General features: G+C 41.9%; 7 protein-coding genes and 1 pseudogene across 8 annotated transcripts in view; 3 read left to right on the top strand and 5 right to left on the bottom strand.

Annotated features, from left to right (window-relative positions):
• The window catches only part of tonsl (tonsoku-like, DNA repair protein), a 26,702-nt gene extending 10,393 nt beyond the window's left edge, over nt 1–16,309 (bottom strand). Inside the window, exons 1-21 of the mRNA XM_064954151.1 lie at nt 15,934–16,309; nt 15,528–15,623; nt 14,341–14,483; nt 13,851–14,034; nt 11,950–12,079; nt 11,365–11,536; nt 10,927–11,041; nt 10,591–10,739; nt 10,177–10,329; nt 9,812–9,937; nt 9,376–9,574; nt 9,139–9,185; nt 8,918–9,007; nt 8,759–8,831; nt 5,163–5,326; nt 4,913–5,036; nt 3,793–4,034; nt 3,129–3,603; nt 2,761–2,945; nt 2,196–2,290; nt 1,569–1,725 (exon numbers count right to left, since the gene is read on the bottom strand). Coding sequence (XP_064810223.1) covers nt 1,569–1,725; nt 2,196–2,290; nt 2,761–2,945; nt 3,129–3,603; nt 3,793–4,034; nt 4,913–5,036; nt 5,163–5,326; nt 8,759–8,831; nt 8,918–9,007; nt 9,139–9,185; nt 9,376–9,574; nt 9,812–9,937; nt 10,177–10,329; nt 10,591–10,739; nt 10,927–11,041; nt 11,365–11,536; nt 11,950–12,079; nt 13,851–14,034; nt 14,341–14,483; nt 15,528–15,623; nt 15,934–15,958 — 3,144 coding nt within the window. The 5' untranslated portion in view covers nt 15,959–16,309. The remainder of the gene's footprint in view (nt 1–1,568; nt 1,726–2,195; nt 2,291–2,760; nt 2,946–3,128; nt 3,604–3,792; nt 4,035–4,912; nt 5,037–5,162; nt 5,327–8,758; nt 8,832–8,917; nt 9,008–9,138; nt 9,186–9,375; nt 9,575–9,811; nt 9,938–10,176; nt 10,330–10,590; nt 10,740–10,926; nt 11,042–11,364; nt 11,537–11,949; nt 12,080–13,850; nt 14,035–14,340; nt 14,484–15,527; nt 15,624–15,933) is intronic.
• Nucleotides 16,310–23,267: 6,958 nt separating this feature from the next.
• On the top strand, nt 23,268–37,751 carry LOC135526992 (gamma-aminobutyric acid receptor subunit rho-1-like). Its single transcript, XM_064955664.1, has 10 exons — nt 23,268–23,620; nt 29,974–30,027; nt 30,254–30,360; nt 34,167–34,234; nt 34,635–34,858; nt 35,706–35,788; nt 35,912–36,052; nt 36,226–36,378; nt 36,616–36,812; nt 37,147–37,751. Exons 1-10 carry the CDS (start codon nt 23,505–23,507, stop codon nt 37,462–37,464), a joined length of 1,461 nt encoding a protein of 486 aa, XP_064811736.1. The 5' UTR covers nt 23,268–23,504; the 3' UTR covers nt 37,465–37,751.
• A 1,714-nt stretch (nt 37,752–39,465) lies between these two features.
• LOC135526990 (xaa-Arg dipeptidase-like) lies at nt 39,466–44,880 on the bottom strand. Of its 2 annotated transcripts, XM_064955663.1 has the most exons (7): nt 44,383–44,880; nt 44,069–44,217; nt 43,818–43,960; nt 41,632–41,786; nt 41,401–41,527; nt 41,197–41,304; nt 39,466–40,951 (listed from the first exon to the last, which is right to left on the bottom strand). In XM_064955663.1, the coding sequence occupies exons 1-7, from the start codon at nt 44,821–44,823 to the stop codon at nt 40,773–40,775; spliced, it is 1,302 nt and encodes a 433-aa protein (XP_064811735.1). In that variant the 5' UTR covers nt 44,824–44,880; the 3' UTR covers nt 39,466–40,772. The 2 variants fall into 2 exon arrangements, with proteins under 2 accessions (XP_064811735.1, XP_064811734.1); XM_064955662.1 differs by having other exon boundaries at nt 41,197–41,527.
• Nucleotides 44,881–73,523: 28,643 nt separating this feature from the next.
• LOC135526989 (cannabinoid receptor type 1A-like) lies at nt 73,524–76,583 on the top strand. Its single transcript, XM_064955661.1, has 2 exons — nt 73,524–73,790; nt 74,627–76,583. The coding sequence occupies exon 2, from the start codon at nt 74,638–74,640 to the stop codon at nt 75,904–75,906; it is 1,269 nt and encodes a 422-aa protein (XP_064811733.1). The 5' UTR covers nt 73,524–73,790; nt 74,627–74,637; the 3' UTR covers nt 75,907–76,583.
• Nucleotides 76,584–77,698: 1,115 nt separating this feature from the next.
• LOC135526071 (akirin-2-like) lies at nt 77,699–83,162 on the top strand. Its single transcript, XM_064954150.1, has 5 exons — nt 77,699–78,357; nt 81,849–81,983; nt 82,115–82,264; nt 82,361–82,432; nt 82,587–83,162. Exons 1-5 carry the CDS (start codon nt 78,189–78,191, stop codon nt 82,595–82,597), a joined length of 537 nt encoding a protein of 178 aa, XP_064810222.1. The 5' UTR covers nt 77,699–78,188; the 3' UTR covers nt 82,598–83,162.
• Nucleotides 83,163–104,536: 21,374 nt separating this feature from the next.
• LOC135526070 (zinc finger protein 292-like) lies at nt 104,537–131,042 on the bottom strand. The gene is made up of 8 exons (XM_064954148.1): nt 130,872–131,042; nt 115,453–115,607; nt 112,623–112,701; nt 112,227–112,362; nt 111,896–112,098; nt 111,544–111,680; nt 111,270–111,411; nt 104,537–111,188 (listed from the first exon to the last, which is right to left on the bottom strand). Exons 1-8 carry the CDS (start codon nt 131,019–131,021, stop codon nt 105,015–105,017), a joined length of 7,176 nt encoding a protein of 2,391 aa, XP_064810220.1. The 5' UTR covers nt 131,022–131,042; the 3' UTR covers nt 104,537–105,014.
• Nucleotides 131,043–131,556: 514 nt separating this feature from the next.
• Nucleotides 131,557–133,253, bottom strand: LOC135526069 (glycoprotein hormones alpha chain 1-like). Its single transcript, XM_064954147.1, has 4 exons — nt 133,223–133,253; nt 133,005–133,117; nt 132,556–132,743; nt 131,557–132,372 (listed from the first exon to the last, which is right to left on the bottom strand). Exons 2-4 carry the CDS (start codon nt 133,096–133,098, stop codon nt 132,298–132,300), a joined length of 357 nt encoding a protein of 118 aa, XP_064810219.1. The 5' UTR covers nt 133,099–133,117; nt 133,223–133,253; the 3' UTR covers nt 131,557–132,297.
• A 1,532-nt stretch (nt 133,254–134,785) lies between these two features.
• LOC135527204 (5-hydroxytryptamine receptor 1E-like) lies at nt 134,786–135,740 on the bottom strand (annotated as a pseudogene).
• Between the last annotated feature and the right edge of the window lie 8,439 nt (nt 135,741–144,179).

Here is a 144,179-nt window from a genome sequence, read left to right as displayed (position 1 = left end):
GTCTTCACTGACATTTTCAACCTCTCCCTGACTGAGTCCGTAATACCAACATGTTTCAAGCAGACCACCAAGAACACTAAGGTAACCTGCCTAAATGACTACCGACCTGTTGTACTCACTTCTGTAGCCATGAAATGCTTTGAAAGGCTGGTCATGGCTCACATCAACACCATTATCCCAGAAACCCTAGACCCACTCCAATGTGCATACCGCACCAACAGATACACAGATGATGCAATCTCTATTGCACTCCACACTGCCCTTTCCCACATGGACAAAAGGAACACCTATGTGAGAATGCTGTTCATTGACTACAGCTCAGCATTCAACACCACAGTGCCCTCAAAGCTCATCACTAAGCTAAGGACCCTGGGACTAAACACCTCCCTCTGCAACTGTATTCTGGACATCCTGACTGGCCGCCCCCAGGTGTTAAGGGTAGGTAACAACACATCTGCCACGCTGATCCTCAACACGGGGGCCCCTCAGGGGTGAGGGCGCAGTCCCCTCCTGTACTCCTTATTCACTCATGACTGCGTGGCCAGGCACAACTCCAACACCATCATTAAGTTTGCCGATGACGACAGTGGTAGGCCTGATCACCGACAACGATGAGACAGCCTATAGGGATGAGGTCAGCAATCTGGTCGTGTGGTGCCAGGACAACAACCTCTCCCTCAACGCGATCAAGATAAAGGAGATGATTGAAGACTACGGGATAAGAAGGACCGAGCACGCCCCCATTCTCATCGAAGGGCTGTAGTGAAGCAGGTTGAGAGCTTCAAGTTCCTTGGCATCCACATAACCAACAAACAAACATGTCCAAGCACACCAAGACAGTCATGAAGAGGGCACGACAAAATCTTTTCCTCCTCTGGAGACTGAAAAGAATTGGCAATGGTCCTCAGATCCTCAAAAGGTTCTACAGCTGCACCACCGAGAGCATCCTGATGAGTTGAATCACTGCCTGGTGGCTGACTTCTCTGCCTCCGACCGCAAAGCACCACAGAGGATAGTCCGTACAGCCCAGTACATCACCGGGGCCAAGCATCCTGCCATCCAGGACCTCTATACCAGGCTGTGTCAGAGGAAGGCCCTAAAAATTGTCAATGACTCCAGCCACCTTAGACTGTTCTCTCTGCTACCGCACGGCAAGCAGTACCGGAGCGCCAAGTCTCAGTCCAAGAGGCTTCTAAACAGCTTCTACCCCCAAGCCATAAGACTCCTGAACAGCTAATCAAATGGCTACCCAGACTATTTGCATTGCCTTGCATTTTCTTAAAACTGCATTGTCGGTTAAAAGGCTTGAAAGTAAGCATTTCACTGTAAGGTCTACTACACCTGTTGTATTCAGCGCAGGTGACTCATATAATTTGATTTGAGAAGTTTGGAACTCTTTCCTATTGGTCTATTAATTAATTTACTCCATCCTATCAAAACAGGATGAAATTTCAGGCGGCCTTTTCAAACAGCTCTTACACTAAAAGTGCATTATCATTCCCACACAATTATTCCAACCTCCAGTGTTTTATGTGTATTTCCACACTATCGTAAGTGTTTGGCCTCACCTCTTCATTGGTGTGGAGAACAGCCAGTAGCAGGTCTTGGGGAGAAAGCAGAGCGCCCTCTTTCTGCAGCGAAAGGCGTGGCAGGAGGCCACAGGCCTGGTAGTAGCGCTGGGCCGCCTGTTCACATAGCCACGACACCGTGCATGAGTCTGCCTCACTGGAATACACAGTGACACACAGACACACACACACACTGTTATGAGCACGCACAAACACCCCCCCCCCCAGTTACAAAATATTTTCTTCTTCTTGAACTGCACTGTTGGTTAAGGGCTTGTAAGTAAGCATTTCACTGTAAAGTCTACACTTGTATTCGGCGAATGTGACAAATAAAGTTTTAGTATGGAAGCTGAATCTCAAGCAAGGCCAAAAGGGTCCCCCAAGTGCGGTTGGTAGCCTAGCGGTTAAGATTGTTGGGTAAGTAACGAAAGGTCACAGATTCGAACCACTGAGCCGACTAGGTGAAAAATCTGCCAGTGCCCTTGAGCAAGGCACTTAACCCTAATTGCTCCTGTAAGTCGCTCTGGATAAGAGCGTCTGCTAAATGACAAACATTTCAATTTAAATGTACCCCTTTAGACATTCACTCTCTTTCACACATACATGCAGGAAGACAAATACACCAACCTATGTGGTACTGGTATCAGAAACACGTTAGCTTGAACCCTGACCCGCATTCTGATCGGTGCAAGCATTGGCGCAGCGACTGTTTGGTTTGGGACCTGAGGTTGAGAGGCAGAAAAATACAATTTTAGAAACGATAAAAATAGAACTACTAGAACAAAATCCCCATTCAAGTCAATGATCCGTGATGGGTGAAGCAGTCTAGTAAAATATATTTCTACGTTACAAACCATGAACTACCCATGAACTGAGTCTGCGACATATCTTGGCAAGTCCGTTCACCTCTTTAGGACCTTCATCTCTCTACTGCCATCCCCGACAGTCCAAAACAGAATCTTGATGAACGATGTTCCGGTAACAGCCTAATATGTCCTGCTACAGTAATGATGTGACTTGACTGTCTCTCGCGCTGTGCTTGATGGAGCTTGCTTGTTAAAATTGAACCAATAGAAAAAGGTCCAAAAGGGGCAAACCCACCTACCTGGCAGACTAAATCAAACGCTCAAGCTATTTGAAAGATTTGAAATAGTACTTGAACCCAGGTCAGATTTCACTTGATCTCTCTGACCTGCTGAGTGCTGTAGCGGGTCTGAGGCGGCGTGGAAGCTTGAGGGTCGTCATCGTCAGTTACGGTGGGACTCTGTGGCCTGCTGACCTCTCGGCGGCCCAGCATTACCATGCCTGAGAGCTGAGTCATCTTCACCTGCCGCGGCATGCCGCGCAGAGGGAGACCCCTACTGGAGGAGGTCGACACTGCAGGACGAGAGAGAGAGAGAAAAAAAAACAGGTTGTGACTCCACTGGCTAATACTGTCCCTTATAGTTCATAGATACTAACATGGATATGCTTGTGCTCCTCTGTTAGCTTCCATATGATTTCTACATTGAAGCACAGATATGGGCCTGCGTGTGTGTAATCAGTGCAGCTGCTACACACCTCTGCTAGCCATTTCAGTTGTGGTTGAATGACAGTTCTGACTCCTGGCCCCTGATGACATCATATTCAAGTCCCGCCTTCCATTCTGCTCCTCCCCCACTCTCCTCTTCTTCTTTGGGTGAACATTGCCCATGTCATTCTCCAGCCAATCATCTATCAGATATTCCTCCTCAGGAACAAGCGCTGGCCTGCTATTGGACGACACCGCCGGTGTGCTGCTGCACTGTGGCAGGCTCTGGGAGAGAAGGCGGGTCTTGGCACTGCCTAGGCCACGAATGACACTGTGGTACTCCTCCCTGCCAAAGACAGAGGGTACCGCAGACTCTCTCGCTTCAGGAACAGAAGAGCTTGTTTCCCGGCTGGGGGGAACTTCCTGTGGAGCTGGGGCTGCTCGGAAACGTCGGCGTGGTCGGACAGGGCGCAGAGGGCTAACCGCGCCATCCAAGTCACTGTGGTCGGAGGAGCTGCTGTCATCCTGAGAAAGACAGAGATTGTTTGTCAATAGGAACAGTGTCTCACTGGCAAATCTGCTTCACAACAACTAACTTTATGAACGCTGCTCTTGACTGACATTCTATGACAGTCGTAAAGTACTGGGTCATTGAGAATTGGTTTCAAACCTATGACAGACATCTAATTTCCTATGCTGTAAATCAACTAGTACCCCAAAGAGGATGGAGGCCTCTGTCCCTCTGTGTCGTTGTTGGGGCCCCGCTGTGCCGTTGGAGTGCCTCGGTTTGGGGATAGGTGGTACTGCGCTCTCCTTGGGGCTCCTGGTTCTGGGCTGGCTGTTGGTGGACGAATGGTGCCCTCCGGTGGGGATCAGAGGCTCTGAGTTCTCAGCATCAAACAGCTGACTGTCCTGCAGAGCAACAAATGGCTTGGGGGGCGCAGGAGCGGTGGGGACTGTGGTACAGAGAGTGTAGAAAAGTTAAGTGCACAGTGGAATAGTTGACATCCTTACAGCAACAGGAATGTATGTTGTGGGAGACGCCATATGTTCTGGACATTAATTAAGCAGATTTTAGGCCTCACAAACAGTGTGTGTGTGTGTGTGTGTGTGTGTGTGTGTGTGTAAGATGATGAATTCACATGTACAGAGTATATTTACACACAACAAACTATCTGTGACACATTGAATATACAAAGTGTACAAACGTCTTATCCACAAACTCTGATATGATAAGAACAAATGTTTGAAGCAGAGCATCAGTATCAAATAAACATGTTACCCATAATAAAAACGAAAAAGCTATGATAGGAAACAGTGGGTGAGAACAAATCATCTGGAGATAGATTTGCCTGGAAGCTAGCAGATTTAGCCTTACGCAGCAGAGCATCAGGGTAGACTTCTCTGTGGCAAACAGTTCCTCTGGCAATCGTTGAAACCTACTTGGTAACGAGGGCACTCAGCATGTCTGTACTGAGGGAGGCTCTGTACCGGGTTTTGTTTTTGGAAATTCATATGTACGGAGTATATTTACACACAACACAACTAACCGTGACACATAGAATATACAACAGGGTCGGGGTCAATTTCATTTTAATTCTAGTCAATTCAGGAAGTACACTGAAATTCCAATTCTCTTTAACGCTTTTCACTGAGGAACATTTTGAATTTGGTTTACTCTCTGAATTGACTGGAATTTCAATGGAATTGACCCCAACCCCTAACATAAAGGCCTCATAACCACACAGTTTCATTATATAAACCACTCTACACTGTTCTAGCCTTCTTATATTGCATAGGCCTACACCCACCAGAGGAAGTATGTAGGCCTCACCTAACCCTGCTAGGGCCCTCCTCAGCAGTTCCTCTGTGCTGGACAGCTCATGTCTGGCCTCCTGGTCCAGCTCTCTTCTGTACATCCTCTGCCACAGACGCAGGCTGTCCAGGGGTGTCTCACCCTGAGGGGGACACAGACATACATGAGCCACTTGCACAAACACTCACAGGTGCATGCCCCCCCCACCCCAAACAAACATGTGCACAGTCCTCCAAAACACACACACACACACACACCTTGTCCTGACCTTGGTATTGCGGACAGTGACCGAGGCCCCTCTCTCCACTAGTAATCTGGCCGTTTGGAAGTGTCCACAGTTGAGAGCGTCGTGCAGGGGGGTGACGCCCTCACACAGTGACCCCCCTGGGTCGTTAATGTCAGCCCCCCTTTCTAGCAACAGAGCCACCACGTCTGAGAGAGAACAGAGGGAGAGAGAAGCAGATGAGGGTTAAAATGCTGATTAAGTCCAGACCTGCCCACCCTGTCCAGCTTTTTAGAGTGCCGCGCGTGGCAAATTGGGGTTTCAACTCACGCACCGAATTTGGGTTCTCTTCCCCCCGCAACGCATGTGCGTGCTCTGTTTGCGAGTCTGATCGCAATTATAGAATTGTACCAAATTAAGTTTATAAAAGGCTGGAGTACTTTCTTGACAGCATTCCATTTACACATATGGTAATAGTCACTAACAAGATGCAATTAGAAAGAACACACAAAGGGCCTTTATTCTTGGGAGTAAAAAAAAAAATGTATTAAACAAATAATAACAAAGTTATTTGTTTAGGTACAAAATGTACAAACGTCTTATCCACGATATTAAAAAAATACATTAAAAAACTGATATGATAAGACCAAATGTTTGAAGCAGAGCATCAGTATCAAATAAACATGTTACCCATAATAAAAACGAAAAAGCTATGATAGGAAACAGTGGGTGAGAACAAATCATCTGGAGATAGATTTGCCTGGAAGCTAGCAGATTTAGCTTTACGCAGCAGAGCATCAGGGTAGACTTCTCTGTAGCAAACAGTTCCTCTGGCAATCGTTGAAACCTACTTGGTAACGAGGGCACTCAGCATGTCTGTACTGAGGGAGGCTCTGTACCGGGTATTGTTCTTGGAAACGAGACTGAGTATTCATTCGCAGTCTGAATTGCTGTGGAATATGACCAATATTCCCAGCATCACAGCCGAAAGGTGGGAGTAGACCAGGCTGCCCCCCCCCCCCTTCTCATTGTGCCGATTTCTCTCCAGGCCTGATCCGTGCGCATGTTGACCAGACTCCGCTCAAAGGTTGTTGCCTGATAGAGTCTAAACTCATCTTCCACCAGATCAACAGAGGCTCCCATCGGGAATAACACAGGGAAAGCGTGCCATGAAAAAGTTGAGGGATGAGAACTTGGTTGTCTGCTTGTTGGCAACGTCAACAACCACTGCATGCTGGAGGAGCACATCTCCAAATGGACATTTCATGTAGTCTACTGCAGAAGAAAATATATTTCTGACATCTGCATAGGTCTTCAGATCCAGCTTGCTTTGGCCCCCCAAGTTTAGTCTCTATAGTAGAGGAACGCTTGTCACCTCTCAAAACAGGACCAATCACTAGGGCCAGCTCACAGGTCTTGGCTTTTTAGACACGGTTCCTAATCAACACTAAAAGCAAAATCATTTTGAAAACATAAAAACAAATGATCACATCGACACAAACTGGCTACACAAAGCTTAAGTAGGCTACCGCAAAGGGAATCTGGCCGCTGTTCAGTAGGCTACCGCAAAGGGAATCTGGCCGCTGTTCAGTAGGCTACTGCGAAGGGAATCTGGCCGCTGTTCAGTAGGCTACCGCAAAGGGAAAATCTGGCCGCTGTTCAGTAGGCTACCGCAAAGGGAATCTGGCAGCTGTTCAGTAGGCTACCGCAAAGGGAATCTGGCAGCTGTTCAGTAGGCTACCGCAAAGGGAATCTGGCAGCTGTTCAGTAGGCTACCGCAAAGGGAATCTGGCAGCTGTTCAGTAGGCTACCGCAAAGGGAATCTGAAGGCTGTTCAGTAGGCTACCGCAAAGGGAATCTGAAGGCTGTTCAGTAGGCTACCACAAAGGGAATCTGGCCGCTGTTCAGTAGGCTACTGCGAAGGGAATCTGGCCGCTGTTCAGTAGGCTACCGCAAAGGGAAAATCTGGCCGCTGTTCAGTAGGCTACCGCAAAGGGAATCTGGCAGCTGTTCAGTAGGCTACCGCAAAGGGAATCTGGCAGCTGTTCAGTAGGCTACCGCAAAGGGAATCTGGCAGCTGTTCAGTAGGCTACCGCAAAGGGAATCTGGCAGCTGTTCAGTAGGCTACCGCAAAGGGAATCTGAAGGCTGTTCAGTAGGCTACCGCAAAGGGAATCTGAAGGCTGTTCAGTAGGCTACCGCAAAGGGAATCTGAAGGCTGTTCAGTAGGCTACCACAAAGGGAATCTGGCCGCTGTTCAGTAGGCTACCGCAAAAGGAAAATCTGGCCGCTGTTCAGTAGGCTACTGCGAAGGGAATCTGGCCGCTGTTCAGTAGGCTACCGCAAAGGGAAAATCTGGCCGCTGTTCAGTAGGCTACCGCAAAGGGAATCTGGCCGCTGTTCAGTAGGCTACCGCAAAGGGAATCTGGCAGCTGTTCAGTAGGCTACCGCAAAGGGAATCTGGCAGCTGTTCAGTAGGCTACCGCAAAGGGAATCTGGCAGCTGTTCAGTAGGCTACCGCAAAAGGGAATCTGGCAGCTGTTCAGTAGGCTACCACAAAGGGAATCTGAAGGCTGTTCAGTAGGCTACCACAAAGGGAATCTGAAGGCTGTTCAGTAGGCTACCACAAAGGGAATCTGAAGGCTGTTCAGTAGGCTACCACAAAGGGAATCTGACCGCTGTTCAGTAGGCTACCACAAAGGGAATCTGACCGCTGTTCAGTAGGCTACCACAAAGGGAATCTGAAGGCTGTTCAGTAGGCTACCACAAAGGGAATCTGAAGGCTGTTCAGTAGGCTACCACAAAGGGAATTTGAGCGCTGTTCGCTAGAAGAGTCTGCTGTTTCAGCCTATTGGATTTCTTTGCAACACATAGATCATTTCAGATCTTTGAAATGGATTAAAATCTCAAATCTAGTGCAAAGGCACATTAGAAGCATTGCCTCCATCTATAGTTAATACTCGTTCATTCTTCATTGCGCCGTCTTCTAAACTCCCGACTCCATTTAATGCCAAGATGTTTATATTTATTTTGATTATACTTTTGTAATGCTTTTTGTGACGTGGATCATAATTACAGTTGCAGTCTATCAGGTTGTGTGATCCTCGTAATGTTACGTGGAAAATACAACTACTGGGAATGCGGAATTAAACGTATATCACACTCGCACAAACGTGACCAGTTATTTTTTGTATTTGCATTTCATTTCTTTCACTAGCAAATGCGAGTGAACTGCTGGCACTTTAGAGCCCACTGAATGTCCATCTTATGTTCGCTAACGTTAGCTTGAAACAATCCGTGTTCACCTTCCCACAACACACGGAGTGGAAAAGGGATTTGGCCGTGTGTTTACGTACAGCTGACAGTCGGCAAACTCAGCATCACAACAAACAGGGGGCAGCTACGTCGAATAATGATGTATTCATCTCCATGTCCGTTGACACAAACTCCTTGCATGTCTGTGTGTTGCAGCTAGAGAATCGGGATGTTAGATTTACTCAGCTGATTTTTTTTAAATTAAAATGTCAAAAATAAAATGTCAAAAAACGTGCTAAATTTATATAAAAAAACTAAAAACTAAAAAAACATTTATTTATTTTTTAAATCAGGCCCTATTCATTTCTGCATGCTTTTAACTGTTACCTGTGTGTCCGTGGTTGCTGGCCTCGTGGAGAGGAGTCCAGCCACAGTAGTCCCTGGGGTTGACAGGATGACCCTGAGACACAGACATACTGGCTGAATACTACCACAGACAGTACCATGGCCACAAAGTAGTAGGAGTATAAACCCAGTTCCACTCACCTGCTCCACCAGGTACTGGACCTGCTTCAGGTTCCCATCTATACAGGCTCTGTGGAGAGACGTCTCCCCTTTCTCATTCCTCTTGTTCCACTGAAATCCAGGAAGACAGACATGCTTCTTTCAGTAATTTGAATGCAGACTGCTTTTACACAAGTTATTTTTTTTACATATATCCCAGACAAATCAAAAACAAAGCCATTGTTGACAAATCTGGCACTTACCCGAGCCGGCTTTCTCCTGCCGCTACAGACCAGCTTGTCATCGTCCTCTACGGAGAGACAAGAGAAAGACACTCAGACAATTAGCCAGACTAAAATAATCTGCCAAAGCAGTGTCAATTTTCATTGCTTTATTCAGCAACATCCTGTATGCTAAACTAAATGACTGGATGGCTCAAACTGAGGTAAAAGATGCCCGCAGAGGACAAACAACGCGGTGGAGACCGTAGTCTCACTCACCAGAGTCTGACAACTGGATATCGCTGTCCTCCATGGGTTCACTGTTCTCCATCTCCTCTTCGTCCTCCTCTCCCTCGCTCCCCCCCTCAGGACTCCAGCCCTCGGTGGCACACAGCTCTTCTAGCCTGGCCTGCATGTCATCAGTCTGCGACGAGCCCCCGCGGCTCTGGGCAGCCAGCCACGTCTTCAGCACTCGCCTCTGGTGAAGAGAGCGACAGAAGGAAGGAGAAAGAGACGAAGAAAGATAGAAATAAATTAAATGAAGACGGAAAAGAAAAAAGTGTAAATAGCTTGAGCTTTCTGCTGTCCGCAGAATAAAATATTTGATCCATACAGGCCGAGTGCTTTTCATTTAACCAAGAGAAAAAGAAGAAAAAACGATGAGCATATTTCTACGGTGAGCCCAGTCAGAGTGGGCCACTGCAACCTACAGTACCTGTAGTTTGGGTTGGCCAGCCCTCTGTGCACAGCGCAGGGCAGTGTCGTAGCTACAGTCCACATCCTCCACGGTCCTCCCATTCTCCTCCTGGGCTGCTGCGATGTTCAGCCACGTGTTACACTCCTGACACACACACACACACACACACACACACACACACACACACACACACACACAGACACAACACACACACACACACACACACACACACACACACACACAGATTAAAAGAAGCACAGCCAATGCTAAGATAGTATGCACCAAAGGAAACTTTTCTATATGACAAGCCCAGACTAAGAAATCCAGCACCCATTCTGTCTAGCCCCAGGCCTGAGTCCCAGGCACACCCAGGCAGGTCGTACCTCTTTGGGGTTGCCCTGTCTGAGGGCCAGCTCCTGTCTGTAATGTTCCACAGCCTTGTCATGCTGCCTGATGTCTGTGTAGGTGGCCGCCAGGGACACGTGAATGACAGCCAGCTCCCGAGCAGGCTTCCCCAACGCCTCTGCACTGGATAGCTACCGAACCGTGGCGACAGACAAGTGTCACGTCATTGGATAGGTCAAGGTTACACAATAAATACATGGATTGTTCATGCAGCTCACGACACACAAGACTGACAGGTATAGATGGGGCGGGAAGTGGGGATAGGGAACGTTGGGATGGACGTGTACTCATCCAGGCAAGTGATTTCAATAGTTAAACTTTAATAAACAGGAAGTGAAAATGGACACCGGAAGTGGTGGCTGTGTGGGGCTAAGTGAGTGTGAGGTTTTCACCTGCGTACGGTAGGCGTCCAGGGCTTTGCGGTAGCATCCCACTTTACAATAGAGGTCCCCCAGCTGCTCCGCCAGTCCCACAGCCTCCTGGGAACGCCCGTCATCACCCAGCTCCCCTGCTGCTTCCTCCAGCTGACTGCCCCGAATCGCTACGGCAACCACACAAACAGAGAGAGTTCAAAGTTGCTGCAAGAGTAAGAAAAAACATTGAATCTATGAAAATGACATTTTCCCCCAGACACAGAAAGCCCAGTCCAGGTTGACACGTGTGGCCCAGCTCCACTCTCTCCATCTCTGTGGTTTTAAGAGAAACAAACAAGCCTCTCTCTCTCTCACCTTGTTTGAAGGCCTTCTTCACAGCCTCCCTGTCCACATCCTGCTGGGAGCCCAGAGAGAAGGCCTTCTTCAGGGAACGCCTGGCTGCCACAAAGTCCCCCAGGGACAGCTGCACCTACACACACACACAACGTACATAGAGACACATGTAACAGAGGTGATTGAGTGACCACCCTCTCGTGATCACTTGAGAAACCCTGCTCAAGATCTGAAGAGTTGCATTGCAAGTCGATACCCAGGCCTTTAATGGGCAGGTGGAGACCCAGGTTCGAACCCTGTCGCATGCTCGAATGCACAGCCAAATGCGCACACACACACTAGCTTATACTGTTAATGGGAAGTCAGTTATAACATAAAACTGTAATGCTTTATAACGGACTGAATTAGTGTGTTAATTTAAAATGAAAAATCAAACACCATGAGAATTTCCACTCCTACCTTGCCGATGGAGTGGAAGCACTCGCTCTCGCTGAACTTGTCTTTGATCTTGCGGGCACACTCCTTGGCCTGCTCGAGACTGCGCAGGGCATTGGAGTGGTGCCCGTTGCGGAAGAAGATGTTGCCCAGGTTTAAGTTGGCACGGTACAAATCCTCTAGGAGATGGTTCTTCCTATACAGACAAGGCAGAGGGACACCAACTCACTTAATGGTAAGATATTAGGAAAGGTATTATCTACTGTACAAGGATGCCATGGCTTGAACCTTACTCTAGGTCCTAGTTCAAAGTGTATTAGACCTGGGTGTATATTTACAGAGTGTGGCATTATATTGCGCTGTACTTCATGTTCGGTCTGCGATTAAATGTGTGGCATTGCAGGTGTATCTGTAGTCTAGCCGATGCCATTGAAGAGCAAGCGTTGGTGTCATGGTGTGCTAACTGTGTTACCATTGGCAGACCAGGGCCCGCATCCACAAAGCGGTAGGAATGCTGATCTAGGATCAGAATCCCACCTGTTCATATAATCTTATAAATGATGATGTGAAAGGCTGTGGATACGGGCCCAGTTTGAGGTGAGCTCTTACTCTGCAATGTAGACGCTGAGGCGGATGTATTCACTGCATTGCTTGGGCTCCCCCAGGTGGTCACACACCAGCCCAAGGTTGAGGTACAGGCGAGCCCTCATCTCACTCAGCTCTAGAGCAGCCACAGATCCTGAGGGGGAGAGGAGATGAAGCGTTGTACAGGAGGAAGAGAAAGACGGAAAACCCTTTGGCTTACCTCATGAATAGGCCCAGGGGTTTATCCTGATCAGATCAAGTGTTCAGGAAAAACTCTGGGCCCCAAATATGCCCAAAAATGTGACTTTTCTGTCCAGACATTTATTTCCCTCACTTGGATTCATATATAAAAGCCATGCCACAAACACACAGTACCAGTCAAGTTTGGACAAGCCCACTCATTCAAGGGTTTTTCTTTCTTTTTTTTTTCTTTTCTTTTTTTACTATTTTCTACATTGTAGAATAATAGTGAAAACATCAAAACTATGAAATAACACATATGGAATCATATAGCAACCAATAAAGTGTTAAACAAATCCAAATATATTTTAGATTTGAGATTCTTCAAATTAGCCACCCTTTGCCTTGATGACAGCTTTGCACACTCTTGGCATTCTCTCAACCATATTAATGAGGTAATGACCTGGAATGCATTTCAATTAACAGGTGTGCCTTGTTAAAAGTTAATTTATGGAATGTATTTCCTTCTTAATGTGTTTGAGCCAATCAGTTGTGTTGTGACAAGATAGGGGTGGTATACACAAGATAGCCCTATTTGGTAAAAGACCAAGTCCATATTATGGCAAGAACAGCTCAAATAAGCAAAGAGAAACTATAGTCCATCATTACTTTACGACCATCAAGCATTATGAAACTGACTGATGAGGACCGCCAAAGGAAAGGAAGACCCAGAGTTACCTCTGCTGCAGAGGATATGTTCATTAGAGTTACCAGCCTGATTGCAGCCCAAATAAATGCTTCACCGAGTTCAAATAACAGACACATCTCAACATCAACTGTTCAGAGGAGACTGCGTGAATCAAGCCTTCATGGTCGAATTGATGCAAAGAAACCACTACTAAAAGGACACCAATAATAAGAAGAGACTTTCTTGGGCCAAGAAACACAAGCAATGGACATTAGACCGGTGGAAATCTGTCCTTTGGTCTGATGTGTCCAAATTTGAGATTTATGGTTCCAACCACTGTGTCTTTGTGAGACGCAGAGTAGGCGAATGGATGATCTCCACATGTGTGGTTCCCACTGTGAAGCATGGAGGTGGTGGTGTAATGGTGCTTTGCTGGTGACAGTGTGTGATTTATTTAGAATTCAAGGCACACTTAACCAGCATGGCTACCACAGCAGTCTGCAGCAATACTCCATCCCATCTGGTTTGCGCCTAGTGGGACTATCATTTGTTTTTCAAAAAAGGACAATGACCCAAAATACACCTCCAGGCTGTGTGATGGCTATTTGACCAAGAAGGAAAGTGATGGGAGTCATGCATCAGATGACCTGGCCTCCAATCACCCGACCTCAACCCATTTGAGATGATTTGGGATGAATTGGACCGCAGAGTGAAGGAAAACCAGCCACCAAATGCTCAGCATATGTGGGAACTCCTTCAAGACTGTTGGAAAAGTATGGTTGAGAGAATGCCAAAAGCATGCAAAGCTGTCATCAAAGCAAAGAGTGGCTACTTAAAAGAATCTCAAATATATTTTGATTTGTTTAGCACTTGGTGACTACATGATTCCATGTGTTATCTTATCATTTTGATGTCTTCAATATTATTCTACAAATAATAGAATAATAAATAAAACACTTTTTACAAGTGAGGACCGGCAAAATGTCCCCTATTCTCTGAATTTTTGTTGGTTTGCTGTTCTTGTGGTACTCACAAGTATAGCAAAACGTGTACACACCTTCCAGTTCTTTGTCCACAATAGTCATGCTCTTCCTAAAGGCATCTTCCGCCTGCTTCAAGCTGTCCCTCGATTGGTCAGACTCGTAGCGGAAGAGGAAGGTTCTTCCAATGGTGGCCAGTGCCCTTTGTTCCTCTGCATGATCATTGACGGAGCGAGCCAGATCAAGATGACATCGCTGGTGCTGAATCCAAACACACACTCTTAATTAATATACTCTGCTTGTGTACGATTGGCAACAAGTGAAATGGTGGGGATACTCTTGTAATAAACTGTTGGTTAGTACAGAATCTGATTGTATTAAACATTACGCCTGTTCTTGTTGTGCCTTTCAGGCTGCATAGTTAGTCACAAAAAAGTATCCAAAATGTGTAGCACAAGCCCAATCTGAAGTTCCAGTCCTGCAGACAGTTGGCATCCCAAGTAATGTGCCCATCTGAAACAAAAGCAGGTAGATGATCAGAGAGTAAAGCTTGAGCTGTTCACTGACCTTCAAAGCCGCCTCAAAGTTCCCCATCTCCGCATAACACTCCCCAATCTTACGATTGGCCACTGCACGTCCAATGACGTCATGCATTGCCGTGGAAATTTGCAATTCCTGCCGATGTTCCTCAATGGCAGCTCCGTAATCGCCTGATAGGAAACAGAAATGTGCAGAATCGTAGAGATGAATCAAGAAAAAATATGATGATTAAATGATTCCTCATGAAACCCTGACAAAAGAAAAAAAGAACATGACTTGGGGGATTTTCATGAAATGTAATGCATAGAATAGTCCTTTGGGGGAAGGATTGTTGACATATGCTTTTAGATACAAATGTCAAATATGATTTTATAAATAATTACTCAAAATTGCTAAATGTATGATTACCCGGGCCTTCTTTAAGACTCAATGTTTCATCTGTAGATGTTACAAAACAAAAATTGGGGTCATATGAAGCTTAAGGCTTGCTCTGTAATAGGAGTAGTATTTTGATTTGAATCAAATAAACATTCATTTTTCAACATTGAACATTTTTAACATGAATATTGAAATCCCAAATCTTAGATTTGGCAAATGTTTCAATATATTGCTGAACATAATACTCTATTGCATATCAAAGTTGCAGAGTGGGATCACCAACAGAGGGTGGCCATTTTCACTCCATTTTCACATTCACTCTGTTGGTAATGCTGACAAATTGGATCATAACTCTAAAAGTAGCAGAGACCCCAATCTGAAACTTTGATATTCCCTTAGAGTATATTATATTCAATAATATATACACACATTAAAATCTAAAATGTTCTATTTTCAATATTCATGTTTATATTTGTCAATATTAATATAAAAAGGTTATTGAAGTCAAAATACTATTATATTACAGAGCAAGCGGTACATCTTCATATGAAACCGATATTTGCTTTGTACCACCTAAAGATTAAACCCTATGGAGTCTTAAAGTAGGCCTGGGAAAAGGACAAAATGTCATAAATATGCCAACTTTCCTAAAAGCATAACTGAGAAATAATTTTAATACAAACATATGTCAACAATCCTTCCTACAAAAGGACTATTCTATGGATTTGTGAAAACACCAAAACTCATGGTCTTTTTATGTCCGAGTTTCATAAAGAACAGATATGACTAAATTGACACTTTCTCTATGCAATACAGTACAAAGATGACCACATTACCATTTCGTGACAGCACCTCTCCCAGTTGATTGCACAGACTGGCCTCTTCGCTCAGATTATTATTGCTCTGAGCTTTACTCTTCGCTTTCTGTAGTTCTGTGGGTAAAAATATGAAAATACATTGTGTGTAAAACACACACACACACACGACAATTGCCTGAATGCCTTGGTATGAGGGTGTTTGGTCAACAATAGTCTCGCGTTGCCATACCTTCAACATCACGTCAACAACAACCAGGCAATCATGATGATATATATATATATATATATATATATATATATATATATATATATATATATATATATAAAACGTTCTGGCAAGTTTAGCTAACAGCCAATGCAGCTTTTGGCAACTAGCTAGCTAGTACTCATCATTACATGATCGGAGTAAAGGTGAGCAACTTACGTTTTACCTCCCGTGCAGTGTTCATCTTGTCCCGTTTGAAAGCGTACGTTAGGCAGAACTGACCAAATAAAACGAAGATCTGCAAGCTAGCTAGCTATCATTGACAGAGTAAGGTACTAACGTTACACGGCTGGCTTGCTTGCTAAATTAGCTGGCTAACTAGGAGTGATTGTGAAGACACTAACATCAGCTACCGTTTTTGTTGTTCTGTCTGCTGTTAGACTTTACTGACTACCTCATTATACGACTTTCTACACTCACATGTTTCTTGATCATGATCCATAGTTCCTATATAATCCGATTATTAACGTTTATCCGTTTTTGTAGCTAAAATCATTTGTTGTCGTCTCAATACCTTTCCATAAAGTCCCGCCAATGTTTATTCTTCTTCGAGATTGGGTTGGCAGATCACATCCAACGTTTAAGGTGCATACACTGCCACCTACTGTAATGGAGTGTGAGGCCAGTCACGGCCTACCGACATTAAATTCTCTTCATTATTCCTATTCCTCTAAGAAAGTGAAACAGAGCCCTAGACACCACTTCCCTCCCCGCACTACACCACCCAAACCCGTCCAGCCTCTCTAACTCTTTCACCCAATCTCACCCTATCTACGTCCTACAGTTCACAAAATATCAACACACTTGCACCATTTCGTCCACTAAACACTAATAATCGTAGACTTGTTTCATGTCTCCCTATCATCCATAACGTGGCATTCAAACCTGTGAGCACAAACCGTAGTCTACTCCACACAACTTCCTCTCTCCTACATCCCATACTCCCCACCTCTTCCTTTACTGACTGGTGCAGAGGATAAAATTGCCTCCCCTTACTTCTAAGCATCCTACTCCCTTTGCCAAAGATCGAGCCCATTTGCCCGGATCAAGAACTTGACTTCCCTGCAGCCCAGCGGGACCTTAATATCTACTCCCTCTCTACTCACAGCACTCTTAGCCACAGCATCGTCTTTCTCATGATCCTCCACACCCACATTGGCCCAGCAAAAGCTTACCACCACTCCCATTCTCTCAAATCCCATTAACAGCACCATCATATCCTATCCGACCTGCCCGTCTTCACACACACTCACACTCATCCTCCACCCATCTCATACCTAGAATCATGGCCATCAACTTGTCCGCATACTCTGACACATAATCAGTTAACTGCTTACATACTCTAACATCTGGGATATTCACCCCTGCCCTCCACTCTACTGTACCACTGACTGGATCCTCTGAACCATCTGTATACAGTTGAAGTCGGAAGTTTACAGACACTTAGGTTGGAGTCATTAAAACTAGTTTTTCAACCACAATTGTTTACAAACAACAATTGTTTGCAGACATATTATTTCACTTATAATTCACTGTATCACAATTCCAGTGGGTCAGAAGTTTACATACACGAAGTTGACTGTGCCTTTAAACAGCTTGGAAAATTCCAGAAAATTATGTCATGGCTTTAGAAGCTTCTGATAGGCTAATTCAAATCAAATAAAATGTTATTGGTCGCATACACTAGTTAGCAGATGTTAACGCGAGTGTAGCGAAATGCTTGTGCTTCTAGTTCCGACCATGCAGTAATATCTAACAAGTAATCTAACAATTTCACAACAACTACCTTATACACACAAATGTAAGGAATGAATAAGAATATGTACATATAAATATATGGATGAGCGATGGCCGAACGGCATAGGCAAGATGCAGTAGATGGTATAGAGTACAGTATATACATATGAGGTGAGTAATGTAGGGTATGTAAACATTATATAAAGTGGCATTGTTTAAAGTGACTTGTGATACATTTATTACATCCAATTTTTTATTATTAAAGTGACTAGAGATTTGAGTCAGTATTTTGGCGGCAGCCACTCAATGTTAGTGATGGCTGTTTAACAGTCTAATGGCTTTGAGATAGAAGCTGTTTTTCAGTCTCTCGGTCCCAGCTTTGATGCACCTGTAATGACCTCGCCTTCTGAATGATAGCGGAGTGAACAGGCAGTAGCTCGGGTGGTTGTTGTCCTTGATTATATTTTTGGCCTTCCTGTGACATCAGGTGGTGTAGGTGTCTTGGAGGGCAGGTAGTTTGCCCCCAGTGATGCTTTGTGCAGACCTCACTACCCTCTGGAGAGCCTTGCGGTTGTGGGAGGACCAGTGCCATACCAGGCAGTGATACAGCCCAACAGGATGCTCTCGATTGTGCATCTGTGACATTTTTGGTGACAAGCCAAATTTCTTCAGCCTCCTGAGGTTGAAGAGGCGCTGTTGCGCCTTCTTCACCACGCTGTCTGTGTGGGTGGACCATTTAGGTTTGTCCTGGATGTGTACGCTGAGGAACTTAAAATGTTCCACCTTCTCCACTACTGTCCCGTCGATGTGGATAGGGGGGTGCTCCCTCTGCTGATTCCTGAAGTCCACAATCATCTCCTTTGTTTTGTTGACATTTGAGTGTGAGGTTGTTTTCCTGACACCACACTCCGAGGGCCCTCACATCCTCCCTGTAGGCCGTCTCGTCATTGTTGGTAATCAAGCCTACCACTAATTGACACAATTTGAGTCAATAGAAGGTGTACCTGTGGATGTATTTCAAGGCCTACCTTCAAACTCAGTGCCTCTTTGCTTGACATCATGGGAAAATCAAACGAAATCAGTCAAGAAATCAGAAAACAATGGTAGACCTCCACAAGTCTGGTTCATCCTTGGGAGCAATTTCCAAATGCCTGAAGGTACCACGTTCATCTGTAGTACGCAAGTATAAACACCATGGGACCACGCATCCGTCATACCGCTCAAGAAGGAGACACATTCTGTCTCCTAGAGATGAACGTACTTTGGTGCAAAAAGTGCAAATCAATCCCAGAACAACAGCAAAGGACCTTGTGAAGATGCACCTAGGAAGCAGGTACAAAGTATCTATATCCACAGTAAAACGAGTCCTATATCAACATAACCTGAAAGGCCCATCAGCAAGGAAGAAGCCACTGCTCCAAAACCGCCATAAAAAAGCCAGACTACGGTTTGCAACATCACGTAGCAGAATCATAATAGTTAGGTAACATTGATAAATAAGATGTTTTATTTACATAATAATGCTTATGTGAGATATTTGTCATTAGGATGTTTTCTTTTGGATAATACTGTTGGCAGTTGCAGTTATCCCTTCTTAGCTCGGGCTTAGTCACTTGGGGCCCAGAGAGGGGAGAGATCAGGATTGTCTTCATATGTGAGGGTATCTGTTAAACCATGTGAAGGGCTCCACAATGTCTGTACACCAGTCACTCCCTAATTTTCCCATTGGGGGGAGGAGTATGGCAGTGTCTGGAACCATTGTATGTCCCCTCTGAGGTTGCCCTTATCTTGACCTAGTATATGACCTAAGAGGTTCACTGTCTTTTCTGAGCTTGTCCAGGAGGGGGTGTATTTGAGATGGGAGTATCTAGATTTGACAATTGATATATGCCATTGGATGAGGTAATGTTTTGGTCCTAAGTGGTACCAAGAACGAGATTAGAATCTCGTCTAAAGAGACCAAACTGAACGATAATTTATAGCTAATGCTATCTGGATGGGATACTCATCTCTCAAGTAAAATTCTTCCTTTGTGCAGTTTTCCTAAGACCTGTGGTTTGTCATGTCGACCAAGGGGTGGATTTTTGCTATAAAGGATCTCAGTTGCCATTATGTTGACACTCTCAGAGAATTAATTTATAGACACTGAATTGATCTGAGAGTCAAAAAGGGCTATGGTGAAACTCATAATTATAGATGGACTTTATAATATAACTCTGACTTGTGTGTGGTCTGCTCTCTCAATGTTTAGTAATGCAGGAAATTACCACGACAAACTGCACATGGGGACAAAGATTGCACTTTTTGGAGACATGTCTTCTGGTCTGATGAATCAAAGATAGAACTGTTTGGCCATAATGACCATCATTATGTTTGGAGGAAAAGGGGAAGGCTTGCAAGCCGAAGAACACCATCCTAACCGTGAAGCATGGGGGTGGCAGCATCATGTTGTGGGGGTGCTTGCTGCAGGAGGGACTGGTGCACTTCACAAAATAGATGGCATCATGAGGCAGGGGAAATTCTGTGGCTATATTGAAGCAACATCTCAAGACATCAGTCAGGAAGTTAACGCTTGGTCGCAAATGGGTCTTCCAAATGGACAATGACCCCAAGCATACTTCCAAAGTTGTATCAAAATGGCTTAAGGACAACAAAGTCAAGGTATTGGAGTGGCCATCACAAAGCCCTGGCCTCAATCCTATAGAAAATGTGTGGGCAGAACTGAAAAAGCGTGTGCGAGCAAGGAGGCCTATGAACCTGACTCAGTTACACCAGCTCTGTCAGGAGGAATGGGCCAAAATTCACGTGACTTATTGTGGGAAGCTTGTGGAAGGCTACCCAAAACGTTTGACCCAAGTTAAACAACTTTAAGGCAATGCTACCAAATACTAATTGAGTGTATGTAAGCGTCTGACCCACTGAGAATGTGATGAAAGAAATAAAAGCTGAAATAAATAATTCTCTCTACTATTATTCTGACATTTCACATTCTTAAAAAAAGTGGTGATCCTAACTGAATTTAAGACAGGGAATTTTCTTGCTAGGATTAAATGTCAGGAATGGTGAAAACTGAGTTTAAATATATTTGGCTAAGGTGTATGTATACTTCCGCCTTCAACTGTATCTCTCCACACATATGTCCTCACCCCATTCACTCCTACCCTCAATCATGTCCACATCTACACTTGGTTTCGGAAACAGCCACAGAGGAATGTTCCCCAATGCAATTGCCTGCCATATCTCTCTCTTCCCCAGTCCATATTCTACCACCTTTTGCCCGATAGTCCACCCGTACAGTACGCCCTCTTCTTACCCACTCCTCGCTCCCAGCATTCCCCAGTTGCCGTGACCGCAGGATGTCCTTCTGAACTCCCTTTCAATCTCGCCCAGTACACGAATGCATGTTTGTCCCACCTTATCCTCAGTGGCAGTTCCCCACTATCCACCTGCAATGCCTCAACAGGTGTCTTCCCGAAGGCACCCACACACAATCTCAGGGCCCTTGACTGTATCCTATTCAGGCACTGTAGTACCGTTTTGTCTCCTGATTCATATACAAATCATCCATAATTCAAATATGACCTGATCAATGCCTGGTACACATACACCAGTGTATGTCTATCTGACTCCCAATCATATCCTGCCACTGCCCTCATCAGGTTCAGCACCTTCCTACACTTAATTGCAATATGCTCAACATGTCTCTTCCACGTAAGCCCCTCATTAAACGACATACCTAAGTACTTAAACTCAGACACCCTACTTATATCCTGACCATATATTTGCAGCCTAACATATTAAACCTTCCTCCTAGAATACACCATAAACCCCCATGTAAGAGACCAATCTTCCACAATTCCCACAGCTTGCATCTTCCTCATCACAGCTTGTATCTTCCTCATCTTCCTCATCACATATTTCACATTCCCACCTCTCTTCCATACAGCCCCATCATCAGCATACAAGGCCACAACCACTCCCTTTCCCACCTCCTTAAATATGTCAATTATCATCAGGGTGAACGAAACTGGACTAAACACACTTCCCTGAGGAGAAACCATTGTTCACCCTCTCTTGTATGACTCTGAGAAACACCAAAAGAAAGATTTCCAGGGTCCCTGCTCATCTGTGTTAACTTGCCTTAGGCATGCTGCAAGGAGGCATGAGGACTGCAGATGTGGCCAGGGCAATAAATTGTAATGTCTGTACTGTAAGACGCCTAAGACAGCGCTACAGGGAGACAGGACGGACAGCTGATCATCCTCGCAGTGGCAGACCACATGTAACAACACCTGCATAGGATTGGTACATCCAAACATCACACCTGCGGGACACGTACAGGATGGCAACAACAACTGCCCGAGGTACACCAAGAACTCACAATCCCTCCATCAGTGCTCAGACTGTCCGCAATAGGCTGAGAGAGGCTGGACTGAGGGCTTGTAGGCCAGTTGTAAGGCAGGTCCTCACCAGACGTCACCGGCAACAACATTGCCTACGGGCACAAACCCACCATTGCTGGACCAGACAGGACTGGCAAAAAGTGCTCTTCACTGACGAGTCGCGGTTTTGTCTCACCAGGGGTGATGGTCGGATTCGCGTTTATCGTCAAAGGAATGAGCGTTACACTGAGGCCTGTACTCTGTAGCGGGATCGATTTGGAGGTGGAGGGTCCGTCATAGTATGGGGCGGTGTGTCACAGCATCATCGGACTGAGCTTGTTGTCATTGCAGGCAATCTCAATGCTGTGCGTTACAGGGAAGACATCCTCCTCCCTCATGTGGTACCCTTCTTGCAGGCTCATCCTGACGTGACCCTCTAGCATGACAATGCCACCAGCCATACTGCTCGTTCTGTGCGTGATTTCCTGCAAGACAGGAATGTCAGTGTTCTGCCATGGCCAGTGAAGACCCCGGATCTTAATCCCATTGAGCACGTCTGGGACCTGTTGGATCGGAGGGTGAGGGTTCGGGCCATTCCCCCCCAGAAATGTCCGGGAAGAGGAGATGCACTGCAGTACTTAATGCAGCTGGTGGCCACATCAGATATAGGACTGTTACTTTTGATTTTGACCCCCCTCTTTGTTCAGGGACACGTTATTCCATTTCTGTTAGTCACATGTCTATGGAACTTGTTCAGTTTATGTCTCAGTGGTTGAATCTTGTTATGTTCACACAAATATTTACACATGTTAAGTTTGCTGAAAATAAACACAGTTGACAGTGAGAGGACGCTTCTTTTTTTGCTGAGTTTATGTGGATTATCAAAATAACTACTCAGAAACAGAGCTGACTTCCTAAAATAATGAATGACAGCCTATACTGATATACTCTTCATTGATGAATATGATGAATTTATATATTAATGAACCATTTGTTTAAATAGGTTAGGCTCATCCAATAGACACCAATCTCTTTAGAGCGTGTATGTAGGCTAATCCCACATAACTATGTTAGCAAAACTCAGGCTGAAGCCATATTTTAGCAGCATACACTTGCAGCCTTCGAAGATGTCTTAGCAAAATAGCCTCGGGAGACACTTTGAATAGCACTTATAAATACACAGCTAAGGGATTTAACAGCCTTCCACATCAAAGACTCTGTGTCTGACTGTGCGATCCAGATCCTGTAGCTGCAATATCTCCCACCATTGACCTCCCCAACGAGCATGCCGCATCATTATGAGAATTGGTCTGGGCGGTACAGAGCAGAGTAGAGTAGAGCAGCAGAGCAGAGCGAGTGAGCCACATCCGCCACTGGAGGGATCTAATCTGTGCAATCTGACGCTCAAGGATTTATAGGTTTAGTCAAAATTGCTTTTCTCCACTGTGGAGATTAAGTACCGTGGGATGTTTTGTTGGTCAGGCCAGAGCTGCTGCTTCTTACCCAGCCCGAAGCTGTTCTGCTGAAGACAATGTCCCAGGACCCACGCAGAGAGGTTTTAGCCCGAGTGGGGTGTGGAATTTGACTGGAATTTGAGGGGTCCACGGTGGTATGTGCACCATGCAAGCGGATACTGTGTTTGTGCTGTTCTGCGTCTGCCTCATGGGGGTTGCTGGGAGATCAGCTCATCAAAGAGGCCAAAAGCTAGAGACCTACAAACAAAGCAGGTAAATGCACCTTACATCCTGGCATCTATACATAAAATACAATTTAAAATGGCATGAAATGTATAATTTGATTCACATTTTAACCCATGGCCAGATCTAAAATGTGAATCAAATTATACATTTCATGCCATTTTAAATGGTATTTTATGTATAGATGAATCTGTATTGTTTTTAAAGTGATTTCATTTAATGTAATAGTATTAATAGTAAGCCATTTAGCAGACGCTTTCATCCAAAGCTATGTATAGTCATGCGTGCACACATTTTTACTTATGGATGGTCCCAGGAATCGAAGCCACAATCCTTGCATTGCAAGCGCCATGCTCTACCAACTGACCCATATTTGATTGGTGCTGAATGCCTGGGTGAGGTCCACTTGGTGACAATAATGTGTCACCTGTTCTGTTTTCCTCACCTGTTTCCTCACCCCACCAGGTGAATTCAGATTTATTCAGAAAGGGGATTAAGAGAGGGCACCTATATTCCAGTATCTATCTATGTTCTATTGGTGGATGTTGTGACTGTTGCTCCATGGTGTGCTGGCTGTGGCACTATTGGCAGATATAATGTATGTAATTCTGATCAGCTTATGATACATGTTTATGGAGCCCTAGCTCAACCTAGCCTAGTCATAGATCTGTTTGTGCTGTATTGTGGTGTTTAGTCACCTATTTTTGGCATGTCAACGACCATAGCTGGTGGCAAGACAGCACAAACAGACGAGGCTCAATGAATACTTTGTATGAAATGCATACACTTAACAACAAACATAACTAATTATGCGGGACTGATGGATGAATTGCTAGCCGCAAATACCCTAACAAATACCACAGCATGCAAACTATGAAATATTCCTTAAACGTGGTGGCTGAATCCTACAGTACAATGACAAGTGCACCCGTTAATCTCTGGTAAAGATGATAAGGATTTTTCCTATCCAAAGTGCAGGGTGCCTTTATCAGCTTTGAGTGATTTATACCCACTTAATGTATTCCAAAGGCCCTTTCATATCATAATCCCACAAACCATGTCTCCTTTAGACAGTATCACTCTCATGTGAGCATGGCCCTTTGAGCTATTTTTAGGTCTGATCTGAAAACAGCAACTAGAAATCTGTTCACCATTAGACCAATCTTACAGATGGTTTATAACTATATATCAATGGTTTATTATTAGAGCAGGGTTCCCCAACTGGCGTCCCATGGGTGATTTTATTTGGCACCCCAAGTTTTTGTATTTACATGTTTTAATTGTTGTACATAAAAGACTAAAAACACCAGTAAATCAGCTCCAAGTGATTTTAATTATGGAAATCTGTTCCAATGTAACCCCACGCATATTAGAGTTTTTAATATGTGATTGTGTACAAATAGATGTAAAGAAAAGTTTTCAATTATCATTTTTGTTAATTATATCATTTTTATATTATAATTTTTGTTATATCTTTTTGGGCTTCTTGCGGTCAATTTGCTGTCTACAAATGATATGTGATTGTGTTCCAGCACCATCCGCTCAAGAAGAAAAATCATCCCGCGACTGAATTAGTTGATGATCCCTGTTGTGGAGTCGGACCTCTCACAAGAGATATAGTCTATCAATAGGCATTAGGCAACGCATACTTTTACAGGACAACCATGTTTTAAATTTAAAGGAAAAAACATTGTGTTAAGATATTGAATCACAATTATATGTTTCAGGGAAAATGTAAAGTTCTTTATTTCAAAGTTATTCAAATGAAGAGTTTATTTCCAAAATGCTATATCCACTAATTCTTCACATTTTTTTTTTCACCAGAAATGTTTGCTCATGGGTACCTTCATGTGTGTGTAAAAATATCACTGTTCTCAGATTCTTCATTCAATTTGGTATTCAAATGAATGTCATTGTCATTTCTTTGTCAACAATCTACACAAAATACTCTGGAAGGTTAAAAAAAATTGATAATAATTAAAGATGAAGAGAAATGAAGTAACTAAAATATAGTTGTTGCATAAGTATTGAGCTCCCTGAGTCGCCCCCCCCCCCCCCCCCAATATTTTCATTTAGTATATTTGAGTGTAACCATAAGATTTGTTGTAATATTTGTTCTGTCTTTTCTGGTGGATTAAACATGTTACATATTAGAAACACCTTTGACAGCGATTACAGCTGTGAGTCTTCTTGGGTACGTCTCTAAGAGCTTTACACACCTGGATTGTGCAATATTAGCCCATCGTTGTTTTCACAATTCTTCAAGGCCTACTCTGTCAAGATGTTGGGTATCATGGCTAGACAGCCATTTTCAAGTCTTGCCCAACAATTTCAAGCATATTTAAGTCAAAACAGTAACTTGGCCGCTAAAGAACACTCATTGTCTAACTCCAGTGTAGATTTGGCCTTTTGTTGTAGGTTATTGTCCCGCTGAAAGGTGAATTCCTCTCCCAGTGTCTGGTCTGAAGCAGACTGAAGCAGGGTTTCCTCTCGGATTTTCCCTTTGCTTAGCTCCATCCCGTTTCTTTTTATCCTGAAAAACTCCCCAGTATTTTCCGATGTCGAGCATACCGATATCATGATGCAGCCACCACCATGCTTGAAATGAAGGAGGCAGTTACTCAGTGATGTTTTCTGTTGGATTTGCCCCAAACGTAAAGCTTAGCGTTTAAGGCCAAACAGTGTTTTCCTTTGCCGTGTTTTTTATTGTTGCAGTATTACTTTAGTGCCTTGTTATGTATGTTTTGGAATATATTTATTCTCTATATTTGTATTCTTCTTTTCACTATGTTATATAAGTAATTATTGTATGTTGTTCCATTCTCAGTTTTCTCCCATCACAGCCATTCAACACTGAAACTGTTTTAAAATGACCAATGGCCTCATGGTAACATCCCTGAGCAGGTTCATTCCTGTCCTACAGCTCAGTTCACAAGGACGACTGTATCTTTGATGGGTCTGGGTGGTTAATACATCATTATTAACTTGACCATGCTTGTTAAAGATACATTTAATGTCTGATTTGTTATTGTTACCCATCTACCAATCACTAACCTTCTTTATGAGGCTTTCGAAAAGCCCACTGGATTTGCAGTTGAATCGGTGCTTAAAATTCAATACTTGACTGAGGGACCTTACAGATGCTGTATGTACTGTTTGGGGGACCAAGGAAGGGTTAGTCATTCAAAAACTATGTCAACCCCCATTATTTCATACAGAGTGATTACATGTAACTTATTATGTGATTTGTTAAGCCAAATTTTATTCCTGAACTAATTTAGGCTTGCCTGAAGTGGCTGAAACCCTATGCAATTACTATATTTTATTAATCACATTTTTATTAATCCTTTTTTTTTATCTTCCACTTTGACATTACAAAGTATTTTGAGTACATTGTTGACAAAAAATGACAAATACATGTTTATCCCACTTTGTAACATAATAAAATGTGAAGAAATCCAAGGGGTATGAATACTTTTGTAAGGGAAATTGCAAAAGAAAAATGATGATTTCTCTTCTTGAAATGAAACCATCAAGTGATACATATTAAATAAATACATGTCTGTCAGTAAACAACCCCAGATAATTTAGGCAATAAGTCCCGAGGGGGTGTGGTATATGGCCAATATACCATGGCTAAGGTATACCACATATACTACAAACCCTCAAGGTGCTTTATTGCTAATATAAACTGGTTACCAATGTAATTAGATCAGTAAAAATACATGTTTTATCATACCTGTAGTATACTTATAGACCACGGCTGTCAGCCAATCAGCATTCATGGCTTGAACCACCCAATAGCGTTTGGAAATGACTATTCAAATATTGTTGTAGATCACCAATTTCTCTCTCATGTAGACTAGAAATGATTAATTGTATGTGTAACGGATGTGAAACTGCTAGCTTAGTTAGCGGTGGTTAGCGTTTCAATCGGTGACGTCACTTGCTCTGAGACCTTGAAGTAGTGGTTCCTCTTGCTCTGCAAGTGCCACGGCTTTTGTGGAGCGATGGGTAACGATGCTTCGTGGGTGACTGTTGTTGATGTGTGCAGAGGGTCCCTGGTTCGCGCCCGGGTATGGGCGAGGGGACGGTCTAAAGTTATACTGTTACATATGGTCATAGATGCCACACATTTTTGCAATTGAAACATAGCGGATTGGTGTGGGTGATACCAAATGTTAGTGACACATAACTTGAACCAGACCTATAATCTGTACATACTGTATATGGCTTAGACTTGAACATGTGTTATTTTCTCTCTATAAAAAACAAGCGAAAAGAGTACAACAAAAACACTATCAGACCAGCTTAGCTAAGTTTAACAGACACTGATGGTATACTAACTAACCCTGACTTCTCACCCCGAAGGTGTTTCTCCAAAAGTCACGAAAAACATCCCCTGTCCTCTTGAATGGCACCAAATAACAACAATAATCAATAGTACAATCCGATTCTGAGAAATGCAATGGCGTGTTGGCTTGCTGTGGATCCAATCACAAAACTTGAGCAAACCTATTTCTGGACAGAGCAATTTTCAATTGGGATCTGTGAACTGCGATGCACTTTTAACTGAGTTTGTACTTATGTGCACTTAACAGGAGTCGATTAATGATCATGTTGTTGACTCCATCTGTCCAGAAAAGGCAGGCAGCTGTATAGCAGCAGCAGAACTATAGGAAGCCCAAAGGCAGTGTTCTGCAGACAGACAGACAGACAGAGTCACAGACACACACATTCAGTCGTACACACACACACACACATGCATACACACACACTGACAGACTGTTCTAGTCTCTGGTTCGTGGAGGGGATTCTGTCAAGCGGATTAGCTGCTGGGGCGTACAGAGAGGAATAGCATCCATTACCCATCAGCCCACAGCAGTTAGCACCCAGTAGCTCTCTCTCTCTCTCTCTGATTGTCACGGTAGATAAGAACGCTGTCGGCTGTTCTCTCTCCATGCACGCCTGTGGGGCATGTCACCACATGCACTCATGCCTCTCGGCTACCCATTAATCCAGTTTAGGGTTTTAGGGGGAAATCTATTTTTGTATTCTGTTTCAAATGTTTATGCCCTGCCTGGGATAATGCAATCAAAGAGACAATTCATTCAGATGTAGGATCTCTTTGAACGTTGTCAAGAGATGAGTGTGTTCTCTTGAAATAGAGTGTTTCTCTGAATGCCTTCATGCCCTTCGTATTCTTTTGGGATAAAAATGGCAATGAATCAGCCTGATCTATCTCCTTGAGCCAAGTTGAGAGTAAAAGAGACATTTTTGCTTAGCTGTAAAAGAAAACATGATATAAAGTGAGCTAGAAAAGTATTGGGACAGTGACATTTCTGTTTGTTTTGGCTCTGTACTCCAGCACGTTGGATTTGGAAGGATACAATGACTATGAGGTTAAATACGGTCAGCTTTAATTTGAGGGTATTTTCATCAATATCAGGTAAACCGTTTAGAAATTACAGCTCTTTATGTCCTTACTGTAGGCCCCCCATTTTAGGGGACCAAAAGTATTGGGACAAATTCACTTATAGGTATTAAAGTAGTCAGATGTTTAGTATTTGGTTCCATATTCCTAGCACACAATGACTGCATCAATCTTGTGGCTCTACAAAAAAAATGTTGGATGCATTTTCTGTTTCTTTTGGTTGTGTTTCAGAATATTTTTTGTCCAATAGAAATGAATGGCAAATAATGTATTGTGTTATTTTTGAGTCACTTTTATTGTAAATAAGAATACAATATGTTTCTAAACACTTCTCCATTAATATGGATGCTACCATAATTTGTAGTCACAAGGTTGATGTAATCATTGTGTGCTAGAAATATGGAACCAAATACTCAACTTTTGTCCCAATACTTTTGATCCCCTAAAATGGGGGTTACTACTGTAAGGACAACTTCTAAACGGTTCACCCGATATGGATGACAATGCCCTCAAATTAAAACTGACAGTCTGCACTTTAACCTCATAGTCAGTGTATGATTTCAAATCCAAAGTGCTGGAGTACAGAGGCAAAACAACACAAAATGTGTCACTCTCAAAACGTTCGTAGCTCACTGTAGGCTAAGCCTTTGTGTTTTTTTGCTTTGAATGATTTATTTGTTGTCGTTGCTGCACCAATCTTCCTCTGTAACTCAGCCTCACAATACTGTCATACAATGGTCTTCAGCAAGATGATAGGTCATTACAAGGTTACTACACTTCTATACACCTTTGTTACTTCTTCTGTTTCTACCACCTATACTGGAATTCGTCTTGACATTTTGACCAGAAGTTGTTTGCAATCATTTTGTGATCTTTTCATTATGCCCAGGTGAATGCCACTATTTATTTCCTAAAAACAACAAACATCTTGTGATTTTTCCATCAACAGATCCAGGAGACAAACGTCAAGAATGGATGGAGAAACGCATAGCAACTCTGAAAGGTTAGAGTTCATTGTCATTGTACAAAACGCTGATCTGAAAAAGTAGGTTGCAAACTCATAGCATAACATGAAAGGTGTTATCAATACTATTGATATTGTAAATACAGTAAAGCTGATATTGTAATTTGACACCCTACTTGACAGTGTAAAACATGTCTTTATCTATTGAAAAAAGAGATCATCTCATAGCCTAACCCTATAAAATAACAAATTTTCCTATCTACAGACCAATCCTAAAGCGAAGTTCAGACATGACAAAATCTCCCATGACAAAATCTGAGCAGCTCCTAAGAATAGATGACCATGATTTTACCATGAGACCAGCATTTGGAGGTAAGACTTTACAGGAGCCATATAATTTGTATATTTCTACCTAGTGAAATCATCAGGTTTAGTACAGTTGAAGTCGGAAGTTTACATACACTTTAGCCAAACACATTTAAACTCAGTTCTTCACAATTCCTGATATTTAATCCTAGGAATCCCTGTCTTAGGCCAGTTAGGATAACCACTTTATTTTAAGAATGTGAAATGTCAGAATAATAGTAGGGAGAATTATTTATTTCAGAAGTTTACATACACAGTGGGTCAGAAGTTTACATACACTCAATTAGTATTTGGTAGCATTGTCTTTAAATTGGTTAAATTGGGTCAAACATTTCAGGTAGTCTTCCACAAGCTTCCCACAATAAGTTGGGTGAATTTTGGCCCATTCCTCCTGACAGACCAGGTGTAACTGAGTCAGGTTTGTAGGCCTCCTTGCTCGCGTACATTTTCTATAGGATTGAGGTCAGGGCTTTGTGATGACCACTCCAATACCTTGACTTTGATGTCCTTAAGCCATTTTGCCACAACTATGGAAGTATGCTTGGGGTCATTGTCCATTTGTAAGACCCATTTGCGACCAAGCTTTAACTTCCTGACGGATGTTGTTTCAATATATCCACATCATTTTCCTTTCCTCATGATGCCATCTATTTTGTGAAGTGCACCAGTCCCTCTTGTAGAAAGCACCCCCACAACATGATGCTGTCACCCCGTGCTTCACGGTTGGGATGGTGTTCTTCGGCTTGCAAGCCTCCCCCTTTTTCCTCCAAACATAACAATGGTCATTATGGCCAAACAGTTCTATTTTGATTCATCAGACCAGAGGACATTTCTCCAAAAAGTATGATTTTTGTCCCCATGTGCAGTTGCAAACCGTAGTCTGGCTTTTTTTATGGCGGTTTTGGAGCAGTGGCTTCTTCCTTGCTGAGCGGCCTTTCAGGTTATGTCGATATAGGACTCGTTTTACTGTGGATATAGATACTTGTGTACCCATTTCCTACAGCATCTTCACAAGATCCTTTGCTGTTGTTCTGGGATTAATTTGCACTTTTCACACCTAAGTACATTTCTCTCTAGGAGACAGAATGTGTCTCCTTCCTGAGCGGTATGACAGCTGCGTGGTCCCATGGTGTTTATACTTGCTTACTATTGTTTGTACAGAAAAACGTGGTACCTTCAGGCATTTGAAATTGCTCCCAATGATGAACCAGACTTGTGGAGGTCTACAATTGTTTTTCTGAGGTCTTGCCTGATTTCTTTGATGTTCCCATGACATCAAGCAAAGAGGCGCTGAGTTCGAAGGTAGGCCTTGAAATACATCCACAGGTACACCTACAATTGACTCAAATGATGTTAATTTGCCTATCAGAAACTTCTAAAGCCATGACAATTTTCTGGAATTTTCCAAGCAGGCACAGTCAACTTAGTGTATGTAAACTTCTCACCCACTGGAATCGTGATACAGTGAATTATAAGTGAAATAATCTGTCTGTAAACAATTGTTGGAAAAATTACTTGTTTCATGGACAAAGTAGATGTCCTAACCGACTTGCCAAAACTATAGTTTGTTAACAAGAAATTTGTAGAGTGGTTTGAAAAACGAGTTTTAGTGACTCCAACCTGAGTGTATGTAAACTTCCGACTTCAACTGTATGTGAAAAACATGCTCCACATAAAATTTGAAGGTGCACTTCATCAATGTACGTACTGTGCATCAACAGTGATGCACAAATTACTTTGAGGGCAATGTACAAATAGTTTATTCGCTCATTTTAGTTGATTGCAGTTGCTTTTTTGTTTTGTTTTTTATTGTTGCTTAGAGCATAATTTTTTCCCTTGAACGGGGTCGTCCAATCTATCCAATGGTCTTATCAGCTCAGGCCTCCAAAAGCCCTTATGACATCAGCAACATGACAAGCTGTACATTGGCATGCTAGTACTCTTTCTTTTAACAGGGATGTTGACAGAGTGTTTGTGGTTTCATGGTCAATGTACAGGAATTTGCTGTTGTGGGATTAAAGGCCCTGCATGTGGGATCTATTGTATTAGTGAGAGGCTTGATGGGTTCTCATGTTAAAGTAACATGTTCTTTTTTAGTTATTTACATGTTTGGAATCCATAATACCTCAAGGGCGGCCATCTCAGGTCAGAGATACATCAATGATCTAGGCCAAATGACAAAATGTGTTTCACACAAGCCCATGGATCAAGCAACGTGGGTTGCTGAAAATTAATGTCATATTTTTGACCAGAACAATGGCCAAATATATATTGTTTTATGTGTTTTATGAATATATAAAAATAAACAATAACAGACTGTAAGAGTAATCTGAGTGATAAAAATATCACACTATGAATGATCCTCATTTAAAATGTCTACTATTAGGCCTCCCGAGTGGCGCAGTGGTCTAAGGCACTGGCTGCGACCGGGAGACCCATGGGGCGGCGCACAATTGGCCCAGCGTCGTCCGGGTTAGGCCGGCAGGGATGTCCTTGTCCCATCGTACACTAGCGACTCCTGTGGCATGCAGTGCACTCTGACATGGTTGCTAGGTGCATGGTGTTTCCTCCGACAAATTGGTGCGGCAGGCTTCCGGGTTAAGTGGGCAAAAAATGTCTCCTTTTGCCACACCAGCTCCAAATCTGTCTGGAAGAGAGAGAAAAAATCTCAATAGCTTCCAGATGTTTGACGCTGCAACAAATTGATCCATTGTGACCTAATTGTATTCCTGTACAATGGCGGATGATGGCGAGTAAAGGCTAAAATAGGTTAAAAAAATTGCCAGTCATGGCACAAGCAAATCCAGCCTATTAATAGGCCTACACTGTATTTGAATAAAACTACTGTATACTCCACACAAGCCTAGTCACAATACACTCAGTAGCCAGTGTATTAGGTATAACCATCTAGTTGAGGCAGACCCCCTCCCCCTCCCCCCACATTCCCCAAACCATTACACCACCAGCCTGTATTGTTGACACCATGCAGGAAGGGGGCATTAACACATGCTGCTTACTCCAAATCCTGACTCTTCCATCAGCATGACGTCGGACCAGGCAATGTTTTTCCACTCCTCAATTATCCAGTGTTGGTGATTGTGTGCCCACTGGAGCAGCTTCTTCTTGTTTTTAGCTGATAGGAGTGGAACCCGGTGTGGTCATCTGCTGCAATAGCCCACCCGTGACAAGGGTCAATGAATTGTGCATTCCAAGATGCTGTTCTGCATACCACTGTTGTACTTCGCCATTATTTGCCTGCTTGTGGACCGCCTGTTAGCTTGCACGATTCTTGCCATTCTCCTTCGACCTCTCATCAACAAGCTGTTTTCGCCCACAAGACTGCCACTGACTGGATGTGTTTTGTTTGTCGCACCATTCTCGGTAAACTCTAGGCACTGTCATGCTCGAAAAGCTCAGGAGGCCGTCCGTTTCTGAGATACTGGAACCTGCGCTCAAAGTCGCTTAGGTCACTCGTTTTGCCCATTCTAACGTTCAATCGAACAGTAATTGAATGCCTCGATGCCTGTCTGCCTGCTTTATATAGCAAGCCACGGCCATGTGACTCACTGTCTGTAGGAGTGAACCATTTTCGTGAACGGGGTGGTGTACCTGACACATGATGTTCTCTGTGGTAGAATCAATGAGTATCCATTACAGCAATGCATGAATGAATGAATGAAGGAAAAACTGTAGTGCTCTTCTAATTACATTTCTTTGATAGCGTTTTGAAAAGAGGTCAAATATAGTCAATTCAATCTGAAAATCTACTCTCTCACTGAACTTTCTATTAATATAATTGTATTTAATTACAGGACCCCCTATTCCAGTTGGGGTAGATGTTCAGGTTGAAAGTCTGGACACAATCTCTGAAGTGGATATGGTGAGTGGGATTTGAGTCTCTTTATTACACAGTGAAGAGTAATCGTTCCTTGCCTGGTGTAACAAGCCTCATAGCGCGATAGCTCACATTCTGTTTCACTTGAAGCGAAAGGAAACGTGAGCACAGCAGTGAGTCTGCTTGACCAAGCTAAATCTTTGCCCGATACTATTGCAAAAGTATTCCACTATCTAGAAAATGTTTCAACCAGAGAAGCCTTTCATGAATATTACGTAAGCACAAAAAATGAAGCTCACTCAAATCAGATATCTCATATGTGGAATCCTCCAACACATGCTGTACCTACATTCAATCCAAAAAAGCAGCTTCATCGATTGTTGTCATTGTCCCCCAACAGAGGGCACCACTACCGCCATAACATGCCCCTGTTGTGTTGTTTCAGGACTTCACTATGACCCTGTACCTGAGGCACTACTGGAAGGACGAGCGCCTGTCCTTCCCCAGCACCAATAACCAGAGCATGACCTTCGACAGCAGGCTGGCCAAGAAGATCTGGGTTCCTGACATGTTCTTCGTCCACTCCAAGAGGTCCTTCATCCACGACACAACCACGGACAACGTCATGCTGAGGGTGCACCCTGACGGAAACGTGCTCTACAGTCTAAGGTAGCTGCTCAACTCTCCTGTATTAGAATGATGAGAACTGGTCCGTGTCCATTAGGGCACACCATAGAGAAAGGTTTGCAACGGAACACTAAAACAAGCGTTTCTTATTGGACAGGTTCCGATAGTACCCCCGTTTCCGAACGTTTTCATGCGAGCTGAACACGACCCTCGTTTGATGACTTACCCTCAAGGGTTTTGGATTTAGCGCTGAGCTCATGTTTAAACTGATTTATCAAGGTATATGAAGAAGGCCGATTTGTTGGACTGCTAAACAAAGTTATTGAACATGCTACTTAGTAAGCATGTAATGTTACCATATGGGAAAGGTTTGATCAGGTGCGAGCAACCTTCCTGGGTTGTTGAATTGGACAACCTGGGACACTTGAATGAGTTATCTTAACACATATTTTGTCCATTGAATAAATGATGTACATTGAAAGATATACAGTGCATGACATAATTTTTCCATTTTATGAGACAGATGGACAACACTGAAATGGATTGCTAAACACCTTCCCTTCCCCAGCCAAATAGAGAACTCATGTAACCCATGTTATACATCAGTCCTTCAGTGACATCCCACTGGGCAAAAACTGGTTGACTCAACACTGATCCACGTAATTTCATCCCCAGAAATCATGTCATTACGTTGAATCAATGTGGAAAACTGATTGGCTTTGCAAATAGTAATCAACGTAGGGGCATTTTGTCGTCTTTTTTTCACCCAATGACATGGTGACATTTTTTGGATTGAATTCACCTTAGTTGAAAACTCAACCAAATGTAAATCAAAACTAGCCGTTAAATTGACATAAGTCGGGCTATGGTGTCACTTTTGTTCTAACAGAATCACGGTCACGGCCATGTGCAACATGGACCTGAGTCGCTTCCCTCTGGACACACAGACCTGCTCGCTGGAGATAGAGAGCTGTGAGTGCAACTCTCAACTTCACCATTTACCTACACATCTCTGATGACATTTGATCCAGTTTTATCACAATCATGTTATCGTGTGAGGTATTCATTGGGGGGTTTTTAACATTCTCTCATCAGACGCGTACACGGACGATGACCTCATGCTGTACTGGAAGAAAGGCAACGAGTCACTGAACACGGACGAGAGGATATCTTTATCTCAGTTCCTCATCCAGAAGTTCCATACCACTACAAAGCTGGCCTTTTATAGCAGTACAGGTAACCCCGAAGTCACATATTTACTAAAACAACCATGGGCCACATTAAACTGCCATGCGGGCCGCATTTAGCCAGCGGGTCGTGAGTTACAGACCTCTGCACTGTGGGAATGGAAACAAATGAAAGGGACAGGATCTGCGTAGAATATCAACTGTGTTCTTTTTCTTTCCCAGGCTGGTACAACCGTCTGTACATCCACTTCACTCTACGACGCCACGTCTTCTTCTTCCTGCTCCAGACCTACTTCCCTGCCACCCTCATGGTCATGCTGTCCTGGGTCTCCTTCTGGATCGACCGCAGGGCTGTCCCCGCTAGGGTCCCCTTGGGTAGGAAAGGCCCTTGCCAGAAGGACAAGAAAGTTTCTAGCTCTAGGTTTAATGGATATTTCAGTTTTCTGTTTGAGATGTAGTACAGTCTTGATGCTCATGTGTTTGATTGTGATATTTGGTCTCAATGGTGGCCCCAATGAGGCTTAAAATGACCTGTAAACTAAAAAGCTATTTCAATGGAGGTCGGTGTCAAATCACCTAGGTTGCTGAACCCTCTGTTTTGACTCTGTCCAGGTATCACCACAGTGCTCACCATGTCCACCATCATCACTGGAGTCAACGCCTCCATGCCCAGAGTGTCCTACATCAAAGCAGTAGACATCTACCTGTGGGTCAGTTTTGTGTTTGTCTTCCTCTCGGTCATAGAGTATGCAGCGGTCAACTACCTCTCGACCGTGCAGGAACGGAAAGAGAGGAAGCTAAGAGAAAGGGTACATTTTGTTTAATTTCATTAACATTAAATGTTTTTCTGCTTTTCTGTATTCATTTATTTTTAGGGGCAACATCTGGTGCATTGCTCATATCGCTCCATATGCCAAATGTTGTGGCATATGGAGCTTAAACTGCATAAGTAGCCTCAGGAGGAAGAATTTCAACACAGAGTCCCCGAAAACTTTTCTTGCCACAAACAACCTTCTTTAGAAGCCCTATGCAAAATAAGTTGCATATTAGACATATTAGTGTCTATTAAGCCACTTCAAATACTCTGGTTTTGTAGTTTAAGTCTGGTCCGTTAATTCACCTTTTACCTCTGCCTACTTGCAGTTGCCCTGTACCTGTGGCATTGGCAACCCGGACGACATGACGTGCGACCCCCAGATTTCCGGCTACACCACCATGGACGTCAACCGCACAGCGAACTATGGCACCGCAGGGAACTATGGGATGCCAGAGAACGGCGGCAGGCAGGAGAGGATGTTGGCCCAAGTGGTTCTGGGGGATCCCCAGCTCACGGGCCAGGTAAAGAGGCCAGGCTATGTGAACATTTGGATAGACACACACGCCATAGACAAGTACTCACGGGTCCTATTCCCTGGTTCCTACGCCCTGTTCAACATCATCTACTGGTCTATCTACTCCTAACGCCTGGCCTGTGCCACAAATGGGGAAGGACCCTTCTACCCTATCACACTCACATGCTGCAATTAGAGCACAACATGGTCATATTTATTAAGCACCAAATGGGCAGAGAACTGACTCAAACAGGGGGGGAGTGGGACTACATGAACTTGTCGATTTTTAGAGTGTGCCCTAATGAATATGACCCAGGACTCCATTAACAGGGATAGTGGCCACAGAGAGAACATGTTTTTGTCTGTTTTTCAAGACAGCGAAAGAGATTGAGATACAGTGCCTTGCGAAAGTATTCGCCCCCCTTGAACTTTGCGACCTTTTGCCACATTTCAGGCTTCAAACATAAAGATATAAAACTGTATTTGTTTGTGTAGAATCAACAACAAGTGGGACACAATCATGAAGTGGATTGACATTTATTGGATATTTCAAACTTTTTTAACAAATCAAAAACTGAAAAATTGGGCGTGCAAAATTATTCAGCCCCTTCACTTTCAGTGCAGCAAACTCTCTCCAGAAGTTCAGTGAGGATCTCTGAATGATCCAATGTTGACCTAAATGACTAATGATGATAAATACAATCCACCTGTGTGTAATCAAGTCTCCGTATAAATGCACCTGCACTGTGATAGTCTCAGAGGTCCGTTAAAAGCGCAGAGAGCATCATGAAGAACAAGGAACACACCAGGCAGGTCCGAGATACTGTTGTGAAGAAGTTTAAAGCCGGATTTGGATACAAAAAGATTTCCCAGGCTTTAAACATCCCACGGAGCACTGTGCAAGCGATAATATTGAAATGGAAGGAGTATCAGACGACTGCAAATCTACCAAGACCTGGCCGTCATACAAGGAGAAGACTGATCAGAGATGCAGCCAAGAGGCCCATGATCACTCTGGATGAACTGCAGAGATCTACAGCTGAGGTGGGAGACTCTTTCCATAGGACAACAATCAGTCGTATATTGCACAAATCTGGCCTTTATGGAAGAGTGGCAAGAAGAAAGCCATTTCTTAAAGATATCCATAAAAAGTGTTGTTTAAAGTTTGCCACATGCCACCTGGGAGACACACCAAACATGTGGAAGAAGGTGCTCTGGTCAGATGAAACCAAAATTGAACTTTTTGGCAACAATGCAAAACGTTATGTTTGGCGTAAAAGCAACACAGCTCATCACCCTGAACACACCATACCCACTGTCAAACGTGGTGGTGGCAGCATCATGGTTTGGGCCTGCTTTTCTTCAGCAGGGACAGGGAAGATGGTTAAAATTGATGGGAAGATGGATGGAGCCAAATACAGGACCTTTTGGAAGAAAACCTGATGGAGTCTGCAAAAGACCTGAGACTGGGACGGAGATTTGTCTTCCAACAAGACAATGATCCAAAACATAAAGCAAAATCTACAATGGAATGGTTCAAAAATAAACATATCCAGGTGTTAGAATGGCCAAGTCAAAGTCCAGACCTGAATCCAATCGAGAATCTGTGGAAAGAACTGAAAACTGCTGTTCACAAATGCTCTCCATCCATCTCACTGAGTTCGAGCTGTTTTGCAAGGAGGAATGGGAAAAAAATTCAGTCTCTCGATGTGCAAAACTGATAGAGACATACCCCAAGCGACATACAGCTGTAATCGCAGCAAAAGGTGGCGCTACAAAGTATTAACTTAAGGGGGCTGAATAATTTTGCACGCCCAATATTTCAGTTTTTGATTTGTTAAAAAAGTTTGAAATATCCAATAAATGTCGTTCCACTTCATGATTGTGTCCCACTTGTTGTTGATTCTTCACAAAAAAATAGTTTTATATCTTTATGTTTGAAGCCTGAAATGTGGCAAAAGGTCGCAAAGTTCAAAGGGGCCGAATACTTTCGCAAGGCACTGTATGGCTCATAAAATGCAAGGAACATTGCCTTCTTGACCGAGCCTCTTAAATGGACTTATTTAAATATGTACTCTTTCCATGTGTATTCAAGAAAACAGTTATAAGGGTTTATCGTCATTTCCACTGAGCCACCGGGTCAAGCATTACAAAATTGGGTGCAGTATTTTTATTTAAACATCCACTGAAAATGTTCAGTTACAATATGGTTTCTCAAACATCAGACTAATTAATATTGATAACTGGTGCATCGGGGTTAAAAAACTATTTTTGATTGCAATGTTTTGGGAGTGTCAAATTTTGAAATACAATGTTGTTTACACATGTTGTGAATTATTTTCCATAGAACGTATAGCCCTTGTTGATTATATATTTGACATTGAGATGTTTTTTATTTTATTATGGTCACGATTAATTCAAACTTTTTGGGATTGTGTCATATTGATTGTGACCAATGGACAACTAAGCAACTGAAAAACAACATTGATAGGTTTTAGATCTGAATGCTTGCCCACTGGGTGAAGGGCCTTGACATGACGTGTATATATTAGTGACTTAGCATGACTATGACTAGACAGTGCCCCGGAGAGTGCTATCCCTTTAAACTCTAAAGCCTGAATTTCAGGTGATATCTTTAAATTTTCGTATTTGCAGTTCTAAAATATGAACACACTATTTGGATGTTATGTATCGTTGCTTCTGATCTTAAACACTAGTTTCTTGGTAATAAGCAACCATTTGAGCTTTGTGCTAATTTTCAAAGCAATAGCACAACTACATGTGACACGAATACATAAGAAACAAACCGGTTAGGTTATTTGAAGCCAAAATATACAAATCACTTTAGGCTGTTTTCTTTTCCACTATTTTGAGACTTTTGAAGTTAATGTCTCTTCGTGTATATTATTATGTGAGATTCACTGTATTAGTTGTTTCGGGTATTTAGAGTTCATTCCCCTTTGAATCCGTTTGAATATATAACCTCGTAGATAACCTCATATATAGCTACAGGATGGATATATTATTGTCTTACTAGGAGAGATTGTGTCTCCAAATACCCCTTATTTTTTTAATCAATATGAGCATAATCACTCAACACACCTATGTAAAAGCTATGTTGTGATCATTGTTAAACATATTTTTAATAAATGTGATGTTTTCTGAGAAAGAGGAAGTCATTGCATCTGAAATGGAAGAACATGTTTGGAACTAGCCTAAAGACATGGAAATTGACATAATACAGAAATTGCAATGCTGCAGCGTCTCATTAGAAACTTTGCTTTATGGTGTATTAGAATTGCTTCATTGATAACAATGATTACCATTCTTCAAAAATCATGAGCAACTTGGCATTGATTGCAGAGCAGCCTCTGACTAGAGGTAGTTTGAATCAATACTTCCTGTTAATCACGAGGTCATCAATGTTTTTTGTTTTTTTCATGAATGTGTGGAGCCAGTAGTGTCCTTGTCTTTCGGTCCTTGCTCCTGCTTCAGTTTGGCCTCAGAGAATTCCACCCTCATCTTGTGAAACAGCTCAGGGCAGCAGAGCACATCCACAGCTGTCATGGCCAGGGCCTTGGCCGTCCGGAGTGTGTAAAACTGGGCCTTTTCTGCACCTGGGCCGTTCAATGGAATAGGCATACGTGAATCAGTGGAGGTTGCTGAGGGGAGGATGGCTCATAAGCCTTCCTCCCCTCAACAGCCTCCACTGATGTGAATAATGTCATAATGGTCAGAAAATCAGTCTGTACCAGGGTCCAGTTTGTATCCATTTTCTGTATTCACAGTTTATTTTATAGAGCTTAAAATAAGCTGAAATCAAGTTGAGCAGTACCAGTCTCTTTTTATTAGTGGATCCTACCTGCAGCAGCGGTATACTCCTCAGTATGGTTCAGTGCATCGGTGCCAATGTAAAAGAAAGGGTGTATCCCAGGGACGACAAATGACACGTTGCCAAAGTCAGTGGAACCTGCCAAGACATAGACAAGACTGTGAAGACAAGTGCTCATCTCCAGTAATATTACTCCCTCTACAAGTATTATTATTATTATTTCATTTTTGCTACCTGAGAAATTGTTCTGCACTTCCACAAACTCAATCCCCAAGGCTCTACCATTCTCTTCGTAGAGCTGTGCAAGGGTGGTGTTGGGAAGGATGTTGGAATATGTGTGGTTTGGATAAGTTATCTCCACCTATGGGAAATAAACTTACACGACTTAACCACCAACATATTTTCCCTCAACCTTGATGGTAAACAAGGGACAACGGAAGAAAATGCTATTTTGAGCATGCTTACTTGACAACCAGTTGCCATGGCAGCAGACCTGAAGCAGGCCTCTGCCTTGGCTTTGAGGTCAGCCAGGTCCGTGACCAGTGGAGTGCGCAAGTAATACTCCAGCTCGGTGTAGGCTGGGATGATGTTAGGCTTCACTCCACCATGTTTGATGATGCCTGTGGAAGAAGACAAAGAAGAAACCAATTGAACCTTTATGTCCGATAAGGAAGAGGTGTACACAGAGACTGTGGATCAGCCAGGTATGGTGGTTTGCTCAACAGCTGTTACAGTATGAAGCCATCAATGGTGTACACAAAGACTTGATACATTACTGCACAGGCGCAACAGGTGAATACCAAAATATCACTTTAAAGCAGATAAAATCAAAAAACATTACTTTCAATGGTTATGCCCACAAGCAGGCAGGGGCAAAACTTTGGTTTTAGAAGTGTGGGGTGGGGGTTGGGGACATATATATATATATATATGTCATACATACAGTTGAAGTCGGAAGTTTACATAGACCTTCGCCAAATACATTTAAACTCAGTTTTCACAATTCCTGACATTTAATCTTAGGAAAAATTCAATTTCTTAGGTCAGTTGGGATCACCACTTTATTTTAAGAATGTGAAATGTCAGAATAATAGTAGAGAGAATTATTTATTTCAGCTTTTATTTATTTCATCACATTCCCACTGGGTCAGAAGTTTACATACACTCAATTAGTATTTGGTAGCATTGCCTTTAAATTGTTTAACTTGGGTCAAACGTGTTGGGTAGCCAAAACAAGCTTCCCACAATAAGATGGGTGAATTTTGGCCCATTCCTCCTGACAGAGCTGGTGTAACTGAGTAAGATTTTGTAGGCCCTTGTTGAACGCACACGCTTTTTTCAGTTCTGCCCACAAGTGTTCTATAGGATTGAGGTCAGGGCTTTGTAATGGCCACTCCAATACCTTGACTTTGTTGTCCTTAAGCCATTTTGCAACAACTATGGAAGTATGCTTGGGGTCATTGTCCATTTGGAAGACCCATTTGCGACCAAGCTTTAACTTCCTGACTGATGTCTTGAGATGTTGCTTCAATATATCCACATAATGTTCCTACCTCATGATGTCATCTATTTTGTGAAGTGCACCAGTCCCTCCTGCAGCAAAGCATCCCCACAACATTATGCTGCCACCCCCGTGCTTCACGGGTAGGATGGTGCTCTTTGGCTTGCAAGCCTCACCCTTTTTCCTCCAAACATAACAATGGTCATTATGGCCAAACCGTTCTATTTTTGTTTCATCAGACCAGAGGACATTTCTCCACAAAGTACAATCTTTGTCCCCATGTGCAGTTGCAAACCGTAGTCTGGCTTTTTTATGGCGGTTTTGGAGCAGTGGCTTCTTCCTTGCTGAGTGGCCTTTCTGGTTATGTCGATATACGACTCGTTTTACTGTGGATATAGATACTTTTGTATCTGTTTCCTCCAGCATCTCCACAAGGTCCTTTGCTGTTGTTCTGTGATTGATTTGCACCTACAGTAAGTACGTTCATCTCCAGGAGACAGAACGCGTCTCCTTCCTGAGCGGTATGACGACTGCGTGGTCCCATGGTGTTTATACTTGTGTACTATTGTTTGTACAGATGAATGTGGTACCTTCAGGTGTTTTTAAATTGCTCCCAAGGATGAACCAGACTTGTGGAGGTCTACAATGTTTTATTTTTTTACATTTAGGTCTTGGTTGATTTCTTTTGATTTTGCCATGATGTCAAGCAAAGAGGCACTGAGTTTGAAGGTAGGCCATGAAATACATCCACAGGTACACCTCCAATTGACTCAAATTATGTTAATTCGCCTATCAGAAGCCTCTAAAGCTATGACATAATTTTCTGGAATTTTCCAAGCTGTTTAAAGACACAGTCAACATAGTGTATGTAAACTTATGACCCACTGGAATTGTGATACAGTGAATTATAAGTGAAATAATCTGCCTGAAAACAATTGTTGGAAAAATCACTGCACAAAGTAGATGTCTTAACCTACTTGCCAAAACTATAGTCTGTTAACAAGAAATTTGCAGTGGTCGAAAACCGAGTTTTAATGACTCCAGCCTGAGTGTATGTAAACTTCAACTGTACACCTCCCGTCCCCAGTGAAAGTTGGCGCCCCTGCATGCAGGCACATGACAGTAGGAGCCTCTCTCATTCATTACTTACCATGGAGTCTCCAGTCTGGCTTCAGCTGCTGCCTCAGAACTGACAGGCTGTTGTACGCCAGCACTGCTGCATCCAGGGCATTGACCCCCTCCCAGGGGTACGCTGCAGCATGAGACGCCTTCCCGTGGTACTTCACTGTCACACTGAAAATAGATTAACCAAGATTGAACCCAAAATGGAAGCACATATAACAGTCAGTTTAAATGTCGTAAAACTGGAACCGGATACAGACGTCAGAAACAGAATCTCACTCTGTGATGGATACACAGGGTAGGAAGGCAACATCCTGCTGAGCGGGGTGAGCCATGAAGACAACATCCATGTCTTCAAATGCCCCAGCCAGGAGGAGGTCAACCTTCCCTCCTCCATCCTCTTCTGCTGGGGTCCCAAGAACTGTCACCTATGGCAATGACACATGGCTGTGTTTACTGAGGCAATGTAATCATTCAGTAGGTCAATCAATAATTTATTCAAATGGCAGATGGTTACATTTTATCCATGCACAATAAATTAGTAAGTGGACAAATGCCACAATATATGCACTCGCTGCTGGAAAAAAATGTACCTTTACACGGAGAGGAGTCAGACAGTCTGTTGGTTCTCTTACTAATCCTAATGCACCCGTCAGCCCTAGTGCAGCAGCCACACCGACTTCTGCTATAAGGTTGTGTCCACATGCATGGCCAATACCTGGCAACGCGTCGTACTCGCATAGGAATCCCACATTCAAAGCTCTGTCGCCGTCTTTGCCACCGAATGGGCCCCATGTCGCCCTAACTGCGGTAGGCAGTTTGTAGTGACTTTCAACCGCCCATAAGTTATCATCAGAGAGAAAACGAACGAGCCTGTCGTGTGACTGTTTCTCCCCATATGCAAGCTCTGGACACCTCCATATGTCTTGGCTTAGAATGAACAGCTTGTCTTGAATTGTGTCTATGCAGGTTCCAATGTTGTGTTTCAACTGCATTCGATTTTCGTTCGATTGAGAGCCTAGTGCCATAATCATTTTTTTTGCAGTCCAGCAAACTCGTAATAGTCTTGCGCAGTAAAAGTTGTTTATGTTTTTTATTTTTCTGTGGCAGACTGATTTTCAGATAGGCAGAGGTTTCCATCTACTGTCTGGAGTAAGAATGTGCACTTATTCAATGTGAGGTATCTGAGGAAGGCTGTAACTATTATGGGGCTATAATTTAAACCATTCTGAAATTAATTAGGCCTAAAATTTAAGTAGGCCTGAAAAGCATTTGTCTTAATCTATAGATGGTCATACGCAAGGCTGAGGCTGTTTTGAATGGTGTCATTTTTGCAATCTCACACATGTTGGCTAAACGAAAAGCGAATCGAGAAGTCAATCAACCTCCTGCATTTCAATTAATATGAAGAGGTTGTTTTTCACTCTTACTACACTAGAGGGACCCAAAGTAATATTTTTGTGCCGATACAAGCAACATGCTTCATGGTTGTTATTACTGTATTATATATCAATGCCTACAGCACTTAAAATCCTATTATTTGACAGAATGAGGGTTTTGCAGCAATTATTTCAGAATCCATTTTGTGAAAAAGACACTACACTGAATTGAATACAACATCTGTCTCTCACTTTGAATTAATAATGAAATCCAAACGGACAGTATTAGTGTGAAATAAAAGCATAGAAGGAATAAATGATTTCCCCCTCCTTTTTCAAATGTCAAGAGACTTTTTTCATGGTCACTTGAATAATAAAACACTCATGCAGGAAACAACGAAGTACCTTGGGATGGGGCTACACAACTGCGAGCAAGGTCTGACCCAGTGGAGCGAGCTCAATTAGTGCCAAATGAATAAAGACAAGGCCACATGGCTGTCACGCAATGACAGAGGACTCAAGTGTGTGTGTGCGTTTGTGTGTGTGTGTGTGTGTGTGTGTGTGTGTGTGTGTGTGTGTGTGTGTGTGTGTTAGAGAGAGCAATTGTGTGCATGCGCTGTGTGTATGTGTGTGCGCACTCTTCATGTGCGTGTGTGTATAGAGGGGCTGCCGTGTAGGAGTTGGGGGGTTAATTGGGGTCTTTGTCAGCCACAGGAGGAGATGTTGTTGGACAGTGCAGAGCACGCTGTCACCAGTACCCCTCTCTGACAGGGCCTGTCACTCAGTTTACTTTACACACCACCGGTGTCACTCTCTATTGTCTGTCAATTAACTGACATGAGGGATATTAACACTTTTGCTTTCCTATTTTCTTAATCACTGATTTAGTTTGTGGACCGCTGTTTAATTCCACCTGATTACCTAGTAGTGCTTCCTACCCTTTAATATCTACCCTGGGAGTATCAAGACTGTTCCATGCCAAATCATTTCTGTCAGCTTTCCCTCTGTTTCTCAGTGGTGGATAAAACATAATATCTATGTTATTACACTACTGAAACAGACGGTACGATATCAGCTCAATAGTGTAGAATACATTTCAACTCATGTCTTCATATGAAATAAAGGTGCCAGGAATCCTTGCCAAATCCATAAAGTTCTCTTGCGGCAACATAGGAAATGTCTCTATGTTCAATATTTCAAGTAAACCCTTGACGTGATGACTTGATCAGTGCAATCCGTCAGCGAATTGGCATCAATCCAAAGTAGAGTGATGCAATGTGCACATATAGGCATCACAACAACAGGAATTCCTTAGGGAATAGTGTGTTGCTAGGCAGAATAAATGTGCTCCTCATTTCAATAAAATGAGTGATTGGATAACAAAGACCTGTGTTTACTGCGTCGCGTGGGTTGTGTGCTACCTCTGTTGTGTGTGTGTGTGTGTGTGTGTGTGTGTGTGTGTCATTGACTCTCATCACAACCAGTGATGTCCTCAGAGACACACTCAGACAGTACTGATCAGACGGTTTTAAAACATGAGGTTTCAGTCGACTGAGGTGAACTGTCATTCTGTCATTATTTCTGGAAAGATGGGATCTCAATACCACTATCGAAAAAACGCACACCCCAGCATGCACTGCTCCTCAGGCCAAGAGCTCTGTTAATTGGAGGAGAGGCCGCAGGGCCTCTTGAGGGTGTCTGTTCGCATGCTGCTTGACAGCCCTTCTTGTCATTTATGTCACACTGCACGCACAATCACAGCACTCCTGCTGTGGTAGACACCTTCGATACAATTGTTTTTTCTTCCTGTAGGTCTAGGAGGAGGTTGGGTGGGATTCTCTCAGTGATGATCCTGGTTTTGTGAAGACCGAATGACAAAAACTGTTACAAAATATTGTCTGGGTACTTTTTTGTCTATTAGGTCAAACATAATACAGTATATAAATGCTTGCTAAAATACAAATATTCCCTCCAAAAGCTCTTCCCCAGCATTGTAATACAAAACAATGTTGTAATGCATTTCTCTCCTTAGATAAATTATGCACGGGGGTCCTATTCTTCTGCCTACTTCAGTTCTGTCAGTCAGTGGATTGTGATTCTCAAGATTCACACAGAGAGCCCATACAACTGCCCAGCTACTCCCCAATATTCCACTGGAGGAGCGTATAGTTCCTTTGTGACACCACAGAAAAGGCTGCTGCCAGTCTCAATAATGTCAGCCTTTGTTGCTAGTGAGCTGCTCCTCCTACCGCAGAATAGCTTATCAGCAGGGTGGGTGGAGAGGTCTAGAGAATCAAAGGTTAGCACAGTCTCATGGTTTTTCTGTCCGCATGCTGTGCTTAAGTCTGTTGAGAGGATAAAATGGCATTGCAGTATACCGTCTGAGTGAAGTGCAGAGACAACTACATCCTGGTCATGAGGAGAAAAATAATCATTAGACATTAGGATATCAGACATTTCTCAAACAGATGCATCCAATGCTACAATAGTACCAACAATGAGATTGGAACTAAGGTTGGAACTGGTCTGTGTGTCTGTCTGTATCAAACCTATAGTCCCCAATACTAAGCGACAAAGTGTAAAGTAATACATACAGACGACAACAATCCAGCAGGCAAACCAATTTTCTAAAAAAGTCTGTGTGGGTGGAGCGTTCACAGAGTTCAACCATGGCTTTACAAACATTTTACATTTTGGTAGAGGACCTACAATACCTCCTCTCAGTGAGAGCTTATTACGACTAGAATGTCTTCTACTGGCTTGAAAGTTCAAACGCTGAACCCTGCATGTGTATTCACAGAGACATGAAAGCTACAGAAGCTACAACAGCAGTGCATTCCCCAATGGAAAGATCTTTGTTGGATATTTCCCACTTGGTAAGGTGAGGACAAAGATATTTGGATATATTCATATTTTGAAGATTAACTTTTTATTTTGGGTCCGTGATTAATTTCTCTCTTTCTCTCGTATCAGTGCATCCTTCCATTGCTATTTTCATCATAATGATAGCCACATATCTTTATTATTGATTTAGTTCACCAGTTTGCCATGACCTTTGAATTACAGCAGTTGACTTATCACTAAGGAAGATAGTCCACTTCCCTGCCACCTACACACACGCTATTACAGTTCCACTCACTCCATTCCAGCCATTATGAAGAGCCGTCCTCCCCTCACCAGCCCCCTGTGGACTGGAGTGCACCTGTCGAGAATGAAAACATATCGATATCACAAATGCTGCGTTGCCTCACTCTGAATATTAAGAACGCTGGTGTATTCCTCCTCACAGTGGTTCAATTAAAAAAGGTGAAACTGTAGCTCAAAAGTCAAGCTGTTGCCATGAAATGGATCTGCTGTGATTTAGCGTAGTAGGCATGAGGTGTGGGGGGAGGGTGAGGATCAGATAGGAGTGTCATTGTCCTCAGGTGAACTCTCTCTCTCTGGGACACCTGCAGTCACAAATGGTCATATCCACTACCTCAGTGTGGACTGGTCACAGCCACTTGGAGGATACAAGTAGATGTGAGTCATAAACAGGATCTCTCAGAGGTAACATTAGGTTTTGTTTTTGTCCAAGTTATATGTTGAAAATGTTATCTAAGAAGGTTTAAAGAAAAATCAAATATGACCATCTGGGGATTTCAAACTTCTTTTTTTCATTTTTGGTTGGATCTATAACATCACAGTTACAAACGTGCATACATGCCCACACTTACGCATTCAGGCACGCACTCACTCACTCCAACGCATCAGCCAGAGAGCTAGAGTAATTGGTAACTCTCCTATGGGAACTCTGGGGCATCTTTCTTGTCCTTGGTGTTCATGAGCTAATGTGATTGGTCACGGTTGCCTTGGATTCACACTCCTTGAATAACGCATGTACTTAATATTCGCTCTTTAAAGAAAGGGTTTTATCATGACCTGTTGTCCATAGAAAATAGAAGTGGGTGTTTAAATCAAGACCAGACACATTTTGAATATGTATTGTTGTTACACACTAGAGACCATGTCCACATGGTTACTTGTTAGTGTGTGATTTGATTTACTACAAGTGTTTACTGACACATTTACTTTGTGCATTCCCTGGCTGTTAGTGTGATAAATATTGTTAAGTAATGTTTCTATAGTATGAAAAAGTATGAGTATCCTAAAAAAGAATTTACTTTGATTCAATTACTATGCATACTACTGAAATGTCCCATAGAACTAATTAAATTTAATGAATGTCATGTGCTTGATCACTTCAACTTTAACCTCTAGTGATGACGCAATTTTTTTTCTGACTGAAGAATAATGTTGTCTCTACATGGTTTGTCTTCTGCTCATGGACACAGTCATACAAGAATGATACCATAATATCATGAATAGGAAATTAAAAGGAGCTACTCATTATTAATAGCAACTGAACCAGAGTCATGATTAAATTACTTGATGGATTTGACTGTATTGATCAGCCAAACATCAGTATTCACATCACAAAATGCACATACATTTTGGATGATTTCATGCACAATACATCATACCCATTAGGTCACATTTGGCCCTTCAACAGTATAATATTTACATAATAAGTAGGGTGTGATTACATTTCATATTCAACTCTTTTTTGTATTAGTAGCCATGTTTAAATCCAATTGGCAACAGATTTTCATGCAAATATGTCCAAATCCACATAAAAACAATATGCGCATTTTCACACCAGAGATGTGTTTCCATCAAATTGATTTGTTGCAGATACTGTAAAAGGCTGTGCATGTTGACATAATGCACATACAAATTAAATGGGTTTCCATTGCATTTTCAACTCCGATGGTTTTCTCACAACAACAAAAACAAGTAGCGTGATATAGCAAGTGTGCCCACTCTGGTATTGACACATACGCTCTAGACAACAGTTTGCAGATAGAGTGCAGGCAGACCAGCCTACATGATGAGATTTTTATGGACAAATGTATTGGTTTCCACTAGTTACCACAGCCACAAAGTCAAAATTGGCCAATTGTAAAAATGTATTGAGAAAATATATATTGTTTTTTGGTCTTATTTTAAGGTTATGGTTATGCATGAGGTTAGAAATTAAGTAAAGGCCAGGGTTAAGGTTAGGGTTAGGTTTAAAATCACATTTTAAGAAGAGAAGTTGCAGAAATAGATAGAGGTTTATGACTTTGTGGTTGTTGTAACTAGTGGCGACCAGATTATTGTAATTTATAAACTGGGTGGTTCCAGCCGTGAATGCTGATTGGCTGATTGTCACGCCCTGACCTTAGTTATCTTTGTTTTCTTTTTATTTCGGTTAGGTCAGGGTGTGACATGGGTGGTTTGTTTAGTTTTTGGATTGTCTAGGAGTTTTGTATGTCTAGGGGTTTTCTCGTCTAGGGGTTTATATGTCTATGGCTAGTCTAGGTGTTTATACGTCTATGGTTGCCTCGATTGAGAACCAATCAGAGGCAGCTGTTTATCGTGGTCTCTGATTGGGGACCATATTTAAGTAGCCATATTCCTTGGGTACTTTGTGGGTTGTTGTTCTATGTTTAGTTGCCTGTCTGCACTAGCCATATTAGCGGCACGGTTCGGTTTGTTGTTATTTTAGTTTGTTCAGTGTTAATTCTTTAATTAAAGGAGTATGTAGGCATATCACGCTGCACCTTGGTCTCCTCCTTACGACGACCGTGACAGAACAACCTACCATAAAAGGACCAAGCAGCGTGCTAAAGAGGAGTGGATATCTTGGACCCGGGAGGAGGTAATGGCAGGGGACAAGACCCTGCCATGGAAGCAGGTGGAGATAGCACAGGAGGAACGGCGACGATATGAGAGTACGCGGCTAGCACGGAAGCCCGAGAGGCAGCTACAAGATTTGTTTTGGGATGGGGCACACGAGGAGATTGCATGAGTCAGGTCAGAGACCTGTGCCAACTCCATGTGCTTACTGTGGGGAGCGTGTTACTGGTCAGGCATCGTGTTATGCAGTGGAACGCACGGTGTCTCCAGTACGCTATTCTATCCCGGTGCACTCTATTCCAGCTCCTCGCATTGGCCGGGCTAGAATGGGCATCCAGCCAGGAAGGAGGGTGCCGGCTCAGCGCTCCTGGTCTCCAGTCTACCTCCTTGGACCAGGATATCCTGCGCTGGCTCTGCGTACTGTGTCTCCGGTGAGTCTGCACAGCCCAGTGTGTCCTGTGCCAGTGCCCTGCATTTGCAGGGCGAGAATAAACATCCAGCCAGGAGGGGTTGTGACAGCTCTACACTCCAGACATCCAGTGCGCCTCCACAGTCCAGTACGTCGTCCTGTTCCTCCTCCCCGCACTCGCCCTGAGGTGCGTGTCACCAGCCCGGTACCACCAATGCCGGCACCAGGCCTACTGTGTCGCCTTGGCAGTCCAGAGCGTCCGGCGACAGCACCCGGTCCAGAGCATCCGGCGACAGCACCCAGTCCAGAGCGACGGGCCACAGTCCGGGGTCTCCAGCGACGGGCCACAGTCCAGAACATCCGGTGAGGATCCACGCAGCGAGGGTCCCCAGCCCGGGGCCTACGGCGAGGATCTGCAGTCCAGAGCCTCCGAAGATGATCCACGGGTCAGTGCTACAAGAGTGGACTCAGGGTAAAGAAGGGGGACAGCATCCAGAACCAGAGCCGCCACAGAGGTTAGATGCCCACCCAGACCCTCCCATATAGGTTTAGGTTTGCGGCCAAGAGTCCGCACCTTTGGGGGGTAGGTACTGTCACGCCCTGACCTCGTTATATTTGTATTCTTTATTATTTTGGTTAGGTCAGTGTGTGACAAGGGTGGTTTGTTTAGTTTTTGTATGTCTAGGGGTTTTGCTAGTCTAGGTCTTTGTCTATGGTTGCCTAGATTGGTTCTCAATCAGAGGCAGCTGTTTATCGTTGTCTCTGATTGGGGACCATATTTAGGTAGCCATATTCCTTGGGTATTTTGTGGGTTATTATTCTATGTTTACTTGCCTGTCTGCACTAGCCATATTAGGTTCACGGTTTGTTTTGTTGTTTTTGTTAGTTTGTTCAGTGTTCTGTCTTTAATTAAAGTGTGTACGCATATCACGCTGCGCCTTGGTCTCCTCGTTACAACGACTGTGACACTGATAGCCATAGTATATCAGACCTTATACCATGGGTATGACAAAAGTTATTTTTACTGCTCTAATTACATTGGTAACCAGTTTAAATAAAGGGGGTTGTGGAATATGGCCAATATACGACGGCTAATGGCTGAGTACAGGCAAGCCGTGATGCGTGCATAAAAACAGCCCTGAGCAATAACCCCTCCGCCTTATTGCTTAACTGTCAAATTGCAGACAGGCATTGATGATCATGTCACCAGAATAAGACACTCAATATTTATTGGAAAGTAGCATTTCATCACATTACACTTTCACCACCTTTGAAGTTCATCATCATTTATTTAATCTGTAGACTAATAAATTGCATGCTTTCCTGCAGTGTTGCCATGTTCACGGCTTTCCTGTGAAATTGGGCTACTTTGAAAATGATGTCGCGGGTGAAAATGTATTTGTTGCAAAATAAATGTAAACACATTTTTCAATCTTTGCACCCACACTGCTTGCGCACGTAACCAGGCGCTAAAATAGAACTTGGTTCTATTTATGACGTGTGACACGCTACAAGTCCCGCCGCTCCCATCTCAATGGTTTTTAGGAACATATACCGACATGGGGGATTGAAAAATGAATTGAGATCCACACTCCAGTCCAGTCGGCGGGGTAATGCACCTTAAAGTTGGTTGCCAACCATCATATTATGTCCTAAGAATCCTGAAGTAGGAGAGATTACTAGAAACAAACTCGGTTTACCGTGTTATCTGTGGATTAATTGTTGGAGTAGAGGACCTTGTGCATTTCAGGTAAAATAACAACCCTGTATTTATATCCCAGGACAAATTAGCTAGCTAAATTTCCATAAATATTTGCTTATCGACCTGTCCCCAAATAAATATAATTGGTTCAGAGTTTGTTTTGATATTTCACCCTGAGTGTCCTGATGGTGTGGGGTGACAAAATCAACATTCGCGCGATGGTGCACGCGTGCGGTCTGGTCAGCATGTTAGTTGCACACTGCCACCTTTAAAAATATATTTAACTGTGACCTGCTGCTGACTGTGAGGCAGGCTGTTGCTGAGTGAGGGGTGGGGAGGTCCGGTGTGGGGGTGTGTGTGTGTGTGTGTGTGTGTGTTGAGAGAGAGCAGCACAGCTCTTCGCTGAGTCATATGAGCGAGAGGAGATTAGGCTACAGGTAAAACAAATTCAAAAAAATCTGTTAAGCATATTCGATTCATATACATATGTTTTATATTTAATTCAGTGACTCAAATTATGACCCCATCCTCAGTTGCCTATTCCAGCAGGCTATTGGGAAACACTTCTTACCTCTTAATAGCCTCGCTATTCATGCTGAATAAATTAATCTGATAATTTGAACTAAGCAAGTTGCTAAATCGCTCAGTTTACATCTTGCCTACATCTTGTCTAGGTATACCATAGGAAATTAGATGTAGGCCTATCAGGGGCAATATAATACTTGCCTTTATCCAAGCAAACCATGGAAAATTTTAATTACAATCAAAAACCTAGATTTGAGTCTGCAGCCTATGACTATTGAAATTGTCAGGATTTGGCCAGGGTTGTTCCGGGTTTTGGTCACTAGATGCCCCCATTGTGCTTTTTGACCTTATGTTTTTTCCCTTGTTCCCCATTATTATTTGCACCTGTGCCTCGTTTCCCCTGATTGTATTTAAACCCTTAGTTTCCCTCAGTTCTGTGCTCTGTGTTTGTATGTTAGCACCCAGCCCTAGTGTTCTGTGTATTCTTGTCGATTCCGGTGGATGCTCTTGTGGAATTCTGTTTTTGTTTTTGAGTATCTCTTGAGGCTTTTTTGTGCTATTCCTACCACCTTTTGGATTTGCCATTTTTGTATTTAAGGACTTCTCCTTTTTACTTTATTAAATACACCGTCTTAAGTACTGCTGTGTCTGCCTCATCTTCTGGGTTCTGCTGACTATTCGTGGCTCAGTTGGTTAAGTGACTGTTTCTCACTCCGGAGACCCAGGTTCGTAACCGGGTCCTGACAGAAATGGGTCATTTGTAATCTTAATATTTGGCACATATCAGCACAATTGCCAGAAAATAGCCTAACATTAGTTATGTTGATTCAAGTTTTTCTTGATCAGAGATTTTGAAATATTCTGTCCAATTTTCATCACTCAAACTCTCCTGTCGGGTTTAACTATAGTTATGCACATGCGCAAAGGGGATTTATTTACAATTATAAACCTGGTTCGAGCCCTGAATGCTGATTGGCTGAAAGCTGTGGTATATCAGACCATATACCACAGGTATGACAAGACATTACTTTTTACTGTTGTAATTATGTTGGTAACCAGTTTATAATAGCAATAAAGCACCCCCGGGGTTTGGGCTAGTTTTCAGGCCTATTGGGCTGGTTTTGAGTGGTCATTAGACTATCAATTTATTTGACCTGGCAACCCTGCTTTCGAGACATTTTAGTGGGAGGGCCACACATGTCATCGCATGACTCCCAAGTTTATTTCTATGCGATGGTTATTATATCAATATTGTGCATCAATGCATTTCCAGCAACATTTGTCACATAATTAATCTTATCTACACAAAAATATCTTGTCTAGCGTATTTTATTTAGTCGACAAAGTTAGCAGACAAATGTTATTTTTCCATTAGGCCTGTCATGACATTTTCTACAGTAATACAAGTGTTCTCACAGGATTGTTCATGAAGTATTGGTGGAGGAGAAATTGGGAAAATCTAAATATCTGCCATGGTTGCTTTACAAAGACTATTTATTTTCCGTATGGAGATCGAATCACTATTCTAAAATGTATACTATCACAAAATCTGAAAATTATTTCACAGGAAATTATAACAAGTATCTTCACTTTCTTCAATCACTAATTACAAAAAAAAGCTTAATGATGGCTTCACTCCATGCTCTGACTAAAGGGATGCAAAATGCAGACTTCACCCCTACTATAATCAACAGTACTATTTCCAATCAGAAACATGTTAGTAGATGAGATGTGTGCCAAGAAAATGACATCCATGATAGTACAGACACAAAATTCATCAGAAGAACCTACTATTTCCCCTTCTATAATAGTTCTGTTCAACATGACCAGATAATATTGGTTCCTAATACACTATTTCAGAGCATGACATCGTTGATGGAATGGCATCATCCCAAATTAAATCACAATACTGAATCCAAACGGTGTATCACTCTGCAGAGTCTGCACCCATACTCAAGAGATGTTTGTTAGCTTTAAAACATCCTGTATCAGTATTCTAAACATGGGAAGATTGCGTTTCTATTAAATAATGTCCTTAAAGCATCAAACGATGAAAATGAAACAGTCTCCGTTGATGAACAGAGGGATTTATCTTCTTTGAATGAATAGAAAGGGACAGTGGAGGGAAAATAATGACACAGATCAGATGAAAAGCAGAAGACAAAACACTGTAATATCCTATGATTATAGATAGAGATCCCCGATGTCTACCTCCTGTGACATTACACTGACTTTGTCCCAGCCAGTCGGAACCAAGTCGTGTCTATCAGGGACATATTTAAAGCTCATTCATCAATGACATAATCAATGTTCCCATTCTGAAACCACTGCTTCCTCAAACAGAATGAATGGAGGCTGATAATGACCATGTGCTCCAGAGGCCATGTTTAAATAATATATTGAGACATCAATTTCACATTTGGGCTTGATGAAAAGTATAATATGCTGATCTGCCTGTGTGAACAGGTGTCCTTGTTTGACAGTGCCATTAATCAATCAAAACCTAACTATGAACCCCCTTGACCTTGGGCATGGACACAAGTTGGAGTGAGAGAGATTCAATGTAGTTAAAAGGTAATTCATTTAGACGTATGGGCTGGATAGAAGACAATGGGAGATGGATCAGTTTCATCTCCTGACAAGACATGTGGCATTGGCCTTCACTGGAGAAGCTCTGCCCTCACATTGACATCTACCATGGTACTGTATGAAAATACTACCTCGGCCAATGACTGCTATAGCTCTGTACTGTATACTGTATGCCTCTTGGGAAGATGTACACATGTGACATAATGAGTATCAGAGTGTCTGGTACAATATGGTCAAAGAGTCTTGGTGAAGTTGCTATGGTGATTTGCCCTCCAATGCAGGTAAAATTGTATTAGTCCTCCGCATAATCTCCCTAAATGTAATTTCAAATGGGGATTGATAATTGCATTTGTCCAGATGTTATTTGATTGGGGACATGGATAGTAGTCAGAGCCAATTGCCAGAGGGATAGAAACAGTAGGAATGTGTGAATTACTACAGCACTGGGACAGCTATACAGACACATTGGATAATATGATGATGTAATCATCACAGAAAGGTTAAGACTATTTGAAGATTTGAACTCTTTTTGACCTTTTGTCGTCTTCTTTTGACCGGGCTCAATACAGCAAGAAAGGTCAACACATTCACCCCCAGGTACTGGACTGGGGCGGGGAGGGGGGGGGGGGGGACTGTTTCTACATCCGGTTGCGTTAAAGCCTGAAGTAAAGATGGATTAAATTGAGATGTGTCACTGGCCTACACATTCCCCATAATGTGAAAGTGGAATTATTGTTTTTAGACATTTTGACAAATTAATTAAAAGTGAAAAGCTGAAATGTCATGAGCCAACAAGTATTCAACCCCTTTGTTATGGCAAGCATAAAACAGTTCAGGAGTAGAAATGTGCTTAACAAGTCACATAAGTTGCAGTGACTCACTCTAGGTGCAATAATAGCGTTTTTAAAATAGTTATAAAAATATAGAGAGAGAATTTTTTACCCCTTTTTCACCCCAGTTTTGTGGTATCCAATTGGTAGTTACAGTCTTGTCTCATCACTGCAACTCCCGTATGGACTCGGGAGAGGTAAAGGTATCGAGCCGTGCGTCCTTCGAAACACAACCCAACCAGGCCGCACTGCTTCTTGACACAAAACCCACTTAACCCAGAAGCCAGCCGCACCAATGTGTTGGGAGTCGTGAATGCGCAACAGGAGTCGTGAATGCGCAATGGGACAAGAACATCCCTGCCACTCGAGAGGCCCTCAATAATAGTGTTTAACATGATTTTTTAATGTATACCTTATCTCAGATAATTGTAAGGTCCCTTAGTCAAGCAGTGAATTTCAAACACAGAATCAACCACAAATACCAGGGAGGTTTTCCAATGCCTTGTAAAGAAGGGCACCGATTGGTAGAAGGGTAAAAAAAAGCATTATATCCCTTTGAGCATGGTGAAGTTATTAATTACACTTTGGGTGGTGTACCAATATACCCAGTCACTACAAAGATACAGGCGTCCTTTCTAAATGAGTTGCCGGAGAGGAAAGAAACTGCTTAGGAATTTCACCATGAGGCAAATAGTGACTTTAAAACAGTTACATAGTTTAATGGTTGTGATAGGAGAAAACTGAGGATGGATCAACGTTGCTGCTTTTTGTCCTGAATACATTGTGTTATTTAGGGTAAATCCAATACAATGGCCACTAATGTCACTTATGCCTAGAAACGGTCAAATGGTACAGCCAGTGTACATTCAATCCTCAGACACCAGGCAAAATTTTAGAACTGTCTCACAACTAATCTCATTTCCCTCTCAACTGCTTGTGATATAGTATTTGTGCTGCTGTTTAGATTACTGCTCAAAACACTGAAAGAATTAGACATTGGAAAACAGATTTCAAAACCAAGCTGCTAATTGCTAATTCAAAACTTCTGTTCTCTCCCAAAATTGAATGGTCTTTGTACATAGCTAGTACTTTCCACATGTTTATAAATCATTAAACTAGTTAGTAATCCATCCAATTGGTCCCCCAACTGTTTAGCAAACAATGGGAAAAAAATAATCCTTGATTTAATAAAGCCACATAAAACATGGTCTCTTTTTTGCTTTCTTGAGTAAGGCAGCTCCACAATGCAGGTGTTTCAGCCTCGCTCAGTGCTTTCTGTGGTGGTGGGGCAGCCAGCGGAAAATACAGAGTGTAGGGGTTGGTAATGTTCTCTAGTTGCGCTGTGATTGGCTCAGTGTTCTGTCACTCATGGGGACAGCTTGAAAATTCAAGCCCCTTAGGGCTTAGATTTACATTAGAAGTGCACATCCAAGAAGGCTCAAGGTCCTTGGCCAAAGATAAAATCGCGTCAAATCACTTTATATAGCTTTGATTGGACTGATCATGTCAACATCATACTTTCAATATATTAGCTAGCAAGCTAGACAAGCAGTAATCATCATGAATCAAGTTGACAATCTACTGGCAAATCCTTTTCAATTTTTATTCTATTTTATTTTATAAACCTTTGTTTAACTAGGCAAGTCAGGCGGCCTACCAAAAGGCTTCCTGCGGGGACGGGGGCCTGGGATTTAAAAAAATAATAAAATAAATACAACATAAATATAGGACAAAACACACATCACAACAAGAGAGACAAAACACTACATAAAGAGAGACTGAAGACAACAACATAACAGCAAAACATGATAACAACATGGTAGCAACAACATGGTAGCATCACAAAAACATGGTACAAACATTACTGGGCAAAGTCAACAGCACAAGGTCAAGAAGGTAGTGAGAACAATACAACATACAAAGCAGCCACAACTGTCAGTAAGAGTGCCCATGATTGAGTCTTTGAATGAAGAAATTAAGATAAAACTGCCCAGTTTGAGTGTTTTGTGCAGCTCGTTCCAGTCGCTAGCTGCTGCGAACTGAAAAGAGGAGCGGCCCAGGAATGTGTGTGCTTTGGGGACCTTTAACAGAATGTGACAGGCAGAGCTTGTATGTGGAGAATGAGGGCTTCAGTAGATATCTCAGATAGGGGGGAGTGAGGCCTTTATAAATAAGCATCAACCAGTGGGTCTTGCGACAGGTATACAAAGATGACCAGTTTACAGAAGAGTATAGAGTGCAGTGATGTGTCCTATAAGGAGCATTGGTGGCAAATCTGATGGCCGAATGGTAAAGAACATCTAGCTGCTCGAGAGCACCCTTACCTGCCGATCTATAAATTATGTCTCCGTAATCTCGCATGCGTAGGATGGTCACTTGAATTAGGGTTAGTTTAGCAGCTGGGGTGAAAGAGGAACGATTACAATGGAGGAAACCAAGTCTAGATTTAACTTTAGTCTGCAGCTTTGATATGTGCTGAGAGAAGGACAGTGCACCGTCTAGCCATACTCCCAAGTACTTGTATGAGGTGACTACCTCAAGCTCTAAAACCCTCAGAGGTAGAAATAACACCCGTGGGAAGAGTGGGTATTCTTCTTACCAAACCACATGACCTTTGTTTTGGAGGTGTTCAGAACAAGGTTAAAGGTAGAAAAGGCTTGTTGGACACTAAGAAAGCTTTGTTGTAGAGTATTTAACACAAAATCCCGGGAGGGGCCAGCTGAGTATAAGACTGTATCATCTGCATATAAATGGATGAGAGAGCTTCCTACTGCCTGAGCTATGTTGTTGATGTAAATTGAGAAGAGCGTCGGGCCTAGGATTGAGCCTTGGGGTACTCCCTTCGTGACAGACAGTGGCTGAGACAGCAGATCTTCTGACTTCATACACTGCACTCTTTGAGAGAGGTAGTTAGCAAACCAGACCAAAGACCCCTCAGAGACACCATTATTCCTTAGCCGGCCCACAAGAATGGAGTGCTCTGCCTTATCAAAAGCTTTGGCCAAATCAATAAAAATAGCAGCACAATATTGCTTAGAATCAAGGGCAATGGTGACATCATTGAGGACCTTTAAGGTTTCAGTAACACATCCATAACCTGAGATGAAACCAGATTGCAAAACAGAGAGAATAGTATAGACATCAAGAAAACCAGTCAGTTGATTATTGACAAGTTTTTCCAACACTTTTGGTAAACAGGACAAAATAGAAATAGGCCTATAACAGTTAGGATCAGCTTGATCTCCCCCTTTAAATAAAGGATGAACTGTGGCTGCCTTCCAAGCAATGGAAACCTCCCCAGAAAGAAGAGACAGGTTAGAAAGGTTGGAGTTAGGCTTTGCGATGATAGGGGCAGCAACCTTAAAGAAGAAAGGGTCTAAACCATCAGACCCAGATGTTTTTTGGGGTCAAGTTTAAGGAGCTCCGTTAGCACCTCGGACTCAGTGACTGCCTGCAGGGAGAAACTTTGTAGCTGGGCAGGGGAAAAAGAGGGAGAAACATTGGGGATAGTTGCATTAGAAGGGGTGGGATATGAGGAAATGTTAGACGGGCAAGAAGGCATGGCTGAGTCAAATAGGAATCCAGACTTAATGAAGTGGCGATTAAGGAGCTCAGCCATGTGCTTCTTGTCAGTAACAACCACATCATCAACATTAAGGGACGTGTGAGGAGGGTTTATTCTCCAGGTCTTTACTCGTTCTTGGGGTTAAAGCCACAGACAGAGAACTGCTCCTTAAAGTAACTAACTTTGGCCTTCCGGATAGCCTGAGTGCACTTATTTCTCATTTGCCTGAACGATAGCCAGTCAGCCTGAGTATGCGTGTGCCGAGCCATTCGCCAAATGCAATTGTTGAGGTGGAGTAACTCTGCAAGATCACGGTCAAACCAGGGGCTGAACCTGTTTTTAATTAGCAATCCTTGTCATATGAAGAGAAATTATAGATAAAGGTATCGGTGCTCATCGGCCATTGGACATAAACATCGACCATTGGAATCAGTGACTAACTGCAAGCATTGCAAAGCAATCACTAGCCTGCTATTCAGTAGAGTGGGTGTGTGGTACAATTATTTTCCTTTTTAAAAGGATAAACATTCACATGCAACACCATGGGCCAGAAAAAGTTAAATACATTGGCCATGCTGTCAATCCAGCATGACTTCTGCCGCGTTAAAAACAACTGGTAACTCGGAACTGGGAAATCTCAGACTTCAGTGAGTTCAAGACAACTGGGAACTCTGAGAAAAACTACTTCCGACTGGGAAAATACGTTTTGAACGGTCATCCAACTCTGAATTCCAAGTCGGGAGTTCGGGCCTCTTTCTAAAGCTCCGACCTGAAGATCACTGATGCCATGTTTCGACCTTCTTTTTTTCCCCGAGTTCTCAGTTGTCCTGAAAGCACCATAAATCCAGAGAATGCCAAAACTTTGATAACAACATTTTCCCACATAAGAAACGCTGCACCACCTTCCTGTTCAAGAGAGCACAGAACAACACGGTGAGTCCAAAAATGTCTTGCATGATGCTGCATAAATGATGTAATATGCCAGGGAGATTTGTATACCACAGATAAGAAAGTAATACTAAGTGTATGTTGTGTATTAAGCTGATCATTTTGTCCCTTTCCATCTCATAACTTAGCTTACTGTTCGGATTTGGTGGTGCACATGTAGCCTATAGCCTGTTTTAGAGAAATGTCATCATTGAATTTTGTAAGAGCTTTCATTGTCTGCTTATAAGCCCCCTTTATGTATCCTATGGTTCTAACTTGGTGTACAGGAATATTACTGAGAATACTGAATACCATGTTCTGAATCCTGTCGCTGTCCATTTCAAAAGTGCTGAACAAATAGTTATATTTACTATGTCTGTCTTAGCTCGGTCATTCATTTCTTAATCAAAATTATGGATTGCTACTTATTCACTCATTGTTCCCTCATGCCATAGTTTGTACATCTCAATTGTCAGTAGAAAACCCATTTGTTAAGCAAGTCAGCCATATCATCTATGTTTCTTAAAAAGGCAGTAAATCAGGCTGAATGAACTGTTTCACTGTCAGACAAGGCTTCGCTGATAGCCAGGTGTAGCGGTGGTAAGGACACTCCATGGGGCTGAAAAGAAAACTCTGCTGTTTGGGACAGCTTTATGAAGGCCCTAACAGGTTGTAGGCTCCGTTTGTCACCGTTACAGTGCAATTCATGTATTGGTTAGTGTTGTGCAGTGGCTTTGCTGGCATGCAACATATTTTTTAAGTGAGTTTGCCCCACCAACATTTACATGCTAAAATCGGCATAGCAGACAGTGCAGGAAGGCTTGCCAACATGATGAGATGATTATGGACAAAAGAGCGAGATGTTTTTTTGTCAAAAGGCAGCCAAGTATCGATCATGATGTCACCAGAATAAGACCCTCGATATTCAAAGGAGCATCAATTATCATGCACTTTCACCACCCTGTGAAATTCATCAAAACGTATTTAATCTGGAGCCTAATAAACGGCATGCTATCAAAACTATGAAATAACACATATGGATTTGTGTAGTAATCAAAAAAGTGTTAAACACATTGGCATTCTCTCAACAAGCTTCACCTGGAATGCTTTTCCAACAGTCTTGAAGGAGTTCCCACATATGCTGAGCACTTGTTGTGCTCAGTTGTGATGTCTTCACTATTATTCCACAATGTAGAAAATAGTCAAAAGTCATCTCCTACTGTTTACATTCCTATATCTCCTTAGTCATCTGCTGTTTGCCCGTAGCCTGTGATACACTTCCAGTGTTTTAGGGACTTAAAGATAGTGTGTCGCTGAGCTGAACTGAGCGAGAGTAGTCATGGGGGAAATTATTGATGTCGGCACAGTGTAGGACAGAAGAATATCCCAGATAGAGAGATGTGGAGACCTCTGTTTAGAAAAAAACACATCAATAAGGTTGATTCAAGGAATGGAAACTGCTCAAATGGATTTTGGATATTTTTGGCATATACAGTGCCTTGCGAAAGTATTTGGCCCCATTGAACTTTGCGACCTTTTGCCACATTTCAGGCTTCAAACATAAAGATATAAAACTGTATTTTTTTGTGAAGAATCAACAACAAGTGGGACACAATCATGAAGTGGAACGACATTTATTGGATATTTCAAACTTTTTTAACAAATCAAAAACTGAAAAATTGGGCGTGAAAACGAAAACAAAAATACCTTAAGTAAATAAGTCAGCTCCCTGACCAAGGCCCTTCTTTTTTTGAAAATCTAAAAGTAAACGAAACTGAAATAGCTTCCTTGGATAAGTGTCCACCCCCTTGTAATAGCAATCCTAAATTAGCCCAGGTGTAACCAATCACTTTCAAAATCACACACCAAGTGAATTGGCCTGTATTAAACACCGGTATTAAAATGCATTGATTCAGATGATTTCAGAATGAATTTAGCAGTTCCTATAGGTTCCCTCTGCTGGGTAATGAAATGCAAAGCAAACAGTCAACCATGAGCACCAATGAGCTTTCAAAAGAACTCTGCGACAAAGTTGTGAAAATACACAGATCAGGGGATGAGTATAAAAAGATTTCAAAGGCCTTGGATATCCCTTGGAGCACAGTCAAGACTAAGAAGTGGAAGGTGTATGGCACCACTAAGACCATACCTAGATCAAGCTATCCCTTCAAATTGGATGACTGAGCATATTGGAGACAGATCAGAGAAGCTACCAACAGTCCAATGTTAACTTTGAAAGAGTTACAGGCATTTTTTTTGCCAATACTGGTCAAAGTGTGCTTGTAACAACAGTGCCCCAAGCAGCCATTACTTAAGATAGCCCACCTTGATTCCAATTTGAAGTTTGCAAAAAAAAATATTCAACAGATTCTGTATCCAAGTGGCAAAATGTTTTGTGGTCTGACGATGCAAACATATTTTGTGGGGGCCTTATTGCAAAGCGTTATGTTTGGCGCAAACTCAACACGGCACATCACCCAAAATGAATGGAGCAATGTACAGAAAAGTCATTGAGGAAAAACTGCAGCTCTCTGCAAGAAAGCTGAAACTGGGGCGGAAGTTCATCTTTCAGCATGACTACCACCTGAAGCACACAGCCAAAGCTACAGTGGAGTGGCTAACGAATACAAATATAAACGTCCTTGTCAGCCCAGTCAGAGCCCCGACCTAAATCCAATAGAAGATTTGTGGCATGACTTGAAGATTGCTGTCCATCAATGCTCCACAAAGAATTTGACAGAGCTTTGACAATTTTGTAAAGAAGAATGGTCAAATATTGCCAAATCTAGGTGTGCAAAGTTGGTAGAGACCTTTCCCAACAGACTCACAGCTATAATTGCTGCCATTGGTGCTTCCACCAAGTTTTTACTCAGGGGATTGCAACTTATACAAGTATGAGATTTAAGCTTTGTGCTTTGAATATATCGTTTTTTTCACAATAAAAAAAAACATCCTTAAAGTGTGGAGTATGGTGTGTCTGGGGGGGGGGGGGGAAGACTGCCATTATGTTTTTATCAATTATCAACAGTTCAATATAAACAAAAACATGTATGATGTGTAACAATTTGTCATTGTGTTATTTATAGTTGCAAAGGCAAGGGAGGCAAATGCCCCCGCAATTCAAGAACGACCCATTATGACATTGTCAAGTTGCATTCATTTAATTATTTTTGTATGAAGATGGAAAGATTGTGTTTCTGCCACACATCTGCACACATGTTGCATACTTGTTACACATACTATACCCAGATGTACAGTAAGAACCCGACATCAAAATGGTGTGAATTTGGGGACACCTCATGAAAACATGAGGGGATTTACAAGGATGCGTACATATCTGATGTTCTGCGGGGTATATGAGAAAGCAGTAATGCTGTACAGTAAGATACTAACAACGGAATCACTTTCTCACTACTTGCATGTAGCCACCTGTATGCCATTTCTACCTCTCTGAGGTAAGACTGTACTCCCCTATCCCAGTCTGTCTCCACGTGGATCTTCCATTACTATGGGAGAAGAGAAATAGTCTATGTAGGAAAAGCAATTATCCTTTAGCTACTTATCTTAAACAGCAACAGTACTATTCTGCTGGTATGGGAAAAAGGGATAAGGGCAAAGATCTAGTGCCATGTCACATGTTTGTTCCCTCTGGGAGGCATGGATTCATCCCAGGAGTGATATGACTCCAAGCATATCATGCTTTACTTCAGAGTCATTCAGTTCAGTCTGTGGTCAAGGAGAGCTGATACCTCTGTTTCCCAGGATGTATACATATGGAACAGCCTTTCACCTTATGTGAGGTCGACCACTGATGAGTGATGTATGAGGGTCATCTCTGGTCATACAGTATGCGGTCACTGGAGATGACTTGGCAGGGCATAGGGCACTTTCCAGGGAAGAAGAAAATGTCTTGGAAGTAGGTCTTAAAAACATGTATTTCATTGTGATATTGTCACATAACCAAAGTGTTTTCAAGACCTTATTTTACAGGGCAGAATGACGCAGAATGATACCAGCAGTGTGTCTTGAATGGCATGTTTTTAAGTATAACACCTTCATTTCAACAACTTGTGACGTTTACCCATTTGCTTACATTTGGTCAAAATGACTAGGAAGATGAAAACCCTCAGGTGAAACATAACTCACAATGTGGACCCTGTATAGGACCACACATCACCATTCACAAACTGTACCTGTCTCGGTCACCTCTTAGCCCATGGAGATCATGTCGGTTTGGTGTGCACAGGAGATTTATTGTACTGTGAGACCACAAAATGAATTATACATTTTCTGCTGTGGGCTTTTTATATTGCGTATAAAAGCCCAAAGTCCCCTGACGACCTTATCACCACAACACACAGTATATGCAGAGATAGGCCTCATTTCTTCGTTTTGTCCCCTAGCCTCCCACAAACAGCCTGCAACTGGAACCATTAGCCTACTAGCTGAAGACAGCCGTTTTCATGACAATAATCATCAATCATCTTTGTTTGCGCTGCCTGTTTCCAATTGCCGTACAAAGAATACGAGCCAGACACAAATATGATAGCTATGATATACACAGAATGGGCGTCAAAGGCAAACTTGAGGACAAAAAACATGCCTAAGGACTGAAAAAGTCCTTAAGCATTCATATTCGGAGGACTATGAGGACAATTGCAGTGCCTTCAGAAAGTATTCATACCCCTTAACTTATTCCACATTTTGTTGTGTTACAGCCTGAAATCAAAATATATTTTTTTTCTCATCCGTCTACACACAATACCCCATAATGAAAATGAAATTCAGAAATATCTCATTTATTTATGTATTCACACCCCTGAGTCAATACTTTGTAGAAGCACCTTTGGCAGCGATTACAGCTGTGAGTTTTTCTAGGTAAGCCTCTAAGAGCTTTCTACACCTGGATTGTGCAAAATGAGGCCAAAAAAGGTCTGTGAAATTGGTTGTTGATCATTGGTAGATAGACAATCATTTTTAGGTCTTGCCATAGATTTTCAAGTGGATTTAAGTCAAAACTGTAACTCGGCCACTCAGGAACATTCACTGTTTTCTTGGTATTCAACTCCAATGTAGATTTGGCCTCGTGTTTTAGGTTACTGTCCTGCTGAAAGGTGCATTCATCTCCCAGTGTCTGGTTTTCCTCTAGGATTTTGCCTGTGCTTAGCTCCATTCCGTTTCATTTTATCCTAAAAAAACCTCCCTAGTCCTCGCCAAGCATAACCATAACATGATTCAGCCACCACTATGCTTGACAATCTGGAGAGTGGTAACCAGTGATGTTTTGTATTGGATTTGTCCCAAACATGAGACTTTGTATTCCAGACAAAAAGTTAATTGCTTTGCCATATTCTTTGCAGTAAACTTTAGTGCCTTTTTGCAAACAGGACGCATGTTTTGGAATATATTTTATTCTGAACAAGCTTCCTTCTTTTCACTCTGTCAATTAGGTTAGCATTGTGGAGTAACTACAATGTTGATCCATCCTCAGTTTTCTCCTGTCACAGCCATAATAAATACAGATACAAATACATTAAAAACTAACTGTTTTAAAGACACCATTGGACTCAACTTATTAAGCACATTTTTACTCCTTATTTAGGCTTGCTATAACAAAGAGGTTGAATACGTACTGACCCAAGACATTTCAGTTTTACATTTTTATTAAATTTGTAAGAATGCTGAAAAACATAATTACACTGACATTATGGGGTATTGTCTGTAGGCCAGTGACCAAAAAAATCCAATTTCATCCATTTTTAATTCAGGCTGTAGCACAACAAAATGTGGAAAAAGTCAAGGGGTGTGTCATTACTGTTTGAACGCGACAGGGATGAAAGTAAGCCGGTCCGGCAAAATAGTGAACCTATCACAATAATTAACACAAAATGCCAAGAAAAATTGAGGCTATTTATTATTTAACATTACCTCATATCAGCCAAATGAAAAATGGCATATGCTACAAATTGCATTGTGGTTCAAAGAGAACACATATTATTCCAAGCAGAGATGAGTGGTCGAGACCGAGACACAGGCAGACAACAACCGCAGAATGTCATTACAATACACGTTTAATTATTTTTTAACAGATGTCTCTTTCCATTCATCAAATTGCGTGTACACAGTGCACTGTTTGAATGCTAGAATTATTTTGAGTGGATCAACATGCGCAGGTAGCCTACAGGAGCGCCTTTGGAAGTGATTGTTTGACAATTAGATGAAAACAGGATGACTGGTTGTGTTTATGCCACATTAAAAAGGTAATAGGCTACTAGGGGCACAGAGATCATATTACATTTATTTGGGTTCTATATGTAATTGTTTGATTACACCTAGGTTATAAAAAAAGTTTGCGTGCCTGCTTGGGTGCCCCGTACCTGTAAGAAATTAAATCTACTTACACCCCTGGCACGTGGTGATGTGGGCTGGTGTTGCTGAAATGCCAGGGCTAAATTTTTGTCCCAGTCCGTCCCTGGATGTCCCGTTGCATTATGGTGCTTTTCCTTGGTAATGACACTTCAAATGTATGGCCGTAATAGAGCTGGATGGAAAGACTAATGTTTTCTTTCATATTATTTCATATGGCGGGAGACAGCATTTTCATCAATGCTATGTTACTCTGTGTTGTCCATGTCTCATAGGCTACATTTGTGAGGCAGAAAAGACACGCAGAAACAAATGAATGCAGTCCTACAAATGCAGAGACATGGAACAGATTATACTTAATGGGCCTGATAAAGTGTTATGAATACATTCTCATTGGCATTTAAATACAGTGTTGCTTTTGGACACAGTTTCTGTGACAGTCCAAGAGTAAGTGCTGAATTCCATCTTTGCTATATTGTAGAGGTCACATACACAATGAAAAGTGTTTGAACATTTTCCAAAATGCCGCATCTAAAAATAGTATGTTATTATCCTGAAAAGTAGTTTTTCATTTGGCGGTGGGGGGTGTTTGGTGTCAGGGTTCACGGTGGAAGTAATTTTGCAGCTGTGCAACACAGAGGATCTACTTCAATCTTTACATATTATTTAATAATATTTATGGGCAAAAAAGTGGTAAAAGGCATACACACACACACACACACCACACAAATAATGCTAGCAAAAATAGCCAGCCTCACAAACCCTGTCACCCTCATAAACCCCCATAGACTTGTCTGTTCAAAGTTAGTCTCAAAACCCAACCCTAGGCAAAAGCAATGTGGTCTCAGGGCAATTTATATTATTCTGTTGGTGGCGGATGTGTTGTTACCTACCCCTACCACCTGGGGGCGGCCCATCAGGAAGTTCAGGATCCAGTTGCAGAGGGAGGTGTTCAGTCCCAGAATCCTTATTGTTTATTGTTGAGCTTTGAAGGTACTATGGTGTTGAACACTGAGCTGTAGACAATGAATAGCATTCTCACATAGGTGTTCCTTTTGTCCAGGTGGGAAAGGGCCGTGTGGAGTGCAATAGAGATTGCATCATTTGTGGATCTGTTAGGGCGATATGCAAATTGGAGTGGGTCTAGGGTTTCTGGGTTGTTGATGTGAGCCATGACCAGCTTTCAAATCACTTCATGGCTACAGACGTGAGTGCTACAGGTCGGTAGTCATTTAGGGAGATTACCTTCGTGTTCTTGGGAACAGGGACTATGGTGGTCTGCTTGAAACATGTTGGTATTACGGACTCGGACAGGGAGTGGTTGAAAATGTCAGTGAAGACACTTGCCAGTTGATCAGCGCATGCTCGCATTACACGTCCTGGTAATCAGTAGTGCCCTCCAAGCTTGTCATCAAGCTCTAGACCCTGGGTCTCGACCCCGCCCTGTGCAACTGGGTACTGGACTTCCTGACGGGCCGCCCCCAGGTGGTGAGGGTAGGCAACAACATCTCCACCCCGCTGATCCTCAACACTGGGGCCCCACAATGGTGTGTTCTGAGCCCTCTCCTGTACTCCCTGTTCACCCACGACTGCGCGGCAACGCACGCCTCCAAGTCAATCATCAAGTTTGCGGACGACACAACTGTGGTAGGCTTGATTACCAACAACGACGAGACGGCCTACAGGGAAGAGGTGAGGGCCCTCGGAGTGTGGTGTCAGGACAATAACCTCACACTCAACGTCAACAAAACTAAGGAGATGATTGTGGACTTCAGGAAACAGCAGAGGGAACAGCCCCCTATCCACATCGATGGAACAGTAGTGGAGAGGGTAGTAAGTTTTAAGTTCCTCGGCATACACATCACAGACAAACTGAATTGGTCCACTCACACAGACAGCATCGTGAAGAAGGCGCAGCAGCGCCTCTTCAACCTCAGGAGGCTGAAGAAATTCGGCTTGTCACCAAAAACACTCACAAACTTCTACAGATGCACAATCGAGAGCATCCTGGCGGGCTGTATCACCGCCTGGTACGGCAACTGCTCCGCCCACAACCGTAAGGCTCTCCAGAGGGTAGTGAGGTCTGCACAACGTATCACCGGGGGCAAACTACCTGCCCTCCAGGACACCTACACCACCCGATGTTACAGGAAGGCCATAAAGATCATCAAGGACAACACCCACTCGAGCCACTGCCTGTTCACCCCGCTATCATCCAGAAGGCGAGGTCAGTACAGGTGCATCAAAGCTGGGTCCGAGAGACTGAAAAACAGCTTCTATCGCAAGGCCATCAGACTGTTAAACAGCAACCACTAACATTGAGTGGCTGCTGCCAACACACTGACTCAACTCCAGCCACTTCAATAATGGGAATTGATGGGAAAGGATGTAAAATATATCACTAGCCACTTTAAACAATGCTACCTAATATAATGTTTACATACCCTACATTATTCATCTCATATGTATACGTATATACTGTACTCTGTCAGCTACTGCATCCTTATGTAATACATGTATCACTAGCCACTTTAACTATGCCACTTTGTTTACATACTCATCTCATATGTATATACTGTACTCGATACCATCTACTATATCTTGCCTATGCTGCTCTGCACCATCACTCATTCATATCTTTATGTACATATTCTTTATCCCCTTACACTGTGTATAAGATATTAGTTTTGGAATTGTTAGTTAGATTACTTGTTGGTTATTACTGCATTGTCGGAACTGGAAGCACAAGCATTTCGCTACACTCGCATTAACATCTGCTAACCATGTGTATGTGACAAATAAAATTTGATTTGATTTGGCCCTGCGGCCTTGTGAATGTTGACCTGTTTAAAAGTCTTACATCAGCTGCGGAGAGCGTGATCACAGTCGTCCGGAATAGCTGGCGCTCTCATGCATGTTTCAGTGTTATTTGCATCGAAGCGAGCATGGAAGTAGTTTAGCTCATCTGGTAGGCTCGTGTCACTGGGCAGCGCTCGGCTGTGCTTCCCTTTGTAATATTTCACAAGCCCTGCCACATCTGACGAGCATCGGAGTAATGGTAGTACGATTTGAGCTTAGTCCTGTATTGACCCTTTTCCTGTTTGATGGTTCGTCGGAGGGCATAGCAGAATTTCTTATAGGCTTCCGGGTTAGAGTCCCGCTCCTTGAAAGCGGCAGCTCTAGCCTTTAGCTCAGTGCGCGTGCTGCATGTAATCCATGGCTTCTGGTTGGGGTATGTACGTACGGTCACTGTGGGGACGATGTCATCGATGCACTTATTGATGAAGCCAGTGACTGATGTGGTGTACTCCTCAATGCCATCGGAAGAATCCTGGAACATATTCCAGTCTGTGCTAGGAAAACAGTCCAGTACCTTAGCATCTGCTTCATCTGACCACTTTTATATTGACCGGGTCACTGGTGCTTCCTGCTTAGATTTGTGCTTGTAAGCAGGAATCCGGAGGATAGAATTATGGTCAGATTTGCCAAATGGAGGGTCTCTCTGTGTGTGGAGTAAAGGTGGTCTAGAGTTTTTTTCCCTCTGGTTGCACATTTAACATGCTGATAGAAATTTGGTAAAAAAGGATTTAAGTTTCCCTGCATTAAAGTCCAGGGCCACTAGGAGCGCCGCCACTGGATGAGCATTATCCTATTTGCTTATGGCGGAATACAGCTGTTTGAGTGTTGTCTTAGTGCCAGAATCGGTCTGTGGTGGTATTTAGACAACTACGAAAAATACAGATGAAAACTCTGTTGGTAGATAGTAGGGTCTACAGCTTATCATGAGATTCTCCATCTCAGACGAGCAAAACCTTGAGACTTCCTTAGATATCGTACACCAGCTGTTGTTCACACATATACATAGTCCATTGTCTTACCAGACTCCGCTGTTCTATCCTGCCGATACAGCGTATAACCAGCCAGCTGTATGCTGATAATGTCGTCGTTCAGCCACTACTCCGTGAAGCATAAGATATTGCAGTTTTTAAAGTCCCGGTGGTAGTTTCATCTTCCTCGTAGGTCTTTGATTTTATTTTCCAATGATTGCATGTTAGCTAGTAGAACGGCAGGCAGTGGGGGTTTATTCGCCTACGAAATTCTCAGAAGGCAGCCTGACCTCTGTCCTCTTTTTCTCCGTCTTCTCGTCACGCAAATGACAGGGATCGGGCAGTATGTCTTACACGTAGGGCTCGTCGGACTCATTAAAGAAAAAAAAAGCTTCTGCCAGTTCGTGGTGAGTAATCGCTGTTCTGATGTCCAGAGGTTCTTTTCAGTAATAAGAGATGGTAGCAGCAACATTATGTACAGAATAAGTTCAAAAATAAGTTAAACAATGCAAAAAAACAACAAAAAAACATTTGGTTAGGAGCATGTAAAACTTCAGCCATCTTCTCTGGCACCATGATGTAATGTTAGGTTACATTATGAAAGGAATAGTACAATATCATAGAAATTGTAGGACGTATAGTATCATACATCTTACCCGGTCGTACAATAACATACGAATTGGATGAAGCAACTTATCATATACCATCCGAGGGGGTATAGTATTATACGTCTTATATTGAGACCAGGTTGCTTGCTCCGTCATAACAACAAAGGAGAATTACAGGGATAATTTTCGTTGAGGTTAGGGAAACAAAACGTATAAAGAAAAAGTATAATGCCTGTGTTTACCACATACCTTATTTTTGTCTTTTATCCAAAAATACAACAAAAAAAACGTGAATTTCCCCTTAGGCTTTGCCCAACGAGCCGTGGCAGAGTTTGTGCCTACAAAAAGATGCCATTAGCCTACTATTGCTTTCTATTGAAACCAGACCCTAGTCACTGTTGCCTATGGTTTAATTTTCGAGACAAGATCAGAGGCAGCCAAATATTCTGGTGCCACTCAGGTAATTTAAAGTTGTTGAGGACATGTAACCATTTTTTTTAAATGTTGTGTTGTGCTGTATTTTTATTTTACATTGTATTGATCGCAGTTTTTTTTTCATATTGTATTTGATTGTTATGTTACTGGGATCAGGGCACCCTTGTGAATGAGACCCTGGTCTCAATTGGTTTCCCTGAATAAATAAAGAATAAATAATTAACTTCCTCAATGCCAAGTAATCCTCAGACTGAATTCACATGATGGGCAGCTGACTAATAGCCCACTTACCGGAGACATATAGCCTATTCTCTGCAGTTGTCCCACTACACACCGACAACCTCATTTTAACACCTCTGCAGCTCCTGATATTATATATATTTTCAACACACTGCTACATGTGGTTAAATATATCACACTTGGCTGGATATTTTTTATTTTCCCACTCTTCCTTCCAGGCTATAGAACACATCATGCCTTTCCTCCAGTCACAATAAATGGCACACTACCATTAGTGATGGTTGCATACATACAATAACACATCATACAGACATATTACCCAAGAAAGGAGGATGTCATCATTTCTTATAGGTTGAAGTGAGAATCTAAACGCAATAGTAATAAAAAGTGGTTTGCCAAGTAAATATGTTAGTGTTTTAACATTAATTACAACAATGGTACTCATGCTTTCGTTTTCCTCAACCACACTGGTCGATAATGGTTGGGTGGGTGATCAAAATGACTGAGTGTCTCATTATTGAGCGAGCGTGGATGTTAGGATGCGATGCGAGCGCACTATACTGGTCCAAGGCGTTGTGGCACCTCGGAGCACGTGACACAGAAGCGCACAAAGCGACCCCTTCCTTATAAATAATAATCCCATACCTCAGACAGACACATCGCTGTCTCTTGGCTTTACTAAACAATGATGCGAGGCTCATCATGACAAAAATTCGAATTAAAAACTACTTTTGATACACTTTGAAAAAGCAACTGTTGACATCAATAGGCTACGATTCCTGAGAGTGGATATGTGGATACACTTTCTCTTGTCTTCATGTAATAAATTAAATCTGGCATATGGATCGACGCAAGTTATTTGTGCAAAGAATGTGAAGGTAAACACACATTTTGTTTTAATAAAATCAAATGTTGCATTAATGCATAGTCAAAAATGTGTTACTTCATTGATTTCGCTATAACCTTATGACAGTGTATATTCTTATGTGAGTCTAATTACTTGCCTGCAGCCTCTCTACAACCCTACTTATTGTTGGTCTTTCTTATTCGTTTATGAGTGGGACAAGGGGCATCGTCACATTGTTGTATATTCTATATCACAACCAGTAAATGGTTTGCTTACCTATAAATATCTGCATGAAAATGTTATCACAATTATTCTCAATAGCCTGTACTTTTTTATTAATGAAAAACAAACATGTCGAATAGGCCTATGTAGGTTATTGTAATTTTTTTACCAAATGTACAGATATATTAATTATCAAATGTAAGGGTTATGTATTGTTTATCTATGAGAGCAAAACATAGTCATGTACAGTTCTATAGATTGATTCAACAAATCAATCTAGTCTTGAGAGAATATAACTACCTTGATGCATAATTAATTGAATCATAATTTTGAAACGTAATTACCCCTTAATTGAAAGGAAAGATTGACCTACATAGGCTACTTAATGCAATGTTTTTATCCTGGGGGCAGCACAGAAGGTTAGATATGGGTCTCATTAATTTGTCATCGACTGTTAATTCTCTCACTATTGTCTGAGATGCATCTGCTGGAAAGTCAGCTGGCTGATACAGCAGGGATGTCAATAATGTCACCCAGCAACCTACCCACATCACCCACAGTTAAATACATACACACACGTCACAATTAAACTAAATAATAAAAAGTATTGATCATTTCTAAATTGTCTGGAACTTTTTTCTCTAGATACTCATCTTATGTTACATAATTTACCTTCCAACTGGACAGCCATGAAGTCTGCTCTGGATGGAATAGCTGACACCACTTTCCAAACAATAACTAATGGTTTGCAATATCTTGGCTCCAACGATGTGAGCTACAATGACCCAACCATAGAGTCTGGCTTTGCCAAGACTGGATTCCATTTACAGAAGGCTCACTCTGCCCCACTTAGAAACTACTTTCCTCAAATAGCTAGAGACGAGGAGCTCATCTTTAATGGCAACTCCATTTACCAGACCAACTTCTCTGATCTGGTTGGCAATGGGACCTTTGTGGACGGCAAGGATTCTATCCAATGCGGGGAGAACTTTGTGGACATGGAGTGCTTCATGATTCTGACCCCCAGCCAGCAGTTGGTAGTAGCGATCATGGCACTCACCCTGGGAACCTTCACAGTGCTGGAGAACCTTATTGTACTGTGTGTGATCCTCCACTCCAGCACCCTGCGCTGTCGGCCCTCCTACCACTTCATAGGAAGCCTGGCTGTGGCCGACCTTCTGGGCAGTGTCATATTTGTGTACAGTTTCTTGGACTTCCATGTGCTACACCGGAAGGACAGCCCCAATGTGTTTCTCTTTAAGCTTGGTGGGGTCATCGCCTCGTTCAGTGCCTCTGTGGGCAGTCTCTTTCTCACAGCCATAGACCGCTACATCTCCATCCACAGGCCCATGGCTTACAAGCGGATCGTCACCAAGACAAAGGCTGTCATCGCCTTCTGCATGATGTGGACTATCTCAATCGTCATCGCGGTGCTCCCCCTACTGGGCTGGAACTGTAAGCAACTGAACTCCGTGTGCTCTGACATTTTCCCACTCATCGACGTGAAGTACCTGATGTTCTGGATAGGGATGACCAGTGTGCTGCTGCTGTTTATAATCTATGCCTACATGTTCATCCTGTGGAAGGCCCACCACCACGCCGTGCGCATGATGAGCCGCCACTCCCAGAAGAGCATCATAGTCTACACAGCGCATGGCACCAAGGTACAGACAATGCGACCCGAGCAGGCCCGCATGGACATCCGCCTGGCCAAGACCTTAGTGCTGATTCTGGTGGTCCTCGTCATCTGCTGGGGCCCTGTGCTGGGCATCATGGTCTACGATCTGTTCTGGAAGATGAACAACTTTATCAAGACGGTTTTTGCCTTCTGCAGCATGCTCTGCCTGCTCAACTCCACCGTCAACCCCATCATCTACGCCCTGAGGAGTAAGGACCTGCGCCGGGCCTTTCTTAACATCTGCTAGACATGCAGGGGAACTTCTCAACTACTGGACAACAGTGCTGAGTCCGATTGCCACAGCCGGAGTGTAAAAGGCACAGCCACAGCCTACAAATCCACGGCTAGCTGTGCAAACACCACTGTGAAATTGGCCAAAGTTAGACAACTGCGTCTACCATCATGTGACTCTGAAGGAATTATGCAGAGTAGTTACTACCCCAACTTGCACTGCACTGAAAGTTTGCTAAACATCAACTTCTAATTCAGTTCTTTGAAGTATATGTAGCTATAGGATAAGAGAATGTGGCTTTTTATTTCAATCTTTCAGAATATTTTTTTTTTCATTGGGAAATATTGGCGATAATCATTGTTAAACTGTACAGTTGTGTATTTAGTGGCATGCTTTGACTGTATGGTTTGTCTCTATAAAGTGCTTGTAGGTGAAATTGGCTGCTCTTTATATTGTAAATTAGTACATTGTGATGGTTTGTAGTTCTTGTCATAAAGCATGTTGTATGAAACTGTTTTGATTTCCTTATTTTTTGAGTGATGCATAATTGAGGACCATGTTATGAAATACAAGAGTAGACCATGTACGTCTTTTCAATGATTCACATTATTTAATTTTATGCAGAGACAGAATTCCCCCAAAGAAGAACCACAAAGACATGTAATGTTGTGCAGTATTAAATATGTTTCCCCCCTCTCCATATGCATTAAGTGTTTTTCTATGAATACACATAATTTATTTTTCAAATAGAAACATGCTTGTGAACAACACATTTTTTTTGCATCTCATGAGATTGAGGATGGTACTGCAATGCTACTGTGAAGAATAGACTTTATCGCATGAAACTACAGAGACAGAAAAAATATAAAGTATTTATGTGCAGTTCCTTATTCCAAACCAGCTAATTTAGTAATAAGCAATGTATATTAATGTTTTCATCTGATCACAGCAATTGAAACAATAGCTAGTATGTTTTATTGCAGCTGTACTTACACCAAAAGCTTCCATCATCAACCAAAAAAACTGACAAAACAATGACAAATGAAAGAAAATCTGCAGAGGCCCTCTAAGTCAGTGAAGAACTAAAGGAACGTGAATTTTGAGGGGGCCCCTACTAGGATAAAATGTGCACATACTTCATTTACAATCATAATAATTTATTTTCAAAATTATTAAACACCTTTATGTGGTTTAGTTTCCAAGCCTCTGAATAAAGTCAAGTGTGCACAGTACTCATAAGGCAGGCACGATATAGTCTTATCAGAAGTAAGTAGTCTTATCGGGCTTTGGTTGTATATGTTTTTGTCAGTCTGGAGGAAAAAGAGGTGTAGGCAGTGGCACATGGGATAATGTGCCATGTTTTGTGAGGTACTGTACTGCCACAAAACCTATAAGTGAAACAAGCAAATTTCACATTAGGGGCCCATGCATTTGCAGAGCAAATGAGACGGGCAAAGACTAATGGAAATACACCAATCTTCAAGATTAAAGTAACAAGAATGTGTATGAATATGGCTACTGGATATATACTAATGTATATGGATAGCAGCGCAAAATGATGTAATTCATTATGTAATCCCATAACCACACAAACGACCAACTTGTCTGCACTACAAAGGTTAGTGCTATCCGGAATCCTTGAGACGTGCCTACACTTCTCACTCTTTGACCATTTTAAATGTCATAATCAATCGGCTAATGTCAGAGTTGGGACCTCCTATGGATTCCAGATTGCAGGGACCGCAGTCCAAATCACCACCATCAGTCTCATCTGCGCATGCCCAACCGACCCGGCATGAGCGCATAATTGAATATTTGACGTCATCAATACGAGAAACAGACGGCTCTGGTGGTCAAAAACAAGAAAAAGCTGACGTTCGCTGTCTTTCAATATGGTAACGTTAGGCAGCAAGTTATATCTTCGTCTGAATGTATAACTTAGCTAGCTAAGGACATCCAAACAGATAACGTTATAAGATAGTGAAAACAAAAGTCAACGTTACACGGGCGTCGGAGTGATAAGAGGAGGGTAACTTTTCCCGGAAAGGTGAAGGGAATTTGTTTTAATTTGGTTGGTTAACGCTAGCTAGCTAGCGTGATAAGTTAGCTAACAGTAGCCAACAACAGTCGCAAGACTCCTTCCTGGACTTGTCGAAGTTGCAAAGCTCGCTGAAAAGCCATCAGGATAAGCTCTTTCTTAGCTAGCTAACGAACGTTAGAAAGCCATTTTCTTTTGTGTTACGCATTAGCCACACCGTTCCTCGTTCGGTCTTTGTAGACCCTCCTAGGTTCAAATCATGGCGTGTGGAGCGACCCTGAAAAGGACCATGGATTTTGATCCATTGATGAGTCCGACGTCCCCTAAAAGGAGAAGATGTATTCCGGTGTCCCCATCATCATCACCACGGAAATACCTTCGCATGGAGCCGTCACCATTTGGAGAAGTGTCATCCAGACTATCAGCTGGTAAATACTATACCGGGTGAACCCAAACTCATACCAGACATCTAGCAAGCCAGGCAGTGGGCAATCTTGCTGCACGTTAATGGTCCAATGCAGCAGTTGTTTTTAATCAAAATATCAAATTTAATTTATGGGTAATTTAAGTACCTTACTGTGATTTTAATTTAAAACAATGGTCAAAAAGAAAAATTGCTGGCAGGCCAAAACTCAATTCCACCAAAACAGGCTGAAATTTCAGGTGGTCTTTTAAAACAGCTCTTACGCTAGAAGGGCATTTTTCCACAATATTATTTCAACCTCCGTGTGGAAATATAAAACAGGAAAATCACGTTAATGGCACGGGGCCTTTTAAGGTAGCATGTTCTTTTTCCAAGATCATTCTAGGTGTTAGCCAATAGCTACTTGTGTTATTGCAGCAGCTACAGTGCATTCAGAAAGTATTCAGACACCTTGACTTTTTCCACATTTTGTTACATTACAGCCTTATTCTAAAATTGATTAAATATTTTTTTTCTCATCAATCTAAAGTACCTCATAATGACAATCAATTGACCAATTGATTGGTAAATTCAATTGATTGGACATGATTTGGAAAGGCACACACCTGTCTATGTAAGGTCCAACAGATGACAGTGCATGTCAGAGCAAAAACCAAGCCATGAAGTCGAAGGAATTGTCTGTAGGTCTCCGAGACAGGATTGTGTCAGGCACAGATCTGGGGAAGGGTAAAAAAAAATAATGTCTGCAGCATTGAAGGTCCCCAAGAACACAGTGGCCTCCATTCTTAAATGGAAGAATTTTGGAACCACCAAGACTCTTCCTAGAGCTGACCGCACAGCAAAACTGAGCAATCGCGGGAGAAGGACCTTGGTCAGGGAGGTGACCAAGAACCCAATGGTCACCCTGACAGAGCTCCAGAGTTCCTCTGTGGAGATGGGAGAACCTTCCAGAAGAACAACCATCTTTGCAGCACTTCTCCAATCAGGCCTTTATGGTAGAGTAACTAGATGGAAGCTACTCCTCAATAAAAGGCACATGACAGCCTGCTTGGAGTTTACCAAAAGGCTAAAGGACTCTGACCTTGAAAAAATAAGATTCTCTGGTCTGATGAAACCAAGATTGAACTCTTTGGCCTAAATGCCAAGCGTCACATCTGGAAGAAACCTGCCAACATCCCTACGGTAAAGCATGGTGGTGGCAGCATTATGCTGTGGGGATATTTTTTAGCGGCAGGGACAGGAAGACTATTCAGGATCGAGGCAAAGATGAGCACAGCAAAGGACAGAGAGATCCTTAATGAAAACCTGCTCCAGAGCGCTCAGGACCTCAGGCTAGAGAGAAGGTTCACCTTCCAACAGGACAACGATCCTAAGCACACAGCCAAGACAACGTAGGAGTGGCTTCGGGACAAGTCTCTGAATGCACTTGAGTGACCCATTCAGAGCCCGGACTTAACCCCATCGAACATATCTGGAGGGACCCGAAAATAGCTGTGCAGCAATGCTCCACATCCAACCTGACAGAGCTTGGGAGAAAGTCCCTAAATACAGTTGTGCCAAGCTTGTAGCATCATACCCAAGAAGACTCGAGGCTGTAATCTCTGCCAAAGGTGCTTCAACAAAGTACTGAGTAAAGGGTCTGAATACTTATGTAAATGTGATAGTGAGGTTGAGGAGGGGGGAAACTATTTAATCCATCTTAAAATGAGGCTGTAACATAACAATATGGGCAAAGTCAAGGGGTCTGAATACTTTCCCGAATGCACTGTATCTTTAAAAAATATCAGTGTTTTCAAACCCAGAGGCGCAACATCGTGATACTTACGGGAACGCATTGCGAAGCAGACTATTATGGAGCGAGAGACCTGCCAAAATGGTTGAACATAGGTATTGTTAGATCATAAGAAAATCTATATGTAAATTGTTAGGATCATAATAAAAGCCATGCGTGAAACATGAAACGTAAAATTTCATCTGTGAACATACAAACACCATGTTATGATTATGGACTAGCATTTTAGGCTTGAACAAATCTTGTTGCAATACTTACGAACAATAATACCTTTTGAGTTGTCAGTTTCATATCACCAACAAAAAAAAACACACCAAATGGCCTGTGAGGAGTGCTACGTGAACAAGAATAACACAGCATCATTCTTATTTTATTTTTTAAGTCAAGGAAACCGGAAAGAGGTATCCAGCATGTTTAAATGTCCATTCTCTATTACTCTTTAGTTAAGTTTACTTCACATTAGGCACTTAATGTAATGGATTTGTTTGCCAGTGCAAGTCTAGATAGCACTAGCTCTGTTATGCCTACACCTAGCATACTGAAACTTCACTGTTCTATCTCTAAAGTATGGGCATATCTCTGCGTGCAACTCGTCATTCCAACATATTTGAACATTGAATTCATCCTTCATTCAGTTCAGTCAGTATGCCATCCATTCAGTAATTTGTTGCAATAGGAACTAAATCAAAGAATAGAGCATTCTTATCCATTTATTTATTGAAATCTATGTATTATCATTTTAATAATTAAATATTTAATTTAGGCCTATCCAAATAAAATAAAAAAGCCTAAATTGCAATGCCTAAAAGTTGAAGGCCTATCATTTTGGGTACTGGTGTCTTGCAGAATAATTTTAGAACTCTATTTGTGTTTTATACCTGTTTTTATTATAGGCTCCCCTTTAAAAAAGACCCTAGCTCACAGGCCTCTAAATATAGCATCTAAATCATTTTAAACAAAATAGTTGAAGCACGTGCAGTGGCTGATAGCTTAAACAGATCTGGCAATAAGAATAGGCTACAGATAGTCATTGGGACCCCTTGGCTATTTCGGTGAAGACATGTTATAGCCAAGACTTAAGCAATATTTTGTTAAATGTAATTTATTGACATGGATATAGCCTCTGCGTGATGGGGTTGTGCAACGCAAATGTCTAAAACAAGCCTACATACAGAGTGGAATTCTTTAAAACAATAGTCAAAATGCCTAATAAAGGCCTTAAAGTCCGTACTCCGAAATACTGGAAAAAGTGTGATTCATTGGGTTACTTAATCACCACAGTAGCCCCACGCGGCTATAAAACTAAATTATGCAATTATATGGCGATTAAATAACACAACAGCATGGCATATTTAGATAGCGGAATAGGCCTAGCCTAAATCATATTTACTTCTGTCTTTATCATTCTCACACAAGTCAAAGGCCCAAGCCAATATTACACCATCTACTGGTAAAGTCGTTATTGAATGCAGATCTAAAACAAGGTGACGTGATGACGTATTTCTGCGCATGAGCTTTGCTAGCGAACATCATCTTGACATCGCTGACAAGTGTGATCAGGGATTTCTATTGGAGAAGCAGTTTCTGCATATCTTCATACTGTACTGTATTTGTTAACATGTTGTCAGCCATAAGGATTGCACTGCAGTGCGAGGCCTCCATTCGATTTGACAAGTTGTTTGACCAACGTTCTCTTATTCTAGAGCAAATTCTGAACAACATCAAGCAGGAGTACAAACGCATTCAGAAGAGAAAGCACATAGATGGAGTTTACCAACAGACAGAGGGTTGCTACTCCCCAGAGTCTCCACCCCATCTTAGTGGATCCAGTATGCCAGGTTTGTTATGAGCTTATAGTGTACTATTAGCCTAAACCCTGGTGAGTGGGGGAGATCCACAATAAAGGAACTAGACTCTCTCCTCCCCCCCCATACAAATGACCTAATTGCTTTACTTGTGTCCTCTGCAGGCACATCTGCTGGAGGTTCTTCTCCATCAAAGAAAGAACAGCCCTTATTTACTCTTAGACAAGTTGGAATGATTTGTGAACGTCTACTGAAGGAGCGTGAAGACAAAGTGCGGGAGGAATATGAGGAGACCATGACTTCCAAGTTGGCAGGTGTGGATAGTCAAACACAATTCAGAAAGTGCACCATGTGATTTTTAGTTACAGGCAAATTAAACCCCTCCCTTTTCTCCCACATTTCTATTACAGAACAATATGACACTTTTGTGAAGTTTACACATGACCAATTGATGCGAAGATTTGGAGAGCAACCTGCAAGCTGTGAGTATTGTTTTGCCCATTTTTCTATTTAATTATCAGTGCATGTACCATTCCATTGCTGAATGTGAGAAGGCAACTGTGACTCCTGAATGGAAAAACTCTAAAAGGTTATGCTAATATGGCTGGTTTTCTGCTTTTATCTATTAATTTCCAGATGTTTCCTGAGAGACCGACTTTGCCAAGCGACCTTCTCTTGCTGGAAGTTAGAGTTTAAATCTTTGGAAATCCCTGCAAGTGATTGGTTTAATGAAACGTCTTACTGTGCCATATTTCTCCTTTGGGCAAAGGTTTATCTAAGCCGTTGTCAGTGGTAATCTCTCTCTCACGTAAGCAACTAGGTGCTTCCTAATGTAATTATATGGACCCCCTCTACCAGTGGCCTACATTTCTCCTGCTGTACCTGTATCGATAAGTTGTCACTCTCTTACTTTTATAAAGACATCTGGCATTCCAGACTTTATTCTCTGTTTTATTCCTTTGTTTCACATGTATATATGATAAAGGAATGTAGACAAAGGTTTGCTGGTCAATCTATTAGCAAGTGGAAGGTACGGTTTGGAGAAGATAATTTGCAATGCCCCAGAGCCTTTTTGTATGGGACTTTACAAAGACTAACTTCAATTCCATTAGATTTTTTTCTGCTTTCAAAATGTTATTTATTTCATTGACTGTTTTGCTTTCAAACCTATGTACTTAGTAGAAAAACCAAACAATAAAATGTTACGTTTCATGTCGTCACAACAGGGTAATGCTTTAAGTAACTGAAGTACTAATATTTCAATTGTAAATAGCTAATAATGTAATCAAGTAGATATACCGATGATATCAGGTTCTGTCAACCCAGTCGCTTGTGTTCCACAGCTCCCTGCCTCCACTATGGAGTGACCAAGTCAAAGGCACTCGTAATCTCATTCCACGGAGGGCCGAGTGTCTACAGAATTCTGTACCACCCTTGTACTTGATCGGTGAATTAAGGTCACTAATTAGTAGGCACTCCCCTCACCTGGTTGTCTAGGTCTTAATTTGAAAAACCAAAACCCCCCACACACTCGGCCCTCCGTGTAAGTATTGACTGAATGTTCATCCCAGTTGCACTTCATCTAGCCCTCAAGCGGTAGAATGATCTTGTTTCGTCACCTGTTTACAACCACTACATAAAGACCCATCTGTTCATTACATATGAATGCACACCTTAAACTTGTTAACATGGCTGCTTTTATCATTTTTGTGATACTGCTACTTGATGACAAAATGTTTTATAATATTGCATATACACTCTTCTATTTAGAGTGTGTTTGTTAATGGAGTACACTGTAAACATGTTTGCATTTTCCACACCTTTTAAGAATACACTGGAGCAAATCATGATAAAACAATTAACACATGCCATACTATACAACAACACCACACCGTGAATCAGCAGCCTCCACAGGTCAGACTTCTGCTTGGTGGATTTAACGAATCCCCGGAACTCTAGCTCAGAAACAGCCTGGATAAAATAAAAAAACCTGGTTGCCTTTGGCAGGAGCCTGAAACTTGGGACGCAAGTGAATCTTCCAGCAAGACAATAACCCGAAGCACACATCGAAGTCCATTGACCACAAAAATCAACGTTTTGCAATGGCCATCTGATTCGCCGCACTTGAACCCCATTGACAACCTGTGGTTTGAATTCAAGAGGGCTGTCTTTTCTGATCAATTGTATCAATATAATAATATTTCAAAATTGCATACAACATAGCTTACTCAGTATTTGTGCTAATTCATTTTCTACAGTCTTTTGTTGCTCAACTTTATCAAGGGTGCCAATAATTTGAAATGACTGTATATCTAGGCTATAGGAAAGGAAAGAGACTGCAGTAGGACATGTGGTATGAAAAGCAATATTCAAAATACATCATGATCAAGCATTTTAAAACTTCCAACAGTTAAAGGATACCGTTTGAGTTCATCCACTTTGCCATAGTCCACAGTCAGCATCCTTGCCCTCTGCAGCATATACATACAAATTCACTCATTGCAATATGTAAAGTTTGTACACAATGCAGATGTCAGGAGCAGCATTGGAAATTGTCCCGTCCTCGGTCCGCAGGTTTTTATTCTGAACCACACAACATTAGCATCAGTATCAGCTGCTGTTGTAGCTTTAACACTTAGTTTGGGCTGATACTCAGTTGTCTAAAGAGACTGTCTTACCTCCTTTCCTTTTCCTTCATCTGCACTGAAAGAATTGTGAATAGGTGACAGTAAGCCCACTGATAGTAGTCCACCAAATTGCTTACACCCATCAAGTCTTTCCAGATTAGGGAGAGGATATGAGGAAATGAGTTTACTAGACACTATTGAGACAAAGCCTCTTAGTGGTAAGTTGTTTACCTTCAGGTAAAGGTAGGGGTTGCTGAGGGCAGTCTGGATGGCGTGGTGTTGAGGTGGGGTCTCAGGACAGCAGAGGAGCTATAGTAGCACACATACTGGGATTTGGGTAGGGGCACTACTGTACATATTAGAAGTGTATTAAAATCGGTCTTTCAAAAATTTTACCTTTTGCATTTGGAACAGGTCTGTTTTCTTCTGGAGGCCTTTCCTTGGAGAAGAGATGATCTCCCCAGCTGCACCCGCTGCAGCAGCAACATCTGATAGGGTCGAAGCAATCAAAAAGTACATTTCACCACCATAGAAATATAATTAAAGTCTGCTATTGTAATGCGTCAGAGATCCAAATAAAAATGGTAAAGCAAAACCCTCATCGCTACTTTCTGTCCGACTGGTCAACTTTGGCAAGTAAATCCTCCAGTTGGAGCAGTGCAGCACTCATTTTCTTGCTCTTGTCAGGTTTTAGGATCTCAGCGCACTTTTGCAGCGCTGCTACAAGTTCATCTTTGGCCATCATCCTGGGGTGAAACGTAGAGTGTTGTCAAAAGAAAGGAGAGCAGAAAAACTGAACTTTCTTATCTTAGCAGGTAACCGAGTACATGGCAACTTGTATAGAACTTTGAAATAAGTTTCGTAAGGCAATGTTTGTGCTTTATATTGACGTTAAACAACGTTTTTGGAATCAATCATTACCTCAGCTGCATGGCAGACACATGCTCTTCATTCTCTCACACATTCTTCTCCAGACAGGATATGTGCAGTTCCCTTATCTGAAAATCGAGGCAGATGTGGAACAGGCGAGACAGTTGGTGCCATGCTCTACAATTACATTCCTAACATGGAGGTATTATTTCAATGGCAACTTTGATAAACAAAATGTTCAAACCTGTTTCCCCAGAGGGTATTTAGGTAGAGAAGACGTTAGAACGTGGAGAGGCATTGAGACAAAGCACTCAACAGCACTCAATATTTACCTTCACATGGTCGTCACTGGTCAACAGCTCCATTTTATCCTGGGGAACCTGCTTCTCGACGTACCTGGGGGAAAGGGTGCGAGGTAAACACCAAGCATCACAACAAGTTTTAAACAGACGAACCACACAACATTTAAATAATGTTACTCAACCATCATATGGGTAGAAGTGTGTGTGTGTGTTGGAGACTTGTGGGCCTGCGTGTGCGTATGTGTGTGAGACAGTCACCTCATGAAGGATGGCAGCTGTTAGATCCTCTCTACATCCCTGTGGCTGAGCTCAGTGGCGTGGCCCAGGGCCGCCGCCTCCTTACAGCACAGCACGCTCAGAGGCTGGCTGTGGAAGTGCTCCAGCAGAGCCAACTGGTAAGGGGGCCCCATGTTCAACACACACGTACACACAAACCTGAGATCAAGCAGTGCAAAAGATAAAGGTAACTATTCACAGGAATAATCCAAAATAATACATCCAGTATCTAACCATACATTCAACAATAACAATAAGCATACAGTAGAGTACATGTGCAGGTTGATTGGTTTGTCTATGACAGTGGTCAGGTGCAGGGTGCAGGACAGGGACTGGAAGAGCTCAATGCACAGCAGAAAGGATATGGACTGGGGAAGCATGTGCTGAATGGTGCTGCGAGACGTGGTGATGCCAAAGACGAACATCAGAGGAAACTGCTCCGCGTACCGACTGTCGCAGAGAACGGGGAGATTATATAGCACTTCACGCATGGGCATTTTTAACATATGCTAGAGGTACCCTCACACAAGTACAAGTGCATTTTCCCCATTCAATTAATCTAACAGAGACAGAGGTCAGGAATCATGCTTTTCTCCCCCCTGCAGATGATGAAGTCTTTCAGCACTCTAGGGTTGAAAGCCTCTAGGTCTATGAAGATCACTAAAATGGGAGGATGCTGTTGCATGTCTTTGCCAAAAGAAGTACGCTTTTTGCCTGGGGTGCCAGACAAATTATTAGGACCAAACAAATTATTTGTGCACATAAGACTCATGATCTGTAATGAGCATTTACACAATGTAGAGATAGTAAGGTCAAAATCTATCAAATGTGACTGTTTTACATAAAAGCCTTACATTAGTCCTTTATTGTGTGCAGTAGCTTCGTACCTTTGTTACAGTCTATCTTAACCTGCCTTTCTAAGGTCTTCGAAAGCCAAGTTAACAAAACAGATCACCAACCATTTCAAATCCCACCGTGCCTTCTCCGCTATGCAATCTGTCTTCCGAGCTGGTCATGGGTGCACCTCAGCCACGCTCAAGGTCCTAAATAATATCATAACCGCCATCGATAAAAATCAAATCAAATGTATTTATTATAGCCCTTCGTACATCAGCTGATATCTCAAAGTGCTGTACAGAAACCCAGCCTAAAACCCCAAACAGTAAGCAATGCAGGTGTAGAAGCACGGTGGCTAGGAAAAACTCCCTAGAAAGGCCAAAACCTAGGAAGAAACCTAGAGAGGAACCAGGCTATGTGGGGTGGCCAGTCCTCTTCTGGCTGTGTTGGGTGGAGATTATAACAGAACATGGCCAAGATGTTCAAATGATCATAAATGACCAGCATGGTCAAATAATAATAATCACAGGCAGAACAGTTGAAACTGGAGCAGCAGCACGGCCAGGTGGACTGGGGACAGCAAGGAGTCATCATGTCAGGTAGTCCTGAGGCATGGTCCAAGGGCTCAGGTCCTCCGAGAGAGAGAAAGAAAGAGAGAATTAGAGAGAGCACACTTAAATTCACACAGGACACCGAATAGGACAGGAGAAGTACTCCAGATATAACAAACTGACCCTAGCCCCCTGACACAAACTACTGCAGCATAAATACTAGAGGCTGAGACAGGAGGGGTCAGGAGACACTGTGGCCCCATCCGAGGACACCCCCGGACAGGGCCAAACAGGAAGGATATAACTCCACCCACTTTGCCAAAGCACAGCCCCCACACCACTAGAGGGATATCTTAAAAGACAATACTGTGCAGCCGTCTTAATCGACCAGGCCAATGCTTTTGACTCTGTAAATCACCACATTCTAAATCGGCAGACACACAACAGCCTTGGTTTCTCAAATGACTGCCTCGCCTGGTTCACCAGGCTGACTTAAAATATGTGGACAACTACAAATACCTAGGTGTCTGGTTAGACTGTAAACTCTCCTTACAGACTCACATTAAGCATCTCCAATCCAAAATTAAATCTAGAATCAGATTCCTATTTCACAACAAAGCATCATTCACTCATGCTGCCAAACATACCCTCGTAAAACTGACTATCCTACTGATCCTTGACTTCGGCGATGTCATTTACAAAATAGCCTCCAACACTCTACTCAGCCAACTGGATGCAGTCTATCACAGGGCCATCCATTTTGTCACCAAAGCCCCATATACTACGCTTCATATTCATTGCCAAACCCACTGGCTCCAGGTCATTTATACGTTTTTGCTTGGTAAAGCACCGCCTTATCTCAGCTCACTGGTCACCATAGCAGCACCCACCCGTAGCGTGTGCTCCAGAAGGTATATTTCACTGGTCACCCCCAAAAGCCAATTCCTCCATTGCCCGCCTTCCCTTCCAGTTCTCTGCTGCCAATGACTGGAACGAACTGCAAAAATCACTGAAGCTGGAGACTCAAATCTCCCTCAGTAATTTTAAGCATCAGCTGTCAGAGCAGCTTACAGATCATTGCACCTGTACATAGCCCATCCAACTACCTCATCCCCATACTGTTATTTATTTTTGCTAATTTGCACCCCAGTATCTCTACTTGCACATTCATCTTCTGCACATCTATCACTCCAGGGTTTAATTGCTAAATTGTAATTACTTCACCACTACGGCCTATTTATTGCCTTACCTCCCTAATCTTACCTCATTTGCACACACTGTATATAGACTTTTCTATTGTGTTATTGACTGTACGTTTGTTTATTCCATGTGTAACTCTGTGTTGTTGTTTGTGTCACACTGCTTTGCTTTATCTTGGCCAGGTCGCAGTTGTAAATGAGAACTTGTTTTCAACTGGCCTACCTGGTTAAATAAAGGTGGGGAAAAAGTAATGTACCAGTCACAGAGGGTGCCAGAGGGAGCAGTGCACCCTCTTCTGGTTAACATTGGTACTGTGCTGCTTAGGCTCTTCTTCCTCTTCAACATCCACTGACACACAAGCACTCAGTCTCACTAGAACCCTCTGCATCAGGTGCTTCAGGGCTGAGGACAGAAACAAATGAACATTTGAGTGAGGTAGTATCCATGTGTCATAACAAATGGCATGCAGATACTTATTTACATCAAAGTATAAATAAATTAAATCTACCCAATTACCAACCTCAAATAGCAGTTGTACAAATTCCCTTGTTGACTAATAATAGAAATAAGAGTTGTTTCTCAAGTACCACATACACGAGACTGACCTGCACACTCTTTGGCTTGTATGGAGACAACAAAAAGGAGTCACCCACTGCTGCAGCTGGTTAGAGGAGCTCTGGAATGTAATTTCACGATTTGGCACATTCACTCCTACACAGTAAGAAGAGAAGAGACATACAGTTACTTGGTTAATCTCTATCCTATGGACAACATATCAAAATACACTAATTTAGGCATAGGGCATGAGCCCTGGTCATGCCAAATACTTTTGCGTGTGCACCCTCTCTTTTGAGTAACATACCACGCACGAGGGCAGCTGTAGGAATCTCATTGGCTCTCATACCTCTTGCCCAGTCATCCGTGCCCCGCTGGAAAGTGGAGGCACTCTTTCTGATAAACTCCAATAGGCTGTCTAAGATGATCCAGTTCAGCTCATCCTGCAGAAACTGTAAAGACGAAACAATGTACATTTCCATGCCTGATAAAAAGCTTCTAACTTTTCAGTGAGGTGAAACGTTCACAACGCTACAGATAGAAATGTAAAAAATAGAGTCGACACAATTCCCTTTTCTGCATGACATGTATAGGCTCTCACCTCGGTGTCTGCCTTCATTATAGGCTCTCACCTCGGTGTCTGCCTTCATTTTCTCCAATAATGTCTGCTATTCGATTTGATTTGATTTATTCTCTGTGTCATCATTGCCATGAGCGAAATAATCCTATGGAGAAAACATGCGCGCGCGATCAATACAAAATGGCACTGGCAGAATATTCAATTTTCACAAAACAAAGTACACGTATTATTCAATTACTGTGTTTATAATCTATAAAAATCACTCACCCATAGTTGGCCTCTTCTTATTTTTGGCACTGGGCTTGAACACAAAGCAAACCTATCCATTCGGGGGATATACACATGATCATTGTTACTTCAGTGGGCTGACAACAAGCAATAACTTAATAAACAAGTTTTGTGGCTAGATACCTACAGTGCCTTGCGAAAGTATTCGGCCCCCTTGAACTTTGCGACCTTTTGCCACATTTCAGGCTTCAAACAAAGATATAAAACTGTATTTTTTGTGAAGAATCAACAACAAGTGGGACACAATCATGTAGTGGAACGACATTTATTGGATATTTCAAACTTTTTTAACAAATCAAAAACTGAAAAATTGGGCGTGCAAAATTATTCAGCCCCCTTAAGTTAATACTTTGTAGCGCCACCTTTTGCTGCGATTACAGCTGTAAGTCGCTTGGGTATGTCTATCAGTTTTGCACATCGAGAGACTGAAATGTTTTCCCATTCCTCCTTGCAAAACAGCTCGAGCTCAGTGAGGTTGGATGGAGAGCATTTGTGAACAACAGTTTTCAGTTCTTTCCACAGATTCTCGATTGGATTCAGGTCTGGACTTTGACTTGGCCATTCTAACACCTGGATATGTTTATTTTTGAACCATTCCATTGTAGATTTTGCTTTATGTTTTGGATCATTGTCTTGTTGGAAGACAAATCTCTGTCCCAGTCTCAGGTCTTTTGCAGACTCCACCAGGTTTTCTTCCAGAATGGTCCTATAGTTGGCTCCATCCATCTTCCCATCAATTTTAACCATCTTCCCTGTCCTTGCTGAAGAAAAGCAGGCCCAAACCATGATGCTGCCACACCATGTTTGACAGTGGGAATGGTGTGGTCAGGGTGATGAGCTGTGTTGCTTTTACGTCAAACATAACGTTTTGCATTGTTGCCAAATAGTTCAATTTTGGTTTCATCTGACCAGAGCACCTTCTTCCACATGTTTGGTGTGTCTCCCAGGTGGCTTGTGGCAAACTTTAAACACTTTTTATGGATATCTTTAAGAAATGGCTTTCTTCTTGCCACTCTTCCATAAAGGCCAGATTTGTGCAATATACGACTGATTGTTGTCCTATGGACAGAGTCTCCCACCTCAGCTGTAGATCTCTGCAGTTCATCCAGAGTGATCATGGGCCTCTTGGCTGCATCTCTGATCAGTCTTCTCCTTGTATGAGCTGAAAGTTTAGAGGGACGGCCAGGTCTTGGTAGATTTGCAGTGGTCTGATACTCCTTCCATTTCAATATTATCGCTTGCACAGTGCTCCTTGGGATGTTTAAAGCTTGGGAAATCTTTTTGTATCCAAATCCGGCTTTAAACTTCTTCACAACAGTATCTCGGACCTGGCTGGTGTGTTCCTTGTTCTTTATGATGCTCTCTGCGCTTTTAACGGACCTCTGAGACTATCACAGTGCAGGTGCATTTATACGGAGACTTGATTATACACAGGTGGATTGTATTTATCATCATTAGTCATTTAGTTCAACATTGGATCATTCCGAGATCCCCACTGAACTTCTGGAGAGTTTTCTGCACTGAAAGTAAAAGGGGCTGAATAATTTTGCACGCCCAATTTTTCAGTTTTTGATTTGTTAAAGAAGTTTGCAATATCCAATAAATGTCGTTCCACTTCATGATTGTGTCCCACTTGTTGTTGATTCTTCACAAAAAAAATACAGTTTTATATCTTTATGTTTGAAGCCTGAAATGTGGCAAAAGGTCGCAAAGTTCAAGGGGGCCGAATACTTTCGCAAGGCACTGTATAATTTTGTTATGGTCGTTTTGCGGAGCTAAAGTTAGTAAACCAGCTGACATACGTGGTTAAGAAGTAACGTTATTTGCCACGATGATGTACTAATTCGCCACTCCCAACAGGAAACCTCAATAAAACCAATGGACTCATTAGCCTACCTTTGAAACCGACGAAGTTGTCGAAATGTGACTGTCCCAGACAGACTATGGTCTGTAAAATATGTTTTGTTGTTATTTGACAGATTGTACGGCGCACTTTAGTAGTCATTGTGGTGGGGAACAAAACACGGCCTGACTAATCTAATATCAATTCTCCAGTTTAAAAAAAATATCCTTTCAATGATTTTTTTTCAAATTAATTCGTGTTTTTGTTTAACAGTTCTCTCAGATTTTGTATTCGGTCCCTCATTACATTTTTTTTTAATTCCCTCAATTTTAATAATCTGCATTTTTTCCATTCATTGTGTATGCAACCCTAAACAAGAAACATACTGCTGATGGAACCATGGTCTGGAATCGATTAAAACAGGCAATTGATTTCTAATGTCTTATGTTGCTCCTTCGCGGTGTAGCAATTTAAGCAATTGATAGCTATTTGCTTTGTTGCTAGGACAATACGTTCACCTGTAACGCTATACTAGCTGATAGCCAGGCTAGGATACGTAGCTAGCTAGCTTTTGATAGATATCCAACCAGTCTGCCCCCTCCATCCTCCGGAGAAAAGGCTAGCAAGAGATGGAGCAGAACCAGGAATTGCTGCGCTTTTTGAGAGATCGAGGGTTTGAGGATCTCGTACAGACATTCATCAATGAAAAGTTAGGCCTACGTGATGGCTAACTTTTAGGGGTTTCATAACAAAATAGTTATAGCGCAGGGATGAGAGCGTACCATCATTGACATTTGCACCTGTTAACGCCGAAGCCTCCAGTCCTATAAATTATTCCTTTCTGCCTCTGACAATTAAACAATCAAACCGTTTGCCTGATGCCATGTTTTACTGGAAGATCAAATTATGTCACTAAGCGTGCTTGCTTAGTAGTTCCGGGAGGAAAAGGTTGCGTTCTGTGCATGGTTGAGCTCTGTATTTACAAATCAGCAATATAATAATGTAGTTGACAGTACGGTAAGGAGCAGGCAAAATAAACTTTCCAACGACCTGAACCATTGTCATGTCAGTGTTATTTCAAGGTGTAATCTCAATTATCCAGCAGATGGCGCTGTTCATGTTGTACATGTATCATGAATCCGAGTTTGCGCATTGTGTCTAGTTTGCGTCGTAAACATGCATAATTCAGTTATGACAGCTGGCGAGGGTCCTTACTTTTCAGGTTATTGAAATGACTAAACTTAAGTGTACTTAAGGTCACCGTTCATAGAGCTACACAAATCCAGAGTCTGGAGTAGACTCATGTAAACTATAAAGTCAGCTATAGTTCTGAAAAGGGAGTAAAAAAGGCAGTAAAGAGTTTGTCTCAATATATTACAATACTAAACAAACAATGAATTCATAGGCTATTATAACCAAAAGTAGAAATGAAATGATAGTCTATCAACAAACAAAATGACTAATAAATGCAGTTCAAAGTGTCAAAGAAAAGTGTCTCCTCAAAACAACATTCTAGCCAGATCAATAAACTGCAGAGGAATGTTGTCCATTTATATATATATATATATAGAATCATAAATAACTAATTAGCTTCACAAAATAATTGATATTCAAGCCACTAAAGGCTGTCATGTTACTGCAAGGCTGCTATCGGTGCACATACCAGCTTCCCGGAGATACAATCAATAAATTGACAAATAAATAAATCGACAAATAAATCTAGGTTTATGATGAATTTAAATAAAATATAGAATGCCTACTTATTAAAGGAAGTTAAAGACGCATGCATGACAAACAAAGCAAACTCAACCAAATAACGTGGAAATTACATTTGGGGAACCATGGTCAACTCTTTGGTGCTGAAAGGACAGCGCCGCTGCCTTGCCAGATATACAGTACATTCGCAAAGTATTCAGACTCCTTCATTTTTGTTATGTTATTGCCTTATTCTAAATAGTTTTTCCCCCTCAATCTACACACAATAACCCATAATGACAGTTTCCCCCCCCCAAAAAAAAATTGAATAAACATTTCTGTAAGTATTCAGACTCTTTTCTCAGTACTTTGTTGAAGCATCTTTGGCTGCAATTACAGCCTCAAGTCTTCTTGGGTATGACGCTACAAACTTGGCACACCTGTATTTGGGGAGTTTCTCCCATTCTTCTTTGCAGATCCTCTCAAGCTCTGTCACGTTGGATGGGGAGCGTCGCTGCACAGCTATTTTCAGGGCTCTCCAGAGATGTTCAATCGGGTTCAAGTCCGGGCTCTGGCTGGGTCACTCAAGGACATTCAGAGACATGTCCCGAAGCCACTCCTGCGTTGTCTTGGCTGTGTGCTTAGGGTCGTTGTCCTGTTGGAAGGTGAACCTTCGCCCCAAGTCTGAGGTCCTAAGCAGGTTTTCATCAAGGATCTCTGTACTTTGCTCCGTTTATCTTTCCCTCAAGTCTCCCAGTCCCTGCCGCTGAAAAACATCCCCACGGCATGATGCTGCAACCACCATGCTTCACCGTAGGGATGGTGCCAGGTTTCATCCAGATGTGACGCTTGGCATTCAGGCCAAACAGTTCAATCTTGGTTTCATCAGACCAGGGAAATCTTGTTTATCATGGTCAGAGTCCTTTAGGTGCCTTTTACTGAGGAGTGGCTTCCATCTGGCCACTCTACCATAAAGGCCTGATTGGTGGAGTGCTGCAGAGATGGTTGTCCTTCTGGAAGTTTCTCCCATCTCCACAGAGGAGCTCTGTCAGAGTGACCATTGGTTCTTGGTCACCTCCTGTGGGACCTTATTATACACAGGTGTGCTTTTCCAAATCATGTTCAATCAATTGAATTTACTACAGGTGGACTCCAATCAAAGTTGTAGAAACATCTCAAAGATGATCAATGGAAACAGGATGCACCTGAGCTCAATTTCGAGTCTCAACATTAAAAAAATTGTTTTCTCATTGTCATTATGGGGTATTGTGGGTAGATTGAGGAACAAAATGTATTTAATACATTTTAGAATAAGGCTGTAACAAAAAGTGGAAAAGGTCGAGGGGTCCGAATTCTTTCCAAATGCACTGTATATTTCTCCTGCTTTTGGGCAGTGGGGCACAGTTTGTCAAACCATTTTGGGACTTATTTATATAAAAAAACAATGCCTCATGAGCTTAGTTCAGTAGTCATCCCCCCCATCAGAACCCAAATATGATATTGTTTTTATTTTGGATGGTCAGTCCTTGCATCCATAGCTGTGTGTATGAATTTGAGAGTTGTTACATTACACCAGGCCCATTCCTCAGCTTTTTACCAAAAGAGGCAGGGTTGGCTGCTTTGTTACAATTAAGGATTCTTGCTTTAATTGAGCTATGTATTCATCCATCCACTATAACCATCCATCAAATCAAGTTAACTACACTAAGTTGTAACTACTTTCCTCTTTTGTTTTCAGATTTACTGCAGTGCCGTCAAGGTCATGATGGATGCTTACTCGCAAAATACGTGCCCAGATTTGGTGATCGTATTGCCATAAGGCAGTACTGCAAAAGAGAAGTGGCCGCTCTCCAGGGATCCAGTGTGTTCAAAGCTGCAGATCCGTTTTTAATTGTTCCATAAGCCTAAAGAAAAGTCATAAGTAGTCTGCAAAACTTTGTTGAAACTCCAACGCTAAGACAACAGAACGTACTTTCCAAATTGGATGGCTGAACAAGTTGGAGTCGACTCATTCTGCCAAGTTAGAGAAAAAAAGGTGGTGGGACAAGACAATTAAAGGCACCAAAGACGGTCAACTAAGGCACTTTTATTTCTAAATGGAAAAAGAAAACTCAATGATTTGGAATTTAACATGCGAGACTTTACTAAGGGAGCGCTAGACCTCATCTACTTCATTGGTCGAACAATACTAACTCAGAAAAGAAAACATTTTAAGTCTATATCTTTCCAGCAGATGAAACTTTCATGGCAGCTGCCTCCATCTCCAAAGAGAAGAATAACAGAACCAAGTACAGCAGAATCAAATGTTTTGTTACATGCGCCGAATACAACAGGTGTAGTAGACCTTAGCATGAAATGCTTACTTACAAGCCCTTAACCAACAATACACTTAAGAAACTATTTACTAAAACTAAATAAAATAAACAATAACGAGGCTATATACAGGGGTACCGGTACAGAGTAGGGTACCTTCTAAATGTAATCCGTTAGTTACCTGTCCAATTCTTTTCATCAGTAACGTAACCTTTTGATTACCCAAACCCAGTAACGTAATCTGATTCCATTCTGTTACTTTTAGATGACTTTCCCCTTAAGAGGCATTAGAAGAAAACAAAAATGTATGTTAACAATTGAACAACATCTATTGCAGGATAAATCTGTTAAAAGTTTACAATGGCCATAAATGGATGTTACATTTTATGGGGTGGTTATGTTGGCTTCTTCTAACCCATAGCTTTCTAATACATATAATAATACGATTCAATTATTTTTACATTAAAAACCAAAGTCTATCAAAATTCCAGTAATTCCAAGTCCTATGGATTTTTTTATCAGCATGAATTAGATTGATCAATAAAAGCCCCACTTGTTCCATAGGCTTGGATCCGCGCTATGCAGCTGTTGCAAGAGCGCATTTTTCACTGGCTGTCCACTGGTTTCAAAAACAATGATTGATAGGCAGCTTAAACATCTTGATTTCAACCATTTGGATTTGTGGACAGCTGTCCACAGCAACCACAATCCATAAGGCGCAAATAGCTAAATCAAGAGAGCAGCAGTGTGATTCACTTCACATCAATGCGCTATGTAGATATCAATAATACGTGATATCCCTATCGCCGTAGACTACACCACCGCTGTCATCCTTACCTCCAAGCATTTATTCAAGGTGAATAATCTTTGGGATGCTGCACCATTGGAAGACAGCTTGGACTGTAGCCTACAAAAAATGCATATTCCTGCTCTTTACCCACGATCCATTAAGCACACTTGGTATCATCATAGTGGTCTCTGACTTGTGATCAGACTCGTTCAGGTGGAACAAACTTAAACTTGAGCCTTTTTTCAATGCTCATTTGCATGTCATTGAGAAAGCAGAGAAGTGTCAAAGATTTTTTTCCGCTAACATCCTTAATAAAATTTAAAATAATCCTCGAAGTAATCTAGTTTTTCAAAAGTATCTGTAAACTGATTACAATATTAATGCTGGTAATGTAACGGATTACAGTTACCGTTTTTTGTAATCCCTTTCATGTAACCCATTACTCCCCACCCCTGACAGAGTCAAAATGCGTGGACACACACAATTTCAAAGTGTGGGTGATGGACATCATTTTCACGTCAGACATTTTCTCTCACACACAAATTAACTTGCTCAAATCAATCATGTAGAACTAGGGGTCGAATTGTCAAAAGTTACCAAGGAGGATGGTAGTTACGTTATTGGGGAGCGGTATACATATGTCGGTCTTGTTCCACCAGGCTACCTCACCCAACCCCCCACCACAAATTATATGTTCAACAACTACATTCACAATGTTATGTTTTACACGTACTTAAACAGGTGCAGATGTCCTTGTTTTGAGACCAAGAGTGACTTTGGAAGAAGCCCCAAGACTGCTGAAGAACACACATGCTGTACACCGTGTCGTCGTTGTCAGTGTGGCTTCGACATTAGGACCTGGCCACTGTCAAGCTGGCCCTGATTGCAAACAGTGGCAAAGAGTTCCAAAATTAAATGAATGTAGCAAACGGATACTGTAGCCACAATATGCATTTTATAAAAAGGACAGCTACTGTGAGTTGCCATGTATAGAAACTGCACTGTGTGCATACTATTCCAGCATTGCTGAGATGAGAAAGTCTCTCCTCAGATCCAGGGGATGGGCTATTTACATTTACATTTAAGTCATTTAGCAGACGCTCTTATCCAGAGCGACTTACAAATTGGTGAATTCACCTTCTGACATCAGTGGAACAGCCACTTCAGGAAGAGCTTCAATCCCTGGTAGTTGGGACCCGTTCCCTCTCAAGTAGGCCATATAGATTGTAGACTGAGGTCATAAGTTCTAAGTGATTACGTAGACGCAGCTATCATACGCAGCCATATATTTCATATAATAGATGTATTTAAAGTTTTACTTGCAGTGTAATCTCAGATCCAAAAACCAAATGTAACAAACTTAAGCAAATGTTTAAAATATATATTTTTGTAAGTGCAGAAATGGCTGTAGTTGAAGTATTCATTGACCCCCCCTCGCAAAGTCTCAAACACTCTCCACAGGCCCTCCCATTCCCTAAAGTCCCTCCATGTCAAGCACCACAAGAAAAATATGTGTCATTGTTAAAATTCGTATATTGTTCATCAGCATTCAATTTCCAATATTGTAAACATACTGGTCCTCGCTGTATTGCTTTATTATAGTTACAAACTATTATTACTGTGTGCGAGCTTTATGAGTCTGGCAGGCCCTGCAAATCGGTTGTTGCAGCAGGTAGCAAACAATCAGAGATGGGGAGGATGTGGACAGATCCCCATGACCTGATAACCTCAACCTCCTTGGAGCCAGTAGGATGGGTGAAGCACAAGTTATAGTAGACCCACAGCTGTTACAATCAAACTGTAGAGAGCAAACATCTTGTTATCCATGCAGATACAAAGGAGCCTGGTTGATTGCTCGTCTCAAGTGAAATGAGCAGAGAGATTACTTTTAAAACATGCCAGAAAAGAGCAGTCCAGTGGAAAATCCCAATAGAGACTGCATGGACAGTACATGACAGATGACTTTTACAGCCATAGACTAGAGCAGGGATTTTTAAACTATGGGTCAGGACCCAAAGTGGGCCCTGGGCACATGAGAGGGGTTGTGAGTTATGAGAAGACATCTAGTCAGACTATTTCTTCTTACATTTGGACGTTGGAGGATGACTTGGGTCACGGGTGGACGGTCAAGTTCTCATTAGGGTCTTGAGCTGAAAAAGTTGAAGAAACCCTGGGTTTCCCCAAACTCGGTCCTGGGGCCCCCCTTGGTAGTACATTTTGTTTTTTGCCGTAGCACTACACAGCTGATTCAAATAATCAAAGCTTGAAGCTTGATGAACCCAAAATGTGGGGGGGGGGGGGCAAGACCGAGTTTGGGAAACCCCGGCCTAGAGCATTAAAACATGTAGGCTCCCCACAGGTCCTCAGACAGCGTTCAATTCATGCAGTTAAGAGTAAATGGCTGAAAATGGTGCCCCATAGTGGGGAAATAGCTTTCAAATTACCAAAACAACATTCTAGTATTTTGTCACATTTCGTTTTTGGAAGTCACCAGTGGTGGAAAAAGTACTTGAGTAAAAGTAAAAAGATAACTTCATAGAAAATGACAAAAGTGAGTGACCCAGTAAAATACTACTTGAGTAAGAAAGTCAAAAAGTATTTGGTTTTAAATATACTTAAGTATCCAAATCAAAATGCAATTGCTAAAATATACTTATGTATTAAATGCAAAGGTATAAATCATGTCAAATTCCTAATATTAAGCAAACCGGATAATGCAAAAACAAGTTTAGACATTTTTGCTAATGTATTCAAAAAACTGAAATACCTTATTTACGTAAGTACTCAGATCCTTTGCTATGAGACACAGAATTGAGCTGAGATGCAACCTGTTTCCATTGATCATGTTTCTACAAGTTGATTGGAGTCCACCTGTGGTAAATTCAATTGACTGGACATGATTTGGAAAGGCACACACCTGTCTATATAAAAGGTCCCACAGTTGAAAAAAAACAAGCCATGAGGTTTAAGGAATTGTCCGTAGAGCTCTGACACAGGATCGTGTCTAGGTACAGATCTGGGGAAGTGTACCAAAATATTTCTGCAGCATCGAAGGTCGACAAGAACGGTGGCCTCCATTCTTAAATGGAAGAAGTTTTGAACCACCAATAATCTTCCTAGAGCTGGCCTCCCGGCCAAACTGAGCAATCAAGGTCAGGGAGGTAACCAAGAACTCGATGGTCACTGACAGAGCTCCCCTGTGGAGATGAAACCTTCCAGAAGGATAATCATCTATGCAGCACTCCACCAATCAGGTATTTATGGTAGAGTGGCCAGATGGTACCACTCCTCAGTAAAAAGGTACGACAGCCCGCTTGGAGTTTGCCAAAAGGCACCTAAAGGGCTCTGACCATGAAAAACAAGATTAAAAACTCTTTGGCCTGAATATCAAGCATCACATCTAGAGAAAACCTGGCACCATCCCTAGGGTGAGACATGGTGGTGGCAGCATTTTGCTGCGGGGATGTTTTTCAGCAGTCAAGATCGAAGCAAAGATGAACGGAGCAAAGTACTTAGAGATTCTTGATGTAAAGCTGCTCCAGAGCGCTCAGGAACTCAGACTTGGGGACGAAGGTTCACCTTCCAACAGGACAACGACCCTAAGCACACAGCCAAGACAATGCAGGAGTGGCTTCGGAACGAGTCTCAATGTCCTTGAGTGGATCTGCCAGAGCCTGGACTCAAACCCGATCTAACATCTCTGGAGAGACATTAAAATAGCTGTACAGCAGCACACCCCATCCAACATGACAGAGCTTGAGAGGATCTGCAGAGAAAAATGGAGGAGAAACTCCCCAAATACAGGTGTGCCAAGCTTGTAACGTCATACCATGGAAGACTCAATGCTGTAATCGCTGCCAAAAGGTGCTTCAAAGTACTGAGTAAAGGGTCTGAATACTTATGTAAATGTGATATTTATATATTTTTTATTAAAACATTTCTAAAAACCTAATTTCTGCTTTGTCATTATGGTGTAATGTGTATAGATTGACGAAGACTTTAAATCAATTTTAGATTAAGGCTGTAATGTAACAAAATATGGGAAAAGTCAAGGGGTCTGAATACGTTCTGAAGGCACTGAAGCTAAAGTTAATTACTTATTGTGTATTTATTTGTTGTATTATTTTTCTATTTCTAAATGTTTCTCTCTGCAATAGTGGTAAGGGCCAGTAAGTATGTAAGCATAGTCTACACCTCTTAAGACACATTTGACAAATAACATTGTATTTGGTTTGACAGTGGTTCAATCAATGGAGCTCTAATTCTGCTACTTGTAGGCTTGCTGTCTAATAATTTCTCTCAATATATTTCATGATGTGTATGTAACCTAACAGGCGCAATGTTGTGCCAAATCAGTGATTTAGTCCATTTGTATTGTGTAGGTATAGTAATAAGCCACCTCAATATTTGCAGCCGTAGGTGTTAATATCGCTCTTGGAGCTGATCCGTCATCAGTATTGTGAAATAATTATAAAAAGGTACGATTTGAATGGAGAAAGCTGATCTAAAAGCAGTGCTCACTTTCTTTCGATCCTATTAGTATCGGCACATGCCCCAACATCTCACTAAGCGAGCGTTCTCTCTTCGTGGTGTTTTGGGAAACGCATGTTACATCTTTGGCCGTTGTTGGAAAGATGCATGTTTAAACACTTGTCAGCCTAAGTTCCATCGCTATCGGGAAACAGGGCCCTGGACATATATTTTGCCAACACATGGCTCACCTTTGATCAACCAGCTAAACCAGATTGGGAGTTAGTCTATTAGCTAGAAAAAGGTATGCTTGAGTTATTACTTCCTCTTCCAACTATGTACCAAGTCCATTCATTTGAAAATGTTCCTTACTTCTCCTTGCCATTATCATTCATCTGATAAGACAAGTGAATACATTTTTGGGGAGGTTAACAAGATTGGGGTCACTCGGTCTGTCTCTGCAGGGTTCAATGGCAAGAAAAAGGCCCCTGAGCTAAACAGCTGCTTTTAGCGAAAATGTGTTTGGAGTTACATAGCCTATTGGCTAGAAAAATGTATGTGTACAGTATGTACTGTAGGTCTCAAACTCACCAAAAAAAGGTCTGCTCACAGTCAACTGCGTTTATTTTCAAGAAACTTAACGTGTAAATATTTGTATGTACATAAGGTTCAACAGACATTTGACTAACAGAGATGGAATAATGTGTCCCTGAACAAAGGGGGGGGGGGGGGTCAAAATCAAAAGTAACAGTCATTATCTGGTGTGGCCACCAGCTGCATTAAGTGCTGCAGTGCATCTCCTCCTCATGGGCTGCACCAGATTTGCCAGTTCTTGCTGTGAGATGTTACCCCACTCTTTCACCAAGGTACCTGCAATTTCTGGGGAGGGGAATGGCCCTAGCCCTCACCCTCCGATCCAACAGGTCCCAGATGTGCTCAATGGGATTGAGATCCGGGTTCGTCGCTGGCCATGGCAGAACACTGACATTCCTGTCTTGCAGGAAATCAAGCACAGAACAAGCAGTATGGCTGGTGGCATTGTCATGCTGGAGGGTCATGTCAGGATGAGCCACCTGCAGGAAGGGTACCACGAGCGAGGTCTTCCCTGTAACGCACAGCGTTGTTTGCCTGCAATGACAACAAGCTCAGTCCGAACATGCTTTGACACCGTCCCAGATCATGATGTACCCACCTCCAAATCGGTCCAGCTCCAGAGTACAGGCCTCGATGTAACGCTCATTCCTTCGACGATAAATGCGAATACGACCATCACCCCCGGTGAGACAAAACTGCAACTCGTCAGTGAAGAGCACTTTTTGCCAGTCCTGTCTGGTCCAGCGATGGTGGGTTTGTGCCCGTAGGCGACGCTGTTGCCAATGATGTCTGGTGAGGACATGCCTTACAACAGGCCTACAAGCCCTCAGTCAAGCCTCTCTCAGCCTATTGCGGACAGTGAGCACTGACGGAGGGATTGTGCGTTCCTGGTGTAACTCGGGCAGTTGTTGCCATCCTGTACCTGTCCCACAGGTGTGATGTTCGGATGTACCGATCCTGTGTTGGTGTTGTTACACAGTCTGCCACTGCAAGGACGATCAGCTGTCCGTCCTGTCTTTCTGTCTTAGGCATCTCACAGTACTGACATTGCAATTTATTGCCCTGGCCGTCCTGGCATCCTTGCAGCATGCCTGAGGCACATTCACGCAGATGAGCAGACCCCTGGCATCTTTCTTTTGGTGTTTTTCCAGAGTCAGTAGAAAGGCCTCTTAGTGTCCTAAGTTTTCATAACTTTGATCTTAATTGCCTACCGTCTGCAAGCTGTTAATGCCTTATCGACAATTCCACAGGTGCATGTTCATTAATTGTTTATGGAAGTTTAGATTTTTACAAGTTATATTTGAAAGACAGGGTCCTGGAAAAGGGACATGTCTTTTTTTGCTGAGCTTCTCTCTCATATATAGATACACTTAAGTTGGCGTCATTAAAAATCATTTTTCAAACACTCTACAAATTTCCTGTTATCAAACTATAGTTTTGGCAAGTCAGTTAGGACATCTACTTTGTGCATGACAAGTAATTTTCCAACAATTGTTTACAGATTATTTCACTTATAATTCATTGTATAACAATTCCAGTGGGTCAGAAGTTTACAACCCTGAGTTGACTGTGCCTTTAAACAGCTTGGAATATTCCAGAAAATTATGTAATTGATTTAGAAGCTTCTGATAAGCTAATTGACATCATTACACCTCAATTGGAAGTGTACATTTGGTTGTATTTCAAGGCCTACCATCAAACAATGCCTCTTTGCTTGACATCATGGGAAAATCAAAAGAAATCAGCCAAGACCTCAGATAAACAATTGTAGAACTCCACAAGTCTGGTTCATCCTTGGGAGCAATTTCCAAATGCCTGAAGGTACACACAATAGTACACAAGTATAAACACCATGGGACCACGCAGCCATCATACCGCTCAGGAAGGCGAAGCGTTCTGTCTTCTAAAGATGAACTTACTTAGGTGTGAAAAGTGCAAATCAATCCCAGCAGCAAAGGACCTTGTGAAGATGCTGGAAGAAACAGGTACAAAAGTATCTATATCTACAGAAAAACAAGTGTCCTATATCGACATAACCTGAAAGGCCACTCAGCAAGAATGAAGCCACTGCTCCAAAACCGTCATAAAAAAAAGCCAGACTACGGTTCGCAACTACACATGGGGAAAAAGATCGTACTTTGTGGAGAAATGTCCTCTGGTCTGATGAAACAAAAATAGAACTGTTTGGCCATAATGACCATCGTTATTATGTTTGGAGGAAAAAGGGGGATGCTTGCAAGTCGAAGAACACCATCCCAACAGGTGATTATATAGATAAGTCACCTTTTCCAAGAGAGATTTACAGTTATAAAAACATTACACCTGGGTAAAGCCTACACAAAACACTACCCCATCTAAAGTGTTTCTAAAATCCCCAATGGGAAAAAGAAATGGTGGAAAAAACTATTGGAACCATTTCCGTATTATCACTCTTTGTGGTTCATTATAGCAGTTTCAACAATCTTTGATCACCCAACAATATGTGACTGGACATCAGTAAAACCAACCAACAAAAATGATGCACTGTCTTGAGTTGTTTTGTCATAAACCCACTGCTCTGAAACCATTTCTTTCATTACTTACCCGAGGCAGTCTGATCATCATTATGGACGTAGTAGTAGATGATGCCATGTGAAGGGTATCAGGGAATCAGGGCTCAAACGGTCAAGCTGAATAAATACATCAATTACAAATTATAAGTCAGTTCTTATGCCTTCAATAAGGGTCAGGGTTATGGCGGTTTAACTCAATGTGTGTGTGTCAAAACCACCAGTCAAATGTAAGGACATCAAATGGGCTCTTCACATAGTTGCTTTATAATACTGAATGTAAATAGCATCCTGCAAACAAGTTTTACAAAGGCAAACAGTTATTTTATTTAACACTTTGTGGAAGACATGTAAATATTACAGATACTAGTGTTGAAACATTTAAATAAACAAAAAATATGATCCCATAGGGATATATAAAAACTGTTTTTCCTTAAAATTATTCATTTAGCAAAAACAATTAGTACTAGAAGCCTCATAAATACTAACATGTTCTAAAGTCTATGTTCCCTATAGATTACCTGGTTCTTATATGACTAACATACATTACCCAAACTTAAAATCAATCATAATAAGTAGAAAATACTCCTTCAATTGTTTAATGGTGAAAACAGTTTACCATTTGATATCTGAACAATATTAACATATGTTTGCAGCATGTTACTTTTCTAATCCTGAGTTAAGAGTAAAAAATAAAAACATCAGGCTGTGAGCAATCCATCAACTATGAAGCCACTCTTTTTATTAAAATCATGGGTCGCATATCTTGAAGTTGCTTTAGCAAAAGCTCAGCACCATTGGAAAAGGTTTTGTCAATTACTATCTTCACATTGTTCACCGATTGAAGACTGAGAGGATTTCTGAAGTCTACAAGGTTTTGACAGGCTTCAATAAATATATCAGGTGTTTCGCATATAATGTTGGCTGTCTTCTGCTGAAAGGTACGCTGCTGTTTTAATGGCAACTCCGTTCTTGAACCTCCACTCATTTTTCTTTTGGGAGTGTAGGTCGATGGTGAAGTTTCCAGGAACTTTAACAAAGTGTCCAGTGCAACACCATCCTCTGTTTCTTCCTCTTGAGAAGCAGTGAAGCCCTGGTCTGAAGTGTCTGTCAACCGGTAAACCTTATCTGCTGGACGATTTCTCAGAGTCAATCTTCTGTCCGGACAAGCTAATGCTCGCCGCTCCGATTTGAAGGGACGCCCTCTCTTTTTGACCTCCGAAGTAGAAGACTGGGATTCAGAACTAGCATCAGTTGACAGTTTAGCCTCTGCTTGAATGATACCATCCAATGCTTCTTGCCTCTGACAGTTGGTCTTTGAAATCTCAGGTTCACTCTCATTAGGGTCCGTCTCCTCAGCGGAGGCGTCTGTTGACATACCCTCGGATTTGTTTGCATCTTTGAATCTTGAGCGTGGGTACTTTTTGCAGAAAATGAACTGGCTTCTCTGATCCTCTATAAATCTCTCAGTGAGTCCATGTGTGGTGTAATGTCTGAATATATTCCGTTCAGCCCTCTCAACAGCATCACAGCCTTTTATCATGCATGGGTATTGCAAAGAGAAGTTTTTTGTGCACATGGCAGATGCTTCATCCATAGATTTCAGAGAGGGTTTTCCAAAGCTAGTCCAGTGGTCAGGTGATTTGTCATCTTTCTTTTTAGTGTTTTTTTTCTTCACTTTGAATTTGTTTTCAATGTTCTCTTTACCATTGTTGGGAATGACGCCTGTTCTCTGTTGCTGTGTTTTGGGAATATAAATTAAATTATGCTTTTTCATCTCATGACGAAGGAGGTTTGACTTTGTAGTGTAGACCCGGTCACAGCCATCATACTCACACTTGAAAGTCTGATCCACACTGCCTCTCTCAGAGATGTTAATTTCCTTGTGAAAGTTTTTTATGTGGTCAATGTATTTCTCCACAGAGGTGAAGGAGAGTGTACATTCTGACCGGTCACACTGGAATGTCCCTACCTTGATGCTTGACATCATAACAGTGGCTTTATCTCGAGTGAATTTATGAAGCAAAAGGTAATGCTGCACTAAGGTTGTGATCCCCGGGAATATCCTTGAACAGTCTTTCACTTGACATCTGATTTCATTATTCTGGACTTCAGCAGCTTGTTGACCAGGGATGTCAGTATCAATGTCTCCTGAAGGCAGGGGAAGGGATGACTGATGCATAGCCCTACAGTGAAGTATCAAATTTTGCTGAATCGTAAAAGCTGCAGCGCATCCTTCATGAACACAACGGTACGGCCTATATGGACTGAAAGAATTGTCAGCGTCACACAGTTGAAGCCCCAACCTTTTCTGAACCTTTTCTTTCTTTTGGACATGAACCTCATCTTTAGATATTGTGTTTTTTGAACAACCTGCTTTTTCAGGTAAGGGTTTCACAGCCTGGCTGGATATTGCCTCTGTTGCATGGCTAAAAGATGTAGTGTTTGAACTTGCTTCTGGCTCTTTTAGAGTGTCACCTTGACCGAATTTCTGCTTCAACAATGGGGTGTGGTTCATTTGCATGGCTGTCATCGATGGCTCATTCTTGGTGTATCCTGTCTTTGATGGTGATTCTAACTGGTAAAATGATTTGTCAAGGTCCTCCAGAGTATCTTGTGGTGATTGCAACCTCTCAACTGTTAACTGATGGAAGGAATCATCTTGTACTACATCTCCTGCTGTAATGATCTCAGAGGACTGTGCATGTCCCTCTTGATTTGTGCTTTGCATTGGACAGCCAATGTCAATATCAAGTGGCTCTTGTTTGATTAAAGTCGACACAACTGAAGATCCAGTTCCATTACTACTCTCTACCTCTGTTTTGATAGAAGAGTTGCTTGACTTTTTTTTGCGACTTCCAACCTTTAACTTGTTCATCTCTGCCTGCGTCAGGTGGTGAACCTTTTCATAGTGAATTCTTAAGCCTGTGGTTCTGGTAAATGTTTTAGGGCAAATGTGACAAGGATATGGAGAGAATTTGACTGGGGTTTTCTTGAGGTCCTCAATCATCTCAATTGTGTAATCATGAACTCGAGCAAGGTGTCTGAACAACGCCTCTTTGGTCATGAACCCATATTCACAATTATCCATTTCACACTTGAACGGCTTGGGGCCATTGTCACGATTCTGGTCCTCCTTCATGATCATTTTTGTTGTCATGCTTTGATCACTATCTTTTTGCATGACATTATCGCTTGATATTGCATTGCTTTGGCGGTCATTGTACTTTGAGGAACAATTTTCCTGCAAACCTTTCTCATGTGCAGCTTCAACTAAATCCAACATTTGTAAGGCATTTTGAATTTCTATAACCTTGTCATCTTGACATGCTGCAATGGAAGTTGTATTTGACCTTTTTTCAGCAAGACGATCATTCGACTTTCGCTCCTTCTGCTGACTACCAACATTATTTTTTGACTGTATCAATTCTATCCAAACTTCTGTTTTATTTGGGCAGGGTTTGGATTGTCCACCTGTCAAAACTGAAGGAAAGGTGTTTAATGAATGAGAATCCAGTGGTTTTGAGGTTTCCTTTTGTGCTAAATCAGAGGTATTTGGTGTGGAGAGATTACCAACAACTTCCTGTGGGAATTCAACATTTACCAAGTTGTTTGACGATCCATTGGTTTCAGGAACATTTGGGTCATTGAGAAAGTCGAGAAATGATGTAGGCAAATCGTCCGTTAAATCCATTTCATCTAATGGTTTGCACTGGGAGCGTTTTGAAAGATGACCTCCGAGAGATTTCGTGCTTGAGAATTCTCTAAAGCATCTTCGGCAGATAACTTTACCATCCTTTATAATAGCAGGCCATTTCGTTCTCTTGCTGAGTCTGCATCGTTTTACTGTCTGTGTCTCATGAACAGCATTCTTGTCATCTGCAGGGATAGCTTCAGATTTAGCATGACATGTGTCATCATATGATACATCAGTTTGGATAGAAGCATGTGGATTAAGAAGCATGTCATCTACAGAGCTGTTCATCTGATTCTCATAATTGGGTGATGTAAAATGGGTTATGTTCTCAATGTTGGTCATCTCCACTGTGTTTCTTGGTGCTACTTGGCCATCATGACTCAATACATTGCTTGGAATGTCCGTTGATGGCCTTGATCTTGAATTAAGATTGGAAGATTCATCTGGGACATATGAAGCAAAGAATCCTCCAGCTGACAAATTGTTACCATTACTTTCTTGGGAAAACATACTGGAATAGTTTTTTCTCATTAGGGAAACATCAACACTATCTGCATTAACCCCAGAGTTAATTATCCCATAGTGTTGTCCTCCACTGTGCATGTGTCCTCCATTATCCAGCATAAGCGAGCTTGACACATATTCTGACATCTGATTCATCAAACTTGATTCTGATTTAATGGGATGGATGGCACTGCCATGCATATTTGCTGGTGTATGTTCTCTGCCCCTTTCTAATGGATAGCCAGTTGGATGAGATTCTGATTGCCAAGGAGTTACACTCTTATTGGGGTATTCATTCAGATGGAAGACATCTGCATAGCAATTGTTCAATGTAGATGTCCACACTTCACCCATCTCTGTTTGCATTAGCCCAGTCTGATTTGGTGGGGCTTCCCAAGGGGGGCAAACAGCAGGTAAACTTGAACATGCCATCGGATATTCAAACTGTTGTAGTCCAGTATTTCTGCATTGTGATACTTGATGAAGTGGTGTTTGGTCCTTTGAAGTCCTGTTCACGGAAGGAACCTTTCTCGAAGTTATTTTGGCAACTTTCTTGTACTTCTTAGCCAGTTTCCAATCTTCAAAAATGTCTGGATGATTTTTCTTTACATGTCGGGAGAGACTTTTAGGGGTACTGTATTTGCGGTCACATGCTTCAAGTGGACAACTATGTGCGTCTTCATCTCTACCAGTTATTGCAGGAGTGCTTTCATATGGATGTAGCAAAAACGGGGGTTCACTCTTAATTTCTGGTAGAGGAAAAGCCTGTGGTAACACTTTCTGAACAGCTTGAGTTGGTTGGTTATCCAGGTCCTCTTTTGGATACCCTTTCAAGGGATTGGTTCCACAGTGATTTTGATCCTCACAATTGCCTATCATATCTTGGAGTGGGACATCAGGAGATAGTTTTGCATTCTCCAATCCGAGCTTAGTTTTGATGAGTGGAACATAACACTTCTGTAACTCCTTTCTAGGATTGGTAACAGAATTCAACATGCTCTCGACTGAATGTTTTATTTTCACTGTGCCGTTTGGGTTCTCAGGAACTGTTGATGTTGACGAACCTGATTTAACTACTCCTTCCTTCACATAATCATGTGCAGTCTTCTGATCTAGAATGACAGAGGCAGAGCAGGTTTCCTCTTGCCTAGCGGAGCACTGGGTGGAAGGTTCCATTTTAGGTACAGGATGGTTTTCACTTGTGATGGGCACTTCATTTGTATCATGGTTCTGCTGATGCAAATTTAGCTGGGACTGTGAATAGAAAATCTTCCCACAATTAGCTATTTTGCAAGTGAATGTAAGGTAATGTTGTGCCTCATGATCATACAACAGGTAGGCCTCATTGAAAATCTTTCCACAATTAGGGAACATACAACCTGCCTTAAAGTCAGTGTGTTGTCTTTTATGCATGAGAAGTTCCGAATTGCAGTGAAAGCTGGCTGTGCAATTCAGCTGTATGCAATAATATGGCTTAGCACCACAGTGCATTTGCAAATGATCATTGAGATGTCTGGCATTAACAAACTGCCGACGACAATACTGACACACAACCTTCTGTCGTTGTATCTCCAAAAAACGTGTTGCTTCCTCGTCATTTTTGTGGGCTTTTACATGAGTTACAAGACTCCGAAAAAACTTGAATACCTTCTGACAGTATGTAACAGGGCAGACACAATCCTCTGTAAATTCAGCTTCATATCTAGTTTGTACAGGCTTTGGAGGACTGACCTTAGTTTGTACAGGATTTTGAGTATTGACTTTGACAGTTTCAGCACTGTTGTGATTTCCATCCAGAAAATTAGCATCATTTGGACTGACATTGGTCTCTGCCTCAAGATTAACAGCTCTATCTTTCAAATGATTCCAATGACTGCTGGTGGATTGCATTGGCTTGGGCAATTTCCTAGTTGCTTTCATTGCAGCAAGTCGCTCTTTGCAAGATTGCTTTACATGTGATGCTACATGTGGCTCAAGGATCTCCTTAGTGTTAAAGCTGTCAGCACAAATTGGACAGGTGTAGACCCCATCTTTAAAATGCTTCTGTGCATGACGGACTATCCTGTGGCCAAGGAACTCTTTATCACATAGAACACAATACTGCATATAGGCTCGCCAATTCCTAAATCTTGCCGAAACAAACCCTTTCTCCCTTAATTTCTTAGCTTCCCTATTTTTCTCTTTTTCATCTGCAATTTCATTCAATTCATTTGTTGTGTTCAAAATAAAATCCTCAAGGTCTTTGAACTCTGAACCTTTTTCTGCGGCATCATCCTCAAGTCCCTCATCAGTGTCATTGAGAGTGTCGATAGATGACACAATGGATGCCTCCTCACCCATCAATGCCAAACAATTGCGCTTCAAGGTTCTCCAGTCCCAAAATTCTGGATCAAAAGGCCACTGTGTCTTCAAGGCCAACAGTAACTCACAGCGTAGTGAGTTGGGTACTGGAAGATTCTCATCCTCACGCTTTTCATCAGATTCATTATAGAGTGATTCAACAGCATAATATGAGTTCACAGTAGGCTGATTGAGGAACTCTGTTAGTTGGCATGCCTGTTTCACCTCGAAATCAGTGGGCAAAAGGCAGGAAATAGTTTTGCAGATGGTGGTCCTGCTGTCTGTGTTGTCACTGGATGCCATTTGTAGAGCTCGAATGCACATTTCAATGCACACAGGCAGTCCCACTCCTCCAACCTGAGAAAAGAATAAAGCCCAAGTCAGTCATGAGAATATATCCAGGCAGTAACGTATACAATTTTACACAAAGAATTTCACCTCGGACTGGATAACCTTGATGAGGAAGAGGATATGACAGACGTTCCTTGATAGCAGGACCAACTTTCTGCATTGATCAAGAAATGAATCTCCTGAAGACTCTGACCGCATTAAAAGCTTACTCCAGAAGAGTGTGAGCTCCCTGGAAGAAGAAAAGTATATCATTATTGGTCTGCTACACATGAAGGGCTTTACAAGAGGTAGTTTGTCTTCAACACAACATCCGCTCTAAACTGTGAAAGCGAGTGGAAAATGAAAAGAGGGCAATACTCACCAGGCACAATACACATCTCCCTGGAGAAGCTGCCGCTTGAGGAAAGCAGAGCACAAACAAAGGGCTCCTTTTTCATCCCCATCCGACTCCAGGTTACAAATCATCTCCAATGCATCCTTACAGTCTACCTGGGTGAACTGGCACAGAGAAAACATATAATGATGGTAATTCATTGCCATCCACAGTTGATACTTTTACATTAGGGTCATCTTCATTTATCATTATCAAACAGGAGTTGTTTAATTTCTTCAGCAAATCTTGATCCCTAATTAAAAGACCACCATTTGGGTCAGCACCCTTATTTGAATGCACTTGCCTGGTAAACGACTTAATGTAAATGCTATTCACTCACCTCTTGCATGAGTTGTTCTTGTGTTTTTGTCACACACAGGCAAACAAAGTATGTCTGCTTGAAGTTCCCTTTTCCTTCGTACTCTGGATACTCCGAGCACACCTTCGCTAAGACAGCTGCTTTCTCTGCTCGATTCTGTTTGATAAGGTGCTTTATTCGCATATTAAGGAGTGTAGGACCTTCCATCTGCAGGAACTCATTAACTGGGGAGTAGAGAAAAAGAACACTATTACAGATAGCACTTCTGAGTCGTCACCACAACATTTAATCAGTCAAGTCACATGTAGAAAGTTTTTGCTATTAGGAAAAAAACAGGTAGGCTAAAACTAACCTCTCTCAATTTCAGGTATCTCATTAGACAGAATGCTGCACAGAGTGGTGTTGTTCCACACACCAGGCGCCTGTGCCATAGCTGATAGCATGTGAAGCTGTGTGTTCCCATTTTCTTGCAAAAGGCTGTGCGCCAACTATAATTGAAAGGAAATAACTTCATAAAACATTTCAGATATACCGACCAAACAACTTTTCTAAACACAAGATTCTCTAATTATGTCAAATAGGGTTTGTGATATGTGCATGCATATTCCAATTCAGTTTCAAAGCGACACCATGTCACATTTTCTAGAGAGAATTGGCAGTACAAAAAAATTAAAAAATAAAAGTTCACTCCATACATTTCTGTTTTATGCAAAGTTGATTTTAAAAAAAGAGCAGCATTGAGACTAACCTTGATAGAGGACTGAAACTCCCCCCATAAGGCACCAGGGACATGCTCAGGCAGTGAGAGAAGGAGCTCCAGGCAGCTCCTGCAAGTAAAACAGGGTCATTCAATGAGTTTGTTTAGGTTCATGCTAATGCTGCTAAAGTTGTGTGCAGATGACTAAAATGAAAGAAGCACTACACACTTCTGCCACAGCTCTTATTATAAGGAAAGCCTAATTTATTTAGCTTGTGAAATGAGTGAGGCAGGATTACGCGGAACCCAAACCGGCTGCGCGTGTGCGCAATCATGCATAAATGTATTTTGTCCCCCCACACCAAACACGATCACGACACACAGGTTAAAATATCAAAAACTCTGAACCAATGAGATTAATTTGGGGACAGGTCGAAAAGCATTAAACATGTATGGCAATTTAGCTAGCTAGCTTGCACTTGCTAGCTAATTTGTCCTATTTAGCTAGCTTATTTGTCCTGGGATATATACATTGAGTTGTTATTTTACCTGAAATGCACATGGTCCTCTACTCCGACAATTAATCCACACATAAAACGGTCAACCAAATCGTTTCTAGTCATCTCTCTCCTTCTCTGGACTTTATATTGCGATTGGCACCTTTCATAAATTCGGTGAATTACCGCCACCAACCTCATTTGTCTTTCAGTCACCCATGTGGGTATAACCAATGAGGAGATGGGAGAGGCAGGACTTGCAGCGCGATCTGCATCACAAATAGTGACTTCTATTTTAGCCCTTGGTAACGCAGACGCTCGTTGACTCGTGCGAGCAGTGTGGGTGCAATAATTGAATAATATAGATTGCTAAATTAATTTTGCAATGTTCGCATCGCTTCAGAGTATTAGGGCTGTGGCAGTCATGACATTTTGTCAGCCGGTGATTGTCAAGCAAATAACGGTTGGTCTCACGGTAATTGACCGTTAATTAGCAAACACATTTTGCATCTCCTGGCTTCCATGCATAGCCTACAAGCCATTGATGCGGACCTTTGGAACATGTACATTTTTTTTTAAGTCTAGTAATTCCATGTAATATAGCCTACACCATCACAATAAATCAATTTATTTAGACAGGTCTGAAGAAAATGTATTCTATTTCATGAGAACAGAATAGCATACTCTGAGTTGTCTGTATGTTAGGCCCTGATTTGGCTATGCCATATGGCTGTGGGCTACACTAGTTCATTTAGCAGACAAGATTTGCTTAGAATTCCATGGCATTATCTTATAGTATGAAGCATACAATTGAACATAGCTGAATAAAATAGAAAGGATATTTTCTCCAACTGATTTGAGTGAGTGCTCACAAGACTATTCTGCATTGAGCAGTTAATAAAGAAACAGGTACTCCGGTTTGCTTAATTTAGTTATGATACAAATGTTGGGCAAAATGTTTAGATTTTTTTAATACATGCTATAAGGCTGCATGATGCAACTAATGATGATTTGAAAAAAGTTGCATGAAAGGCATGAGCTCAGCTTTGTTTTTTTTGCGCAAGCTGTACACACGTCATCAGTCTCATTCACAATTTCACAAGCACTTGAATTTTCCGGCTGCACCGAAAAAAGAAAATCCATGCCTTTTGTGGCCAGTGGCCGTTGTGCCCTTGGGCTGAACATAATAATTCAAATTTCCTTCTCCCGGCTGCATGCCCGAAGCACTCAGCACCTCTCACTCACATGGCTCTCCGTCACGTAAATGGGTCTTCTCACAGGCTACAAGTAAAGACAGACATTTGGCTGCAACACTGCTGGGATCGAACCCGGGTCTGGAGTGACACCTACAGCACTGCAGTGCCTTAAACCACTGCGCCACTCGGGAGGCCCATAAAGGTGCAATTTTCACCATAAAAATATTCCCCAAACCTGACTCACACGCTGTGTATGTATGCCAATTAGGCTCCTACATCCATTGTAAAGCGGATAAATGTGCTTCAATTTAAGTTTTGGCCACTTTAGTTGTGATACAAACCTTATCAAAACATATAGGCCTATGGGCTAGGCTACAAAAGTTTTAAAAGCATGCGCTGTTTCTTGCCTTGAGCTGGGCATCATTCACAAGTGGTAATACATCATTCACAAGTAGTAGGCTAATATTGTCACCTAGCACACTATTATTGATTCAATCTTGTCTTTACATATACAAAATAATATATGGGTGAAATTTGCTTAGAATGGACCATTATGATGCACTTGTCTCGAAACAGGGGCAGTGTAAAAAAAAAAACCATGACATTTATGAAATTAAATAGCGAATGGAGGGAGCTTTTCGCATGTTTCATTTTCATACCAGCGAGGTAGGCTATACTCCTGTTTTAAAGAGAAGGAATGTACTTAATATTAGGAAAGTTGAGAAATAAATATAGCAGGCCTAGCCTGGTAATGGGATCCTCTTTTTAATAGAGGCCATCAACTTCTCACGCAATTGTGTAGCCTATAGAAATGTTGCACAACATGAGCTCAAGAAGTGTTCGATTACATTTTAGATTACATTTGCATTGATGTCAGAGTTAGAGGGACAAGAGTGCGGAGTACCAGGCAGTTAGCAAGTTCGGTACGCTACTAACGACCATCAGCAGCATCAGTTTGGAAAAGCCTAACTACCGTGACGAAACGGTCACCTGGAATTTGACTGCATCATGACTCATGACCGCCGGTGTGGCGGTAATATGGTCACCATAACAACCCTAGGCAGGATACAGTTGTATTGGTCAGTAGCACTAGCAGAAGTGGAATGTTAACAGTCATTCAACAACATAGGCCTAGCACCATCTGAAATAATGAATAGCTGGTTCCATGAAGCATCTATGCATACTCACATTGCTAGGTTTTCAAGAACGAGTGGCACATTTTCACATTCGGAGGAGAGACAGGACGTGGCCTTCGCATAACTGAGTATGGCCACTGTGTATGCCTCCAGTAAAGGCAGTGGCTCCTCCTCAGTCTTCCATCGGCCTGCATGTTCCACAAGGATCTGTAAACAAATGACAACATCATGGCATGCTCTCAGTCTGGCATAAGATGTGGCTAGCTGATTAGTGCTTGCTATTAAATGTATTTGTATTTTTTCAACTTTCCAACTACTTGACAATTATCAGAGAAAATGACTAATGGACTAATTTCATTAAGTATTAGTCCTTCCAAGTAAATTAGGCTACACTCCATTAAAATAGCAAATTGAGAACAACTACCAAAACAATTGGGAAATAATCAGGGCCGTAACGACACCAGTATCACCATACTCGTTAAGTTGTTTCGTAAGCCACAATACTATTTATGAACGCAGCCCTCATCCAGGGTCACATTTAATTGATTTTCCAAGCTATAGCTCACAATATTTTACGTATAGCAGGTTTTTAAAGGACCAAAGAGTTTGGCCTGCTTGGTGTTTACATTTTTGCCATGGAAAACATACTGTGATACTGGCATCATCCCAGCCCTAGACATAATAGTCTATACTCTAGCCCAGGGATGGGAAACTCCTGCCCTCAGGGGCCTGATCTGTATCCCACTCCCCCCCCCCCCCCAGCCCCACAGCTAACACACCTGATTAAACAAATTACATTCTAAACTGAAATAGATAAACATCAGTGCATGATGACCTAGTGCAAATGTGCCCACTCTATTCTTGGCATGTACGCTCTAGCCAACAGCTCACAGATACAGCGGGTAGGCTAGTCTACATGAGATTATGGATAAGAAGCAATACTATTTTTATTTGTCAAACAGAGCCAAATCATGTCACCTCAATATGTATTGGAAAGGAGCATCAAGTTCATCAGTGCACTTTCACCATCCTGTGAAGTTCATAACTTATTTTATCTGTAGCCTAATAAAGTGCATGGTTTCACGAGTCGTAGTGGGAGGACCACACACACAATATTGCGTGACGCCAAGTTAACTTTGATATGGTATTATTTCAATATTTAATTATTTCAATTAAAAGGCTTTTCCACCGACATCTCATAATTTAAACGACAAAAAAAAAATCACAGCGTACAAATTGTTGGCATTTATACAATTGTATCGAAACAATTTCAATAACAGCTGTTGCAATGTTATTTTTTTATGCGGCATGACTTTTACTCAAAGAAAAACAGTGGCTGTTACCAAAGTTATCACAAACCATGTTAATACAGTCAAACAATGCACTGCACAAAATTGGAACGTTACCTCAAACATTCTTGCTTGTAGATGTTGTAATAAAATTACATTTTAATTTAATCCGCACAGGTAACTGATAGAGTAACCTTCCTCTAAATTTGAGAATAAATATCCACAGGAAAGTACTAAACGGCCTTTTCAAACTCTGTTACCGGCGTTGAGATTTCTATTATTTGGCACATGCTCAAACCCATGTAAAGACCTGCAAGACTTCGGTTAGCATGCGTGCATCGCGTACATGTACTTACATCTTGTGTGCTTGCCTCTGGCAATGAACAAACAAACCATGAGAGCCAGAGACCCTTGTTTTGAAGTTGGCTTAAAGCTGCCCTAAAAAGAAATCTCTCCATCATTTTCTGGTTGCTAAAATTGTAAGTTTGACTAATTTCTGTTTGTGTGACAGAAACAAGCAAGCACTTCAGGACAGGAATCATAGAAATAGTGCCATAGAAAAGACCTACTGCTTCTTAGACTTGCTTTCAATGCAAATGACAGACATAGAAAACACATTTCTATGTGAATTTGGTCAGTGCGCCCAAAAGGTTATATATTGCAGCTTTATTAACACTTGTGGTTATTTTTTCTAAAATGTATATTAACAAAAGGACCAACAACTGGTAGAGTAAATACATTTTATTCAACTTTCTGTAGTTCTTTCTTGTAGTGGTTCAGAAGAAACTTTAAAAAAATATGTTTTGCAGTGCACCGTTTCAGACAAAAATCCAACCAAAAAGGTATCACAGCCAGATATATTAGGCAATGTCCTGTTAAGCAGCACACCTTGGAAATTGTTGGATAGTTCATTTCCCTTTAGGTCTTGAAATGTGTCAAGCCAAAACCGAGCCCTGATACAGAAGTCCATTGAGACTCAGTCCTGGGATGCTCCATTCAACCGCAATTGGGAAAGTATTGAGACCTCGACTTTTTCCACATTTTGTTACATTAGTTTTTTTTTTTAAACAAATCCTCCAACTACACACAATAACCCAAAATGAAAAGGCAAAAACAGGTTTGACAATTTTGAAAAAAATAAATCAGAAAAACCTTGGTTTGCATACAGTACCAGTGAAATGTTTGGACATACCTACTCATTCAAGGGATTCTTTATTTTTTACTATTGTCTACATCAAAACAATGAAATAACTAATAGAATCATGAAGTAAATAAAAAAAGTAAACAAATTTAAATATATTTTTGATTCTTCAATGTAACCAACCTTTGCCTAGATGATAACTGAGAACTTTTAGGCTACTTTTGCTGCAGATTGTTGTGGTATCCATGCTGGTTAAGTGTGCCTTGAATTCTAAATAAATCAGACAGGGTCACCAGCAAAGCACACCCACACCATTACACTTCCTCCATGCTTCACGGTGGCAACCACACATGCAGAGATAATCCGTACACCTAGTCTGCGTCTCACAAAGACACGACGGTTGGAACCAAAAATCACACATTTGGACTCAGACCAAAGGACAGATGTCCAGCGGTCTAATGTGCATTGCTTGTGTTTCTTGGCCCAAGCAAGTCTCTTTTTCTTATTGGTGTCCTTTAGTAGTTGTTTCCTTGCAGCAATTTGACAATGAAGGCCTGATTCACACAGTCTCCTCTTTACAGTTGTGTATGTTACTTGAACTCTGAAGCATTTATTTGGTCTGCAATTTCTCAGGCTAGTAACTCTGGGTATTCCTTTTCTGTGGTGGTCCTCATGAGAGCCAGTAACATTCTAGCGCTTGATAGTTTTGTGACTGAACTTGAAGAAACGTTAAAAGTTCTTGACATTTTCGGGATTGACTGACCTTCATGTCTTAAAGTAATGATGGACTGTCATTTCTCTTTGCTTATTTGAGCTATTGTATTGCCATAATATGGACTTGATCTTTTACCAAATAGGGCCATCTTCTATATACAATGGGGCAAAAAAGTATTTAATCAGCCACCAATTGTGCAAGTTCTCCCACTTAAAAAGATGAGGCCTGTAATTTTCATCATAGGTACACTTCAACTACTATAAAAAAAATCCAGAAAATCACATTCTATGATTTTTTCATGAATTTACTTGCAAATTACAGTGGAAAATAAGTATTTGGTCACCTACAAACAAGCAAGATTTCTGGCTCTCACAGACCTGTAACTTCTTTAAGAGGCTCCTCTGTCCTCCACTAGTTACCTGTATTAATGGCACCTGTTTGAACTTGTTATGAGTATAAAAGACACCTGTCCACAACCTCAAACAGTCACACTCCAAACTCCACTATGGCCAAGACCAAAGAGCTGTCAAAGGACACCAGAAACAATATTGTAGACCTGCACCAGGGTGGGAAGACTGAATCTGCAATAGGTAAGCACCTTGGTTTGAAGAAATCAACTGTGGGAGCAATTATTAGGAAATGGAAGAAATACAAGACCACTGATAATCTCCCTCGATCTGGGGCTCCATGCAAGATCTCACCCCGTGGGGTCAAAATGATCACAAGAACGGTGAGCAAAAATCCCAGAACCACACGGGGGGGGGGGCTAGTGAATGACCTGCAGAGAGCTGGGACCAAAGTAACAAAACCTACCATCAGTAACACACTACGCCGCCAGGGACTCAAATCCTGCAGTGCCAGACATGTACCCTGCTTAAGCCAGTACATGTCCAGGTCCGTCTGAAGTTTGCTAGAGAGTATTTGGATGATCCAGAAGAAGATTGGGAGAATGTCATATGGTCAGATGAAACCAAAATAGGAGGACAAAGAATGCTGAGTTGCATCCAAAGAACACCATTACCAAGAACAACACTGTTTTTCTGCAAAGGGACCAGGACGACTGATCCGTGTAAAGAAAAGAATGAATGGGGCCATGTATCGTGAGATTTTGAGTGAAAACCTCCTTCCATCATCAAGGGCATTGAAGATGAAATGTGGCTGGGTCTTTCAGCATGACAATGATCCCAAACACACCGCCCGGGCAACGAAGGAGTGGCTTCATAAGAAGCATTTCAAGGTCCTGGAGTGGCCTAGCCAGTCTCCAGATCTCAACCCCATAGAAAATCTTTGGAGGGAGTTGAAAGTCCATGTTGCCCAGCAACAGCCCCAAAACATCACTGCTCTAGAGGAGATCTACATGGAGGAATGGGCCAAAATAACAGCAACAGTGTGTGAACCTTGTGAAGACTTGCAGAAAATGTTTGACCCCTGTCATTGCCAACAAAGGGTATATAAAAGTATTGAGATAACAAAAGTTTGACCAAATACTTATTTTCCACCATAATTTGCAAAAAGAAATAATTAAAAATCCTACAACGGGATTTTCTGGATTTTTGTTTCTCATTTTGTCTGTCATAGTTGAAGTGTACCTATGATGAAAATTACAGGCCTCTCATCTTTTTAAGTGGGAGAACTTGCACAATTGATGGCTGACTAAATACTTTTTTGCCCCACTGTACCACCCCTACCATGTCACAACAACTGATTGGTTCAAAACGGATTAACAAGGAAAGAAATTCCACAAATTAACCTTCAAGGAACACCTGTTAATTGAAATGCATTCTAGGGGACTACCTCATGAAGCTGGTTGAGAGAATGCCAAGAGTGTGCAAAGCTGTCATCAAGGCAAAGGGTGGCTTCTTCGAAGAACCTTTGTTTAACACTTTTTGGTTTCTACATGATTCCATGTGTGTTGTTTCATAATTTTTATGTCTTCACTATTATTCTAGAATGTAGAAATAGTACAAATAAAGAAAAACCCTGGAACGAATAGGTGTCCAAACTTTTGACTGGTACTGTAAGAATTCAGACAATTTGCTATGAGACTCAATATTGATACTCAGGCGAATCTTGTTTCTATTATTCATATTTGAGATGTTTCAACAACTTGATTGGACTTGAACTTGATTATTCAATTGATTTGACATGATTTGGAAAGGTACACCCGACTATATATAAAAAAGAAGGTCCCACAGTTGACAGTGCATGATTAGAGCAAAAACCAAGCCATGAGGTCGAAGAAATTGTACGTGGAGCTCCGAGACAGGATTGTCACTGACAGCTCTCCAGAGTTCCTCTGTTGAGATGGGAGAACCATCCAAAAGGGCAACCAGCACCAATCAGGTATTTATGGTAGAGTGCCAAGACAAAAGGCACTCAGAAAAATGCACGACAGTTTGCCAAAGGGCACCTAAAGGACTCTCAAACCATGATAAACAAGATTCTCTGGTCTGACAAAACCTTTGGCCTGAGTGCCAAGCATCACATCTGGAGGAAATCTGGCACCATCCCTATGGTGAAGCATGGTTTTCAGCGGCAGGGACTGGGAGACTACTTACTCAGGCTCGAGGGAAAGATGAAGAGGAAAATACAGTGAGATCCTTGATGAAGTCCTGAGTGCTCAGGAGCAGGTACTCCGACTGGGGCAAAGGTTCACCTTCCAACAGGACAATGACCAAAAGCACACAGCCAGGACAACACAGGCGTTGCTTAGGGACAAGCCTCTGAATGTCCTTGGGTTCATGCCCGGGTTCTGACTGGGCCACTCGATCAAACATCTCTGGAGAGACCTGAAGATTGGTTGGATGGGGAGCGTCGCTGCACAGCTGACAGAGCTTGAGAGGATCTGCAGAGAAGAATGGAGGAGAAACTCCCCAAATACTGGTGTGCCAAGCTTGTAGCATCATACCCAGGAAGACTTGAGGCTGTAATTGCTGCCAAAGGTGCTTCAACAAAGTACTGAGTAAAAGGCCTGAATACTTATGTAAATGTGATATTTCAGGGGGGGAGGGTTATATAAAATTTGCAAAGATTCATAAAAACCTGTGTTTTGTCATTATGGGGTATTGTGTGTAGATTGATTAGGAAAATGATTTAATCAATTTTCGATTAAGGCTGTAACGTAACAAAACGTGGAAAAAGAGGTCTGAATACTTTCCGAACGCACCGTATAAATCCTAGTGCTGTCTCCTGTAGGCATATTTGTCATTCACTAAATCAAATCAAATTTTATTTGTCACATACATGGTTAGCAGATGTTAATGCGCGTGTAGCGAAATGCTTGTGCTTCTAGTTCCGACAATGCAGTAATAACCAACAAGTAATCTAACTAACAATTCCAAAACTACTGTCTTATACACAGTGTAAGGGGATAAAGAATATGTACATAAACATATATGAATGAGTGATGGTACAGAGCAGCATAGGCAAGATACAGTAGATGGTATCGGGTACAGTATATACATGAGATGAGTATGTAAACAAAGTGGCATAGTTAAAGTGGCTAGTGATACATGTATTACATAAGGATGCAGTAGATGATATAGAGTACAGTATATACGTATACATATGAGATGAATAATGTAGGGTATGTAAACATTATATTAGGTAGCATTGTTTAAAGTGGCTAGTGATATATTTTACATAATTTCCCATCAATACCCATTATTAAAGTGGCTGGAGTTGAGTCAGTGTCAGTGTGTTGGCAGCAGCCACTCAATGTTAGTGGTGGCTGTTTAACAGTCTGATGGCCTTGAGATAGAAGCTGTTTTTCAGTCTCTCGGTCCCAGCTTTGATGCACCTGTACTGACCTCGCCTTCTGGATGATAGCGGGGTGAACAGGCAGTGGCTCGGGTGGTTGATGTCCTTGATGATCTTTATGGCCTTCCTGTAACATCGGGTGGTGTAGGTGTCCTGGAGGGCAGGTAGTTTGCCCCCGGTGATCGTTGTGCAGACCTCACTACCCTCTGGAGAGCCTTACGGTTGAGGGCGGAGCAGTTGCCGTACCAGGCGGTGATACAGCCCGCCAGGATGCTCTCGATTGTGCATCTGTAGAAGTTTGTGAGTGCTTTTGGTGACAAGCCAAATTTCTTCAGCCTCCTGAGGTTGAAGAGGCGCTGCTGCGCCTTCTTCACGATGCTGTCTGTGTGAGTGGACCAATTCAGTTTGTCTGTGATGTGTATGCCGAGGAACTTAAAACTTACTACCCTCTCCATTACTGTTCCATCGATGTGGATAGGGGGGTGTTCCCTCTGCTGTTTCCTGAAGTCCACAATCTCCTTAGTTTTGTTGACGTTGAGTGTGAGGTTATTTTCCTGACACCACACTCCGAGGGCCCTCACCTCCTCCCTGTAGGCCGTCTCGTCGTTGTTGGTATTCAAGCCTACCACTGTTGTGTCGTCCGCAAACTTGATGATTGAGTTGGAGGCGTGCGTGGCCACGCAGTCGTGGGTGAACAGGGAGTACAGGAGAGGGCTCACAACGCACCCTTGTGGGGCCCCAGTGTTGAGGATCAGCGGGGAGGAGATGTTGTTACCTACCCTCACCACCTGGGGGCGGCCCGTCAGGAAGTCCAGTACCCAGTTGCACTGGGCGGGGTCGAGACCCAGGGTCTCGAGCTTGATGACGAGCTTGGAGGGTACTATGGTGTTGAATGCCGAGCTGTAGTCGATGAACAGCATTCTCACATAGGTATTCCTCTTGTCCAGATGGGTTAGGGCAGTGTGCAGTGTGGTTGAGATTGCATCGTCTGTGGACCTAGTTGGGCGGTAAGCAAATTGGAGTGGGTCTAAAAAAAGTTATTTAGTCTGCCTGGGAGCAAGACATCCTGGTCCGTGACTGGGCTGGATTTCTTCCTGTAGTCCGTGATTGACTGTAGACCCTGCCACATGCCTCTTGTGTCTGAGCTGTTGAATTGAGATTCTACTTTGTCTCTGTACTGACGCTTAGCTTGTTTGATAGCCTTGCTGAGGGAATAGCTGCACTGTTTGTACTCGGTCATGTTACCAGACACCTTGCTCTGATTAAAAGCAGTGGTTCGCGCTTTCAGTTTCACGCGAATGTTGCCATCAATCCACGGTTTCTGGTTAGGGAATGTTTTAATCGTTGCTATGGGAACGACATCTTCAACGCACGTTCTAATGAACTCACTAATGTAAAGAATAGGGATGCACAATATATCGGTGAATATATAGGAAAATCGTCCGATATTAGCCAAAAAAGCCAACATCTGTATCGGCCCGATGTCTAGTTTAACGCCGATGTGCAAAACCGATGTCAAAGCTGACGTGAGTACCTATATAACGTACATGACGCAATGACGGCATGTAAAATTCTGCACTACATGTGCAAAACAGCATTCCTAACCTAGCCCACAATGTCTGCTGTGTGAATCAAGCAGGTAACAAGTCGGCCGGCATTTGAAAGAGTAAGAAAATTTCAGAGAGACAGCAAAGGTGAAATTCATTAACGGCAAGATAGCATAACTCGTTGCCCTTGACAATCAACTGTTCTGTCGTGGGTGATGTTGGCTTTCTGGTTGAGCACCGGTATACACTACCAAGTGCGCTATTTTTCAGATGTTGCCCTACCGGAGTTACACAGTAATAGCACTGCTATATGCTTCACGACATACCATGGAATGCCATTTGGGTCTTCGTGTGTCAAAAAATACGTCAAATAACAGTTCTATTATAGAATGTTGTGTGTTAGGAATTTGCACATGCAAGTCAAGTGGCACTACTACTATCAGTAGCACTGTCAAAGCTGTACAAAAAAAGTCTGCAAACGAGCAAACACCGGCAACAAACGATGTCTTTAAAATACTGCGTTGGTAATTAAGCATTATTTGTTTGACCGCAACTTCTGGGGTAGCTAGCTTTAGCTTGGTACCTAGCAAGCACCAATACAACCAGCCTGAAAACAATGACCAGTAGAAACTGCAGTCATTTTCATTATTCTTAGCAATGATTTAGGAATTCTTTTGAGTAAGTTTTAGCTAGGTAGCCACTTGTTCGCCTATTGAAATTGAACTTCAGTTCTTGAAAATGAACAGCTAGTCAGTTACTTAAGCCCATTGCTCTAAGCTAACGTTAGAAACAGCCAGCTAGCTTCATCTGGCTCGTGAGTTGAGGCCGGACTGGATTATGTGTTGTGAAGCTAGCCACAATAATGATTAGGCACAAGTGGAATTTACGGTTTGGCTTCAAAATGTACCTCTTTGAAAGTGATGCAGAAGGTTACAATTGGTGGAATCATACCATATTTAGACTAGATAATGTTAAACAAGGTTGGCATGTGAAGCAATCTAATTATCAGTCTACTCGGTGACAATCACAGAACACAACTGTTAAGAGTTTACACAAATATTAGCGTTGTAGTTCTTATCGCAGGACTGTGACTGTGTGAAATCATCTCCCCAGTCAGCCTATTGTGTGTATTGACATTCATATTGCAATGTACAGCTTTACCTAAGGATTGGGGATCAATGAATGGGGTATCAGTCTACTCAATAACCAATATATTTTTTCCCAACATCCTCCTCATGTATTCAGACTCCAAAACATCCACGCAGTATTGTTTTTCCGGGGGAATAGTGTTCAATACACATAGGTTGACAATAAATGTGGCTCAATTCATTAAGAGCTACGGTGCTAATGTTCTCTGGGTGTCACGGAGTAGACTGATACCCCATGTCATTGATCCACAATCCATAGGTAAGGCTGTACAGTGAAATAAGTAAGCCCCCAATGCAATTCTAAAGTAGAATACATCCAGTGTGATTTCAGATGTCAAATGATATTTTGTTGATTTTATATAACATTCCAACCTCGTTTAGCATCATCTATTCAAGTATGGCATAAATCTACTATTTGTATTAATTTGCATCACTGTCAATGACATACTTTTATTTTGAAGGCTACCTGCAAAATCCACTATTGTGGCTAATCCTTGTGGCTAGCTTCACATAGATGGGTCCGACCACCATTAATCAAATAAGAACCATCTTATAAATTAGGGTTATTTTTGATGATACCTAGCTATATAGTTAGCTAACTGTAGCTACTGAAACAGATTGTCGTTTTTGCTATGTTTCTGGGGAAGAACATTGTTTGCATCCACAAGCTAGCGAGCTTAAAAAAAAAGACCAGCACTGTAGGTGCGCGAGACAACTTTACCAGCATCATAGCATACGTATCGATGAATCGTTGTGACATATGAATTACGAGTGATAGTGTAATCAATATGTAATAACTACAGAAGATTATGAACGTTAAATTATTATGTGACATGCAGTCATATTCAGGTCCAGAATGGTCAAATAGTGTTATTTTACACATCAAATAATGACGCAAACAGCATTCCATAGTATGAGAAATCCTGGGTGAGAATGAAACGACTGAAGTACGAAACAGCACAGCAAGAAAGTGAAAGAAATAGGTTTTGATTATGTTTTATTGGTAATGGGGACATAGTTAAATGACAAAATAACCTTTTGGTCAGTGTGGTGTGTGAAACCGTTAACTTGGCAAGTCAGTTAAGAACAAATTCTTATTTACAATGACGGCCTACCCCGGCCAAATTCAGACAAAGCTGGGCCAATAGTGTGCCGCACTATGGGACTCCCAATCACGGCCGGATGTGACACAGCCTGGATTCGAACCAGGGACTGTAGTGACACCTCTTGCATTGAAATACAGTGCCTTAGACTGCTGCATCCATGTGTGTGTTAACTATTTAACTATACTAGAATGCTTAAAAGGCCGCTAAAATGTTAAATATCAGTTATCAGGATCGTTTTTTTGGCAATTAAAATATTGGATATCGGTATCGGCCAAAAATGTCATATCGGTGCATCACTAGTAAAGAACACTTTGTTGGACTGCGAACATTCACCTCATCATATATGTGGTCTAATAAAAAAATGAAAGTTCAACCAACATACAGTGCCTTCAGAAAGTAATTTGTACTTATTCCACATTTTGTTTTACAGTCTGAATGCAAAATGTATTAAATATATTTATCTCACCCATCTACACACAATATACCCCATAATGACAAAGTGAAAACATGTTCTTCAAAATGTTTGCAAATTTATTGACAATGAAATACAGCAATATCTTATTTACATACGTATTCACCCCATGAGTAGGGCTGGGCGGTAAACTGTTTTTTTTACAATATACGTTTTTTTTTACAATATACCAGTATTGATGCACGGACCGGTTTGGGTTTTTACTTTACCTTCTACAACAGTATTTGAATGTTTGGTTTGTTAAATGGGATACGCCGTGTGTCCATTATTATAGTTTACTTCGCTACTTGAGTCTCTCTCTCTCCGCTTTTGCTCTCCATGCTGGTTTCCACACAGATCTAACCCCGCCCCCTGTCACTCAATGAGCGCATTTGTTGTTCCTCGAAAACTTGCGTTCAGTCTGCATGGTCAACGCAGCACATGCAACAATGTCGACGACAATGATGCCATTTTCACTTTGCTTCTTAATATAAATCCACTAGTGTTCTACAATTACACTTAATTTGTGTTTCTTACATCTGTAAACAGCTAGTTTGTCTTTTCTTAGCAAGTTAGGCCTAAATCTTCTTTGCTGCTAATGCTAAGTTAGCTGGCTAGCTAGCTAATAAATGTACTGAGTAAGAGAACCTAATTACCTATACAGCCTGATTATACCAGTGATGGTATAGACCTAAATCTGCATGTTTGTGCAACAGTATCTTTTAAATCAAAGAGGAATACGCGAAGCATGAATAAGTACGCTACATGAAGTAGCTAATTGAAAAAATTAAATGTAGCCAAAGATTATAGCGTCCCCTTGGAAAAACTTGGGTTCCTACCCTTTCACAATAACTCCTCTGGCATCGTCAAGTCAAACACTATTCAAAGTGCCCACTATTATATTCTAGCTATAAAAGGAGAACAATCATTATATTTCCATCATTCCAACAGCTCACACAAGTGTTTCTCTAATTCACAAGTCAAATCAATTTTATTTATTTATTTTACCTTTATTTAACTAGGCAAGTCAGTTAAGAACAAATTCTTATTTTCAATGACGGCCTAGGAACAGTGGGTTAACTGCCTGTTCAGGGGCAGAACGACAGTTTTGTACCTTGTCAGCTCAGGGGTTTGAACTTGCAACCTTCCGGTTACTAGTCCAATGCTCTAACCACTAGGCTACCCTGCCGCCCCAACATTTGCAACATTTTGCGCGATATGGGTTGTTGGCCCATATCGTGCAACCCTACGTGGCAGTGTGAAAATGATCTCAAATTAGTGCAGGAAATGCAGAAATTTATTTGGTTTAAGTTAAATTGAACTGTATAAAACAAATCAGAATTGAGAAAGACACATTCTAAAGGATTTCAATGGGATGTTGCCACCCACTACCAATGAAGCAAATGTATAACTTATTATTCAAAAACATAAAATAACATGATTTGATATTTTGCCCATATCACCCAGCCCTACCCAAGTCAATATTTTGTAGAAGCTCTTTTGGCATCGATTGCAGCGGAGAGTCTTTCTGGATAAGTCTCTAAGAGTTTCCACACCTTGATTGTGCAACATTTGGCCATTATTCTTTTCAAATTTCTGCAAGCTCTGTCAAATTTGTTGTTGATCATTCCTAGGCAACCAGGTCTTGCGATAGATTGAAGTCGAAACTAACTTGGCCACTCAGGAACATTCACTGTATTCTTGGGAAGAACTCATGTAGATTTGGCCTTGTGTTTTAAACTTTTGTCCTGCTGAAAGGGGAATTCATCTCCCAGTATCGAGTGGAAAGCAAACTGAAAAAGGTTTTTGTCTAGGATTTTGCCTGTGCTTAGCGCCATTCCGCTTCTTTTTTTATCCTGAAAAACTCACCAGTCTAACAATTACAAACATACTCATAACATTATGCAGCTACCTCTCTGCTTGAAAATATGGAGAGTGGTACTCTGTAATGTGTTCTATTGGATGTTTTTTTGCAGTATTACTTGAATGGTTTCCTTCCTCTTCAGCAACAGAGTTACGAAGGACGCCTGTATCTTTGTAGTGACTGGGTGTAATTGATCAGTGGTGTAAAGTACTTAAGTAGTACTTTAAAGTATTTTTACTGATCTAGTTTTTGGGGTATTTGATAACTTTTACTAAACTACATTCCTAAAAAAAGGATGTACTTTACTCCACCACCCAAAAGTAATCAATACATTTTGAGTGCTTAGCAGGACAGAAAAAAATGTCTCATTCACACACTTATCAAGAGAACATCCCAGTCATCTCTGTCTCTGATCTGGTGGACTCACTAAACACATGCTTAGTTTGTAAATTATGTCTGAGTGTTGGAGCGTGCCCCTGGTTATGCGTAAATTAAACAAAACAAGAAAATGGTACCGTCTGGTTTGCTTTTAAGTATCAAAAGTAAAAAATAATTTAAGTGTATTTTAGAGTCAATGTCTATTAAGGTATTTTTACTCTTACTCAAGTATGACAATTGAGTATTTTTTCCACCACTGGTATTGATAAACCATCCAAAGTGTAATGAATAACACGCTCAAAGGGATATTCAATGTCTCTTGTTTTTTTAACCCATCTACCAATAGATGCCCTTCTTTACGAGGCATTGGAAAACCTCCCTGCTATTTGTGGTTGAATCTGCTTCGATCGAAAGACCTTACAGATAATTGTATGTGTGGGGTACAGAGATGAGGTAGTCATTCAAAAATCATGTTAAATACTATTAATGCAGAGTGAGTCCATGCAACTTATGTGACTTGTTAATCATATTCTTACTCCTGAACTTAAGCTTGCCATAACAAAGGGGGTTGAATACTTATTGACAAGACATTTAAGCTTTTCATTAATTTGTTTTAAAAAATATATGAAAACATAATTCTACTTAAACATTGTTGGGTATTGTGGTCCCAGTGACCAAAACATCTAATCCATTTTAAAATCAGGCTGTAACATAATAAAATGTGCAACGTCAAGGGGTTTGAATACTTTCTGAAGGCACTGTAGCTACACAAGCATTATACAGGAGGCTGCTTGGACTTCTATAAACCCGGCTCCTGATTGGAGCCTATAGTGTGGGCCAAATGGAATTCATGCAGTAGCCTACAATAGGCTAAACCACACGGAGTAGTTCATAGGCTACCCATGCAGGACAACATTCAAAGTTGAGTGTGAGACTAACTTGAATGCTACAAGCACTGACATTCTTCTCCCTGCCTGTCATCCCTTCCCCCAGTCGAAGCCTAATCTCTGCTCAATGAGTAAGGGTCTTCTAAGAAGGACAGTCCTAAATAGACTACAACTCAGGCTATTGCTAAACGTAGCCTAACATATCATGATATGTCATTGCATTTCCAACATATGAAAATAAATTAAAATGTAATTCTCAGCACATGATAAAAAAACACACAAATCTTGAGGTGACCAGGTATTTAGAGGTTGCAGAGAAAACCTGTGTTTTAGTAAGTTAGCCTTGTAACCATCTAGCCAATCTTATGTGTATTCTTATTACAGTCAGTGTCAGATAAAACACTATTGTCTTTTTATATCCAAATGGAGCCTCCAATGAATTAATCACTTCGCACAGATGGGGCTTCAAACAAGGCCCACCAGGTTTGCCACATTACACAAAAAAAAAACAAAGACTATATATCAAGCACAAAACCGAATAAACCTACCCAAACAGGCTGATGAGTTAATATTGTTTTTCTAACAATTAAAACTATGCATACGTAGTTAACCTATGCTGTGCATGAAAATGAATACCATTAGGTTGACCAGGCCCTATAGAATAATTTTGCAGGCACACTCAATATTGATCCACTAACACAATGGACGAAAGGGAGAACGTTATGTTGCAATAATTTAAAGTAAAATATGGACGTTTACATGGATGAATGATGTTTCGTCTCGTGCAAAACCTAAAACACTAACAGATCGAGCATGTGAATACAAGTCTGCACAAAACGCTAACTAGCTCTTCCCAGCATTAAGGAGCCTTAACTAGCTAGCTAGCCAGCCAGCATTCAACTAGCAACTCGCTAACTAGCTTGGGAAAATTAGTGATGCTCGGGTATAATTCTAAAGTAAGGGAATTAACTAAATATCGGAAACCACGTATGATGTATATAAGTTCACTAACTACTATCGTTGAAAGTTAAAACGGGAAGTAATAGTATTTTTTTATGTTCTGATGTGGCTAGCGCGAGCTAGCTACATTGTTGTACCTAACGTACACGCGCATCATCAGGCTGGAAGCTGGATGGAAGACTGCAAACCACTAGGATGGGTAGTTGGAAGAAAAAATAATGCTGACCTGGCAGAATTCCTGACAGAAACGCAAAGAGGCCTCAGACAGTGATTCCGAGCTTTCTTTTAGCGTTGTGGTCAATTCCTGGAACCGTTCTCGGAGCCCTTCGATAGCTTTCCTTGTGTCATATTCCTTCTCTGTCTCTCCCCCCGCCATCTTCACAACAATCACGACCGCGTACGCACAGATGTTACGCTGCCAGACTTGCACACGCACGGACAGGGGGAGGGGAGAGACGACGATAAAAGCGCTACATCGGTGTCACCGGCATAAGCGTGAATGACCTTATATAAAAATAAGATAAACCAAAAATACACAATACATTACTTATTAATTGAAAGATTCAAATAAGATGTTGACAATTATGTTAATATGCCTACTAGATATAACCTAGACTACAAATTGCGGATTGCTCATCAACCAAGACCTGTGGTGGTAATCGAATAATGTTCCCCACATGCAATCTAATACTATAAAGTTCTGAAGTATTTTAGAAAATATCATGCTTAACCTACAGCTTGTTAGGCTACTTGAGGACATATAAACTCATAGTACGGCCACTAGGCCTACCTGAGGCTGTGTCATTATGCACATTTTATGTTGATCCATATGCTATTGAGTGTGGTGTAGTTTGGGAGACAATTGGTTTTACTCAAGGCATTAGTTTCTCAAAAAAGAAGCAGAGGAGAGATCATGTGTCAAAATAATATGCATGTTAAGGACATTTGAATAATTATTCAATTCATACAGTAAAGTATTTTGTTGATCAACACAGTACAGGAATACAACTTTATATAATTGTGACCATTAGAGCACTATAAATATTCTCAGCAGACTATCCCCTTTGGTGGATCACAATGATTTCCTAATATGAGATTTCCCTTGATGGTCGAATGCAGCTGTTTTTATCTCAATATCGCATAATTTCAGGGTAACAATTAAGTATCTTAATGTGATTGTTTTCAATTAAAATGGTCAAAAATAAACAAAAATAGCTTCTTCGCAAAGAGCAATTTCTCAAGCAAGAATTTGCTAGGACTGCCTGGGAGGGGTCTGAGTGGAAGGGGAACATTTTAAACGAGCTGTTATTGGCAGAGAAGTTTGGAACTCTCTTATTTGTCTATTAACTAATTTACCGTCTGGTGACATTACCAGGCAGGCCCAAATCCATCCCACCAAAACAGGCTGACATTTCAGGTGGTCTTTTCAAACACCTTACACTAAAAGGGCATTATCATAATTTTCAGTTTCACAGTATTATTCCAACCTCGTAGTGTGAAAACATATATAAAACACAGGAAAATCACATTTTTGACTGCACTGGGCTTTTAAAACACAAGGAACTTCAGGAATGAGTTGTGTAAAATATATATTATCTGGTGCCAAGCTTTTACTTCTGCAAACAAGGAGATTTCCAGCCCTCACAGAGAGTTTATGACTTATGGTGATAACAAGTGCTGCAGTGACACTCTGTATGATTCGTCAGCTTGATGTTGTCGACCACCACCTGAGAAGAGAGAGAATCAAGAGACAGAGATGGTTTAAAAAAAAACACATTTGAGTTGTTCTTAAATATTACGTTTAGATGTTATGTGACCCTAGGAATGTCGTCATGTCAGATGGTCAAACTTTATTTAGCTGAAGATATCAATCCCAACTCCTATACCAAAATAGCTAATCATTGTCTTACCCTTTTCCCTTCTTTTGCAACGCAGCATGTGGCTTCAGAGGTGATGTTCTTTGGGACCAACATGGTTTTCTTGGACCGTAGTGGTGTTGGATAAGCTCTGGAGAAGCAACAGCCTGTACACTGATAGACAGGGACGCCCGGGTTTGAGAAGACTTTGTTCTCCCTCAGTTTGCATTCCTCACAGCCCACTGTAAAGATAATAAAGACATAAATTAATAGAAAATCTATTGAACAGTCTGATCTGTAAACTTGAGGCACCATGCAACACCAATGTGTTGTCTCTCTTCCTTGTAAGCACACACTTTGTGGGAGTAAGGAGGTCATGTACCAATTTATATTCTCTCTAATGACAACCTACTCCAAGAACAACTCACCGGTCATTTTGTTTCCAGAACATGTAGACCATTAATAAAAACAGTACTTTCAAAGTAATGTAACATAAAACGTACTGTTTGTCATGTCGCTGTTTGGATAAGAGTCTGCGATATACAGAAGTATGGACAGGATGAGGGACACTCCAGTTAATTTAAACAAGCACATCATAGTGGCGGGTGGCAATAACCTGACAAGAAAAATGAAGAAAACCATAGTTGAAAACTCATAAACACAAAAACAGCAGTGAAACAATACAATGGAAACCCAATATATTGCGTGGAAAAAGCATTACCTGTTGTATGTGTCTCTTGGTGGAAGCCTGTTCAGCGTTCAGTGAAGAGCCTACTGCTCCCACCATTAACTTTTATACTGCTGTCCCTCTGCCCATGTGCTCAACGGGGATTAAGTGAACCCCTCCAACCTTATCAGTGATCTCTGTGAGGCATTGACCACTTAGCTACCTGCCTCATAATCCTTGAAATGAAAAAAGGTACAGCACACGCGGTCACAAGTCAAAACACACTTCCATCCTGACTCTGGATGGGAGCTTTTAATCCCTTAAGCAGATGGGATGCTGTTACTAGATAACTGCTGTTATGTCTCAGAGGACGAGGCAGGGTCATTGGTTCATTAGTTTAACTTATGTTCATGGTCTTTTGCTTTGTAAATCATTAAATCTAAAGTAATTTTTAATACTTTGAATATCTGATTCCTCTTTCCATGCAGGATTATAACCCCCAAAAAATAAGTAAATATATACACACAAAAGTGAAAGATTTGTCGTGAAATAAATGGGGTTTCTTATATAAACCACGAGGACTAGTCCCTGGCCGAGCTTTGTAATCCTCTGGGACAGAGCTAACATGAATGCAAGCAATGAATACTGTATGTGAAATAATGAACGTTGAATATTAAAGGGGCAATCTGTGATTGCGACATACATTTTAAAACTTTTATATTTGTGATAAACACTGAGTGTACAAAACATTAAGAATACCTTCCTAATATTGACCCCCCCCCCCTCTCAAACCCGTGTGCCCCTATCTACCAGTGTACAGGCTGCTGCTTCTCCAGAGCTTATCCAACCCCACTACGGTCCAAGAAAACCATGTTGGTCCCAAAGAACATCGCCTCTGAAGCCACATGCTGCATTGCAAAAGAAGGGAAGAGGGTAAGACAATGATTAGCTATTTCGTTATAGGAGTTGGGATTGATATCTTCAGCTACATAAAGCTTGATCATCTCACATGACAACATTCCTAGTATCAAATAACATCTAAACGTAATAATTCAACTGTTGTACCCCATCAGAACCCAAAATATAAGCTTGTTTTACTCCTTTGTTTGTAAACAAAGTAATTGTAAACAAACCCTTTATAGTCTCAAAACATAGATATAACTATAATATTGATATCATGGATGGCCAGTCCTTGCATCCATTGTCTATGAATTTGAGTGTTTACACTTCTCCAGCCCCATCCTTCAGCTGTTTACCAAAAAAAAGTGGTGGGGTGTCCGCTTTGTTATTGTTTAAACTGCTGTTTGCCCCTTTAAGATGCAGTACTATCTCTTCATATTTCTGTTTCCTGGTGTGTTTTTAAATCTCCCGGCCTTGGTTGCGTTGGAGACTAGACCTGGCAGATGTAACTCAATAAGCACTGAGGATAGCACAATGAAATGTCTGAGATTTAAAGGCTCTTTTTAGCTTATGGCACAATCATGTCATGACTCATAAATATTCTTTACTCCACTCTTACAGTAATTGTATTCTAGGATTCAGAATGTTAATTGGCTTCTTTAATACATTTTCTACAGCCAATCAACAATCAGCCCAGACACAGCCAAGAAAGCAGTCCTATTTGCGCTTGTTACATCGGAGCAGTTTCTTAAAAGCCTTTTTGAAGTCCTCATTGAAGCTGGTGTAGAGCAGCGGGTTGATGAGTGAGTTAACATATCCCAGCCACGTGAGGAAGTCCGACACCTGTGCTGAGGCATGAAACTCCTGGATGCCCACCAGCAACTCTTTAACAAAGTAAGGCAGCCAGCATAGGATAAAAGCCCCCAGGATGAGGCCCAGTGTGCGGGCAACCTTCCTCTCTCTGGAGGCACAGATCTGGGTCCTCTCATCACAAGTCCCCCAGTTCCCCGCTACCTGGCTTGCGGCAGCTACTAAGGCATTTGTGGCTGCTAGCTCTCCTCTTACTCAGGCTCTCAGAGGAGCTCCGTTTGTGGTACAAGGTCTGGGCAGCAATGAAGATTCTGTAGTAGAGGATGAGAATGAGGGCCATGGGGATGTAGAAGGCCCCGAAGGTGGAGTAGATGGTGTAGCCAATGTGGTCATGCTCGATGATACACTTGGTGTAGTTACCGAAGTTGTCATCCCCGCTGTGCCTCCAGAACAGAGGCGGCACTGAGATGAGGATGGAGATGGTCCACACGATGGTGAGCATGATGGCAACGCGGCGCAGGGATCTCTTGCAGGCTTACTCCAGGGCGTTGGTGATGGCCCAGTAGCGGTCCAGGGCGATGGCACATAGATGCAGGATGGAGCAGGTGCAGCAGATCATGTCCACGCTCAGTCACGCCTCACAGACTACACATCCCAACATCCACCTCTTTGTGGCGATGTAGAGGACGCTTAGGGGCATCACCAAGACGGCCACCAGGAAGTCAGTGACAGCCAAAGAACAGATCAGGTAGTTGGCAGGCATGTGGAGTTTTTTGGTGTTCATGATCGCAAGTATGACTGAAATGTTCAGTAAGGCAGTGATCAGGGTCACAATGCTGAGGAGGGTCACAACCAGCACCATATCATTCTCTGGTTTCATTTAAAAGCAGCCTGCAGTTTCTGGCATGCAGTTTGTTTAAACTTTTAAGCTCTAAAACTATCCATCATATATTCCTCTTTCTCTCATTAGGATACATTTGGCTGTGTCCCTAGTCCAATGCAGATCCTTTTCTCTCTCTTACTTCCATGCTTTCCCTTATTTGGAGCCAACTGTGAAGGGGAACAAAATATATTTGGGGTTTATTATTTATTATTATTTTTTGTGTGAAAAAACATTGATTTGAGTAAGTTATGTATAACACAGTAAATTGAATAAGATACATGTTTAAGTTATTTGTACTCAAAATGTCACTTCTTCTCGATGAGTAGATCACTCAGACCTTTTTCCACATGGTGGCAGAACTGATCAGGGAATCTTTGAGCCAAGTAAATCAGTGAGCCAAATATTCAGTCATATTGGAGGCAGTTGTGCTCAGCATCTGACTCATTGCAGACCCATAACATCAATGTCAATACTCAGCATAAAGTCCTAAATGTAACAATTTTGCCCTAAACTCAATTTAGGAGTATGGGGAGCACACACAATTGTATTATTATGTACTAAGGAGCAGGAGTAGATGGCTGTTTTGCATACAGGGCTTTAAAAACCATGTTAAAAATAACACATTTCAGTCAGTGACACTTCCAAAGGTTTCAACTGTTGATACAAAAACAACAATTATGAAAAGACAATTGACAAACACGTCTAGCCTGATGTGTGTATCCATTGAGCAAGGGAAGCCTAATATGAACAATATTCAAACGGTTTTGTAATGCGATGCTACTGGTGGCAGAGAAGTCAGGCGCAGGAGAGCGGAAACTGATTTACAACGGTTGAGTTTAATAACCATAAACCACCGACAACAGAATAATAATAATAAATGGGTCAAACAAAACCCGGTAAATACCAGCATACCGGGCACAAGCACTACAACAAACAATTTGTGACAAGGACATGGGGGGGGGCAGAGGGTTAAATACACAACATGTAATTGATGGAATTGGAACCAGGTGTGATGGAAGACAAGACAAAATAAATGGAAAATGAAAAGTGGATCGGCGATGGCTAGAAGGTTGGTGACTTCGACCGCCGAACGCCGTCCGAACAAGGAGAGGGACCAACTTCGGCGGAAGTCGTAACAGGTTTCTTGTGCATATGCCACTTTCCCTTTCAAATAAAGAATTTGTATCTGCCCTGTGCAATCAGTGTTCTTCAAATAGTTGAATGGTGTCATAACTATGTAATTTCAGCTAGTAGCTCTTCAAGTTTAACCACTTTGTTGAGTAGAAATACCTGCCATTACATAGTGTGGCTTACACTATTGCTTTTCAACTACTTGGTCAAGGCAGCAGCTGAGCTCAGTTCGATTTTCATTTTGGAAGTCAATCCAAGCCGCTCTGTGGCATAACATCAATGGTCATACGTTGCCCCATACTCAAGTGACAGACATGACTCATGCGAAAAAGATTGGTCATACAAGGTCATCATCCTTCATCACTTTGTCTACTGCTCAAACATACACATTTAATTTATTTTAATTTTTTTTATTTTACCTTTATTTTACTAGGCAAGTCAGTTAAGAACAAATTCTTATTTTCAATGACGGCCTAGGAACAGTGGGTTAACTGCCTGTTCAGGGGCAGAACGACAGTTCACTCAGTCACTCCCGTTGATATATATTAAATATTTGTGCTGGGTGTTACTTGACTTTTCCTAAATTATTTTTCATTTTCACACATTGGACATACAGTTGTTAGGACTTTAACTTAAAGTTCACATTTGTGGCATGCATGCCTTCTATTCTAGACATCGCAGCACCTGCACCACCTGTGCCATAGTGAAAGCTTGGGATCGTCTTGTTTGAGTTGGTCCTGATATTTCTCATTAAACTCAATAACCTATATTGTAGAGGTTATTACTTACCATTTTTGCTTCTGGCAAATGCATAATGCATTCAAAGATTAAATGAAGAAGATGAAGGAGCAAAATAAAAGCACAAAAACGAGAGCTGATCCCAAACCAACATACCGTAACAACATTTAAAAAATAGGCTACATATAAATATTATATTTTATAATATGATAGTGGCATACAGCCTCATTATGATCAAATGAAACTATAAGGGGGGAAAATCGTTATCTAATATGGTATGCTCCCAGATTGGGCAATATAAGGCTACCAATGTGGGCACATAGCCTACCTTCTGAATTGTTCAATCTTCGTTTATCCATTACAACAAATGTTGTGTGTTGGTGATGGGACTCTCAAATATGTCTGAAGTCGGCAGTATTAGTCGCTAGTGCGTCCGCACCCCGAGATATCCCTCATCTCAGGAGTAAGGACAGGTCAGACGGACATCCATCACTTCAGAGGAATGCACGAAATCGCAAGTGCAGGAGTTTGACACTGTCCAACTGCCGCGGGCGCGCCAATGAGGGAGCATTTTTTTCCTGAACGGAGTAACGGTAGGGCTCTCTGTCTCCTGGAGTACAAAATGTGACATTAGGATACTCCATAGCGTGAGATGCTAGCAACATAGCCACGTTTGTGCGTTGGCGATGGATGGAACTTTCCCGCCATGCCATAAAAGTATGTGCATAATACAGTAGTTGCATTTGTGTTCATTTGCGCAACACATGCATATGCATGACATTAGTACTAATGAACGTCAACTTCATGCAGATGAGCATCAATGATCACCCATTGGATATCGGCTATTGTCAGTGTTATAGTCAAAACAGGGGTTCCCAAACCTTTCCCCCCAGGGCCCCCCTTTTTTTTTACATTTGAGAAATTTACATTCACAAAAGAACCAATTGGGGAGAAAAGGGAGTAAAAGTACAACAAAAATGAAGATTACCCAAGTCCAATTTCTTTGACTCCTTGACTTGAGAAGGTCTTAACTCAGCTTCTGAATGTCATGGAAATCAAGATATTCCCCTGTGCATAAGAGTCATGTCTTCCTCTGGCATTTTACAGCGTGTTTAGCCGAAAGCATCTCGGATGTATGCAGCGTTTAAGATCGGTATAAACAATCTCAAACAATCTCTACAAAATCTCTATATTAAAATATACATCTTTAATTGAACCCCTCAAATCAATGAAGATCCCGCCCCCTAGGTTGGAAATCCCTGAGTCAGAGAATCTATCCCTACAATATGCAGGTCCTCCCAACCAATGCCCAAAATAATGTTGCTGAGTAAGGTAGCTGTCTGAGTCCAGTACACTATTGTATAAGTGTATAATGTAGCTCTTTTCCCATCTGTCACTGACCTAAATGGCATCCCTGAACTCATGCTTGCCAACATTCAGGCTATTTTTTGATGCTTAATGTTCCATAATAGCTAGGAGACATAATCGGATACATTCTCTGATCCCTGAAAAGTGTTTTCCAAAACATTTCCCCTTAGTCAGCAGTTCATGGGCATGTTGGAAAGGATAGTGGTTCCAGTCCTAGATGGTATCCTTGATTTAGGGTACTTAGTCTGAATTTCCTCAGTAAGCATCCTGCTGTATAAATGAATATGGAGACCAGTAATGAGATATAAATTGTCCATGGATGAGTAGCCTACTTGTGTGGCTACTAATCCTACTTGTCTATGCAATGTGGGTCTTAAGAGGATATTTGATGAATACAAATTATTTGCCCCCTTGATTAATAAGAGCAAAAAAGACTGCATAAAATAAATAATGCAAAATACATTGTATGCAATCAAAGGGGAAATTATATTATACTAACACAATTGCTCTAAGAAATACTTTACATTTGATTTAAATTATACTTTTTTTTCTCAAAAAGAAATGGGTCACAATTATTGGCACCCCTATTTTAAATATTATTATTGGCACCCTCCCCCTGCGAGGATCAAGGCACTGTGTCACGATCGTCATAATGATTAGACCAAGGCGCAGCGTGCATGGAGTTCCACATATATGCGAGTAGCAGGAACAGGGCACACCTGCCTGGGAAAGCGATCTTGAGGGAGAGTGCAAGGAGTTGGCACAGGACGCACTGGGTTGTGAAGGTACACTGGAGACCTGGTGTGTATAGCCGGCATCAATTGTTCCGGAACTTTAACACACGTTTCAGGACGAGTACAGGGAGTTGACTCAGGTGGCACCAAACTGACAACACGTTCCCTTATTCCAGATCCGTGTGTCCTCCACCAACTCAACAACTCCCCCATTTATCTCTCCTCCGAATTCTCCTTCTTCTCCCAGACTGGCTCTGGTTCACTCCTCGGTTCCGCCAACTGCTCCTTGTGCCCCCCCCCCCAAAAAAAGATTCTTGGGGTTTCTGTGGCCTACCTCCCCGACTTCGTCGCTGTCCCTCCTTCGCTGCTTCCGCCTGCTTCCATGGCAGGCTCTTCTCTCCTGCTATAATGTCGTCCCAAGTCCAGGATGTTCTCTCCCTAATCTGCTCCACAGACCAGGATGCCATTATCTCCCGGGCATGCTGCTTGGTCTGTTGTTGGTGGGATCTTCTGTCACGATCGTCGTAATGATTAGACCAAGGCGCAGCGTGCGTAGAGTTCCACATATTTAATATAAACCCGAAACTCAGCAAAACAAAACAAGCACAGACAAGTACAAACAAGCACAAACAATCACAAATGAAAAGTGAAGCTACTGGTGCACACAGGCAACTATTCGTAAACAAGATCCCACCAATAACAATGGGGAAATGGCTACCTAAATATGATCCCTAATCAGAGACAACGATAAACAGCTGCCTTTGATTTGGAACCATATTAGGCCACCATAGAAATACATTTAATCTAGATGACCCACCCAAGTCACTATCACGCCCCAAACAACACAGAGAATAAACAGCTTACTATGGTCAGGGTGTGACACACTGAGCCTTTTTCTAAAATGTTTTTTTGAGATTGGAGAACACATTGGGAGGGATCATAGACCATTCCTCCATACAGAATCTTTCCAGATCCTCCATCTGCGCTTATGGACCGCGCTCTTCAATTCAAACCATAGGTTTTCAAGTCCGGAGACTAAGATGGCCATTTCAAAAAGCAGATTTTGTGGTCAATTAACCATTTCCTTGGGGAGTTTCCTTGCATTTTCAGAGACCTTAGGCAGGAAAAGTGTAAGAACACTATCATCTCTCGTTCTCTCTCATATACACTACATGACCAAAGGTATGTGGACAACTGCTCGTTGAACATCTCAATCCAAAATCATGGGCATTAATATGGAGTTTGTCCCCCCTTTGCTGCTATAACAGCCTCCACTCTTCTGGGAAAGCTTTCCACTAGATGTTGGAACATTGCTTCCATTCAGCCCCAAGAGCATTAGTGAGGTCGGGCACTGATGTTGGGTGATTAGGTCTGGCTCACAGTCTGTGTTCCAATTCATCCCAAAGATGTTCGATGGGGTTGAGGTCAGGGCTCTGTGCAGGTCAGTCAAGTCTTTCCACACTGATCTCAACAAACTATTTCTGTATGGACCTCGCTTTGTGCACGGGAGCATTGTCATGCTGAAACTGGAAATTGCCTTCCCCAAACTGTTGCCACAAAGTTGGAAGCACAGAATCTGTTTTATTGTCCCGTACCCCTTCAAACATTCAACCTCCAGCTGGTTACCCCCTCTAGCACCAGGGTCAGCGCAATCTCACATTTTATTTTTTGCCATCATTGTAAGCCTGCCACACACCCTATATGGTACATTTATTAAACATAAGAATGAGTGTGAGTTTTTGTCACAACCTGGCTCGTCGGAAGTGACATAGAGCTCTTATAGGACCAGGGCACAAATAATAATATAATAATAATCAATAATTTTGCTCTTAATCTAACCATCTTGCATAGAAAACCTTATTTGTTCATCGAAAATTGTGAATAACTTGCCACAGGTTAATGAGAAGGGTGTGCTTGAAAGGATACACATAACTCTGCAATGTCGGGTTGTATTGGAGAGAGTCTCAGTCTTAAATCATTTTCCACACACAGTCTGTGCCAGTATTTAGTTTTCATACTAGTGAGAGCCGAGAATCCACTCTCACATAGGTACGTGGTTGTAAAGGACATCAGTGTCTTGACAGCGTGATTTGCCAAGGAAAGAAACTCTGAGCGCAGCCCAAGCCAGAAATCTGGCAGTGGCTTCTGATTAAATTAAATTTTCACAGAACCGCTTGTTGCAATTTCAATGAGGCACTCTTGTTCAGATATCGGTAAATGGACTGGAGACAGGGCATGAAAGGGATAACGAATCCAGTTGTTTGTGTCGTCCGTTTCAGGAAAGTACTGCGGAATTGCGCACCCAGCTCACTCAGGTGCTTCGCTATATCACATTCGACATTGTCTGTAAACTTGAGTTCATTTGCACACAAAAATCATACAATGATGGAAAGACCTGTGTGTTGTCTTGTTAATGGAGTCAGAGAAGAGCTACAACTTCTTTATCATAGCCTCAATTTTGTCCCGCACATTGAATATCAACTCAGCAAAAAAAGAAACGTCCTCTCACTGTCAACTGTTTTTATTTTCAGCAAACTTAACATGTGTAATTATTTGTATGAACATAACAAGGTTCATCAACTGAGACATAAACTGAACAAGTTCCACAGACATGTGACTAACATAAATTAATAATGTGTCCCTGAACAAAGGGGAGTGTCAAAATCAAAAGTAACAGTCAGTATCTGGTGTGGCCACCAGCTGCATTAAGTACTGCAGTGCATCACCTCCTCATGGACTGCACCAGATTTGCCAGTTCTTGCTGTGAGGTGTTACCCCACTCTCCCACCAAAGCACCTGCAAGTTCCGGAACATTTCTGGGGGGGAATGGCCCTAGCCCTCACCCTTCGATCCAACAGGTCCCAGATGTGCTCAATGGGATTGAGATCCGGGCTCTTCGCTGGCCATGGCAGAATACTGACATTCCTGTCTTGCAGGAAATCACGCACAGAACAAGTAGTATGGCTGGTGGCATTGTCAAGCTGGAGGGTCATGTCAGGATGCGCCTGCAGGAAGGGTACCACATGAGGGAGGTCTTCCCTGTAGCGCACAGCATTGAGATTGCCTGCAATGGCCTCCCGGGTGGCACAGTGATTAAGGGTGCTGCAGTACAGCGCCAGCTGTGCCATCAGAGACTCCAAATCGATCCCGCTCCAGAGTACAGGCCTCGGTGTAACCCTCATTCCTTCGACGATAAACGCGAATCTGACCATTGCCCCTGGTGAGACAAACCCCTCGACTCGTCAGTGAAGAACACTTTTTGCCTGTCCCGTCTGGTCCAGCGCCGGTGAGGACCTGCCTTTACAACAGGCCTACAAGCCCTCAGTCCAGCCTCTCTCAGCCTATTGCGGACAGTCTGAGCACTGATGGAGGAATTGTGCGTTCTTGGTGTAACTCGGACAGTTGTTGTTGCCATCCTGTACCTGTCCCGCAGGTGTGATGTTCGGATGTACCAATCCTGTGCAGGTGTTGTTACACGTGGTCTGCCACTGTGAGGATGATCAGCTTTCCATCCTGTCTCCCTGTAGCACTGTCGTAGGCGTCTCACAGTACTGACATTGCAATTTATTGCACTGGCCACATCTGCAGTTCTCATGCCTCCTTGCAGCATGCCTAAGGCATGTTCACGCAGATGAGCAGGGACCCTGGGCATCTTTCTTTTGGTGTTTTTCAGAGTCAGTTGAAAGGCCTCTTTAGTGTCCTAAGTTTTCATAACTTTGATCTTAATTGCCCACCGTCTATAAGCTTAGTGTCTTAACGACCGTTCCACAGGTGTATGTTCATTAATTGTTTATTGTTCATTGAACAAGCATGGGAAACAGTGTTTAAACCCTTTACAATGAAGATCTGTGAAGTTATTAAGATTTTTACGAATTATCTTTGAAAGACAGGGGCCTGAAAAGGGGATTTTTTTTTTTTGCTGATCTTAGTCACTTTTATAGTAATTCTTCTTAATTTAAACTCTTGGGATGTCTGTTAAGAAGTTAAATATCAGCTCTTTATGACAGAATGTTAAAATTAAGGTTAAATAAATTGTTATTTTTGACACTATTCACAGAATGATCCAGTTCTATAAAGCACTGAATGAAAATACGTATTGGCAAACTGACTGAATAGAGATCTGGACACAGCTGTCTGCTTTCATGTCATAAACACTTACTAATTGTGATGCATGATGAACATTACAAAACCCTGTCTCTCTGCATCACCGTGCCGTGGTGAATCCTGCCCCTTCCGAAGGTATTCGCAAAGGCCTCTTTCATTGACTTCAGAGTAGGTTTCCAGGCCTTCGGCTGCATAGCGTGTCCATGTACTTGCACTTGCTTGATTGAGGCTGTCAGTTTGAGGGAAATAGCGAACCTTTCTAATTTTATACCACCTCCAGCCACAGAGTAGAGGGCTCAGGCGTGAAATATCATACATTAAACTGTTTCAACAGCCCTTGGCC

The sequence above is a fragment of the Oncorhynchus masou genome, chromosome 32 (genome assembly GCF_036934945.1).
Source record: "Oncorhynchus masou masou isolate Uvic2021 chromosome 32, UVic_Omas_1.1, whole genome shotgun sequence".
In the NCBI taxonomy this organism is placed as follows: Eukaryota; Metazoa; Chordata; class Actinopteri; order Salmoniformes; family Salmonidae; genus Oncorhynchus; species Oncorhynchus masou.
Note: the sequence above shows the minus strand (reverse complement) of the source record. Positions and strands in the feature narration are given on the sequence as shown.

Excerpts from the sequence above, each read along its gene's own strand:
- LOC135526990 (XM_064955662.1), bottom strand. The coding sequence starts at position 44,823 with ATGATTATGGCACTAGGCTCTCAATCGAACGAAAATCGAATGCAGTTG. Across the intron at positions 43,961-44,068 it reads CCCTGTGTATCCATCACAGA|TGTGACAGTGAAGTACCACG; the intron begins GTGAGATTCTGT and ends ATCTATTTTCAG. Across the intron at positions 40,952-41,196 it reads GGAGTATACCGCTGCTGCAG|GTGCAGAAAAGGCCCAGTTT; the intron begins GTAGGATCCACT and ends TGAACGGCCCAG.
- LOC135526989 (XM_064955661.1), top strand. The coding sequence starts at position 74,638 with ATGTTACATAATTTACCTTCCAACTGGACAGCCATGAAGTCTGCTCTG.
- LOC135526069 (XM_064954147.1), bottom strand. The coding sequence starts at position 133,098 with ATGATGTGCTTGTTTAAATTAACTGGAGTGTCCCTCATCCTGTCCATA. Across the intron at positions 132,744-133,004 it reads AAACAGCGACATGACAAACA|TGGGCTGTGAGGAATGCAAA; the intron begins GTACGTTTTATG and ends TTATCTTTACAG. Across the intron at positions 132,373-132,555 it reads TTGCAAAAGAAGGGAAAAGG|GTGGTGGTCGACAACATCAA; the intron begins GTAAGACAATGA and ends CTCTCTTCTCAG.
- LOC135526070 (XM_064954148.1), bottom strand. The coding sequence starts at position 131,021 with ATGGCGGGGGGAGAGACAGAGAAGGAATATGACACAAGGAAAGCTATC. Across the intron at positions 112,702-115,452 it reads GTTCTTGAAAACCTAGCAAT|GAGCTGCCTGGAGCTCCTTC; the intron begins GTGAGTATGCAT and ends TTTTACTTGCAG. Across the intron at positions 111,681-111,895 it reads AAGAACAACTCATGCAAGAG|TTCACCCAGGTAGACTGTAA; the intron begins GTGAGTGAATAG and ends TCTCTGTGCCAG.
- LOC135526992 (XM_064955664.1), top strand. The coding sequence starts at position 23,505 with ATGTGCACCATGCAAGCGGATACTGTGTTTGTGCTGTTCTGCGTCTGC. Across the intron at positions 36,053-36,225 it reads GGCCTTTTATAGCAGTACAG|GCTGGTACAACCGTCTGTAC; the intron begins GTAACCCCGAAG and ends TTTCTTTCCCAG. Across the intron at positions 36,379-36,615 it reads CCCCGCTAGGGTCCCCTTGG|GTATCACCACAGTGCTCACC; the intron begins GTAGGAAAGGCC and ends GACTCTGTCCAG.
- LOC135526071 (XM_064954150.1), top strand. The coding sequence starts at position 78,189 with ATGGCGTGTGGAGCGACCCTGAAAAGGACCATGGATTTTGATCCATTG. Across the intron at positions 78,358-81,848 it reads GTCATCCAGACTATCAGCTG|AGCAAATTCTGAACAACATC; the intron begins GTAAATACTATA and ends CTCTTATTCTAG. Across the intron at positions 81,984-82,114 it reads TAGTGGATCCAGTATGCCAG|GCACATCTGCTGGAGGTTCT; the intron begins GTTTGTTATGAG and ends TGTCCTCTGCAG.